General features: G+C 47.5%; 1 protein-coding gene across 2 annotated transcripts; it reads left to right on the forward strand.

Moving 5' to 3' along the window:
• Nucleotides 1-2,353: 2,353 nt before the first annotated feature.
• Nucleotides 2,354-75,342, forward strand: BCL11A (BCL11 transcription factor A; the record flags this gene model as incomplete). 2 transcript variants are annotated; one of them, XM_080616513.1, is made up of 4 exons in its annotated part: nt 2,354-2,691; nt 8,181-8,510; nt 65,763-67,490; nt 75,251-75,342. In XM_080616513.1, the coding sequence occupies exons 1-4, from the start codon at nt 2,637-2,639 to the stop codon at nt 75,340-75,342; spliced, it is 2,205 nt and encodes a 734-aa protein (XP_080472639.1). In that variant the 5' UTR covers nt 2,354-2,636. The 2 variants fall into 2 exon arrangements, with proteins under 2 accessions (XP_080472639.1, XP_080472638.1); XM_080616512.1 differs by lacking the exon at nt 75,251-75,342 and having other exon boundaries at nt 65,763-67,789.
• Between the last annotated feature and the right edge of the window lie 67,915 nt (nt 75,343-143,257).

The raw sequence follows: 143,257 nt of genomic DNA on the forward strand, positions 1-143,257 counted from the left end.
TCAAGGACTGTAAATACAGTTACTTGGTGTCCACCACCGCTCGTTAAAACAGCCTCGGTTCCCTTCCCCTAAAAACCCCATCAAATCAAAACCCACCTGCATTATTAATCTGCGGTCGTGCCGTGTTAAAAATGTCTTCTGATTCCTTTTCTTTCCCAAAAGGTTTGTTATCTGCCGCCAATCCCATAGCGCTGGGAAGTGTGGGGGGGGATAGGGACGGGGGGGAGCACAGCACCGCTGCCAGCACATGCTAATAGGGATAATTCTCCAGCCAGGCTGTAATATTGTGGGATATTTTTTTGTAGTGTTTAAGGCAGCGAAGTTTCCATTGAATTCGAGGCATTTTTACGGTGCTGGAATTAAGGGCATGCAAATGGTAGGCACATCCTCGCTGCCATTCATGAAAGCAGCTGTAAAATTAGCTCCTGACTGTAAGGTTTTGAGATGCGGTCGGGGAAGTCACCTCTGGAATCAAAAAAGCCGGCGCGATAAGAAACCCGGTTTAGTTGTAACCAAGTGCTTAATTTGCTATGATTTTTAAAGAGCGAATCAATGCAATGTTGCCTGTTATTCCTTGGGAATACCCACGAGCAGGTATTCTCCTGCTGCAGGTTGGCTTCCGAGAGCGCACAACTGCCTAATGAATTGTAATTCCGAGGACTGTTAACTGTGAACCGCAGAACCTTTCAGGGGTAATAAAGTCATTACTTTTTACACTGCAGCCACCTCGCCAAGCTTCAGACGTGCTCTCAGATATAAATCACACCCGGATCGCTCTCCGGTACACACACACACACACCTGCCTGTTTAGCCACGGGTTCGCACCGGCAACGCGTGTCCTTCCCGCTTTCCACACTCACCCTTACAGCACCCATGGGTGCACCCGGTGCCACGCCGCGTCCCCGCTCTGTGCGGGGAGGGACCCGTCCCACACCGGAGCCGCTCGCCCCGCCGACAGGTCCCCCCCCGGTCGCCGCCCGTCCCCTCGCTTCCCGGCCGGACGCAGCTCCGCGCTTACAACCTCGGTCACGGTGTCGGGCGGCCGATGCCCCCCCACCCCGGGTCTCTCGTTCCGCTCCGTTCTCGCCGTCTCCCTCTCCGCCTCCTCCGTCCTGGGCACGGGTTATCCCCTCGCACTCCCGTCGCAGCCGCACTTCGCTCCGACCGCCCGTTCTCCTCCGGAGCTCATTTCTCTCGCACAACCTGAACCCTCCCCGTTGGCGGCACCGTCTCCGTCTCTCCGGGTGTTTTCGGCCAAGTTGCAGCCGCCGCATCCTCCCAACTCCAGACACTTCTCGGTGCCTCCCGCCGCCTCTCCCCCTCCCCAGTCCCCCCGCCCTCCCCCGGTGCCAGCCCGCCGCCGCCGCAGCCCCGCGTTTCGCTTTCGTTAAGACACCGCGGCTGCGGGAAGAGCTGGGAATGCCGCCGGGGGAAGGAAGGGGGCTCCGGGCGGGAGAGAAGCCCGCGGCCGGTTCCCGCCGCCCCTCTCCTCCTCTGCCCGGCTCCGCTGCGCTCCCGCGGCCGCCAAACCGCGCTCGCTGCTCCCCCGGGGCAGGCACAGCCCGGATCGGAGCCGGGGCAGAACCCGCCGCTCCCCGCCGAAGTTTCCCGCGGGCCCCGGCCCCCTGCGCCCCGCAGCTCCCCGCGGGGCCGGGCCGCAGCTCCCGGGAGGAGGAGGGGACTCCGCCGGGCGGGGAAGGGGGGGGTAAGGGAGGGAGCGGGGAAGCCGGGAGCCGGATGGGCCCCCCCTTGCTTTTTGGGTGGTCTCCGGTCCTACCTGGCTCCCCCCAGCTCTCCCGCCGGCTCGGCGCATCCCGAGGCCAGCCTTGCCCCGCAGCCCTCCTGCTCCCGGCTCCGGCTTCACCGAGGCTTTTCCAGCGGGGAAGGGGGGGGGTTGTGTGTGTTTGTGTGCGCGCTCCTTCTCCCTTTTCCTCCCCTCTTTCCCCGCGTGTGCGTGTCCAACCCCCCCCTTCCCTCGCCTCTCTCCCGCTCCTCCGCGGCCACTCGCGGCTCCGGCCGCCGCCGCCGCCCCCCCGGCCCCTCTCGGCAGCGTGCGCCGGGCGGCCGGTGCAAACCCCAACCCCCCCCCCCCATTGCGCCCCCTCCCCTCTCCCCCCTGCGATCACTGTCCATTGGCTTGTCCTGCTCTCTTTTTCATGTCCAGCCCCTGATGAGTGTCCATTGGTGTTGCCTTCGCCTTCCCTCCTCCCCTCTCCCCGGCTTGCCCTGCCCATGTTTTGTATGTCTCTGTCCATCCAGGCTCCTGACGTTCAAGTTCGCAGGGACGTCACGTCCGCACTTGAACTTGCAGCTCAGGGGGGCTTTTGCCATTTTTTTCATCTCTCTCTCTCCTTCTCTCCCTCTCTCTTCCTCTCTCTCTCCTCTTTTTTTTTTTTTTTTTTTTCCTTTTTCCTTGCACAAAAAAAAAAAAAAAAAAAAAAAAGAAAAAAAAAAAAAAGCCATGACTGCTATCCCACAATTCATCTTCCCTGCGCCATCTTTGTATTATTTCTAATTTATTTTGGATGTCAAAAGACATTGATGAAGATATTTTCTCTGGAGTCTCCTTCCTCTCTAACCCGTCTCTCCCGATGTGAACCGAGCGACTCACAAGCCACCGAAGCCACCAACCCACCATGTCGCGCCGCAAGCAAGGCAAACCCCAGCACTTAAGCAAACGGGAATTTTCACGTAAGTAACGCGGAGAGCAATTTAATTTCATTTGCATTTCATGGGTTTAATTTAATTTTTTTTTTAAATTCGAGAGCGGGAGGAAAACGGGAGAAAAAAGAAAAGGGGGGGAAAAAAAAGAAAAGTGGGAGCGAGTGAGCGGCTCGGGTTTGAAATGAACTCAGCGCGGCGCGGGGTTCGCGGCATTCCGCTTAATTTCTCCGTCTCTCATTTAATCACCTTGATCACTTTTCTTCCCTCTCCGCTCCGTGCCTCTCGCCCGCCGGCGCGCACTCCTTCCCTCCCTCCTTCCCTCCCTCCGCTCCGCTCTCCTCCCGCTCTTTGGCGGCAAGAGCGGGCGGCTCTCGCCCGGGCACCGGTAACGCTGCGAGCGGGGCAGCACCGCTCCAAAGTGGGAACGAATCCCAGCGGGAGCGGCGGACACCGCGGCCGGGCGGGAACGGAGCGCAGCGGAGCGGCGGTGGCAGAAAGTCCGGCGGCCGGAGCCCCGCGCCGCTCCCGCCCGCTCACCCCGTCCCCTCGCCCGCCCCGCAGCACCCTCCGAGCCGCAGCCGAGCCCACAGCCAGGTCGGGCCGTTCTCCCCTTTTGTCTCCGCGCTGCTCGTCCGTGCGGGGCTCCGCGCCTCGACCTCGCCCCGGTTCGGGCTGGGGCTGGGGTTGGGGTTGGAGGCGGGGGGAGAAGCACCGGAGAGCCGAGGAGCCGGGAGCTGTGCAGCGCCGGGAAAAGGGATGGAGGGATTCCCTGCTCGCCCTCGCTTCGCGTTCTCCCGCTTCTTCGCTTACTATTTTTTGGAAGATTTTCAAAAAGAAAAAAAAAAAAAAAAAAAAAAGAAAAAAAAAAAAAAAAAGAAGTGGAAGTGGATTTTGATTGGGAAAAATCTCGTGTCTGAATGTTTACAAGCACCGCGTGTGCGGGGAGCCTCCTGCCAACAAACACAGGCGAGAGCGAGCCCGAGCTCAGCACACACGCACTCATCCTCATCCCCTCAACCCCAACCAACGGCCCTTCCTCGCCGCCGCGGTTCAACCCCCGACCCGAACCCGCTCTCTCCGGGAGAGGGGGGGAGAATCCCTCCCCCCCCCAAAAAAAAAACCCCGAGCTCCGTCCGCACCGTTCGCAACACAAAAAAACTCTTGCGGCTCCGCTCCCTCCCTCCTTTCCCTCCCTGCCTTCCTCCCGCCGCCGCCACACACACCAGGGCGAGATGCGAGATAAGCGGGAGCGCTCTTTGCACAACAAAAGGCAACTCGAGCTGGAAAGGTTTGGGGCGAGGGGGGTGGGAAGGAAAGGAGGAAAGGAGAATTCCCCTTTTCCTCGGGATGAGCCTGGGGGGGGGAAGGGGGAATCGCTGCATGCTTCTCGCTGCTTCCCCCCCCCTCCTTCTCCTCTTGTATTTTCCTCTTTCTTTTCTCTTTTCCCCCATTACTCCCGGCGGGTTTTGTTCCCTCCCAGGGATGGCAGAAAAACCCAGGGCGATTTCTTCCTGCCGGCGCTGCCCGGCTCCCGCTTCTCTTCGCGAAGAAAAACACCCCATAAACTTTGCGATGTGGCCGTGTTCCCCCTTCCTACCCAGCCCTTTACAGCCGGGGCCACACCGACCCCTTGCCCCGAGGTTTCCCCACACCCGGGGGGGGATCGGGGGGCTCATTCCTTCCCCCCCCCGTTGTTTTCTCCTTCTTTCCCCTCCACTTCTCGAGGTTTTGATTCCTTTTGCATGGGCCAGCGCTGCGTTGCGGTTTCATCACCCCCGGCACGGTTTTGGGGGTGCGACTCCCCCATCCCAAAGTGGGGTCCGGAGGGGGGGGTGTCTTTTTCCCGCAACCGGCGTGGAAGGGGATGTGGGAAAAGGGGATCACAAGGGGGATGAGGGGAATGGGGGGGACGTGGGCAACGACCCGCATCAGGAACATGCGGGATCCCCGCGGTTCTCTTCCGCCGAGACACCCGCGGGCCGGCGCGGAGTTTCCGCACGTGTGGGGTGGGAGCGGCGGCGGGGATGAGGATTGGGGGGGGCGGCGAGAAGCGCTTCAGGGATAGGGAAGGGAAAGGGAAAAAGGGGGGGGGATGTGGGCCGGGATATGGAGGTAAAGGGGGGGTGTGTGTGTGTGGAGGGAAGGGAAGGGGAGGCCGGGCTGGGGGAGCGGAGAGCCAGGGGGATGCGGTACCGGGGCCGCCTGCGTGCCCGTTTCTGTCGCTAGGAGGCACAGCGAGATCAAACAACCGGGCAGCCTCGCGAACTTGAACCTGGCCGGTTCCTCCGTTGCTTCCCGGCCGGCAACCCCCCCCCCCCCGCCTCTCCTCCTCCTTCTTTTTCCCCGCTTTCTATTCCACCCTTCTTCTTCTTCTTCTTTGTTCTTAATTTAGCGCGGAGTTTCCTTGCTCCGGTGATGCTTGTGGTCCCCCTCTTCGGGTCTTCATCCTCGCTCTGTAACATGGTGGTGGTTCCTATTGTACCCCCAAGTCCCTGTTTTTCCTTGGATAGCATGATGCCAGGACACAAACTTGGGATTAAACAGCTTGTTCTCCATCATTCCCACAGTACCATGCGGGGAAATGCGCTGCCGGGGCATTTCCCCGCATGGTACCGTGGTATCCCCCCTCCCTTTACTCCATCCCCCCTTGTACCTCCTTTCTCCCGATACTCCCAAATCCATCCCGCTTTTGCCAGAGAAACGGTTGTTTTGGTGACTGAGGGAGAAGAAGCTGAAAAGACACGTCGGTGGGGGAAAAAAAAAGGGCATTTTGCATGAAAAATACGGATGGATGATTAGGGACCCAGGCAGGGAATTGCGATGGCCCCAGAATTCAAACAGACTCAGTGTTGAGACCAGATGAATTGTATCCCGGCGTTCCAAATGTTATATTTTGTTATAAAAGTAGCAATAATAATAAAAACATCATTTTTTTTTTGGGGGGGGGGGTGGGTTTGCATCAGGAGCCAAGTGTTTAGCACGGTGCCAGCCGTCTTTTTCCCAGACATTAGTATGTATAATTCTTGTTAATTAGCAATAATTTACGTTAAGAGCAGAGAAAACGTTGAGGTTACAGCTTTTATATCTGTACATTTGATCGTCTTGTTATTTCCAAGAACTTTGCCTCCTATAAAATTAATTAGGTGAAATGTGGAGGTGTAATCAGCAACCTCGGAATTACCGCTCCGTTTCCTGGTTCTGATTGTAAATCAGCCCCGCCGTCGGTGCAGACTTTTAAGCAAAGTCCTGTTTTGGTTTTAGCTCTTACTTTTTAACTGCCTGGTGTCGAAGCAGCGGGTTACCTTCCCCTGCTAAATAATACTGACAGCGTCAGGAAGAAATCAGGCCGCGGGAAAACATTATAATTGAGTCATGATTATGCAGAGCTCCTCGCTAAGCCAGTGGTAAGGGGAATCCGGGTTATTCCTTGTGCTGCGGAGAGTTGGTGGAGCTGGAAGTTGCCTTGTGCGAAATACCTTTTGTCTGCCGGCGTGCAGCGAGGCTGGAATTAAGTCCTTTGCAGTCGTTTTCCCTCCCTCGCTCCGAACGCAAGGCAAGGAGGGAAAACGCCGTGCCCGGCGATCCCGCAAGGAACACCCTGCTCCTCTCCCGGCTTCCCGGAACGTGTGCCTCTTCCCCTTGTCGCTCTGCTGAGTTGAGAGAAGAAAACCCCGGCGATGGAGACATTGTTTTTATTAATACGAGTGTAACCTTCATATTCCTGTGGTTGACCTTACGTTAAATTAGAAGTAGTACCAGAGGCAAGGGATGATGGGCTCGGATCCCCGTGTCCTACTTGGGGCTGAGGTACGGCGAGGTAGCGTGCTCTTTCAGTATTATTTTACACGGCACAACTGGGAGCTACTCCAGATCTTCCTCCTCAATATTGAGCCGAGGAAGGGTTGGAATAAATTTAACCTGAGTTCAGTGGATTTTTTGCACTTTATCAAAATCAGTTCCAATATCGCGCAGTCAAATTAAAATCTATTTTTTGATTCTCTGTGGCTTTAAGTTCATTAAATGGGAGATTGGCAGCCAGCTAAAGAAGGTCAGGCTGATTAACTGTTTAGGAGGTGTATTCCAGCTCTCTCGCTGTTACCTGGCGCTGTTTTGAGGTGGGTTGGATTTGTAGTCCCCTCTCCCTCTGCTCGCTGCTGTTAACGTGTTGTATTGCACACAGAGAGCAACACCAACACGCTCCTGGTACCTGGGATTTTTTCCCTCATGGAAAGCAATAGGGATGGAGACTGCGCTCCGATTTCCAGGGTGTTTCTCTGCAAACTTAACCCCCCAAAATAAATAACCCAACAGAAAAGAGCCGCGTCTGCCTCATTAGAGCATCCGTTGCCGATCCCATGAGCACAAACAGCTTTGTAACGAAGCTTTTTGGAGCTCATTCAGGAAAGCTGTCAACTTTGACAACATTAGGCAAAGGTATTTCGAGTTTAGAGAAGGGCCTTCGCGCTGCTGCGAGGAAATGAGGCAGGCACTTGGCCACGCTCATTTTTACATGCTGAAGGCCACCGGTGCTGAGATAATTTAAGCATTCCTTTATTTCAGCAGGAAAAAGAGGCAAGAAACTACGAATTGCCTTCTTAAGCGCTAAAAAATATCCCACCTGGACAATAGCTTTAGGTGGACTTGGTGGTGAATTTGGTATTCGTTTGGGGAGCAGCTGAGGAGTGCGAGGTGCCTCCCCCTGCCCTGCAGGCGCTTCTGCTGCCCTTGCTGTTTATCACTCTGGTTTCTGCCATCCATCTATTCTGTATTTATTTGTCTCATCCCTTCCCTACCCCCCCGTAAATAACTCCTGGCTTTTGGGATCTTACATTTGGAAGCTGCAGAGGGGCTGTTGGAGGGATGGCGGCACCAATACCTACGTATAACGTAGGCGCGTGCGTTACGAGGGCTGCGCGTTCCCCGTGTGTTGGTGCCGGCGCGTGGCTCTCCCTCCTTTCTCTTACACACACCAACACACGTGCTGCTTGCCCGGCCTGCGTTGGGAGCCTGTGGTATCTCTGTATTAAAACACCTTTTGTCTGCACCCGTGTAGGTCAGGCTGCTGGGTTTTACAAAGTGGGTCTAGGCTGGTGGGAAACACACACCCGTGAGAGCGCGTGCAGTGCTTTGAGCATGGAATTCATATACATACATAATACACCCAGCAATAAAGCGCCGTGTTTGTGTCTCCTCGTAGCACCACAAGAGTTTTGCAGTGTATTCTTGCAGCCTCTTTATTTAATCTGAGCCCTGAATTGTTCGATCAAGCCAGGTTTGTTCTCATGCAGAGGGAGAGGCAGTGCTGGCTCCCCGAGTTGTGCCTGCCGCAGCTGTAAAACCCCTTCCCTGTATCCGCTGAATCCAGCTCCCCGCTGCCGTGCTAATGGCTGTGTTGCATGGGTTTAGCTGGGAGATGGAGGTGGTGAGCAGGGTGTAATATTCTGGAGGAGGAAGGGGCTCGGTGCCTTTTCCCCTCGAGAGCTCTAATGATTCTCCTTTTGTTTCTCAAACTGCAGCCGAACCTCTTGAAGCCATTCTCACTGATGACGAACCTGAACATGGCACATTGGGAGCTCCGGAAGGGGACCACGACCTCCTCACTTGTGGCCAGTGTCAGATGAACTTTCCGTTGGGGGACATTCTTGTTTTTATTGAGCACAAACGGAAACAATGCAATGGCAGTCTCTGCTTAGAGAAGGCTGTGGATAAGCCACCTTCACCCTCACCAAGTGAGCTGAAAAAAGCATCCAATCCCGTGGAGGTTGGCATCCAGGTTACGCCAGAGGATGACGATTGTTTATCAACGTCATCTAGAGGAATTTGCCCTAAACAGGAACATATAGCAGGTAAATTAAAGCAAGGAGAAGCGTTTGCGAGTTCGTTTCCGTTTCAGTTGCCAACGTAAGCGTTGTTCGCAGTTGTCAAACTGCCGGTGTCTGTCTCTCTGTTCTGCTCGACGTGTTCAATACCCTGCCTTTGGGTTAGTGGGGAGCCGGTATTCCCTAGTGCCTGCGCAGAGGCAGGAGCAACAGGCACGTGCCGTGCCAGCCGGTGGTTCTAGTGGCATTGTTTGAGGCTGCTCTCGTGATGTGCCTGTGTTGTAGTCACCGTCTCCCGGTGCCTCGCCTGCCGGGGAGGAGGTTTCGGAGCCGGCTGTGCCATCCAGCGAGGAGCTTCCGAGCCTTTGGCAAAGGCAGGGGTTGAAAGAGTTAACCGAGCATCAGCCAGCCTTTGGTTCCATATTGGCTGTCAGCAGCGTATGGACTGTAATTAAACACAGCCCCATGGCAAAGTGACACCACCGACCTTGACTTTAAGATGCCATTTTCGACTGGCCAGGCCAGAGTAGAGAGGGCAGTTGCTGAAGCGCACAGACGGGCTTATTCGGAAAGTTTAAGGGCATGTTGGATATTTCAAAAGGTTGGTTTGACAGGAAGGGCTGCTCTCTGCAGCCTGCCTCCTCAGCCTGATGATAAATGCTTCGCCGTGCTCTCCCTTGTCTCTGATGTGGTTTTGACAGATGTATCTTGATTTTGTTTGCGGTTTACACAACCACATGTCAGCCGTACAAGTGTCCGAGGCACCGCTCTGGTTTGTGCAACAGAACGATGCGAAATGTGATTTAAAAAAATAGCAACCACAAAAAAAAAATGAGGGTAAATCATTCCATTTCTGAGCGTGATTTTGAGTCCTTTCCTTTAAACCTGAGAGCCGTTTCGCCGCGCAGGTATTTTCACATGGGAGGTTAGGAAAACCCAGAGCGTTCTGCGTGAAAGGAAACCCCAGAGCCCTGGCAGTGTAACAGGACACGCTCTGCTTTGAGAACCCTGCTAGTAAACAGCAGTCCTGCCCGTTCGCAGCGAGCGTTGCAAATCACTTCAGACCGCGCCACTGCTACCGGGTGAAGGAGGCGAGACCGCATCCTATCCACAGCAGCAAACACCCCATCCAGTCCCAAACTCCCCTTCCCAGTGAGGTGTGGGATGTGGCACGGCCGGTCCCTGCCTTTGGGGAGCCCACAGGACCGCTGAGGGTTGTCAGAGGCGCGGTACATCAGCATCCCATGATGGGCTGGAGCTTGTCTTGGGCTTGCTTTGGCCACAGAGTTAAACCATAATTGGGCAGTAGGCGAGGGGAGGTTTCAGTGCGATGCTCCCGCAGCCTCTCTGGCCTCCGAACTGGGCATCAAATCGTGTTGGGAGCGATGCAGCTCTGGAGGCTTTGTGGTGGCAGCGAGTATGCATCCGTGTATATGCACATGTATATATGCAAAGGCATGTGCGCGTACACACATACGTCATACGAATGAGTATATACTAGTTCTGCAGGGTGATAGGTACTGCTTTGAGTACTTGTTTAAGAGGAGCCAGGAGCTCAGCTACTGCTGAGCCACATTTTGAATGAGACACAAAAAAACCACCCCAAGAATCCCTCCTATTGCCCATCCCAGCCAGATCCGACGGAAAGCGAGAGCCGAGGCGCGGGCCATGATTAAAGAAGCGGGGTCCTGGCGGAAGGGATTTGTAGTCTTCCGAGCTCTGGAGCCATCCTAAATCACCAAATATGGAGGAGCAGCAGCGTGATGTAACGCTGTATTTACGCACGGCGCCGCTCCGCTGAGCAGACAAAACACAGTGTCTGTCAAGCAGGAATGAAGCACGCTCTCCTCCCGTGGTCCCGGGGCGGTCCCTCGGCCGCAGGGATGGGAAGCCCTATTGCTCTGGTGGTGCTTGGCACATGAGGCTTGGCCAAATCACTCTTTGGTGATGGGAAGGGAGAAGGGTTTGATGTCGTGGTGCTGTTAGTTCAGAAGAGGCTGTGGTTTTAACGGACTTTAATGGTTCGGTGAGCAGTGGGTATGGAGGGGTGCACAGCGGCCTCATCCTGCTCGCTCTTGCACGTGGGGATGGGCTTCGCTCTGCAGGTGATGTGCAGGAAGGTCCACTGTGCAAACCACGAGTGCTGTTGTGAGTAGAGATGGAGCTGTGTTGTCCAGGCATCTCCCACCCTGAGTTTTCTATGGGGTGGTACCCATGGATGGGATGTCCAGGAGTGCATGTCTTTGGCATCACCCCTCTTGGGATCGAGCTGATGGGCACTGGGGTCCCCTGATTGTTCCCAGTGGTGGGACATGCAGTGGGAAGGAACACCAGGAGTTACATGTTATTGCACTGTCCCTCTCCTTCGTGTTTTCATCTCCCTTTTCACTTGGATGAGTTGAGCTCACCGAGAAGCACGGCGATGGCTGGAGTAACCCGTTGCCTGTAGCTGGGAGTTGGGGGGTCTGGCAGTAATATTCCAAGTGAGGGTCTGGGATTTGAGCTGTGGAGTTCAGGTTCCTGGAAGGCCCCTGCTGTGAACCTCAGGCGCTTCCAGCTTCGGTCTTTTATATCTGATTTCTGTGCGAGAATGCAAAGTGCAAAAAGACAGATAGGAGTAATTAAAACCCATAAAGGACAGAGGCTGCCTATAGGAAAATACACAGGACTTGAGGGAACTGATTCTTTCTCATAAGAGACCTGAAAACACGCATTGTAGAAACACCCCCAAATCAGTTGTTAGGCTGAAAGGAGTGCTGTGGGTTAGCACTGGACACAGAGGTGCTGCGGGTGCAGCTGTGTACTCAGTAAGTTGGTGTGTCTCACTAAAACACCATCTGAATACAAGCAGTGCTTAAGGATCACCTCACCTAAAGACAAGGAAAGAGGCAGAAATGGTGTCTGTTTAAACCAGCGATGGGCTGCTCTTTATCCCCACAGTTTTCCAGAGACTGGGATGAGCCGGAGAACTTCCATGTGTGTTATGTGTGTGTGTGTGCGTGCAACCTGTGCAGTAGCTGCGAGATCATCGGCGCAGGAACGCGTCTCTGCCTCTTCCATGTGGGTGTCAGCCTGCGCGTCGCTGTAAAACCTTGAGTGATGCTGATCCAGCGCGAGAGCTGAAATGTCATAAATTGAACTGGAAATTAATAGGAGATGTGGTGCGGGTCCAACGAGGCAGCTTTCATCAATATGTATGTCAAAGCCTCACCACCAGATACCGGCAGCCCGTGATTTGCAGTGAGTGCAGCGGCAGGGCTTGAGTTCCCCGCTCTCGTGTTTTACAGGAGGGGGAAATATGAAGTGAAGTATCTGGAGATCAGCGCGTGTAAAATTGCTGCTCACTTATTGAAGAGGCTGGAGAATTATTTATCGTGTGCCCGGTGGCAGGCTTTAGCAGTTTGTTGAATGTACAAATCCGAGGGAATTAATGAAAGGTTGTGGGGGTTTTGTTTTGGGCGAGGAAGGAGCTGAAATGCTTCTTGGATGCAGTTGGAGGAACACTTTGGAGCGCTGCTGCGTATTCCCCTTCATAACGCCGAGTGTGCGTCCGCGGATGCTGTATTTACTGTACAAAGAGGGGAGGAGGAGGTCATTTTTACTGCTTGAATCCTTTATTCTCCAGCTGCTTGTGGCATTCAAATAGAATACGTGGGAAAACAGCATCAGAACACCCTCTGCCTGCAGTAGCCAGGGCAGGGTGGATGGGATTTTGTACTGGATTTTGGGCGTTGATTTGATTATCGTGGTTCTCAGGAGGCAATGTCTCTGAGCTGAATTTGTCTTGGGCTGTTAGCAGTTGCCGTTAGGATTCTGGAGGTTGTAAATTGCGATTCCTTATCATTTGGTTTTGTTGTGGAGACAACAAATTGTTGGTGTCTGTTGAAGAGTTAGCGCTGCATCCGGACAATAAGATGAAAGCTTAAAATAAGGAGAGAAAAAAGAGGAATATGGCAATATTTTGGAGTCAAATCCTGCCTGCTTTCCCCATGCAAAGAAACGGAGAGCACAGGCTGGGTAAAACACTCGCAGGCAGGAGGAATAGTGTGGGTGCTGAGATTGGGAGCCCCGTGTATTTGTAAATAAGGCAGGGAAAGGTTGTGAACCGGCAGCTCGGCTGTTTTGTCGCAGGACAATGTCAGAGCGGCTCTTTCTAAGACAAATTGTAAATAGAAGTGTCACGATGATTGCATGATTGAGCTCTCGAAGTGTCTTGCAATTGTTGGCATTGTCAGAAGACTTTTGAAAGCTTAATTAAAGGCGGTGGCCTGCGCCGCGGTGAAATTCACTTCTCGGGCAGGGGAAAAGTGGGAGAGATGCCGGGGATCCCAAAGCTGCTCCGATGCTGCTCGTGTGGGGACACAGGGAGAAGCCAGTGGAGTCTCTTTGCCTTTTATAAATAGCATTTTTTGGAGGAGCGGGCACGTGACACCACTACCATCCTCTGTACGAGGTAGGGATTGTGTTAGCGTTCCTATTCCCTGCTGCTGCAGCCGGTTAGTGTAAAAATGCCTCTTTATTGGAAACACAAATACGAGTTCACTCGAAGCACAGAACCAGGGTAGAAAGTTTTCCTCTGCTCTTGGGGAGCATCCAAGCATGGCGGTGCCTTGAATATTCCTGCTTTACTCTGTTTCCTCCAAATCAGATCTTCTGGTTGAGGGGATGAGCAATCTGCTTTGCATTCTTTCTCCTATTGTACGGGATGTTTTAATTGTGGAGCTCACCATGGGCAGAAGCATCGCTGCATCCAAAATGCTTGTGGTTGTCCTGGCACACGTTAAGCTTCGTATCTATCTCCAAAGGGGCACGTTAGCATCACGTGCCGAAAGCTTTGCAAAGAGACATAAGGCTCTGTGCAGCAAGTCCCCCCAACCAAGGCTGCGTGATGGAAACTGAGGCAGGGAGTAAATTAAGCACCTTCTAATTAGCCCAGTGGGAGAAGTAAAGTCTTCCCTAAACATTCCCATCATCTGGTAATGCCTCTTTTAAAGAGGAGGAGGCCTATTAGCATCACCTTGTCTTGTATATACAGCCCTCAGCCCACGAGCTCTTTCTTATTGCATCCAAATAATAAAGAGGCTTGTGAGGCAGCGTCTGGCCACGGGAGTTCAGCCTCCAGTTGTTTGCCTGCACACATCCTCATTATGGGCATTTTTGGGGACAAAATTCCCTTCAAGCTTTCCTCTGTTTTTACCTCCAATAGGACCAGCTTTGTGCAATAAAAGGCATTTAGCATCAAGCTGGACACGGCCTGGCACGTTGGCCGCTGGGCTTTTTTGGGTTTCTTTTTTAAGCTATCACTGAGGATCTCTCGTTACCTTTCTGCTTGTTGGGATTTTGGTTGGGTTGATGATGCTAGGGGGTGCTGTGAGTTGAGGGGGGTTTGTCTTCTCAGCCTGAATGCAGCTTCCATCCAGGAGGGCTCTATTTTATGTGTCAGCTTTGGGATATTGCACAAGTTCATAAAGTACACCGAGATCATATATTGTAGTCCATTAATACCTATGTATATGTATTCCTACTGGTAGCATGGCCCTAAAATTAACCATTGGTTGGTTGTTTTTTCCCCTGCCTGGGATAATGAACATATTTCACCTTACTCTGCACAAATGCAATAGCTCCAGCCTGCCTCATGGTCACATCGGGCAGAGCAGGCTTGGGCTCTCGATGGTTGATCCCGGTACATGGAGTGCTGTGATTTATCACATACCTTTAAACACAACAGGCACATTAACGTCCCCACAAACCATCCAAGTGGTTGGGATGAGCCGTTTTCCATGTAGTGAATTTCCATGAAACACTTTGCTCTTTAGGGCCCCATCCTGTGCTTTGTCCCACCGGATGTGGACCGAACAGCACTTGGTGTGTGTCAACGCTTGCAGGAGCTGGACCAGCAACTGCAGACCCTAGTGGATGTTCAGACCAAGTGCTGCCATTATTCAAACCCTCCTGTGTTAATGCCAACCCCATTTTGAAGCCCATAAACATCGTCCCCATCCTCCTAATCAGGTTTAGTATGCAACGCATCCCGCGCGGGGTTCAGCGAGTTTGTTTCCCAACCTTTGTTGGCCAGCTGCATTCGCTCTGCATCTCTAAGAGATTGCAGGGGAGCATCTTCCACGAGGGCTGGTAACTCGGTGGCTGCTCCCCGGCTCATTCTTCATTCGGAGGTGGCATTGCCTCGGGTTGGCAAGGGAAAGGTTTGCGGTGCGGGGTGTGGTGAGGTCAGCCCCGATCCCAGCAGGGAATTTGTGTTCTTCATTTGCCTTTACAATCGGAGCACAGCTACTGTACCTTGGAGCAGCTCTCAGGTGTGAGCTCAGATGGGCGCATGTAAATGTCCTGTCAGACGCAACGCAGGAATATTAATGTTTCCTCACCACCACGCTGTAATGAAGCTGTACACAGCCAGCTTAATATGCACCGGGGCTGGGGAATTGTATAAAACTTCGATAGCCTCGCGTGAGTGACAGCGCTGGAAGAAACCACTCAATAGGCCACAGTTTGTGTTCTTGCCTTTGATCTAAAGCAAAATGAGAACATCCACTTCTTTCCCTCCTCCTCCTGGATAGGTGTTCTTCCTCTGCAAAACTGGCTCCTAAGTAAGGGAACAAAACAAAGTATGGGGCATAGCGCAGATTCATTTGAAGCCCATTAGCGCCGGCCTGGTGGGGATGTGATTTTTCCAAGTGTTTTCCAAGCATTTTCCAAGTATTTTCCAAGCAAACATCCATTTTTTTATACTTGGGCTCCTTTGCTCTGCTTTTTACTCTATTTTGGCATCTGGGTCTAAAACAGGGGTCACCACAAACAGGGGCTGGAGCTGCCTTTGCCCCCCTCTACAGGGACAGCCCATGCTCTGCGCATCCTCTTCCCATTCCATTTGCATCTTCTTCTGTATTCCGCTCTTCCGCTCCTTATCCCAAGGTGTCTGTTTCTCAGCGTGGCTGTGTTGGAGGGTTTTTAATAATGTGCTCATTTAACTGAATCAACAGCTGTCAGGAGCGGTTGTGGTAAATCCACAGAATGCACAAAGAAAAATACATACGTTTCCTGAGACAAAACACTTGAAACGAATCGGCTGCCAAAACCAAAGCTGCTCAATTCGGGGTTTGCAGACAGAGCACCAAAGTGTTCCTGCTCCCCGCTCCCCCCCGGAGACCTCTTGCCTGAATCCGGCTGGAACTTCTTACCTGGAGAGGTTGCTGTTCCAAAAACCCCACTATTCGCCCCTGTTTGAGGGGTACAGAGCTCAGCTCGAGGTGTTTTGTGTTTCGCATTGAATAGCTGAAACACCAAGACTGGAGTAAGGAGCAAAATCCCAATCTCAGCCTTGCCATCAAGGAAATAAGGATTGTTATCCCTGTGAAATAGCTGGTGAGGAGAAGCCCTGCTTCAACTCTGCCCTTCCAGGTAGGCGTTGAGGTCTGCATCCACATGGGAATGAGGGAGACCTGGGGAGCTCCGGTCAGTCAGACTCAAGGACTTTGTGCTTCCATCCTCCCTCTGCTTTGCGTAAGTGCTGAACAAGTGCACCTACAATTTGATCTTAGCTTCAGATAGAAAAACCTCTGCCTAAATAAACAATGGAATTACAGCTGAACAACAAAGGCGTGAAGAAGAGCCTTGCCTTCAGTGCTGTTATTGTTGTGGATATTATTATTATTGTTGTTATTATTATTACTATTACTACAACCATTACCCTTTAGAATAAACACGCACGACAATTCCTCGCTCCTTGGGAAGCGAGGGGTTGTAATTTTGCATTCATTGCTTTTTGCCTAATTGATTTAGCAGGCAGCCAGATATAAAATGCAGAAATAAAGATGTTCCCCTCGCCCTCCCCTCAAATTCACAGCAATTAATTTGTCACCCGGCGTTACTTTGCTACAGCATCACAGCTGGGTGTTTTCGGACAGTGCGTGCATCATCTGGGCTGCGTTGCCTTTTAGCCACTGAGTTTATTCCTTATGGAGTGAGGGGATGTGTCGTGCTTGAGCCAGGGCATCGCGAGCGCACGGAGCATTCCCTACGTGAGGGCGGCCAGGGGCTTTTCTGGCTTTTCCCTGGATTCTCTCTGTTACCAACGCTGATTTTCATGTTTAGGAAACAGTGGTTGTGCAGAGGGAAGCGGTAGTTGGGGAGCCAGGAGAGCCTTGTTCTCTTTGAGGAGGTAAAGCACAGCGGGATGCATTCGGGGGAAAGAGAGTATTACCTCCCGAAAGATTATTTAGAGGCTGTATTATTTTGTAATAAACTATAAACTGTCCTGTGTTAAATTTGTGTTACGTTAGAAAGAAAATCAATAAGGAAAAATTAAATCCTGATAAAGATACTCTTGGATCTTTGAAAACAACTGCTGTCCTTTTAACTAAAACATTTGAGGAGCTTCAAAGAGTACGTATTTCTTCTGATCTTAGGAGCTGTGTGACTGGTAGCGGGGGGAAAAGAAACCTTATTCTACATACAAGTGGATTGCTTAACAAGTCAGCACAGACACGTACTTGTTTGTACCATAGAGATAAAAATTCCTGTATAAAAATAATTCAGTTGCTGACAGCAGGCATTGTGCTGGGGCTGTCTCTTTTGTGTTGGCCGGGGGTCAGGGACCACGGCTCCCACTTTCTGCGGGGGGGAGGCTGTCGCGATCGCTCGCTGGAGCCTGGCAATAAGTTAATTGCTTTATTTTAAGGACTACTCCGAGCCCGGTGGTGCGGTTTTAGCACCCGAAGCAGCAAAAGAGGGGTTGGAGGGGGAGAAAACAGTCTCCTAATGGGGGAGATGGCTTGGAGGTGGTTTGGGAGATGTGGCCTTTGGCAGCTCGGCAGTGGCTCATAAACTTTTGGTTGCGATCTGAGTTGTGATTTATGCTGTCACATCCCATACCGGCCTTCCCTGAACTCATAGGAAGTAATGCTGGTGTTGGGGGGAATGGGTTTAAATGGGGGGCTTGCGGTCAATACAGATGTTCGGCTGTGTAATAAACGTTAAAGAAGCGGTAGCACGGTCCCGGGCATCCTCCGTTTTACTTCCCATGAACACAGGTGAGATAAACCATGAGGCTGGGAAAGGTGGGAACAGAAATCATCTGAGCATTCAAAGTGCTGCCTTCCCCCCCAGCCTCTTCCCGATGCCGAGGTCGCCTCCCCTGCAGGAGATGCCGTTGGGATCGGGTTGGGATAGGGAAAGCAGAGCCAAGTTTGAGCATTCCCGGCTCTCCGCGGTCCCCAGCAAACTCTTCCCTCTCTGCCGGCATCGGCTTCGCTCCCTGGGAGCAAAGCGACTTTCTCGGTGGCACGCTCCGGTGCGGAGAGCTTTTCATCCCTGCTCTTTAAATGCGCCGACGCTCCCAAAATTAATGCTGCTGCACTTGGATGGAAATAATGTTTTTATAATACATTTGCTGTTTACACGGGAGATGTGACTTGAGGGGAAAAAGGCTTTTTTGGAGGGTGGCTGGAATCTTGTTAATCTGCTCTCGGAGAGCAGCACACAATACTGCCTATGAGCAAGTCTGTGCTGCTTTTGATAAATTACCATGTTTAGAGATAGGTTTGGCTCTTAAGGGCTTAGTTTTCGGAACAAAGTCCATAACAATGTTTTCTGCCTCTGTTTGTCTCCAGCCCCTTTGGCTTGACTCGGAGCCCTGTGTTTAGTTGAAGCTCCGTCTGGAAGATATAACAATTTTGCATTAAAAAAATAAGGAAATCACAGGAAGAAAAACCCTTTTGCTTTTTGGATGAATCTTACTGATAATTTGCTAAAGCTCATTTGAATTTTAAGCACTTCTTTAATCTTCAAAGGCTAAATTGCTTTATGAATATGCATGGTGTGGGCAGACTTTAGTTCATTACCTAGTTGTAAATTCTAATGACCATTAGGTCCTTGCAGTAATTGCGAATTGTTTTGCATTTTTGATTGGCCTATTAACATGTGCATTCGGCACACATCAGGCCAGCCTGTCAGGCTGCTGAAGGAGAAAAAAAAAGGTGAAAATTGTTTTATAGCACCAAGATTCTTAGATTTTCCATCTTGGAAAATTGATGATGTAAAAAAATTAAAGCGGTGTTTTTTCTTCTCAAGATTGAAAGTTCACCAAGAGATTTGACATATTTAATTTACATGATGACTTTGCACTCCTTCATTAATGCAATTTGCATATGAAGCTGTTGTTAATCACTTTTGATCATGTTTTGTGTATTAGCTGCCTCAGTGGCTCTTCTCCCTCAGATGCTCCAGTAGAAAGCAGCAAAATGATGCATCTTCTTGCCAAGTTTCCTTTAGTGAATTGAGGAATTAGGAGTCTAACCTTGAGTAATTAAATATGTTCTATCAGTTCTCTTTTAATGTTAAGTACACTTGGTTGGAAGTGTAGAAGGAAATTGTTCCCATTTGGGGGAGACATTCCTTTAAAAAAAATAACCTATATGGATAAGCTAGGAAAGAATTCCATGCTCCAGGGTTGTCTGGGCAGAAGGGAAAGGTGATGGCATGGCAGGATACAGCAATGCTTGGACCTTTCTTTGCATGGCCGGCCTTGAAGACGCATGTCCCAGGCCTGATCCTGTGCTGCACATGTGTGCAAAGGTCCTGGTGGTGTTTGTGTTTGTGTTTGTGTTGGGAGCGCCTTGCTCATAGGCGCAAGTTGCGTTGTCGGTGCTGCTCCTCTTCCAGTTGCCTCATCGCAAGGAAGGGTCTTTCTCTCCTGCCTGCCTGGGCAAGGCCGTTAATTGTCCAACCCTTGTTGTGAGCTGGGAGGGGAAACTGGGAGCAGCCTGGCTGGAAGCATGCCCGGCTCCCATAACCTGCCCGGGCACCTGCGCCCGGCCACTGCCGAAGGCCATCCGCCACCCTTCCTGCAAGGATTGGTCCCTTGTTGTCCTCGTTGAAGACCCTTGGGTCCTCGTTGGCTGGCCCTCGTGCCGGCGGCACCGTGGCTCTTGTTGCCTTCGCTCTGTCCATTCAGTTGTGTGTCTTTGGTAATTGATGCTCAACTTTGGTTTGAGAGTTTATCACGGGGTAAGAAGATGAATCGGGAGGGTGAAACGGATACCCTGATTAAAGGGACTGCTTAATGAAAGAAAATAAACAGAAGAGGGGGAAAAAATGGCCATTCTGGAAGGAACAGAAGTATAATTTTAACCTCGGAGGAGACCTACTGCTGCCCTTCCATGACTTCCACCCATACCACACTAAAAGCCTGGTTCAGTTCAAAGTTGTTAATATTCAGCTGGGAAACAGTATCCAGAACACAAATAAATTATTAAGTGCATGAACTTTTTCGGCAGTAAGATGAACTGATGGGGTCCATCTGCGAGATCCAGGGGCTTTTTATTTGTGTGTGTCGAGCGATTCTGCCCTCTCCGACTTCATAGCCTTTGGTCCCCGGCCAAGTGCATGCATAATTGATTCCACACGCGCTATCATTTTCTTGATGTAATTGCTTTAGTAAGATACGATGAAATCTAATGGATAATTTACTATATGAAAATGACCAGAAAAAGGTAAATGCGCGTGGTTTTGTGCCGTGTGTGGAGAGGAGGGCGCGCGGGTTACCTGCACGGGGAAGGAGAACCCGCGTGTACCATATCCCGTGAGCAAAGAGTGAGGGTGAACGGCTGGAGTTCGGAGTAAACTCTTTGTAGTTCATCGGAGTGTTACAACACAGGTGAAAGGGAAGCACTGGCGTTGGTTGAGAACCGTGTTTATTTTCTCTTGAGCGATGCTGTATTTGCTTTTCTAATTGCCAGAATGTGGACTTGGGGTTGGGGGCAGGGGGGGAAGTTCTCTGCACAAAGCAAGGGGTGGTATTTTTAGAACTAAATGTGTCCTGGACTCGCTGCCCTGTGCTACAGATAGTACTGACTCGGGTGCCTTGCCTGGCAAAAAGACCTTTTCTATTCGGGCTGCTGAAATAATGCACCAGATTAAACCCAACGCATCGGTTTGGCTGGGTGTATTTTTAGGCGGTTCAGAAGTGTATAAATATCGAATCCACACAAAATTCCATGCGCATCCAGAGGAAAATATTCCGCTTCACAATTCGGCGTTACATTGGGTCTTGTAAGAAATGATTTGTTCATCTCATTTCCTTTCTCAGCCCTGGAATACTGTGTATTCCTGTCTGTAATGTCTTTAAATACCCGTTTGAGGTAACGTATAGACACAAAAGCATTCTCTCATTTCTTCTTCTCCCCCCCTTCTTTCCCGGTGCTGTTTCCAATGTACTAAAAAGAGGGGGGGGGAAAAATATCCAAGGCAAACCCACATAACTGTAGCAAACTGTTTCTGAGCAAGTCATAATAATGAACAACACATGATCTGAAATGTGATCAGCAAACATATACTTATGCCAAGGAATTTTTGCCATTCACATACCAAGGTTCTGTAAATCAGTAAACCGCGGCGGAGGAGCCCCCGGCACGGCGAGGGGAGAAGCAGGAGCAGGATGGGCTGCTCCAGCACAACTGTCGTGTTCACAGAGCAGGGAATGGGAGCAACTTTGCCCTCTTCCACCTTCCTCCTCTTCCCTTTGGGTCTTCGCACCAAGATATAAAGCCAGCATTTACAGACCTTTAGAGAAGGGAAAGTGCCTTCAAATGCAGACAAATAAGTAGCAAAGGAATGAAATTTCATTGCAATGTGTTTTTATGGGATTTTGGTGTGGGTTTTTTTTCCCCCCTCCCCCCACTATCTTACACAGAACCAAAATGTAAATTACTTTCTGGTCCTAATTGGATTTAATTATTTCTTTAGGAGGGGATGGGTGGGAGGGGGTGGGAATGGCACACAGCTGTCCTGACAAAACAAAGGAGCCAGAAAAACCTCACTTTCCCCCATGTTGGTTAATAAACTGTGTGCAGAGAGGATCTCGGTGCTGGCAGTGAGCAAATGGAGCGCTGTGTAGACCTGGGGAAGGAAGGGGTAAGAGCTGTCTGCAGCCCGGAGCATTAGGATGCGCACCTTAAGCGGTGATTTGTGGCTCCTTGTTAATTTCTGCAATGCCCTGGTTTTTAGAGCACTCAGCCTGGCCTTTCCCTTGATCTAAATGGCTTGGTCCCATGGCGAGACCCAACCTCAATACTGGGCTGTGAATCCCACATTGAGGAATGCACCAGTGTCCCTGCCAGGAGGGACAGGGAGTGGATTTAGATCCCAAGCACTCATGAGGTGTTCCCTGTGCCATTGGGGTGTCCAAGCTGTGCCCCGGCGTTGGGGTCTTGGGTGATGCAGTGAGATTGGGGTGAGGTGATGCTGGTGGCACATTGCACCCGCGGATCTCAAAGCGCTCCACAAGCTTTAATGAATGTGACCACTCACATGATTTATAGTGCGATTCATTATTGGTATTGGAGGGACTGTATTCTTATTTTGTCATTTGCTGTTAAAATTAATACACTCCATGCTGGCTATAAAAGTGTATTTGCATTTAATTGCAAGTCAGAATGAATTAGTGGATGTGATTTAAACCCCAACTCCCTCCTTAAGAAGACGACGAAGTCTTCAGTGGGGAAGGGAAAACCAGGCTCTGTGCTGGATTTCTTTGGTGGACGTGGGGATGGGGAGAGGAGGAGGGGGCAGGCGGGGGCTCGGCTCTTTTTTAATCCTCGAGGTTGCTTTCAGCATGAAATGCCTTTGCCAGGAGGGGCTTAGGCAAAGTGGTCAAGCACATCTGCTCCTGGGAAGGTAGGGAAGAAAAGAGGTTACCAGTAATAGGGCAGCAGCACAAAGAGAAAATTGTGCACTGGAAGCATTAGTCTCCTCCGCGGTGGTGTGGCCAGACTGGTTTAGCAGACAGGATGATAGATTGCTTTGTCAAGGGTCCCAGGGTGTGCCCTGAACTTGGAGCACTTTGTTTATCTTGAATAGAAAGGGAAAAGCACAGACATAATCGATGTCTAGTTTTTTTTTAGGAGGGAGGAAGAGGTAGAGGAGGGAGCAGAGAGAAAGGAGGGGGGGGGTGATGATGGGGGGAGGCCCTGGCTGTGGCTCTCCATTAACAGATGAACTTGGCTGAAGTCCAGAGTTTGATGAGAGTGTCACAGCCCCGGAGCCCGCCAGCCTTTTCAATCATTTCCCTCTCCTTTTTAATACCTGCTGACTGTACATCAAATGCTCCCAGGTCTTTTGGCTAAAGGCAAGAAACGGGGAGGGGGTTGTGGCGGGGAGAAAGACACAGCCCCGTTTCTTCCCTCTGAACCAGTTGAGACCAGTCCCTTGGCCACGCACGCAGGTTCTATCATCTTTCCTGGCTCGCTGTTGGGAAAAAAGAGTTGTCCCCGTGCCAGTAACCTGAGGGCCCAGGACAGAAAAAAAGAGAGGGGGGGGTTGGTTGGTGTTCTGAGAGGCAAATTAAACCCTGAGAGTGTGTGATGGGAGAGCAGGAGGGGAGTGCGGGTGTTCTGAGCTAGCGGGAGTTGAATCCGGGGGTACAAAGCAACGCGGGGAGGGCAAAGGCGAGCTTGGGAACCACAGCACCTTCCCATGGTGGCTCCTACCTATTGAAGTAACTTTAGGAGATGAAAGTCAGATTGGTGCCCTAATGCAGGGCTGTGTTTGGGGTGAAGGTGGCTGCACTTCAGCCTTTACATGGCCGTCACAATGCATGGCATCAAGGTGCAAGATTCTTGTAACGTCAGGGTGGCGAGAATAAAGGCAAATCTGAGCTCTTGACTGGGTTATTCTGGCTTACTCTTCACATTACTTGCTTTGCAAAAGGTGGATTTGGCAGAGATGTAGGAAAGGCGCTGCGGCGGCTGCTACCTGGAGTGGGAGCTTCCCAAGGGAATGTGGCTGGGGTGTAGGTGGCCCCAGCTCTCTCTGGATCCAGGGTTGTTTTGGGGTTTTATCCAGTTCCTGATTGTGCTGTTTCTGACAGTTGTGCAGCTACTTACCAGTCCTGGCAGGAGGCTGAGCCTGTAACATCCTGACATCTTTGCTTTTTAACAGGCCAGTCTCATCGTGCTGGAACAAACAGCAGCTTAACTGCGTTTCACTCGAGCTGATTTGAATAACGTGCGCTCTGGTCAAACAAGAAACTCCTCAAAGGAGGATCTCGGCTCCTTGTTTTCCGTCCTGCTGGCACCACATGGGTTTCTAAAGGCACAGAAAGGGCACAGTTGGGAAAACACTGGCTTTTCCTGCTGCAAAGGGTGGCATTATCGGAGACGCAGAGGGTAGGGAGGAGCAGGTCACCTGCCCATCCTGTGCCTTCCCATGGGTTCCCAGCATCATGCCTTGCAGGGAATTAGGTGGTTTGCTTGATGCATGTGGCTCTTTGTCATAGGTATCCCTGCTGGAAAGGGGATGGCTTTTGCTGGGGAAACCTTTGCCTGGCCACCTTGCTCTGTGTGGGGCATCCAGGTTGTGAGCCCTTGCTTTTAAGGGGGCTCCTCCTGTTCCCTCATGGTTTTATTTCCTCCCCTTCCCATTTTTACCAGCAGCTGATGATGTGCAGCACAGCTCTGCTCTGTGGGAGGACAGTGCAAAGGCTGGGAAGAGGCTGTGGGATATGGATGTGTTGGGTGCCAGGGCTCTGGATCTGGAAATCTCCTTCCTCAAGCTGGTTCTTCCCTTGCACTTGCATTGTGTGTCAAACCATAACTGGTTTCATAGAATCATGGAATAGTTTGGGTTGTAAGGAGCCTTCATTGGTTTGATTGGGACCTTCAATGGTTTGATTGGGATCTTCAATGGTTTGATTGGGATCTTCAGTGCTGTGATTGGGACCTGCAATGGTTTGACTGGGACCTTCCCAGTGACTTGGCACCCCTGTGTCTTTTCCCAGGCAGTTGCCTACGCACGCGCGCAGCTCCCCTGTGTAATGCCTGCACAGGATTCCCTGTTATCTGCTGATCGAGGTGTTTACCTCTACGGCATCCATTATGTGACTGCCTCGGAGATGTTAATGAGTACACCCTCGCAATACCAGGGCGAGGTAGGGAACTACTGTTTCAGAGCACAGCACTGGTTGAGTGAGCAGAGTGGAGATGGGAGCCTGGTGCCATCCCTGCCGCACTGCTCTTCCTCTGTGCTGGTGAATGGGGAAAGCTGGGAAGTGAAGCAAAGGCATAGTTGCATCTCCAGACCTTTTTCTCTGTGAGGGGTCCACCTCACTTCTCTGGCTACTTCACCTCGCCCTGTGAAAGCACTAGGTTTGGGTACATGTGCTTGGCTTTGGGGGACATTCACCCTGGATGCCTTCAGGAAGGTGACAGGCTCCCCCATTTGGGTAAATGGTGGTGGTGACGGAGGTAGGTTGTATGTCCAAGAGACAAGGCGGGTGACCTTTAGGTCAAGTACCTGTGTCTGGAGAGCCCATGATAAATATTGTACAGTGGGAACAATGGGGCTGTAATGGAGCTGCCACCAAAAAGGCGGCAGGCGAGGCGAGGAGGCTGCCGGGGGAGCGGTGGAGTATTTCTACTTCAACCTGATTGAAACGTCGACTGAAAATCAATGCTGTTGACTAGTGATAATTCACTGTTCTCTTGGTGCTAAGGAGCCGGGCGCGTAGGGATGCGCTCCGGGATGAGCGGTCCGGGTGCGGCACCGAGTCGGATGCGTTATAGGTCAGCCCTTTATTTGTTTCATCACGACTTTTACACAGTTGTCATGTAATTTATGGCTGCTTCCACGTTGTCAAACATTTTCATTGCGGCTTCTTCTTCACACACTCCTGACACAAACACGGCTGCTTTAAAGACACTGTATTGTTTCCTAATCTGAGAGGAGGACTATAAAACATCAAATTACACTATCTTCAGGCTAATCTAAATGCACTACAGATTGAAATCAGAGCTCATTTGTCCCTGATGCAAATTATTAAGTTCTAATTATAAATATCCATTTAATTACCCCATACATTTTTATTCTGCAGACCTTCTCAGCAATTCTGTCCGAGATACAGTAGATGTATAGGAGAAAATCTGCAGTAATTAATGTGCATTTCCTAAATAATAAAGAACAAACACGAGCCACTTTGTTCATGGATGACATATCCTCGGCGCACACATTTTTAGCTACCCGTGTCGCGGCGTCAGACGCTGAATGCTAATTCAAAAACAAATGGAAAAGACAAAAAGGAAAAGTTTGGGGGTTCGTTTCCCTTCCCTGGGTGTGGGGAGAGCTGGGTCCTTCAACACCGTGTGCCTTCCCTGTGCGAGGAATAAAGGTGGCTTTGGGGAGCATGGCGTTGAGTCCCCTGTCCCTGATTTGGGGAGGTGCTGGTCCTGAAGCCTCCTTGTGCTGGAAGCCCCCCAAATCAGATGCATCTTGCAGTAAATCTGCAACTTTCTGCTTTAACTTTTCAGTTTCGTGCCCAACAACAGGTCACAAAAGCCCCTCTCGAGCAGCGGTAGGATGCTTGTGGTCCTCTCCCTGCTTCTCTGCTCATGCCAAACCCAAGGGCAGGGGTAGACATGAAGGAAAGCATCTACTGGGGCAGATCCTACTCGGAGTAACCCCAGGCATAAATCTCAAGCAGCTTCCCTGCAGCCAGGGGAGTCACTTGGTAGGCACAGCAGCGTAAAGGAGCCTGGGATCAACCCGTTATGGTTATTTATGTCCAGATTAAGGGAGAGCATCATCTAACAGCCACTGAAGTCTAGGAAAGACCTCAGCGTGGCAGGCATCGACTGGAGCCTGGATGCAAGTGATGTCTGTCAGCATCGGGTGTGTGTACCCATATACATATATGGGGTAAAAATCTGACTGCACGGCGGTTAATGTGAGCATTACCACTGGCTTCACTGCACTCTGCGTTTATACCCATATTTGCATCTGCTTTCTGGGTGACAGAGTAGGCTTTCTGGAAAGGATACTTGTTATGGCATCGGTAATTATAAGCAAAAATTAGCTTTGATTTCTCCTCAGACATAGATTCCACTAAAGCTCCATTCATTTTGTCAGCTAAGAAGATGAGGGGCTGCGGCTGTGTCCTTAATCCCAAGTTACTTTGTCCTTACTCATTGTATTAATTCCACCTCAGACTTTGTCCTAGAGTCACAAGGCACTAGGAAGAAAATCATAAAAGTCTAAAAAGTGCTGCTATAGGAGCTCAAGGACCTTGATACAAAGAAACCAAACAAAAACCAAGCCTGATTTCCTAAGTAAAAGAATAATTACCTTGGCTATTAAAGCAGCAGTATCTATTTTGGAATGAGCAGCCTGTCTTTTTGTTTTTTTCTTCCCTGAATCAGTTACTGCACTGCTTTGAAACATGGTTTTTATTGTCATTCCCCTGTAGTGCTGTCACCATACAGATAATACTGTGTCTTGTCATATCTCTTAAGCAGAAACTTAAACTACAGCCTAATGTAGCAGTTGAATGGTGAGCAAGCTTGTGAGGGCTTTAATTCCTGCATGATCTGCTGTTACCTGAGCAGCTGAGTATGTCTTTTCTCTCGTGTAGTTATTGGCTGGAGTAGGAAGTAAACTACATATCCCATCACCCATACTGGCATTTCACAGCTCAGTAGTCTAAATCTACTCTTATTACTACTACTATTATTATAATATCCTACAAATGCATCGGTCGCTGTATTGCTAATGTGTGGTGGGGTGCTCCGGCTTGGACAGGCTCGGCTCGCTAATGGGGTCACTCGTGTCAGGGTGTGATGTATGGATTGTGTTTACTGTGGCATGTTTCGTTTGGGAGCAAGGCTGTGGGAGCGGGGCACATGATGAATGAAGATACTTCATGGTCCCATGCAGTCACAAGTCTCCGATGCAATAAAGAGCTTCTTGTGAGTGGTCTGGTGGAAGGTGTCCCTGTCCGTGGGAGAGGGTTGGAACTAGATGATCTTTAAAGGTCCCTTCCAACCCAAACCAGTCTGGGATTCTGTGTGGCTCTGTGATGGAGAGGTATTTATGTGCTCGTAGCGGACTTAAAGCTTTAGGTCTGTGGCTGAACTTGAAGGTGTGATCATCCTCAACTTTGGTGTTTTTGGTTAAAGCTCTTACTTGACCCAGATAAATGCTTGCAATTTGTTGTGAAAACCTTGGATGTGTGTGAACCATCCAGATTAGTAAGTTGCCTGGCTAAAATACTGGTCTGTTTTCCATCTTTGGGCCTCCATGTTTCAGCTGGGTGGTCTTCATTGCCAAAACACAAGCAGCCAAATAGATGCACGTGTGGTGGGGGACCCCAGTGATGAATACATTCAGAGGCTTTCCTTAGCCTCCAAGATGCAAGTAAAACATCAGTCCTCGTAGAAATCAAGGTTGTCCTAATGTCTTCACGGGCAAGCTGCAGAGGTGGGAGTCATTGGTACGGCAGGGATGCCTTTGCTCTCTGAGCAACTGCCTTAATAACCGCAGCAGAAGTACTCACTGGTCTCTCCTGTGAGTCCCACTTTCCCTTTTCCCCCCTGTGCCTCCGCTTAAATGGACAACCCTGGTCTGTACAATGTTCTCCTTGCTTATTTTACCTCCTGAAAGAGACGGGCTCCAACAAGCTTTTACCCACCGAGTCTATAGAGAGAGCGGGCAGGCAATTTTTGTTTCAATTTAGGTGTCTCTCCGGAGCATGAGTTCCAGAGGCTGATCAATAGGTTTTATTGTAGCCCTCACTGTCTCTAAAAGCACCGTGACCTTATCCCGTCTAAAAATAGCATTTGCTCTTGCTGCCTGCAGAACCTTGACCTGTGAAAACCCATTTGGAGCATAACTGACACGTGCAGTCAGCTGTGCATCCAAGACCCTTGCACGCCGTGGGAGACAGCTCCCTGTGATCCTTATAGCCCTTGTCGGGAGGAAGGAGAGCGGGAGGAGCGTGGGGGGGATGAGTGCCCTGCTCCCTTGGGAATCCCAAGGTGGATGACAGCTTGTCTTCCCCAGGTCCTGAGCAAGCGCTGCTCCGGCCATGGGCAGAGGGATGTGAGCACCTCTGAGCATCCACTCCCTTGCACGCAAGCCCAAATACACATTCACACCAGCAGCAAGAGCATCCCTTCCATGAGACGTGGCTTTGCTGTTTCTGCTGAGAGAGTTGCTGAGCCCCAGCAGCTTTGGGAAGAGCTGCTCTGGAAAACAAGATCTCCTTGTCTTCTAAATGGCTCTTCTTAAGGTTGAACAAACTGATGCACCGGAGAGGCTTGAAGAAGCCATCAGGTACTTAATGCCTATGGCAACATCTGGCAGAGACGAACCCTCTTGCACACCCAGAATGGGCTTATTTGGTGTTTTCAATGCAGATGAAGACCCTGCAGACCCTCCTTCTCCACTGCGGCCAGGCTGCCTGGCAAGGGTTAACCAGCCTCCCCGGTGAGCGGGGTCTGGTGAGCAAGGTCTGGTGCAGAGCCTCTGGGAGATGAAAAGGGAAGCAGCAGTGATTGCAGAGCTGTAAAAGGTGGCATTCTGTTCTCCCGCTAACAAAAGCCAGGACTATTGCTGCCTCTGAGCCTGAAAGAGAGAGGTCACCGGTGGTATTAGTGCCGCTAATCACATAAGGGGCCGGGTGGGCTCTGTCTGCTGCTGGTGGGGCTGAGACTGGCCACCCCGGGCTGTTCCCAGGCGCAGGTTCCTCTTTGGTTACACAAAATGTCTGCTCCTGCTCTCCTAATGCATAGGCTATTATTAGCTGGTGTCACTCAGTTATCTGAGAGTGGCGCTTTTAGCTGCCATCTAAGTGCCTGACGCTTGGGTTTACAGCAGATTCAATTAAATTTTAGGCTAGTTTGGCTTTCCTGGGAGTAGACAAAAGGAGCAGCTGCTGTGGAAATGTAATCTGGCACCGGTGAGGATGGAGAGCCTTAGCTGGCCTTCCTTTCCACCCGGGATTGAAGGGTCTTGACATGCAGGGTACCTATAACACCATCCCTTGCAGCATGGCCGTCCGCATCTCAATGCCAGCCCCTGTCCCTACCAGCCAAAGCGTGTTGAGATGGAGAGCGTTTAGACAGGACCAGTTGGCAAGCGTGCACACCAAACTGGTGCTTATCTTCGGAGTGTCTGTCCAAACACTGTAGTGCAAAGCCCGTGACAAATATTATTTACTTATTGATGGGCCTGTTGGTGCAAACAGCCCTTTTTGCTGCTGGGCATGGTTTTATCTTAACTTATTTTTGGCTGAAAAACAGCAAGAAGATTCTGCACAAGTTTATTGTGCAGACTTAAAAGTGGAATAGCCATGGGTATAAGAAAGAGGTGGTAGGAGACCTCTCGCCAACACCCTCTGCTTGAAGGGCATTCTTGGACATCAGATCTAATATCACCTCTATCTTTAAAGTTATATTGATAGGGATCAAAGGCACCTCAGAGACGTGGCTGGCCCTGCTCCAGAACTGCTTTCCCAATAATCTTCCTCAAGAAGGGAAAGGGAAGAGCAGGCCAGTAGTCAGAAGGCTGTTCATGTGAAGATATACTTGTCTCTCTAGCAGATGATGCTGTTCCAGGGCACCTTGCCCTCCTGAAGTGAGGCATCGGACCAGTCATCACCCCAAAAACCTGGCTGGTGGGGCTTCATGGGGCAGGAGAGCAATGTTCAGCCCAGAGCTGGTGGGAGCAGCAGCTCCTCCACATGTATTGAGTTAAGCTGAGTAGAACTAGCAGGGGAAAGCAGATCTTACAAAGGTAACTGTTGGATTAAAACTCAAGATTTATTGGTATCTTCTCTTAGGGGTTTGGCATCAACAACTGGCATAAGCAAATGCCTTTTTTCCTGTATATCTCGTCATTTACTGACCTGCTTCCCGTTGAACCCTGCATCCTGTCACCGTCCTTCCCATTTCATTGCCTCCCAGTGTGAGAGAATCTCTGGGTCTGTGGTTTGAGTGCAGAGTGCATTTCAGGGGAGCATGTACCAGGTGCTTTATAGGTGTCTGCACCTATGGAAGGAGGTATGGTCATGGGGACTCTGGAGGCAAGGTTTTTGTGGGCAAAGGGGAGGCATCTCTTTGGTTTCTCTGCTTTGGTTCGAGCCACACAACTCTGATTAACATTAAATTCACCGCCTTTGAGGTCAGGATGGTGGTGGGAGAAGGGACTGAGCTGTAATGCAGGTTCCATGTGAGGCTGGTTACCCCTTGCAGACCAAGTTGTAGACCTCATTGAGCAGCCCATAGGGATGTGCAGCGAGTCTGGCCAAGTTTAGGTCTGGCTCTTTCCCTTAATTCTCTGGGGGACTTTGGGAGAGTCACAGATAGTTCAACTTACTATGATGTTTGTTTAGTTGCAGAGGTAGGATTCGATCTCTTAATTTCAGCACACGGTAATGTGCTCATCTGAAAAATGAGGACCATTTGTTGAGTGGGTAATTTATTTCTATGCAGTTTTCCCCCCTTGAATTCTATGTAAAGCAAATGGAGAATTTGTTTTATGTCCTGCAATAATTGGGATATGGACCTCCTATGAAGGGGAGGTTTAAATACATCTTAGGTTTAAATACTAATGGCAGCACAACAGTTTGACAGCCCCCGTTGAAAAGTAGTTATCTGCTTGCCTTGTCTTACTTAGATTTTTGTTTAATGTTGGGGCAAGATGAATTTCCCTGCACAGGTCCAAAGCTTTATATGGATTTCTGGGCACATCTTAGTATAACTCACCTGTATGTTTTGCAACAAGTGGATAATGTGTTTTAATCACCCAGAGTGACCAACAGTAGCATTGCTTCACAATGCGCGTTGTTAGTATGCAAAACTCTCCTTGCCAGTGGTATTTAGTGAGTGTGGGAGTTAGGAGGAGGATTTTATGGGGTGCTGGCCATGCCGCTCTCCATCCTGATGGGAATGTCCTGATGGGGATGTCCAATGAGTCTGCCAAGGAGCTGTGCTGGCCTGGCTTTGGGAAGACTGGTGTCTGCTGCTCTTTCTAAGGAGCTCTTGGAAACTCAGGTTTTGATTCCATAACTCTCAAATTTACATTAGTCATTGGGGATACAGGATGCAAATAACCCATCAAATTCGAATCATGTTTGCATAATTCACACCTCATGTCTGATGGGAGGAAAAAGTGAAGTGTTTCCTTAAATTAACAAAAACCCTTTAATTACTTGTACGTACTGAAATAGGAGAGAAAGACATCTCGTTGAATTTCATTCTTTGTATGTTTGCTTTTGCTGTTGTTTCAGACTAACTCAGTGATGTATTTGTTAGGATCTGGCAGCATCTGCTAATTTTCAGAGCTATCACAATGATGGCAACATAAAAACTTGAGGCCAGAAGTGGGGCCAACACCTTATTTGCAAGCATTCACATCTATTTTGGGTGCTAAGGCTGCTCTGCTAGCAGAGGAATATGGTGTTCAGCATAATCAGAGTATGAAAATTTGGCCCTAAGCAATCACTTCTGCTGCATTGGGGTCAGATTGCAGAGCCTTTACTCATCCTGGTAAGTATTTATTAACCTTCAGAGAACAATGGCTGTAATGAGATTACCTGGGTAAGTGCTTATCCCGTCGGGAAGGAAGTTGGGGAGCCTGGACCCACTTGTGTTTTAAGAGAGATAAGGAGGGCTCTTTGCTCTGCAGGTCGCTTTCTTACCTGTGCTGGCTAAGGGGAAGGTGCCTGGCAGGGCTGGAGGGCAGCAGCACGGGGCTGGCCAGGAGTTAAAGCCTTTAGAAGCGGTGGTTTAGCTGTGTGTTGTCTTTCCTGGATTAGCCACGCTGAGAAGAGGGAAAAGAAAGGAAGGAAACAAAAAGAAGTCGGTGCTTGAGTGACGTGAACAAAGTAATTGACTATCGGTATCAAGAATTACTGCACAGCCATGCAGGGGACAAGTCAGAACATACCTTGACAAAACCCTGCAACAAAGGGCTGCCCAAACACACCCTTGAGTCTCGGGAGCTGTAAATTGAGCTGCAATCCCAATGAAATCCTTTGAGGCTTTGTGTATGGTTTTGTATCTCCTCGCAGCGATTCCGTGCCGCACAGGAGGTGACTGAAGCCTCCAATACGAAGCAGCAGGGCCCATGCTCTGCTAAGCACTGAGATCAGTGATTTGTGTTGGTCCACAGCAAAGTGGCTTTAGCCTTTACAAATCACACTGGGTTTCTCTGCTTCCCACCTCGTTTTCCCACCCAGCTCTATGTAGTTTTTAGGGCTTCTGGTCATCTTTTAGTCCCTGTTTTCCTCACAAGGGAGGAACAAAAAGGGTGACCTTGTACCCTGCCATGTGAGTGCAATGATCTCTCTACGAGCAGCTCCACACCCTTTTCTTCCTACAGGTTAGAGACACATTTTTGGCACTGGACACGGTAAGCGTTCCAACATGTTTTTAATCTGCAGCTCTCACGTCTGTAAAGGTCTGCTGTGTCGCGGCTCTGGTTGCCTGCACGTATTTCAAGGTACCCTGAGTAGTGCAGAATGCGGGTGAAATACCGTGACACAGATTTAATCTGTTCATAGGAGTTTGTTCTGTTTGTTCTGCCTGTCCTTTGATGACGCTTTCCGTGTCCTCGGCTTTTTCCCTGTGACACTGGGTGCCTCTCCTGGATTTCCAGGCTGGTGAAAGGCCGGCGCTAGCACCCTGTGATACTTCCTGCGTCTATTTCTGACGGCTGAAATCACTCAACCGCGTTTGCTGGGCCTGCAAAGTGAAATAAATGCCTTTGGTTGTTCATTCCCTAACCAGCAGCGTGCGCTTGAGTGATGAAACGCAGTGCCAGAATCCACGGAACTCTTTCTGTTGGCTTGGATCAGGCTCCGAATTCTGTAGGACTCCATAGGACTTTGGATCAGGCTCCGAATTCAGATTTCATTCCCTCCCCATCTGCCTGAGATTTCCACCCCTCTCCTCTCCAGGTGCCATCACCACAACCCAGGTTGAACCAGAACTGATTTCTCTGTTGTCTTCTCCTGTGGGCAGAGCTATAGGAGCAAACACCCATGAAGGATCTCCCAGGTACAGGCTGTGGCTGTCAGACGATGCTGAGATGGCTGCATCTTGCCTCCTTTTGTGTTTTCCTCCAGTGTGCTGAGATGAGGACAGTGGAGTGGCGGGGTGGGGAGGAGGGAGGAGGAGATGGATGATCCCTCTCTTGTTGTGGGAAGATTCAGCGGTTGCCCTTGGTCCTTTCGCCTCCGCGAGGCCGTGTAAGGGTTACAGCATTTTAGACATCTCCCGACGTGTCAGCGTTCGGAGCACCATTAGGAAAAGACTAGATGAATGACCAGAACGTAGGGACAAAATAAATTAGGCAGTTCAGAAGCTGCAAACAAGTCATTTGTGGGGAGTAACGAAAGCTTGTGGTTGCGAGGCAGCCCCTTCTCCAGCCCATTGCAGCAGCGCTTATAAATCAGGGTAACAGAACAGGAGCCCTTATTAGGCCTGTGTGACATTAAAGGTGCATTTAGCTACTGTGTGTAACACTGGCTGCTATAACATCAGACAGATGCTCTTACTATGCTGCAGCTCGCTTGGAGATGATGGCTGTGCCTTTGGGACTGGGTCAAACCTTCCTTGGGTATTATGTTCCATAGGTTCAAGCCGTGTTTTTCCCCATTTGCAGCTCTTTGTTGCTCCATCCTCCTCTCCTTGCCTAACTTACCTTGCCCCCCACTCCCCTTGGGATAGCAGTCATGGTGCCCAGCACATCCCTTTGGAGCACTGGCACCTCGCGTTCCCTGTGGTCCTGCCTGTAGGATCCCTGGCTATGCTGAAACCCTCCCAGTTATCCACATCATCCAGGGAAACCTAACTGGCTGGTGCTGGTGCTGGTGATCGTAAGCCAGCGGTATTATATTACCCCATATAAGTGTCACATTAATGGAGCATTATAACCAAAAGATGCTCGTAGATCACTCTAAACCATTTTAGGCATCTGTTACGCTTCTGTCACCTGCTCTTCACCCATTCATTTGTGTTTGGGATGGGAAGGACGCTGTCAGGAGAGCCTGGAGAGGATGCAAAAGGAGGTGAGAGCAGGCCAGCATGATAGAGCAGCCCAGCTCCCTGCTGGAGGCTCCACTGGGGTGAAGCCCAGCTCCATTGGTCCATGTTGGCCATGCCGGAAGAGGCGGTGCTGGGAGGGTATTGCTTGGCTTGGCTTGGAAAGGGTGTTGATAGAAAGTGCTGACTTATCTGGGCTGGCTCAGTGCCTGCTGAAAGTCCGGTGTAGGCAAAGGGGGAGCCCACGGTGCCTCGTCTGCGACGGCTTTCTAGATCACACCATGTAACACAGCCCAACAAAGGGCCTTTAAATCCTAGTCAAGAAGACAGACAATAGAAGGTCAGAGTTTAAAAGAGAAAGTGTGCCTCAGACTGATGTAATTCTCCTTCTCCCCCCTTTTCTTAGTGTGAATCCTTTGATATTTGAGCAGGGAAATCCTCTTTATCGGGAAACCCCACCTCCTCTTATCTCGTACTCCCTCAAATGCTATCTGCTCTCCCGCTTTTCATGCCTCCCGACTTGGTTTGCGGTGGAAACCTCCCCACGTGGGCATGCTGCCCTCACATCCCTCTTGTCTGGTGGGCACAGCAGGGCTCAGGCTCCATGTGGGGATTCACTGGGAATAAACACCCTCTGGCTAATGATTCCTGTGGGGACTTGTGTGATCCTGTTGTGGCCAGGATCCTGGCAGTGCGGGTGACATCATTAAGATGCTCTGGTTGGTCGTAGCAGTAGCCAAGCTCAGGTCAACATGGAACAACCTTAGAAACATGGGGTTTGTTTTCCCAATCATGCCCATGTTCAGGTGGATTGGAGCAGCCTGCTTCTTGGAGCTGGAGGAGCCCACAGCCACAAGCAAAGAGGGTAAAACCCATTTGCAGACAAGCACAGTGATGCTGGAGCTTTGCAGAAGGTGGAGGACGGTAGTGTGCTGTGCAAGAGTGGTCCTGTGGGAAGAAAACCCCATCAGGTATCAGCCTGCCTCCCCCTAAGTGTCCATGTGTGCTGGAAGAGCCTTTGTCACCTCCTTTGCCACTCTTCTTGTCACCCACTTTGCCACTGTGGCATGCAGATGAGACAACTGGGGTCTGCAGATGAGACAACCTCAGCCTGTTGCGAGGCTGCTATTGCAACAGTGGCAATCAGATGACAAGGCATAGGTCGTGAAGCCTGCCCATGTTTTATGTTTCAAATGAAGGTTTTCCTCACCTATTTGTACTGTAGAACAGTCTTACTCATTAAAAACACAAAACCAGCCGTGCTGGGTCAGACCAGAGGTTCACCTGAACCAATGTCCTCTTTCTGGCCTGGCCAGAGTGGGAGCCCTTGGAAGGAGGAGAAGGCACAAAGCTGGCAGTGAATTGCCCATTCCCTACCGTGCTCTCTTGTCTTTCCTCTCCAGCATTGCAGGTTGGACAGGAGCATCCCTGACTCTCCCTTGAGGTTGTGCCCATCTCTGGTTACTCGCATGTATTTTGCCTGAACTGGGATTTGGGAGGTTGCTTTGTGTCAGTAATTGCATCAGATGAGTCGTGTTTCTTAACCTCAGTGCAACGGGCTCCAGTAAGGCTTGTTAGCACTCTTAATTTGCTGTAATAAACAGTTACAAAGCTGGGGAAAGGAAATGTCCCTGTGTGCATACTCAGACCTGCTGGGTATCTGCAGAGCTGCAATAACTCTGGAGACCAAAGAGCTTCTCTTCTTCTCCTGCTCCATGGAAAATTGTATCATGGCTCTGACCTGTGCTGTGGGTCAGAGAGGACCAGGCTTTTCTCTCACACATCCACGTTTTCACCTGGAGTAACTCAGTGGATGACAGTAGGGGTAATCTCATGTAGGAGTATGGTCATGTAGGGCAGCACAGAGACCCGCCCCGTGTATTTCTGAGTGTGGAAGGCCTCAGGCACTGGGTGCCTGCTGAGTGATACCCAAGGGGTTTTGTGCCTTCCACATCCAGAAGAACCAGTGAATGATGCAGTCACACCTAGGGCATCCCTTGGGGTGTAAATCAGAGGGACCTGCCTGGCCAGTTTCACCAGCAGATGTTCTGGCCCTGAGGACTCATCCCTGCAGTCAGATGGGAATGGCTACTGAATTTTTGCTCCTTAAGCCATTAAAAATGACATTTCCAGTATGTTGGATTTCGGCATTCACATTGCTCTTTCCCCTGCCTCCCATCAGCCCTCAAACACAGGGGGCTCAGGCAAGAATCCATGGTACTATTCCGTAACATCTTGCATCTTCCCAAGCTACTTCTGTGCTCCTGAACTTCCAGCCTCTTACAGCCTGGAAAAGAGCTTGGCTGGGAGAAGACTGTGCCCATGAAATGGTGCGGAGAAGGAAATGGTGTCATTAATTGTGCAGTTGATGTTGATTGTAATTCTTGCAGCTTTCAGTTCCAACCCAGATTAGTGCTCCCTTAGTTTAAAATAACAAAAAGGGGACTGTCAGAATCAGAGGAAAAATGTTAGCATGATGAAACATGTTAACAGGTAGCCATTAGCACTTTATGTCTGCATGAATAGTGTCTTTAAGTGTTTTATTGAGCGGGGAGGATGGGCAGAAAATGGCATTCATTTCCAAACCGGCACGTTGCTTTAATAGCAATTTTTCGCTGTCACTCTTGTTAGGGAAGATATCTTCTTGGTCTGGGCTGGGGAGGTGGCCTTGGGACATGGCTGGGTTTCAAGTACAAGCCTTTTTGCCAGAAAAAGGGGGAAGGAGCAGATAGTCTGGACAGGACCTGTTATTTATTACTCTTATTTTGCTGTTGAAATGGATGTGATGAGGTACTCGACTTGGAAAGAAGTGTGAGGGGATAGCTGTGTCGTGGAGCTGAATATGACTATAACATCCAGGGAGGTGCTGAGCATTCCAGTTGTGTGAGGTGTTCGCATTGCCAGATCATGGGCAAGTCACAACGCTGAGGGCACCTCCTGGTTGCACTGATGCCTTGCTGGTTGCTGCTTGACCGAGCATCGGTGGTCATTCCTGAGCGGCAGCATCCAGCAGTTGCTTAAGGGAATGGGAGACATTTAAATTAAAACGAAAAAGAAATGAATGCAAATAAGAAAGTGTTGGAGTGGGAAACAGGCACATAGTGAATTCTTCACCAAGAGGGTCCTGAGGCGCTGGCACAGGGTGCCCAGAGGAGCTGTGGCTGCCCCATCCCTGGCAGTGTTCAAGGCCAGGTGGGATGGAGCTTGGAGCAAGCTGCTCTAGTGGAAGGTGTCTCTGCCCGTGGCAGGGGGTTGGAACTGGATAAGCTTTAAGCTCCTTTCCAACCCAACAATTCCATGATTCTATGATGTGCGCCAGAAATTAAGGCAAATCCTTTTGGGTTTGTTGACAGTGTTGTGGACTGTGGAGGAGAGGCTGTTGCTCCCCAGCAAGCAGTGTCACATCCCAGCTCCGACGGCTGGAAGTGACTCCTGCACTGTTTAAGCTGTGTGGTCTTCCTGAGTAACCCCAAGACCCAGCACAGCCTTGCCTGTCTCTATGTCCATCCTCTTCTATCATCCAGTTGGTGCTTCCTCCGTTGCACACAGCTCTCCGTCATCCTGCTTTTGCCGATGCAGAGGTCCTTGGGAATAAAGATGCCTGCTATTACCAGCTCCTATGGACCCTTCCTGCTGCATCCCTTGAAATACACGCCTTGTGAATGCTTTGTGTCTCAGCAACTGGCAACTCTTGTTTGTGGAAATGTCAGACCCTGCCTGGTTATTGACTGCGCGGCTGGGTCTACGTGTCTCACTGCTGGCAAGGAGCTGGCCTGGGGCGAAGCCTTTCTTCCTTCTGCCTCTCTCTCTGCCTGTTTTTGAGCCCGTGTGTCGATGAACACAATTTGCCTCCTCGTTTTTATTTATACAAGTGTCTTTGGGGAAACAGCCCCCCCGGCAGTTGGAGGTTTAGGTTGGTTCTTCATGATGATGAAGTGCTTAGCGGTTGTTCAGCTGCTTTTGGTGTTTATTTTGGGTTTCTTGGGAGGTTTTGCCTGTTGGGTGGGTGTGCAAGCATGGGTGCTGATATGGGGAGGGACATTGGTGCCCTCCGTGTAGCCTGAAAGCCTTGAAAATCTCTGCCCTGAGTGCAAAATATGGCTTTTCATAGACTCATGGAATGGTTTGTGTTGGAAGGGAGCTTAAAGCTCATCCAGCTCCAACCCCTGCCACGGGCAGGGACACCTTCCACTGGAGCAGCTTGCTCCAAGCCCCTGTGTCCAACCTGGCCTTGAACACTGCCAAGGATGGGGCAGCCACAGCTTCTCTGGGCACCCTGTGCCAGCGCCTCAGCACCCTCACAGGGAACAGCTTCTGCCTTACATGTAACCAAAATCTCCCTTATTTAAGTTTTTGTGCATCAACTTTCCTTCCTTCCCTAAGAAAATACAACAGTGCTGGCAGCCATAGCATGGTGCCTTGTTCTTTCTTTACAGGAGTGATAGATAAATGGCACAAACATGTCCTGAATGCTGCTCTACAGTCTTAAAAACACCCTGCTTGTTTGTTTTCCCCCTCTGCTCTGTTGTGGTCGGCATGGGGATGGTTCCCACCTTTCTGCCATATGGCTTTGTATGGCTGAATTCTTGCAAGACACTAGTGGGGTTTGCATACCTGGGTGGCCCTCCCTCCCAACGCCGTGCCACAAGCTGTAATGTTATTTTCCTTCCTCTAGACCTTACAAGGTTTTTAACCATGTGCACTTCAGTTTTAACTTCTTCATCTCAAATCCAAGCAGCTTTAACCAACACAAACCATTGCAATGGGTGTAGGTTCCTGCATTTCATCCAGGGCGAGCTTCCCCCCCTCTTTTCCTTTCTTTTCTTCTTTCTTCTTTCTTTTCATCCCTTATTTTGCATTCTGCCGTGCTCGATGAGTGTTTAATCCCTGCCCTTCTGTCTGTTGAGATATTATGTTTTTTTAATAGCGCTTGTTTATGACTAAGGTCAAAGACAGTATTTCAGAACAAAAATTAGAGTTAGTTCATAATTGAGTACATATGTATGGTACTGTTTATTTTTATAGTTGGCTAATTTATTTTTAAACAGCTCGGTTGAGCCAACATGTTTATAGGTCTGTTTATCACATGTCTTGCCAGTCGGAGTGCTAAAAGACACATGCTTTTCAATAGCACAGATCCGAAGTGAAATTAGATAATACCACCAGGTAGCAATTTAATTACATTAATTGAATGTTTAGGTTGAAATGTGGTGTTGCAGAGGCTATAATGGAATATATTTATAAGTGTCTGCGTATAAATCTTGGCATTTAGTATGTTGTTCGAGCCTCGTGGTGGGGAAATGAAACTCCATCAAGTGTTTTTGAGGGAGAAATGGGGTACTTCACCATGAGTGCTGATGCGTGTGTGTTTGAAGGCATAGAATCACAGAATCACAGAATGGTTTGGGTTGGAAGGGAACTTAAAGCTCATCCAGTTCCAACCCCTGCCGTGGGCAGGGACACCTTCCACTGGAGCAGCTTGCTCCGAGCCCCTGGGTCCAACCTGGCCTTGAACACTGCCAGGGATGGGGCAGCCACAGCTCCTTGGGCAACCTGACTCAATGCCTCACCACTCTCACAGTAAAGAACTTCTTCCTTATATCCAACCTAAATAAGTTTTAATCCATTACGTGTTTAAGTTTTAACCCATTACCCCTTGTCCTATCACTACAGTCCCTGATGAAGAAGACCCAGGCTCTTTAGGTCTGGTCACCATCCTTGCTATTGGCACAAACCTCTGTGTGTGCCTCTTCCCGTAGCAGAAGCTCATGGGGAGTTACCTGGTTGAGTGGCTGCATGGCCTGATCCGGTGCACTGGGGTCAAAACAACAACCCATACGAGTCCTGATGGTGAGATAAGGGGTGAGCCGGCGCGCTGCGGGAGGGCAGGAAGCCGCGCATTAGCCAACGTGGACAGAGTGTTTGCCTGGCTGAAACCGAGCCCTTTTGGTTGTTCCTTGAGTGAGTTCCCGGCTGCCGTACCGGATTGTACCCGCGGGTTCTGGCTGTGGGCTGCCTTCCCCAGCCAGGGAGCTGCAGAACAGCCTTCGGAAGCCAGCTCGGAGGAAGAGCAGAGCTGTGAATGAACCAACGCTCTCCAGCCCGGATGGGGATTTAATCCTCAGCATAAACACTTTCAAACAGTGCATTGTCAGGAGAGGGAGAGGGAAAATTCTTTGGTTTGACAGTGCCCAAGAATAGCAGGCCTGGGGAGGAAAAGGAGGAGAGAAACTGCTCTGGCACCGGTGGGTTTTGCTTACACCGACAGCTTCCGCACGCACCCATTTCCAAGGAAAACACTCAAATCCTGGCATTTCTAGCAGGAGCGGGGCTGGGCTCTTTGCAGCTCCCTTATAGGATCCGGAGAGCTGAGCGAGTGTGGTTTCAAAGGAACAAAATAGCATAAATAAAAGGAGCAGGAGGTCATAGGTTGATTTTTATCAGGGCTCGGGTATAGATAAGGGGTAGCCAGAAGGCAGTCGCAGCTTGTGCAACATTCTTGTGCCACGGTGGGCGATCTCCTTTTGGGTGCCTGCATGCTGGGAGGGATATAGGAGGAAAAGGGGGATATGCAAGACCTGAACACCCAGGTGGTGGGAAGTGTTTGGTGGAGGGGAGGCCCCTGGTATTTCTCAGGCTCTTGTGTTGCAGACAAGGCAGGGAAAATGCATTGGATTCAGCACTGGGATGTTTCCATCTGTTTTGTACATATACCTGTGTGTGTGTGGCTCAGTGCCTCTCCCCGGTGCTTGTCTGGGTTGGGATGGTAACTGAAGTGTGGGGTTTTTCCCCAAATCACACCGTTGCTGAGTTGGTTATCTCCCCTAATACTCATCCCTAGACAAGGCATGGCTGAGGCAGGGGCCTGGGGGCAAGCAGGGGTAACTGTGCAGGTTCAGGTCACCACAGACCTTCGTAGAATCATAGAGCAGTTTGGGTTGGAAGGGACCATCTAGTCCAATCCCCCAGCAGTGAGCAGGGACGTTTCAGCTAGATCAGAACCACATCCAGCCCCTGGCCTTGGATGTCTCCAGGGATGGTGCATCTACACCCCCTCTGGGCAGCTTGCCCTTCTCTGAATGACCCAAGGCTCCAGCAGATGGCTGAGGAATAGCTGTGTTCTTTCACCCAGTCTTACTCATTGCTTTCTCCAGTGTGTAGCTTTTCTACTCAGGCTTTACTTGAACCCAGGTTTCATCCTGGGGCCCTTTGTACACCTGGGATTAGGTCCCAGACGCTGTCCTAGGGAGCTCTACCCCATCCTCGCTGCGCTGTGGTGGCCTGAGCCAAATGTCCCCACCAGACTTGTCCATGAGTGCCTGCAGGACCTGTCGCTGCTCTGGGCTCCTGTGCCTGCAGCAGGGCTTGGAGCATGTCTGGCACGCTCCAAATGCAGCCTTCTGCTTGGTTTCCCTTGCAAAGCACCTGATAGAAGTGCTCACTGAACCCAAACACAAGTGGGGCCAACTGGAGCATCTTCTCAAGATGAAAATGCTGATGTAGATACAGCCAGTGGTGCTCCTGTGCTAATGCAAAGCACACACGTAGATGAAAGGAAGGGATTTTTCTGGTTGTGGAGACTTGGTGAAGCTTCCTGATCCAGGCAGATTTCCATGCCTTTGTGAGAGGTTTTCATGAGTGTGGCTTCGCTAATGGATGGAATTGGAGTGAGATGTGAGTACAGACAGAGCCTGGGGGAGCAGAATCATAGAACTTGTTTAGGTTGGAAAAGACCTTTAAGATCATGGAGTCCAACCCTTAACCTAGCGCTCCCAAGTCTACCACTAAACCGTGTCCTTAAGTGCCACATCTACAGGTCTTTTAAATATCCGTAGGGATGGTGACTCAGCCATTTCCTTGGGCAGCCTGTTCCAATGCCTGAGCACCCTTTGGGGAAGAAATTGTTCCCAATATCCAGTCTAAACCTACTCTGGTGCAGCCTGAGTCTGTTTCCTCTTGTCCTGTCCCTTGTTGCTTGGGAGAAGAGATGGATCCCCACTCTTCAGTCCCTTGAAGGGGATGCCATGGTCCCTGTTTGCACAAACCAGAGGAATTGGTAGGTAAAGAAGTGTGTGAGGAGTCATGGTCATGGCTGGCGTTTTTGGGAAGTCAGACTTTATAGAAAACTCCCAGGATGGAAGAACCCAATAGCTCCAGTTTCTTCAAAATCCCTTAGGTTAAACATGGGTTCCCTTTATGTCCTAATGGAGCTAGGTGGTGGGACCCAGCCTCATGGGCCAGCTTCTGCTGAAGAAGCACAGCACGAAGTGATTACTGGACACGCTTTGAAGCACGTACAAAAATAGTTAACTCTTAGTAGCATTTGCTTTCTTTTCCTCTTGCTTTCCCCACCAAAGTGTGAAGAGCAGGTTCTTTGAGGGCTTGATTTGCATGTGAACGTGGGGCAGCCGTTTGTCCCCTCATTTGGTAACTTGTGACTAAACTGTCTTAAAAAGCTCTTGTCAGTGGGGTTTTCCCATCCCCTCTCTTTCTAACTGAAAATAAGTGATTGATTTCATTTTGGTCTTACAAAAGTTCGCCTCTTGTGACCAACCAGGGAGAGCTTCTGCTGCAAAGAGAAAATAGTCCCAAACCAGAGGGTTTCAATGAAAGTCTCAGTGCAAAACTGAAGCTGCAGTGGCCACCACCAGGTGATTACCATAATGCGGAGTGCTTATTGCTGGGCTCAAGGTTTCCAAATGCTTGGGAATGATTCCAGCTTGTTTGGGCCTGGGAACAAAACCTCTCTGAGATGCCGCAGCCAGGGTGGAAGGGATCCAGGGAGTGGCGGGAAGCGGTGCAGCACTGTCCCTGTGCTGAAGGCTTGTTTTGATGGCTAACGCTCACAGAGCATCCCATAGTGTTGTGGTAAGATTGTTTGAAGGCTGAGTTCATAAGGTTTATTTAAAAGTGATCAGTCGTGGCCTAAAAGCTGCCTTGCTTACGTATTTTAGGAAGGAGATCGAGAGACAGGACTGCTGTATTAAGGATGCTGAAGTGGTACATGCTTTAGGATCAGCTTGCATTCTTTTTACATTGGAGGGCATCTTCCATCACCACTGATTCTGCTGGCAACCTTGCCGACGAAACCATCACTGTCAATAAAGTTGGTGCAGTGGAGAATGGCTGCATACACCCTTTTGGGGTTTGCAGAGCATTATAGAATCACAGACTGGTTTGGGTTGGAAGGGACCTTACGATGACCCAGTTCCAACCCCCTGCCATAGGCAGGGACACCTCACACTAAACCATGTCACCCAAGGCTCTGTCCAACCTGGCCTTGAGCGCTGCCAGGGATGGAGCATTTACCACTTCTCTGAGCACCCTGTTCCAGTGTCTCATCACCCTCACAGTAAAGAACTTCTTCCTTATATCTAACCTGAACTTCCCCTGTTTCAGTTTGAACCCATCACCCCTTGTCCTGTCACTACAGTCCCTGATGAAAAGTCCCTTGAAGAGGTATGCAGCCTAAGGCATGAGAGTTGAGCATGGGAACAGATAAACATGCTCTGCCAAACGCCTTCTGCTCTTCGTTTCATTTGCAGCAGGATCTGTGTTTGCAAAGGTCCTTTTTTTTTCCCAGAGTCTGAGGGGCAGTCCACTTAAAGGACTCATGGAGCTGTATTTTCTTTCCAGTAATGAGGCAGCGTGACATACCAGTTGTGGGAAATCTGAGAGACTTGGGAGACCCTAGGAGGGTAGAAAATTACTTAATTTACTTTGTGTGCAATAGTCTTAATTTTCAACTATTTGAACAACTGATTGCTGGGGCAATCATCAGATCTTCAGAGTTAAGATGTTTCCTGCTGGAGCGGAGCATTAGCTAAATCAGCGATGGCTGGGGACGGCAAAGCGGAGCGACTGCGCGCGTCCATCCGAGGGTAACGAAAGGATTAAAGTGAAATCCCTGAACCTGAGCTGCACTGGTTTTCATTTTCTGGGAAGGGTGAGGCAGGTGAAGCTCGTCTGGTCCGGTGGGTAATTACCCAGGTGGTGGAGCTGGGTCTGGTTTCCTTCTGAGTGGGTGAGAAGCTCTGTGCTCAGTGATTCCCCAGGTATTTGCTCATTGTGAGTAAAAGTGATAAAATCTAGTGGTGGAATTATGTTATGTCTTGGGTGCTTTCTTTCCAAGTGAGTAGTAATCCCATGTGTCTTCTACCCATTTCATGGAGACTGAGGGATGGATTCTGCTGCCTTGTTTTCCATGAGCAGCTGGCTGGAACCAATGGACCTTGAGTAAAGGGATTAGAAGCTAGTCCTTCATTAGGGTTAGGTGTTGCAGTCCTTGTGCTGTGGGCACGTCCTTCCTTGAACGAGTTTGCCTATTGATTTGGGTGAGAGATGCCTATCATGGGTACCTGGTGGTTTAGCTCACGGGGATGGAAATAGCAGCAGTGTAAGTGCAGAGTAAGGCACCCGCTTGCATGAGGAAGGGTGATGAGACCTGCTTTATTCATCAGGATGGAGCTTGTACTCGAGCAGAAACAGCAGAGGACTTTTCACGGTGAAAACTGTACATGCTGCTGAACAAAAGTAGTTGTAATTGTTTAGAAAGGAAAATGGGCATGAATATTAAGAGACCTTCCCCTCCCTTTTCTGAGCCAGCACAAAATGAAACATTCAGTGTGAAAAGTATTTTCTTATTCAAGAAAAAAAACCCCAAACTGGACTATGAAATGCAATAGTAATTTCTGAAGGCTGAGAGCTGAATGAGAGTATTTAATTACAGTGGCAAAGCACAAACATTTCCTAGCGAGCATTGCTTGCATTGATAATAATTAATTAATTCCTTGCTAAAATGTACATCCTGCTCATGTTCTGTTAGTGGGCTGGGAATCCGATCCCGCTTTTATTCTGCCGCCCAGCTAGTGGATGGAGACTGTATATAAACAGAGGGTTTGTGTGGATGGTTAACGTTGGGTTTTTGGTTAGTAGACGTCTGGAGATGGAGGCGAGGACTTGAAGCAGCTCAGCTGATTCAGGGGGACCCCGTATCTGCCTGCCACGGCGATGAGTGTCTGTACAAATATTTACACAGTCCCCATAGTCTTTTTGAATCGCATTATTCCAACACAAAAAGCTGTCACATTTCCAGCCTTCCCGAGCTCTACGTCTTATGGCTCGCATGCGTTTTGCCAGCGGACGTGAGCGAGCTCCTGCTTGTGTTTGGAGCTGGCTGGATCCCTGCCATCGCCCAGCCGGGAGCAGGGTAGATGCTGAGCACCCAGCCCGAGCTGATAAGCTCTGTGGTGAGCCTGGCTATATTAGTTCAGGCTTAGTGTTGAATTCATGCAATCACGTGGCACAGGGCTGGCTGGGAGTGAGATTGTGGGCTGAACAAGCTCAGGGCTACCTGCAAAGGGTGGAGAGGTAACCTGCTGTGTTTGAGAGCCGTGTTTTAATGCCAGGCTGCAGATTCCCACCTTATCCAGGTATGCTGGGTCTGACCCCAAGTCTGCAGTTGATTGTGGAAGGGTTCCTATTGATGCTTGCAGCCCAGAAAGCCAACCGTATCCTGGGCTGCATCAAGAGGAGCGTGACCAGCAGGTCGAAGGAGGTGATCCTGCCCCTCTACTCTGCTCTCGTGAGACCTCACGTGGAGCATTGTGTGCAGTTCTGGTGTCCTCAACATAAAAAGGACATGGAACTGTTGGAACAAGTCCAGAGGAGGCCACGAGGATGATCAGGGACTGGAGCACCTCCTGTATGAAGATAGTCTGAGAAAGTTGGGGCTGTTCAGCCTGGAGAAGAGAAGGCTGCGTGGAGACCTCAGAGCAGCCTTCCAGTATCTGAAGGGGTCCTACAAGGATGCTGGGGAGGGACTATTCATTAGGGACTGTAGGGACAGGACATGGGGTGATGGGTTCAAAGTGGAACAGTGGAAGCTGAGGTTGGATAGAAGGAAGTTCTTTACTGTGAGGGTGCTGAGGCGCTGGCACAGGGTGCCCAGAGAAGCTGTGGCTGCCCCATCCCTGGCAGTGCTCAAGGCCAGGTTGGACACAGGGGCTTGGAGCAAGCTGCTCCAGTGGAAGGTGTCCCTGCCCGTGGCAGGGGTTGGAACTGGATGAGCTTTAAGCTCCCTTCCTACACAAACCATTCCATGAGTCTGTGACTGAGCATCGCACTCAGCCCCATATAGGAAAATGCCATTCATCACCTAGAAGAAGAGATTAGGAGGCTGTGGTGGCTCATGTGCAGGTGGGTGCAGAGCAGATGTAAATGGATTTGGACTAGGCATAGAAGAGAAGTCATCTTGTGCCTTTTCTGCACAGTTAATCCTAATACCCATGTAGGTAGGTAGCCTGGCGTTGCCCATGTGTGTGGTTTGATCATAGAATGATGGTGATTCTCACTGCATCTGTGGTTCTTAAAGCTTTCTTGGAGCCATGGGATCATGGGATCCTTGAAAATGGGAATTCAGCCCCACTTCATGTCAGATATACACAGGCAAGGCTCACATCGGTTGCTGCCATGAGGCCAAAGGGATTATTCCAGTTAATAATAAGAAGGGGGCCTATAAGGATGCTGGGGAGGGACTCTTCATCAGGGACTGTAGTGATAGGAAAGGGGTAATGGGTTCAAACTGAAACAGGGGAAGTTTAGATCGGATATAAGGAAGAAATTCTTTACTGTGAGGGTGGTGAGGCACTGGAATGGGTTGCCCAGGGAGGTTGTGAATGCTCCATCCCTGGCAGTGTTCAAGGTCAGGTTGGACAGAGCCTTGGGTGGCATGGTTTAGTGTGAGATGTCCCTGCCCATGGCAGGGGGGTGGAACTGGATGATCTTAAGGTCCTTTCCAACCCTGACTATTCTATGATTCTGTGAATCCAGGGCTGCTGATGTCCTCCAGAGCATCACAGCTCAGAATGCTGCTGGTTTTTAAGGATGAGTGTGTGTCTTCCAACAGCTGTGAGTGTATCTCCAGAGGTTTCAAAGGAGTGGGCTCTTTACTTCCAGTGCAGCATTTGTTTGTTTTTAGGGCATGTTTTTCCCCAGGGAAAGAGTAGGAATCCTGCGATCAAAGAAACAAAGCAAATTGCTGTGGAATTTCTGCCTGACGGTATTTAAAGTGAAAAAACCCCAATCAAACAAACCAAACCATGGTGCGTGATTTATAAATGAGTCATGAGTGCCTCAGCCTGTCTTCATGGCCTCCTCTGGACTTGCTCCAGCAGTTCCATGTCCTTCTTATGTTGGGGACACCAGAACTGCATGCAGTACAGAAAAGAATTGAGTGAGTCAGCGAGGGAGAAGCTGCCTGATGCGCCTGGGTAAGGGAATCAAGCCAGGTTTTCCATGGTGGCTGGTGTAATTGGTGGGACTGCTGTGTTGGCCCTGCTCCTATAGCATCGCTGCTTGCCTGAGTGGCCAGTATCACTGGATGGACCATGCACGGCGCAGCAATGTGGTGAGCCAGATGACAAAGGCATTAACCCTGTTTTTCTGGCTGTGTTCTAACAGGAATAGCCCCATTCCTGAAATTTCACCTGCTCACCTTATGTCAGATCATCTCTTTTGGCCGTGAGATGCAGATTGCTGCTGTGCCTGGATACAGTGATGGGATGGGGTTCCTCCCCTCCCTCTGAGCAGAGTTCTTGCTGCTGTTGTGGGGCAGCTCTGTGCAGTGTATTGCTCAATGTATAGTATAGCTGTATGGACCAGAAGCATTTTGTTTGGTGTCTCACAGGCAGCAGAGCTGGAGTGGGCAGGTTTTGAAGTGGTCATCTGTCCCCTTTGCTATTTCCTCTAATAGCAGTAGCTCTGTCCCTCTCTGGATGGGTGTAGTGGTATGGACATCCTCACCTTGAGTGCCAGAAGTGGTGGCTATAGGGACACACTGGTTTGGAGGGCTTTTATAAGCTCAGCTTTAGAGAAGATGGGAAAGTAGGTGCACAACTGCTTAAAACTGATTAAAACCATGGATGTACAGCACAAGGCACGTGCACATCACTCTGTGTGTAGCCCTGCAGCTGGTTACAGCCTGCACTGGTGTGATCCTCATCACCCATGTGTCCTGCTGAAGTGAGCAGGGAGACGCTGCAAGGGGACAGCCTTCCAGTATCTGAAGGGGGCCTGCAAGGATGCTGGGGAGGGACTCTTCATCAGGGACTGTAGTGACAGGACAAGGGGTAACGGGTTCAAACTTAAACAGGGGAAGTTTAGATTGGATCTAAGGAAGAAATTCTTTACTGTGAGGGTGGTGAGGCACTGGAATGGGTTGCCCAGGGAGGTTGTGAATGCTCCATCCCTGGCAGTGTTCAAGGCCAGGTTGGATGAGGCCTTGGGTGACATGGTTTAGTGTGGGGTGTCCCTGCCCATGGCAGGGGGGTTGGAACTGGATGATCTTAAGGTCCTTTCCAACCCGAACTATTCTATGATTCTATGACAGGTTCTACCCCTCAGCTCCCATTTCAGTGTCCTCCAGGGCTGAGTCTCAGTGATGGTGAGATCTCTGTAGAGCTTAGACAGCAGCAAAACAGGCAGGTCGACAGTGTCTGGTAGACAGTCTCTTGCTGTAAAAGCAATGGACTGGCATTTAGCCCCAGCATGGGGCTGTAGCTGTGGCAGTCCATGAACAGTACAAGATCCACATCCCAGTGTTGTGGTTTGTCCCTGTGTACTCCTATCCTATACCTTATGACGGCACCTGCACTTCTGTGGGGTAGAAGTAAAAGGTGTATGCTACACTTGCAAACACACAGCAGTTATTAAACATCATGCGTGGTCTCAACACTGAAATGGTCAATGTGCTTTAGAAAACTGCCTTTAATCACAGCAAAAGCTTTTCTTAGATGGTGATTGGAGAGTGGGTGCAGGGGGAAGGATTAGAGCTGCTTCTGTGGACAGCTCTGTGACGATTGATCTGGGACATGCCATTCCTTGGCCAAGTATTATGACTTGGTAAGGAGTTCTAATGTATGTGTATGTGTTACAAGCATCTCCCAGCAATAACATGTGCTTGAGCAGACGGACAGGCAGGCAGTAGTATCCTACCCCCAGGAAAGCCCATGGGGACCCTGCAGCAAACCCCGCTGGCCACAACCCCAGCTGCTGCCCAGTGCATTGCCTAAACAGGCAGATGTCAACGTTGCTCAACGTGGCGCGGACCTGCACGTCTGTTCATTAACGGATAAGATGGTCATGGCCTGTGCAACTCCTGTGGTTTCCAACCGTACTTATCGAGGGAGGGGGCTGCCTGCCCAGCGAGGGTGGTTCCTCTAATCGGTAGCTTCACATGCCAATGGCAGGCAGATGTGCGTGGGGCAAGGGCTCGGCTTTTCCCTAACAGCTTTTTGCTGGGCTCAGGGGAAGGAGTCATCTAAGGCAAGGCTGGGGAGTTTGGAAGGGACATTTTGCTCCAAAGGGGTAAATACTCCCCAAGGAAAGGTAGCAAGTGGGACCTATTGCTGCCTTTTCTCTTGCTGCAGCCACCCCAATGGGCATGAATTTTCACCATCCAGCATAGAGAGAATTGACTTATCCCAGTATTTCACAGAACAAGTAGGGTTGGAAGGGACCTCTGGAGATCATCTGGTCCAACCCCCTGCCAAGGCAGGGCCGCCTAGTGCAGGTTACACAGGAATGTGTCCTTGGTGGGTCTGGAATTTCTCCACAACCCCCTTGGACAGCCTGTTCCAGCGCTCTGCCACCCTCATCGTTGAGGGAAAGCTTCTTCTGTTTTAGTTTATGGCCATTGCTCCTCGTCCTGGCGCTGGGCACCACTGACAAGAGCCTGGCTCCATCCTCCTGGTCCCATCCTCCTGGCATCCACCTTTGAGATGTTGATGAGATCCCCTCTCAGCCTGCTCTAGACTAAGGCTCAGCTCCTACAATCTCTCCTCAAAGAGAGATGCTTCAGACCCCTGATCATCCTTGTGGCCTCTGCTGGACCCGCTTCAGTAGTTCCTTGTCTTTCTTCTGCTGTATTTCCTAGTAAGAAGTTTAGCTCCACAAACAATTCCCCAAGTCCTTTAGAGGCTTCTTCTATTGTCCACCCTCTATCCATGAGCTGCTGCGGGCAGCATGCGCGATGATTGCGGGCTCGATTTAACAGCATCCCTCCTGCTTATCAGACTATGTAATAACCATGGCTTTTAGGGGGGTGGGATCTTCTGGGGAGGGTGCGAGGCTGGGCAGTGAATGGGGAGGCCAGACACCATTGTCTGGTGAAGAATGTGAGTCCCCGGGGGCGAGCGTGCCTGGGCTGGCCTTCCAAATTGTCCCAGCATCCATCCCCCCTCCTTTGCGGGATTTCCTTCTCCAGCCGGGGTTTTGTTTCGGAACAAGGGTTGGTCAAACAAGCTTTTGTTTGCGGTCAGTTGCTTGGCACACATACACCACTTCTGGTTGGGGGGACAATGAGGAAGCTGTTTCGGGGGCAGCTGCGGTGGGACTGAAAGGGAATACTGATGGAGAAAAGGGCGCGGGGAGGAAATAGCCCGGTGGAAATTAATTGGGAGGATCTTAACGAAGTCTGGGTGCTGCAGCATGGTTGGGAGGGTGGTGGGGAGTCCTTCGGTCCTCCTGCCTTGCGCTGGTTTATGTTGCTTTCCCTTCCCGAGGATACCCCACCTCGGACCAGTGAGAAAGATGGGCCCAGTGTTTGTGACGATGCGTCTAAAAGGCTTTCTTTCAGGAAGAAGTGAATTATTTAGGGCAATAACAGAGTTTAAAAGGAATTGTATAAAGTGAGACTGACTTCTTTGTCAGCAAAAATGGCAGCAAAACCTGTTCATAGATGACATTACCTAAATGACATTACGTACGGATGTCCTTTCTTTCACATTTCCTGTAATCCTGTTACGGCATTGTCCCATTACCTCAAGCACTGTCATCTTTAAATGCTGTCAGATCTTAACTGGGTGGCCAAAGACATTGGGAAAGGATCGAGGTGAAGCTGATGGCAATTTCAGACCTGCTGTATACACGGCCACCTCCCAGCCTGCCCTGTGTGGGGTGTTTTCTGATAACGTGTTCAGGTAAAGTGATGGCTCAAGGACTTTAACATCCTTTATGGAGCTGCTGCCCATCACCGTGGTGTCCAGCACCCTTTCTGGGGGAGCACTGGTGGTTGGGTGCAGATGTGGGGTATAGGAGATGCTAGAGGAGGCCGGTACGAGCCGAGTGCTCACTGGTGCTGGTTGGAAAGTGCTCCCATCCCTGAGAAACTGAGGACCCAGAGGTAAGCAGCTGGAAAACGCCCCTGTGGGACCACAGTCAATGCATCCGCTGCCCATACAGCCTTCATGGCATTAACATCCATTTGCAAAGCATACCTTAAATTGCAATTAAGGGCAACATTTGGGTGTTAATTGTTCTTAACATTACTGCTCTCTTACTGTATTTTCTGCTGAAAAATGACGTGAGGCCAATTTCTTTTCCTCCAACCACAGATGTGGTTTCCAAAAGCACTGCGAGACGTGGCAGCAAATGGGATTGCGACTTCTGCTGTTTACCTGCTGAAATATTTAACACTCTTAAGCCCGAGGAGTGGGAAGCGCTGGCGTCGGAGCAGTCGCCTGTTTAAACTGGCAGCCCCTCTCGTCAGGTTATAATAGCGCTGATGATAATTGCCAGCTTCAAGGGCAGGAACTGTTGGTTCATTATCTCTGGGTGCAGTGCTGTGCTCTAAGGGGCTCTGGGCCCCCGTAGTGGCCACCAGACCTGGCTGCAGTGCAAGCAGCAGCAGCAAGGGACTGGCATGTGGCTCCTCAATGAGTTGTCCTGGCCGTGTGGATGTAGAGGTGCTGCTGGTAGGTCACAGTGTACCCCATGTCCTTCTGTGCATTAGGATGCCCAGCAGCACGTGTGGGGACTTTGCTAGTGTAAGCAGATGGATGATGGAGGTCCCAGCCCCCTTATCCTATGTGTTGTCAAAGAGGTGAAGAGTCAGAAAAGGAAAACTCATGGATGAAGAGCAGGACAGTGGCAAGCACCTTCGTTTGTCCCAACACAAGGGTCAGACAGCAGCAAGGCTCAGAGTTTTTAGTCCCAGTGATGCTAAAGGGCCTGGATCCCTAAATCTTCCTGCTGAAAAATAACAGTGAAACAGCCCATGGAGTAAGGGGTATTTGTCCCCAGAAAGGGTGTCGTGATGTGACCATATAGACTACACAGACTATTCACCTGATCAGGTGAGGTTAGAGGTTTTTTATCGCTATCTGTTACTGGTATCTCAGCGCTGGCGGTTGCAACATTTAATTGCATTTTCCTGTAAGGAAATGCTTATCTTGCTAAAAGATGGGATTCTCTACAATCAGTTTTGTAGGCTTAAAATTGTTTCCATTTCATTCTTTACCATCAGTGCTATCTTAATCCATCCTCCGAGGCCAGTCCTCTGGTTTTATCCTCTGCTGATCCAAGGTCATAAGCGGACAAAAGTCTCCAGGCCAGGTCTTCCCAAATGGGTGCTGTCCTCACCTGCCAGTGGCTCTGTCCCCTTCTGCATAGGGCAGAAGTGACCAGCAAGATGTGCTGAAGCCATCCCATCCCCCCTTGTATCAGGTCTCAGTCCAGTGCTCCTAAACTGGCCACAGTTTGTGCATCGCTGCCCCATCTGGCTACTAAATTGATGCTTTTTTGGATGCTGGAGGAGAATTTTTCTCTGCTTTCTAAATCCTTTAATAACTGAGGATTTGGGTGTAAAAGCATTAACTGCACTCAGTTCACTGTGGTTTTTTTTAAGTCATAGCTTGGCTTTTTATTTCCCCTATAGGCACAGGAACCATTTATAGCCGAGGTGGGCCGAGTTTGCAACTTATTAATCTCTCCCTTGCATGTGGGTTGAAAAGAGACACCATGCCTTTATCAAAAGCCAGGCTAGCACAAAAGCCTATGCAAAATCATCATCAAATCCTATTAGAGGTGGAAAATATCTCTTAGATCATCTCATTCATTTCCCTGCCAATGCTAGACTGTTCCTGAGAGTTAATTTTCTAGTGTCTGCTGCTGACTCCCTGTGTGACTTCAGGTCTGTCATCTTGCCTTTGGGTTGTCGCTGTAACTTCCACTCATTTCCTTGCATTTCCAAACAAGCCTCGTTTTGTTCAGTGGTTGCTTTGTGTCGGTATTTGCCCTGTGTTATGTGTTATCAGTGTTTTCTACTTGGAGAGCATCGTTCAACTTGGGAAAGGCATCCCCGTGGAATGGGCGTACTGGGTGCTTGGGGAGTGCTGTCACCCAAACAGGGGCTCTATCTCCTGCAGCCACCACTACCTGCTGTAGGTATTGGGGAAATGAACATCTCAAGGGGAGGTTTCTCTCCCAGTGCTGTGGATGTGGGTTCAGTGCGAGCAGCTTGTCCTCCGTAAAGCATTCCTCTTCTCCCAACCTTTGCTGGTGCCGCCTCCGATGAATTCCCACCCCGAAGTCCTGGTCTGGCTGCGGCATCCACTCGGCAGGGGGAAACAATAATAATAACTCAAAGCTGGAGCTATTTATAGCGTTGAGCAAATGCAGATTTCATCAGGGCTCGTTTCGGAGGAGGAAACGGCATCTAGGAGCGACTCGTAACTTCCCACCGGCACTGGTGGCAGTGATTGAATTCGCCAGCACTGTCCGGGCAGCCTCGGGAAGGTCGGTCTGGCTTCTGTCACCCGGAAAGCATCAAAAGCAGGAGCTGTCGATGGTGCCTTGCATTTGCAGGGAATCTGAGGGCTTCCTAATTAACTGAGGATCTCCAAGCTGGAGAGAAGCTGCTCGACAAGCCCCCTCGTACGCCTCAAGTGCCAGGGCTCAGCTGATCGCCGCATCTAACAAGCGGCTGATTTTTTAACAGGAGCTCTGAGACTCAATCAGCTCCTAATGGCTCCGTTTCAAAACGTTTCAGTGCATTTTTCATCTCTTACACTGGAATTTATGCTCTTTGTTCCCTGCTCAAATATTCTGGCGCTCTTCCTTAATTTCAGGCTTCTGCCTTGCGATGGCTCCTCTGCCCTAACTAGGCAGCTCATCGCTTGCCTTTCCCCTGCGCGCGGTCCTCTTGCCGCAGCCGCTCGCTCTGCTTTCTAATCAGCAAGTTTCAGAAATGCCCCTTTTCTCTCTCCCTGATGTGGATAGGCAGTGCTGCGGGGCCCGGAATTCCATAATTAGAAGGAAACCCACGCTTAAACAGCGTAATAAGAGCTGAAAAGTGGTTTCGTTTCAGCTTTCAACCCCCTCCCTTTAAGACAACGAATGCAGTTTGCAAATACACCTGATCTTGACCTCCCCCCCTGTTGATTTTACGCAGTGCCGCAGATTCGGGCTCATTCACACCATGGTAAATGAGATCAAACCCTCATTTTGGCTGCATTCACAGCGGAGTAAGAATATGCACATTTAAACCAAGGGCTTCGAGCTGCTGGGAAAACCACGGGGGGAATCTTTCCTGTAATGAGACCCACGCGAGGCATCCTTGGGAAGGCAGCAGGATAAATTCCCACCTAAGCAGTGCTTAGGAACAGATGAATTCCGTTCAGGAAGGTAGGGAGTTAATCAGCAACTCTTTCAGACTTCGCTGTGTGTGTTTATGTTCAACGGCTTATCCGTATCTTGGGCAATTATTCACGTGAAATAGAATATAAATCCCACCGCCTGATTTTTCTCCGGAAAAATTCCACAAGGTAATCAAATCCTGAAGTACATATTCTATTCCGGGGGTTTTATCAGTAAATCAAATTTTTATCATTTATCAGCAAAAGTTAGATTTAAGCATCCTCACTGTAATGTTTGAAAGATGAACATTTGTTTCAGCGGGTCCTGTGCCAATCAATAATCTTCCAGCTTGACTCAGCTATCAATTATTGCCGCAATTATTTGTCTAGTTGGATATTTAAAATGTCATCAGAAAGAGATGATTACATATTCCAGAAAGCAAGGCACTGTATAATCAGATGAACTGAATCCGGTTAAATGTAGTGTGGTACTAACCTGTCCTTCAAAGCTGAATTCTGCAGCGGCGACTGAAACAACAGCTTTCTGCATTATTGTAAGGAAGCAGATCTTAACCTTGGAACAGTGCGTGTTATTGGGGTCGGGTAATACTTGCCGAGAGGAGACCTTGCAAGCCTGGAAATTGAATCAGCCTTACTGACATAAAGGAGGGTTGTATTTTTTTGGGGAGGGGAGGGCTGGTTTTGTTGGATTTCATCTGCAAATCTATAAATAAGAAAATCCACTTTTTCTCTGCCTTTCTGGGAATTTAAACTCCTGAGCTCAAAGCGCCAAGTTTTCATGTGCCCTTTTTGCATTGCTTGACTTGATGTATGTATGGTAAATACTCTCTGTGCCCCGGGAACGCAATAAAGCTGTAGCAATTCTTGCAAGTCTTAACAACCTCCAAACTCCAGATATTCAGAGTATTATATCATTTTCAACTTCAAGGATATCTCAGCGATGGAGAGGAGACAGAATAATCCAGAGGAGACTGGACAACTTTACGACACCTTTTGGTCCCATTTGCAAAGCAGGGAGGGGGAAAAATATATATTATTGATTCGACTAATACTTGCTTGTGCAAGTTATGAAACTAAACCTTGTAGGATCTGGTTCAGCACTTGCTGTGCTTGCAACTCCATGGTGACATTGAACTTGCTCAGGGACAGAATAAACCTTTGCCTTCATAGCAGATGATTTGCAAGCGGAGGTGTCATTTGGGGGACCTATGGGTCCCCTGACCCACTTTGTCAGGATGGTTTGCTGCTGGCTAAATACCATTAATTTGAAAGGGAGAGGAAAGCAGGCCAAAGGGGAAGGCTGGGAAAGAGGAGAGTGAAGAGGATCCATTTGGGGAAGGAAAAGGTGGAATAGGGCTTTTAAGGAGAGTCCCTCTTCGTGCGTGTTCCCAAGCCCATCATTTGGCTGAGAGCTGGAGGGTTTTGGTTTCGCTGGCACCCTGCCCAAGGCACTGGTGGGAGCAGGGCTGCTGTGGGATGGAGAAGGGACCTGGCTGTTGAGAAGGGCCAAGGACGGGCTGGCAGGGACCACCACATCTCTGCAAGGCCATGGTTTGAATGCATGTGCTTTACAGAGCTGGGCACGTCCAATAGAGATGCTAACGTGCAAACTGCAGCAACATAAAGCAAAGCCATAGGTGATGAGGAGACTTGATGGCCCAGCGGTGCCAGAGCTGCTTCGTGCCTGCTGGTGAGCCATGGTGGGAAGGTGCCAGCCCCTGATTTCCCACTAGGAGAAGGCTCACAGCCCTCTCAATGCCATTGTGCTTCAGTCTCTCCAGGCAAGCCCCGTGCGGTAGAGCTGCCACATCCTCCAGAGAGGTCCCGCAGCGCTAATCAGGTCTCGAAACAGTAGTGGCTCTTCCCAGGAAAGCAGCATCCTGGCGTTGCATCTGAGAGTCTCTGTGTGTAGGGATGTGTTTGTGCATTGCGGAGCAGTGTCCACAGCGCACACTCTGGCTTCAAGGCTGAGCAATGCTGGATCTGGGATGCAAACCAGATACAAATCCCATCGATGGTCTCTGCCAAGGTTCTGGGGTCTTGTGTCGCATCACACCCCACGCCAGCAGGGATGGCCTGAGATGTCATTAGAGCATCTCCTTTCTTCCATTGCAAGAAGGTTTTTGAAGTGCACTCTGCCTTTTCTTAAGGTGCTGCCGGCCAGGAATAACACAGTAGAAAAGGAAACAATTCCTCACATAGGTGTATGAGGGTGAATAAGGTAATTTGAAAGTTCTTTGTAGCTGTATAATTACAACATTGCATTTAAAAAGTGAATTCTTGACTTGATTGTCCCCAGCAGCCACTGGGTGAATGTATAATTATGGACTGTTGGAGCATTTGGGCTATTACGGACTATGGTTTGCTGGATATCAGGTTAGACTTGGAAGGGCTTTGATGCTTTATTTGCGGCAGGGCTTAGATGAGGTTTGGTCCTTGGTGAGTTGCAGTCCAGGTGGACCATCCAGCAGGGGACACTCAGGTAGGTCCAGAGGAGGTGATTTAGGAGGTCTCATCCCAGCAGTGTCACTTCTGTTGGAGTCCGTTCATTTACATTCATCACTGCGTGTCTGGGATGTTGGCTACTTTGCTAATGATATTTTTAGAGGAATGAGATGGTATCAGTGAGGAGTTCCTCCTACGGGGAGGACCTTCAGGTCCTGCTGCCAGTGTTGGAAGTTATTGAGCTACCACCCATGTGATGCTGCAGTCTGCATCGCCTCCGTTTCCCATCCCTGGGCATTAGGGTATAGCATACATGTGTGTGATCAGGTCTTCTTTGCTTGAAGGGTTTCGTTCCTTCCAAGCTGAATTCCACTCACGGCGTTGTTTTCCGACTGTAGTTTTCTTCTGTTCCTCACTAATCAAGACACGACAGATTTCCACCCCCCTGAAGTTTTAAAAAAGCACAGAATCAGTCGCAGCCTCATCCTTCACTTGCCAAATTGGAGCTCAGAGCAAGTTTTCTTGGTGGCCAAATCGTAATCGCCTTCCAAAATGGTGGCAGACGTTGAGGTCGGGCTCGTACTCCTGGCAGTGCTGGCGTGCTCCAGCAGGACCCCAGCATCCTGCACCTCCGTGCCGAGGCTCCAGCCAACCATCCAGTTTGTTGCTTTTGGTAATGAGATACTCTTTTGGTGGGGGGAATTAGGTGAGATGGGGTTGGTTCTGAATGAGTAAATACACAAAATATGGTGAGGTTACAACCAAACTGGTCATGGATGAAGTTGGCACTTCTGCAAGGGCCAGATGCGCCCCAGGGCAGCCTGGCTGTTGGGCTGTTCATGGAGCCTTTCCCGCTCCTGACTGCATCCCACACCAAGGGATGCTGCACGTTGCTCCTCTGCAGGAAGGAACTGGCCTCCCTGTTTCCATCTTTTCCCTCTCACTCTTTCCTCAGTCCCAAAATCCTGCTGTTGTGTGGAATCATAGACTTGTTTGGGTTGGAAGGGACCTTAAAGATCATCCAGTTCCAACCCGCTGGAACACCTTCTACTAGGTAGGTTGGGTTGCTCAAATCAATGAAAATTTGGCTTTGGGAGAGAAAAAGGTGAATTCTTGCAGTTCCTTATTCCAGTCTAAATCTTTGAATGGCAAGGCAGTGCCAGCTGTGCAGTTGTTTTTATTATTGCTGTTGCTTGGGTTTCTCCTTGAAGTTTGGTTCATGGTGTGGCATTTTGGCGTGGTTCTTCTTTAAATGAGGGGCTTTTAAAGAGAGGTGTAATTAAAAACAGCAATATTGATACATGGTTTAGGAAATATTATGCCAGTTTTGTTAACATTATTTCAGGGAGTTTGAATTTGCTGGAAGAATAATTGTTTTCAGGGATATCAATAAGTCTTATTGGTAAAAGTAGATAAGGAAAGGCTCGGAAAGGCGGTGAATGGGGTGCTGAGAGTCCCACAAGGCGAAACGTCTTCTAGGTTTTAGACATTTTCACAACTAAGCCAGTCCCAGGACTCATCATTAGGCCTGTTCATAAACAGCAAGGACCTGATTTGCAGCATGTCGTTTTTCAGATGCACAGCATCAGTGGTGCTTCTCATTTCACAAGCAATGCTGCATCACTTCCTAGAGAGTTTGGGGGGGCATTTTCCTTTTTCAGTGTTTCTGAATCTGGTTCATCTAGTGATAAAGAGAAAAGATTAGAGAGAAAGTACCCTGTTGTACAGAAATGCAGCTACTGCTGTTATTTATTAGTATTGTAATAATTATGACAACAGCAGCGACAGCGCTGATGCTAACAGTGCTAACAGCTACTTACAAACGGTTAATGATGGACCAGGTTAACAACATGCCTTTTGCAATCTGGAGAATCAGGAGGAAGAATTAGTGCAAGAAGGAGAATATATGTTTGGACAGTTACAGTTTCCTGTCTAAACTGATGCTGCCGACTACCAGGAAAAGGTGAGTCACGACAAAGCAGCTATTTCTTACCAAGGGAGAAGTGGGCTGCTGCAGACGTGGAGTGGACCCACTTATCTCCTGGCCTTGTGATGCTTCCTGTGTCCCAACTGTTTCAGTTCTCTAGTTTTCAGTTGAGAGAGATTTCAAACAGTACAGATTTCCAAAAGAGAGAGGAAGGGAAAAAAGAGAGATATTTGACAAGCCAGATGGAGAAGAACTGAATCAAGTACAAGTGGTAACAATTAACTCCATTTTTTTTCTCCCTCCCCCCCATTAAATACCATATCAACTCCAAATTTATCAGTCCAAAAATCAAGCAGTTGATATTAAAGCTGAATAAAGAAGTTCCTGTGTTTGGCTCAGGGTGTTCTTCTGATAATTGTTTGGTGGTGAGCAGAAGAGAGGGGGGATGCTTGCTTCAGGTTGCTGTTTGAGTTGCTCTTAACTTCTGTTCTTTGCTGTTTGATAGCAGAAGGTGTGAATGTTCCCTGTAGGTGCGGGTAGCCCAGTAAAGACACCTTGGCTTTGCTTACACATCTGGGTTTTTTGGGAAGGTGGAGAAAGCAGGAGCTAAGCCACCAAGGCTGGTGATGCTGGCTTGTGGAGGGATGCCGCTGAGAACAAGGGCTGGACCGCTAGGGCAGTGAGGACCACATCCTGGTCTGCTTGGAGATTTCTCTGGCACAGGGATTTCTCCGAGGGAGTAAATCTGCAGCTGTGAATAAAATCCTTGGAAATTCCATTGGCACGAAGGCAGTGTTTACGCCGCCGTTTTGTTTGGGAAAACACTGGGAAAACTGGGGTGTCTCTAATAGTGCATGTTTGTATGCAGCCTGTACAATGCCCTATGGTACAATGCTCGTTACATTAACATCTTACTCCATAAGCTGGTGGTCCTTCCCAAGCAACATCTTGCTGCCTGTTTCGGACAGGGTCACTGAGAGGATGCTGCACGTGGTGTTTCAAGCATTGTTCTTCTGTCAAGCGCTGGTGTGTCCGGCGAGCAGCTTTCCTGTATCCAGCCCTGACTTTTGAGAAACGAAGGGAGCTCTTCCAAAGCACATTGGCACCCGCATGCAGATTATTCCATTACTCACTTGGCAGTGCCTGAACTTGCATGCCTAGCTCCAGAAATCCTTTTGTGATTCTTTCACTTTCCCCCTCCCAGCAGTGGCATCTAGCTGACAGCTTCTCCTCCCAGCTGGTCTCCTCCCCAGCATCTTGTCTGGCTTTGCTGCTGGTGGCTGTGGACATGGCTGTGGGTCTTGCTCAGAGCCAGCTATATTGTGCCTGGAGATGTTGGCTTGCATCGACTCTTACTTTTAGCGTGCTGGGTGTATCTGTGAGTGCAGAAAACAGGAGCCAGGGTATATTTAAATATCAGAAAAGCCCCTTAACGCTGAGAGCAGCCATCTCTTCATATTTTACTGACTAATTGTGCCAACTGCCCTTAAAGGGACTCAAATGCCAATATCCGTCCCACTCATTTGTTGACATTTTTCAGATCAGAAGTTAAATCTGTCACTCGTGTGTCACTGGTTAAATCACTTCTTTTGGGGCATGAGAGCTATTCTGCTGCTTTTATTTCTTAGGCAGGAGCCAGTGACTTCAGAGACACTAAACATTTGTGTTGTGGTGAAATGCTGTGCCCTGTCATTAGTCCTTTGCTGGCTGGGGTGTAGGAAAGGAATAAATACGTAATGGTGGGTGAGGCTTCACTGCATGAGACTGGTCAGGTTTCATATTGGCCCCATGTTTGTATTTGGTACATGGTATCCCCGTGTAATTCTCCTATAGGGGTAATTTCCCAAATATGAAGCAAATGAGCAGTAAAATTGACTGGGAGGAAAAATGTAGACACAAAAATGTGAATGGTAATTGGAAGCTATTTGTAAAGAGATGATGAGCTGTCCAGGAAGGAGAGGGCAGCTCTGGCCCAAATCCAAAGCCTGCTTCACCCGCTCCAGTGGTGAGATGAGAACAGCAATTAGATATTCAAAAAATCAATAGATGACAATTAAAAAATGGAAAAGAGATAGCAATCAATGGCAGTGAGAAATCATTGTGAGTAGAGAACCGGCCAGGAGAGGCCAAGGAAAACTTGTGCCCAGCGCTGATGGGGAGGAGAGCTTCTCAGGGTCCTGGAGGAAAGAGAAACCCTTGAAGTGATGCATGGAAGAAGCAATAAGGTAGAAGTTTGCAATGGATATTTCTGCTGTAGAGTTGGAAAGCAGCAGTGTTCTGTTTTTTGTATCATAGGTGGCTGATGAAGCTTTTTCGAGCTTATGATGATCTTAAAGTTCTTTTCCGACCTAGCTGATTCTATAATTAGTTGCCAAGGAGGATGTTATACAAGATGCAGTGGAAATAAATATTTTTAAATGAAAAAGCCCTGACAACTTGCACCCCAAAATCCCTGAAGAATTGGTATGTGAATGCTGGTTTTTAGTAAAGCTTATGGACTGGGAAAATGCTGTCAAGAGCTCATTGGGGTAAGCGGGGGAGAGTTGGCAACACTTTGCTTATCTCTACTGGGAAGAATAATTGAAGAGCCTATATAAGATGGAATTGATAAAGAATTAAAGGATAGAAATATAATTCATGCCACTCAACTTAGATTTATGAAATATAGATCTTGTCAAATAAACCTGATTTCATTCTTCCAGATGACAACTTTGGTTGATAAATGTAGATGAAATAGACTGTGCAAGGCGTTGGACGTGGCGCTGTGTGACACTGTGTGTAGGAAGACCGAGCACTGGGCGGTATCGCTAGGATGGGTGATTCAGAGATGGTTGAGAGCATGGTTGGGTATAGCTTGCTCTGGTCCTTGGATAGAAGAATGGAATTGGGTCCTTGCTTACAGAGCTGAGGTGCGGTACCCCAGAAGGCAGCAGCTCTGATGGAGGTGATGGAGGCATCAAGGAAAACCAACCCCTTCCCAGCATGATGCTGGGGTGAGAAAGGCTTGAGTAGTGGAGGAGGATGGAGAGGTGGCTTTGGGTTGTAAAAATGACTAAATTTAGAAGTGTGCCTTGGTTTCTGGGTGCACAAATATTCTTGGAGTGCAGGGAAGGCCACATTGTGTACCAGAGGGCTTTTCAATGTATCAACCCCAAAAGAAACCCTCCATAGAAAAGGAGAATGGGTAGAGGTTGAAGCCAGAGGAATTCAGGTGGACTCCAGTACCTGTCTTGAGTGTGGTTAGCTGTGAGGATGGACTGTAGTGCAAGCAGTGGGTCCTCTCCTTGTCTTCTGAGCCGGTTTGAATGGTTTTCATTGGAATTTCGTGCATTGCCCTAAAGACAATTTGCAGGCTGGAGGAGGTCATGCTTTACCCAAAGATATCTTGTTGGCCATGGCTTAAGACAACTGAGAAAGATGTATTGCAGGAAAGGTTAGAGAATGAGAGCTGGGGATCCCTTTTGACCTTAAATTCCTTGATGCAAAGTAGTTGAGGATATGAGCTCCAGCTGCGCTGCTGGTGGCCAAGGAGGGCTGGTTCAGCCTCCCTGCTGTCCTCTTGGAAATCCCGATGGCATCACAGTGCTGCTTTGGATAACACATCCCACCGCATTGCCCCAGTGGACAGTGAGGTACAGAGCCCCATGGGACCTTCTCCAGCTCTGTCCTTGGTCAGCACCAGCTACTGCATTTCCCTGTTGTGCTTGTGCTCTTGCACAGATGCTTTAGCTGGGAAACGCGTGTGGATGTAAAGACCCATAGCTTGGAGACATCAGTGCATCCACAGCCTTTGGGTCCTATGATCCTGCCTGGCTTTTGGGGGGACCCAAACGCTGCACCATAAAACATATTGGTGGGATGGGAGGAAGGAAAAGGGGAGTTCCCCTCCAAATCCAGGGATTGCTGCAGCGGTCTAAGGACCTGTCTCATTGCTGGCGGGCAACGCATGGATTAGTGCCATAATTCTTGCAGTTTGGCAAGGCTGCATCAGACTGGAACGTATCTCTAGGTGGTGATATGGTCAGTCAATAGCCTTCATAATTAATCAAGCACTAATAGACAAATTAGAAATCGTGTCTCTTCAAAGCAGGAGGTGGAGGCAAATGGCTGCTGGATTTTAACTGTTTCGCTGCTTTGATTTTATTGCCTGGTTTCACGTTGCTCCCTTGGAGATGCTGGGTTGTTTATAGGGGAAGTTTTGTACATAAACATTTCGAATTTAAATTATTCTCTTGATTACTAAACGCGGATGGTGAATGGAAAACTTGTTTTTCAGGCAAGCACATGAAGAATAATATTACATTTTACACTCCACTAAATCAATGTAGCCCTAATTTTGCCATGCAGGAAATCAATTCCAGTCTTTGTAACAGTCGAAGATGTTATGAACAAAGTAATTTCGCAAATTATGGCGAGTAACACATTTATTGATGACTGTAGTTTAGGAATTTAGAATTTGTGAGTGCTGTAATATAATAAGGTCGTACTGGCAGGAGCTGAGTGAAATACAGATTATACGGTGAAACTGTAATGCATCATTTGCTATTAGTGGACTGGTAATAATTACCAGTTTCAAAGCAGCTTTTTCCATGTAATCTTTAGTCTCAGTCGTAACAGCCCTTCTCATTGACATTATGATTACACGAGCTGCCCTTATGATCTAGAATATCTAGTTGATGGGAATACTAAAATGTGGTAGCGAACGCTTGATGTTGTATCCTCATTAGAAGATAAAATGCTATTTTCTCTGACCTGATCTATAAGGTAGAGAGGCAAGGCAGCGTTACATTGTTAGCTCCCACCGTGGTGTTAAAAACTTCCACTTCATTATGGTGAAGCAAGATGAAATTTCCCCATTGAAGATTTTTTTTTTCCCCGAGCTCACAAATGAGCATAGGAATGTGAAAGTCCAATTGAATTTCCCTCTCATTTCAGCAGATTTAAGTATTTATCTGCACTCACACGCCTGGCACATCCTAAACACCGCAGTGCATTTTATTCCGACGCTGCTTTCAGGATGAAACGTTAAATATTATTCCAAGGGCTTTTCAAGTGATTAAAGTGTTAAATGCCTGCTTTAGATGATTGAGTCTCTTTTTACTCGCCTGATTCAGCTTCTCAGGCCAGACGTAGAGTAACCACAGGGCTGGGAAGCAGGGAGGAAAGCTGCAACGAGGCCTCTTGTATCCCCAAATCATTGCTCAGCTCGCTGGAGAATGAAAATGCCCATAGGAAGCTTTTCTTCCTCTCCTCCCAAGTGAGATGGGAAACAAGATGAGCGCAGATAAAGCAATGTTTTCTTTCCAGATCTTCCACATTTGGCTTTTTCTTTTCATTTCCTTCATATTAGGCAAATAGGGGAAACCTAGCAGTGGCAGCTCTTAGTGCCATCACATGAAGAGCTTTACCCAGGAGTGGTGCCTACGGAGCCAGGCGCTCGTAATATAACTGTTGGGTCAGAGCAGGAGTATGTGGTGCAGGCAGTTATCACCCCAAGCACTGATGCTCTTTGAGGGCTTCTGGTTTATTCCTCAACAAACCTCAAGATCATGTTTCTTTTTCCAGATATCACTAAAGAGCAGCTCTACATGAACTGCTGGACAGGGCTGGGAATGAATTTCTATCCTCATAGCTCCAGTTTACCAGCATTTAGCAGAACATCCATAGGGGGGTGGAAGTGAATTATTTACCAAATCATAGCCATCGATAAAAGCACTCTCACCTTTGCCATATCTCACATGACCCCTTTCTTGTGGGCAGCCCTCAAAAACTTACTCACCCCCCCTTGTTTTGCCATATATTAGAAGGGGCTGCTTTCTGCTGTCATTATTAGCTGGCTTTTTGTTTAGTTATTTATTAGTTGGTTGCTCTTCTATAATGTCCGTGTTATCTCCAAAAATAAATTATCATGAAATAGAGTTAGCTTCGTACTTGCCAAAGTGGCATTTACCGTCCTCAGCTTCTTTTCAGTGCGAGAGAAATAATGTGGCTCGGGCAGGGCGCTCGGCCAGGCCTCCTGGCCACCCTCCAGCTCTTTCCCTGGCGGAGCTGCTGCTCTCTCTGCCTTCCCCTTTCCCCATCCCATGCTATGTTTTTATTTAACTTTTTCCCCTTTTTTCTCTTTATTTGCCCCAGAGTTGAATCTCTGCTAAAGAGCAGGAGGTACTGTCCGGTTTTGTACTTATCATTAGTCTCATAAGCAGGAAGCTAATGCGGTGATGCCCAGCTTGCCAGCAGTTGGGTTGCGTTGCGTTGCTGCTTTGAACTGATGTACGTGGCTTTCCTGAGTGCTTTTAAGAAGATTTGTATTTATTTATCTATCTTATTCAGTTTAAATACTAGCAGCCTCTGGCATCCATTGACTTTACCATCGCTTATTATTTATATCTTGTTTTGCTGCAGTTACCTGCTGGGGTTCAGTTCTGAACCCAGGGCTGGGGACAGTGGGAAGAGGTGGGGTGGGTTTTGTACCTCCCCATCACACCCCTCATGTCCCCCTGTCCCCTTCCTGTGCCTAAGCTGGGATGTCTCTTCCCCAGCTCCCAGCTGAGCATCCCAAAGGAGAGCAGCTTAGGCAGGGAGACAGCTCTCATCTGCCGGTGCATGGCCGAAGATTGACGCTGCTTGTTGTGTTATTTTGCAGGTAAAGACGAGCCCAGCAGCTACACGTGTACGACTTGTAAACAGCCTTTCAACAGCGCCTGGTTCCTCTTGCAGCACGCACAGAACACGCACGGCTTACGGATCTACCTAGAAAGCGAGCACGGCAGCCCACTGACGCCACGGGTTGGTATCCCAACAGGACTAGGTGCAGAGTGCCCTTCCCAGCCACCTCTCCACGGGATTCACATTGCAGACAATAACCCTTTTAACCTGCTCAGAATACCCGGCTCGGTCTCGAGGGAGGCGTCAGGGCTGGGAGAAGGGCGCTTCCCACCCACACCGCCCCTCTTTAGCCCTCCCCCGAGGCACCATTTGGATCCGCATCGCATTGAGCGCCTGGGTGCGGAAGAAATGGCTCTGGCCACCCATCACCCTAGTGCCTTTGACAGGGTGCTGCGACTGAACCCCATGGCGATGGAGCCCCCCGCTATGGATTTCTCCCGGAGGCTGCGGGAGCTGGCTGGCAACACCTCCAGCCCACCCTTGTCCCCGAGCCGGCCCAGCCCTATGCAAAGGTTGCTGCAGCCCTTCCAGCCCGGCAGCAAGCCCCCATTCCTGGCCACGCCGCCCCTTCCTCCTCTGCAGTCTGCTCCTCCTCCTTCCCAGCCGCCCATGAAGTCCAAGTCCTGCGAGTTCTGCGGGAAGACCTTCAAGTTTCAGAGCAACCTGGTGGTCCACCGCCGGAGCCACACCGGGGAGAAGCCCTACAAGTGCAACCTCTGCGACCATGCCTGCACGCAGGCCAGCAAGCTGAAGCGCCACATGAAGACCCACATGCACAAGTCATCCCCTATGACGGTGAAGTCGGACGATGGGCTCTCCACCGCCAGCTCCCCTGAGCCGGGCACCAGCGACCTGGTGGGCAGCGCCAGCAGCGCCCTCAAGTCTGTGGTGGCCAAGTTCAAGAGCGAGAACGACCCCAACATGATCCCTGAGAATGGGGATGAGGAAGAGGAGGAAGAGGAGGAGGAGGAGGAGGAGGAAGAGGAGGAAGAGGAGGAGGACTTGAACGAGAGCGACCGGCCGGACTACGGCTTTGGGATGAGCTTGGAGGCAGCCCGCCACCACGAGAACAACTCTCGGGCCGGCGAGGAGGGTCGGTCGATGCCGGACGTCATGCAGGGCATGGTCTTGAGCTCCATGCAGCACTTCAGCGAGGCCTTCCACCAGGTCCTGGGGGAGAAACACAAGCGGGGCCACCTCCCCGAGCCCGAGGTGCACAGGGACACTTGCGACGAAGACTCGGTGGCCGGCGAGTCCGACCGCATCGACGAAGGGGCAGTGAACGGCCGGGGCTGCTCCCCGGGGGAATCCGCCTCGGGAGGCTTGTCCAAAAAGCTGCTGCTGGGTAGCCCCAGCTCCTTGAGCCCCTTCTCCAAACGCATCAAGCTGGAGAAGGAGTTCGACCTGCCGGCCGCTGCCATGCCCAACACCGAGAACGTTTATTCCCAATGGCTGGCAGGCTACGCCGCCTCCCGGCAGCTGAAAGACCCCTTCCTCAGCTTCGGCGACTCCCGACAATCGCCCTTCGCCTCCTCCTCCGAGCACTCCTCGGAGAACGGCAGCCTGCGCTTCTCCACGCCGCCGGGCGAGCTGGACGGAGGGATCTCAGGCCGCAGCGGCACGGGAAGCGGAGGGAGCACCCCCCATATTAGTGGCCCGGGCCCTGGGAGGCCCAGCTCAAAAGAGGGCAGACGCAGCGACACTTGTGAGTACTGTGGGAAGGTCTTCAAGAACTGTAGTAATCTCACCGTCCACAGACGGAGCCACACGGGCGAGAGGCCGTATAAGTGTGAGCTTTGCAACTACGCCTGCGCCCAGAGTAGCAAGCTCACCCGGCACATGAAAACACACGGGCAGGTGGGAAAGGACGTTTACAAATGCGAGATTTGTAAGATGCCTTTTAGCGTGTACAGTACCCTGGAGAAACACATGAAAAAATGGCACAGTGATCGAGTCTTGAATAACGAGATAAAAACTGAATAGAGGTATATTCGTTAACCCCCCCCCCCCATTCACCCCCATCCCTTCCCTGCATCCCCGTAGAGGTTTTTCTAGTCCCTTGTGATGGAAACCATGGAAAGCTAAGGATATTTGGAAAGTGCTTGTCACCAGCACACCCTGTTTATTTTCTTTTTGTTCTCACCGTTTGAATGCATGATCTGTATCGGGGCAATACTATTGCATTTGACGCAAACTTTGAGCCTTTCTCTTGTGCAATAATTTACATGTTGTGTATGTTGGGGTTGTTTTTTTTTTCTTATTTTTTGGTTTGGTTTGTTTTGGGTTCTTTTTTTTTTTGTTTGTTTTGGTTTGTTTCTTCTTTTTTCTTCTTCTTTTCGGTTTTTTTTTTGTGGATTAGACAGCATGTATGGTATGTTATGGCTGTTTTTAAATTGTCCCTGATTAGTTGCTGAGCAAACACGTCGCTGTTTCCAGTTCCGTTCGGGAAAAGAAAGAAAGAAAGAAAGAAAGAAAGAGAAAAAAAAAAAAAGAGGAGAAAAGGAAAAAAAAAAGGCAAAACAAAACCAAACCCGAGAGCAAACAAAACCGACCATGCTGCATACATCCTGTAATACATATCATGTACAGTTTTGTTTTGTGACGTGCGAAGGAAACCACGCTTTGGGTAACCCTCTACGGACAGGAGCGATAGCACCGAAGAAGCGTTGCGTTAGCTAGATTTGCTGTCTTAAAAAAGGAATAAACCCACCGATTGGAGTATACCCATTAGACAAAAGGAAAAAGGCCTTGAATTGGAAAGTAACCGACTGCCACCAGTCAGAAAGAGGTAGATTTCTGTTAGTGTTTGGTTTTAAACCACACATAATACACACACACACACACATACAAATAATGTGAGTGCCTTGGATCTGTCGCGGCCGATGCCGATGGCTCCTCTCTGCTCGTCCTCCACGCGTAGCTCGTCTCCCACCGAGCGTGCGAGCCCCGTCTCGTGGCTCTTACAATGCCGGCTACCTAAGAACGAAGAGGAAAGAGAAAACTTTAAGGAAGAGAAAGAAATGACCCGCTCAGTCCTAGTTAATCATCATTCTCCCCCCGCCTTTTATTATTATTATTGTAATTATTATTATCTTTTAAAGCAGAACTGATCGTACCAGTCTAAAATCCCTCTTCGCTCCTGGAGAGAGCTTAAAACAAGATACAGGACCTTTCCTCCCCCCAGGCCCAAACTTTTATCTTCCCCTCCCCATCGATGATTAAATAGAATGTGAAACGCGCAGAGGCCCTTCAATGCCATTAAATACACAAGTAAGGAAATCCGTTTGATGAAGATATTTACTTTTAATAATATCTTTTATTGATTCTGGCACCAGAAGCAAATAAATCCGGAGCCACTTGGTTGTCAAAGCTGACAATCAAATTATAAACTTTTAAGACCTCGTGTGTACCGTATAAAGAATAAAAATAAGACTGGCAATAATATTTTACCGAGTGTAACGGATAGAGGAGCAAAAAGAAGTAAAATAAAATATTGTGATTTATTAGCACAATGTGGTACTGTTTGCCATTTAAAAACTAGAACAGGTTATAAGCTAATACCGACACAGTGATGATTAACTATGAACTCTTTAAGACTTGCCTTTAATGTGATGCTCAGAAGAAGTAATGGAGAATTTAAAACAAAGAGAAATAATAAGCAAAAGAGTAGCAGTATCTGTCTGTGCTCCTTTAAAAGTTGTCCTTTTTCTTTCTTCCCTCCCTCCCATATTCTGTGTGCTGTTTGTGTTGATGTGGAAAAGGATTCCTTGTTTTATTCTTAAGCTAGCGCCCGCCCCGGTTGGTGTTCAAATAGCACTTGACTCTGCCTGTGATGTCTGTATCTTTTCTTTAATCGAAGGTACAGAGGTTGAGTATAAAATTAAGACTGCTCAGATAGGACAATTAAGTGCACTGTACAATTTTCCCAGTTTACAGGTCTATACTTTAAGGGAAAAGTTGCAAGAATGCTGAAAAAAAAAAAAAAAAGACCCCACAAAAAACCCAATAAAAAAATCGAACATGATCTCATTGATGAGCATAAAAGAAAGAAAAACCCATAAAAAACACAAAACTTTGCCAGCCATTTACTTGACTAATGAGCTTATCTTCTCGGACGCGACATTACAGCGCTGTGAATGGAAACAGACTCTACACTCCCATAAAATGAATGATTGCTTTGGCTCCTACAGTTTTTTTTTTTGTACAAAAAAAAAAAAGATGAAAAAAACCCACAAAAACCTTTTTTTAAATATAAATGTTAAGAAAATTTTTTTAAGGAGAAAAAGGAAAAAAAAATCACAACACTTCATTATGTTTAGGGGGAAACTGTATTTTAGGGTTCATCGTCTTGGTGGTGTACAAGACTTGTTCTTCATTTTGGTAGTGGAAATTCTATGCCTTGGATATACACAGCTCTTCAGGTTGTATAAAGAAAAACATGCATTGGGGAAAGGTTTAAGATTATATAGTACTTAAATATAGGAAAATGCACACTCATGTTGATTCCTATGCTAAAAACACATTTATGGTCTCTTTTTTCTGTATTTCTAGAATGGTATTTGAATTAAATGTTCATCTAGTGTAGGCACTATAGTATTTATATTGAAGCTTGTATTTTTAACTGTTGCTTGTTCTCTTAAAAGGTATCGATGTACCTTTTTTGGTAGTGGAAAAAAACAAAAACCACAGGCTGCCACAGTATATTTTTTTAATTTGGCAGGATAATATAGTGCAAATTATTTGTATGTTTCAAAAAAAAAGACAAAAAAAAAAAAGACAAAAAGACAAAAAAAAAAAAGAAGAAAAGTGTGACATTGTACAGATCCAAGGCCATATGATGGCTCTTTGGGGGAATGCTGTGGAGATGTCACGCTGCTGGCCGTCACAGAGGGGTGTACATATCTTTTTTGCGTTCTTTTTTCCTGCTGCCATACTGTATGCAGTACTGCAAGCTAATAACGTTGGTTTGTTCTGTAGTGTGCTTTATGTCCCTTTCCTTCTATCACCCGACATTCCAGCATCTTAACTTCATATGCAGTAAAAAGAAAGAAAGAAAGAAAAAAAAAGCTTAAAAAAAAAAAAAAGAATAAAAAAAGCTTAAAAAAGAAAAAAAAAAGAAAAGAAAAAAAAAAAGGAGAAAAAACCGTTTTGCAGTTTTTTTCATTGCCAAAAACTAAATGGTGCTTTATATTTAGATTGGAAAGAATTTCATATGCAAAGCATATTAAAGAGAAAGCCCGCTTGAGTCAATACTTTTTTGTAAATGGCAATGCAGAATATTTTGTTATTGGCCTTTTCTATTCCTGTAATGAAAGCTGTTTGTCGTAACTTGAAATTTTATCTTTTACTATGGGAGTCACTATTTATTATTGCTTACGTGCTCTGTTCAAAACAGAGGCACTTAATTTGATCTTTTATTTTTCTTTGGGGGTTATCTTTTTTTTTGGGGGGGGGGATTTGGTTATTTTGGGGTTTTTTTGGTGTTTTTTTTTTTTCCTTTTTTTGTTTTTTTTTGGTTTTTTTTTTTTTTTTTTTAATTATTATTTGGATGACCAAAGGTCATTACAACCTGGCTTTTTATTGTATTTGTTTCTGGTCTTTGTTAAGTTCTATTGGAAAAACCACTGTCTGTGTTTTTTTGGCAGTTGTCTGCATTATCCTGTTCATACACCCATTTTGTCCCTTTATTGAAAAAATAAAAAAAAAACCTTAAAGTACACAGTTGTCAGCTTCTGGTGTCCTCATTTGACACACGCTGTAGGTGGCTCCCAGCGGCAGGCTCTAGGACAAGGTCCCCGGGCAGGGGTGTTTTGGGGTGCGCGCTCCGAGCCCTGAGGAGCGCCCGCTGCCCAGCTTGCCCTTAGATAAACCCCCTTTATGCTGAGGAAGAGGATTTTGGGGCTATAACAAGTTAAGTTGTCAGTGGGAAGCGTTCGCAGTCTGGACATGTAGTTTTGGGGGGTGTTTTTGCCTCCCTTAGTTGAGGACTAAGTTGTGACCCCCCCACCTGATAACTGGCGGCATCTTTGGCTTCTGCAGCAGGGATTTCCCTCCCCAGTTTGGCAGTGCTTTGGCAGAAGAGGTGAGCACAAAGTAGCCTTACACCCCCCCCCCCGGGACTCCCCCATCCCTAAACCTAAAGGTTTTGGGGCTGTGGGGTGAAATCAGCACCGGCGCACACGGGTACATGGGCAGGAGCTGATTTCTCTCGGGGGGGATACACACCGCGGCTCCGGGATCGCACCCCAAAGCTCCTGACATCATTCCCGGCTGGAGGCTGGAGCTGGGAGCTCCCCTGCTTTCTCCCATGGGCTTTTTTCTTTTGGTGGGAATCGCAGGTTTATGAAACATTTCATGTGCATTGTCTCTAAAATCCGGGCTCCAGCGCAGGTCTCCCCATCCCTCCCTTAGGGGTCTGTATATGTTGTCAGTTTGACAAATACTGCATGTTGCAGCATCTCTTTACTTTATTAAAGCACGTACTGCTGTGATATTGTCTCTTGCTGTTCCTAGTGTAATGGATTTAATACTTTTCTTTTTATTTTTTTTCCTTTTCCTTTTTTTTCCTTGATTTCTGTAAAACCTTCCAGTTGTTCTGTCGTCTTCTCGTGATGGCATCGTTTGTTGCCTGTATTTTGCCCAGCGCCTTCTTGAAGGGGAAGTTTGGGATTTAAAAAACACAGGAATAGATAATCTAAAGAAAAAATATTATTCCTTTTTTAAGGGAGGCAAAAAGCTCTGGTTTAATCCCATATATGAGGAATGAAGGTTGCGTTGTCCAAATAGTGGGATGAGCATGCAGGCGGGCTGGGAAAACACTGGCAGTGCTCCTGACCTGCGCTGCCCTTCACCAGGCCAGTACCAGCGGATGCTGTGCTGGACCAGCGCGGATGCAGGCACTGCCAGAGGGACCCATAGCACAGCGTAGAGGAGGCAGATCCCCAGTGTGGTGGGCTTGAGGTGAAGGGGATGGATGCAGTGACCATCCCCGCAGTGCTGGTGTACGCAGGGATGCGCGAAGTGCTTTTCAGCTGCCTTAACAGCACAACTTTTGATCCCATGCCATGAAATGTCCATTCAGAATCCGGTCTTTCCCTCTCTTTCAAACTTTTTTATTGCTGGTTGTTCGCTCTATGGTTGGGATGTTGTCTAGGCTACTCGCGTTGGCTGGTCTGCCCGGGGTTGAGTGTAGCTGGGCTGTCTTTTGGAGCGGGTGCTGCATCCCATGTCTATCCTATGGCGGTCGTCATTCCACTACCTTTCTCTACTATGTTTTAGTACAAAACCCCCACAACTGTGTTTTTCGTATAAAGTCATCATATGTACAGACATCTCCAGGCAGATCTGGGCTCCACGTGCTGCTATAAGGTTTAATGGGAGGAAAGCATACACCTATTCATTACTTTCTGTATTGTGCAGTGGTGCATTTGATTTGCAGGTTTCAGAGAGCTGAATTTGCAGGTTTCAACGAGCTAAATGAGCCCCCTGGGTGCTGTGTCACCCTGTGGCCACGCATGGGGCTGAGGTGGTTTGGAGGAGCTTCAGGAGAAGCAGCTCCTGATGTGGAAGTTGTCAGAGCCCTGGCTGGCCACTGAGAGCATAGCTTGTGAATGAGAACACGCTGTCACCTCAACACCAAAGCAGAGTTCACTACCATGATGTTTTTCTGCCATTGGCAATGAGTTAATGGCGTGATAAACCCATTGAGGTTTGTTGGGTTGGGGCGTGTATCCCCATCAGCCCCATCATGGGATCTTGAGCTGCTTTGGCATGACCCACTTAGAAGCTTTCCTGTTTCTCTCTGTGCACAAAGATGTCTCTAAATGAGAGTGATGCTCAGGTAGCAGTGTCTCTAGTGTTAAAACCTCCAACCCCATCCGCTTTCGAGGAGGAATGTGTTGTTATGGCACAGCCCCCTTTGCTGTTAGTATTTAATCTCCTCCAAATTGAATGATTAATGTAATGAAGGCGCTGAACCAGTATCCAGAATTTAGACTACAGATGTTTCGCATTTATTGTGTTTCCAAGGGCTGAGATAAATACAGGAATAAGTGATACCATGTCTTTGCTTGACATTCAGGAGGCTTTGGCGTATCTGACGAGATACAGTTTCGGGGTTTATCTAAGTGCAGAGGTTGTACAAAAGAGAAAAGAGATACCAGCTGCTCTTTTAGCTCCCTCCCTCTCTTTTCCCTCTCCTATCAAGGTTGAAACCCATTTTTGGCGGATGCATGGGCAAATTGTAGTATTGATCAGGAGAGTGATACTGCCTGGAGGGCTCTTTGCCAGTCACTGCAGAGCTGCTGCTCCTCGGCTGCTGGTTTCAATAAGCCACAGGGATCCAGGCATGGGGCAGGAGGCTCAGGGATCCCCTGGGTTTCATGCCCCTTGATGGGATGTATGGTTTGCAGTGGTGGTGTGCTGGTACTGCTTGTGGCAGGGGTGGCCCTGGTGCTCTTGGCTCCCTTGCAAGTCTCATCCAGCTTTTATGTCAGTGTGAAACGTGTTGGGCACAGGCATCATCAGCAGCAAGCCCTCCCTGGGGTGGGAATTGGGCACATGCTATTGACTTTGGAGGAGACACTCACTCCAGTTTACACCCGCTGAAGATCTGGCCTAGGAGCTGCTTGTTTAGTCTTAATACAAGGCTCACTGGTAGCCCCTCAACCACTCTAGTGTTAATAAACCAATTCCCATAGGAGCTGATTCCCTGATCAGGATGCAGAGGTGGATTTTGAGGGTGTGCTGATGATGTGCTGGCGTCGCCAACACTGCTGCAGCCCTTAGCCTGCTGTTTGGGGTAGTGCAGTGCTTGGTGATGGGCTTTGAGCAGGGACTTGCAGCCGCTCTCATTCTCCATGTGAGTAGAGCTGCGGACATTTGCTGTCCCAGCACCCCATTCCATGCTGCTGGAGTTGCCTGCACGCTTTGCTGGGTGCAGGTTGGGACTTTGCAGCTTGAGCTTTGCAGCTGTAGCGTGCACATTGCTTTACATGCAATATCCAACATGTAAAGAGTTGGGGAAGGTCCTCCATGAACCACCCGCCGCGTGGTGTATTAACAGTACCAACGGCTTTAAGAGGGTCTTTAGCACCCGGATGGACTGTGGGTGTTGTGGGAAGCCCTGGAGGTTTTGGGAAAGAATAGGTGGCAATTTGCAGATAGGCTGGCTCAGTCCTTGCCCAAACAGAGCTCCTGGCACAGCTCGGGCATCTCAGTAGAGCCCAGAGGCTTTTCTCCCTGAGTGATCCCTGTGGTTCCTGCATGGTGCCGAGCGATGCTGGATGCGAGCGTGTGGCCTGAGAGGAGGAAGGGCTCCATCCTGCCGTGCCCCTTTGCCACAGCTGGGTGTCCTAGTTGTTAAAGAACCAGAACAGACCAAAACCAAAGCAGTAAAATAAGCGAATGCCTCTCACCGAGGGCCATGTCACACCTTTCTCTCCTCTGTCCCCATGCTCTCTGTAGGTTCGGCGTACCCCCCCGGCTGGCGCAGCGCCCAGGGAGCCCCAGACGTCTGGCAGTTTTCGGATGGAACTCCAAGAGCACTTAAGTTCTGAAAGGAGGTGAAGCTGGGGCGAGCGGCCGGCGGCATCTCAGCATCCGGAGGTGGCCTCTGTCCTGCTGGCTCACCGCATCCCTACGGGACAGCCTTGGAAGTCCCCGTCCGAAGGCAGCGCTCCCCGGGCTCCTCCTGCCTGCAAGACTATCGTATTTATATTTTGTAATAGAGTACGACACTTCTTTGGGGTTGGTTTGGGGTTTTTTGGGTTATTTCTTTGTTTCTTTTGTTATTTTCTAAAATCAAAACAAAAAAGCAAACCCACCCACCAAGGTCAAGGGCTTACCGATGGTTTCAACCTGCTCCTCTCCCCACGGAAAAGACTGTCTTGCTCTCGTGGACAACCCAGCCTGTTGGTTATCTCCGTGCTGTGCCGTGTCTTGGAAGGCACGTCTGATGTGATGCATTAAAAATAAAGCAAACCCCAGTGCAGGTCTGTGGGTGGGTGGGATATTGCCATAATAAATGTTGGAGCTTTAGGTTTTGTTTGCTCTGTCTTTAATTTTTAATGCTAACAAGGGCCAGGCGGCTGGTATGACTTTGTATTGCGTTATCAGCTGCGGAAAACCAAGTGCTGAGTTTACAGAGAGAAAGCTGGGGCTGGTGTGTGGGGCTCCGGTGGGCAGACGTGTTTCACAGAGCTAGACCAGGCCTTGGGCTGTGTCACCCCAAGTCATGCTGTACCCCCGTTGGTGTTTGGTGATGCTGAAGTTGGGGGTGTCCCGGCTCGCCTCCATCTCCCACCTCCTCTTGATGAATGCTGGCTGTCGTGTTACATTCCTGCTGTTAAACTGTGTACTTTCGGGGCTGGTGGGATCTATAACATCCCTTAGTGTCTGTGCAAGGAGTAGTGAGGCCAAACTGGTGGCGAGATGCTGTCGGTGACAAGAGATGCAGAGCTGGGGTACCAGGGGCAGCTGCCATCAGGTTGTCATCCCCATGTCTCCCATTGAGCATTCCAGCCCTTGCACAGCTTTCCCGCTTGCCAGTGGCACTCGTCCCTTGCTCGGAGCTGAGCATCCACCCAAGGAGTTTGCTGGTTCAGGGCCCAAGCGCTTTGCTGCACAGAAGATGGGTTAAGTGTGTGCTTTGTGTGCTGTCTCCGATGGGATTTATAGGCTGTAGCTACTTGTGCCTGTGCCGGCGAGTGGGAATGGACCTTATTTGGTGAAAGAAACCAGCTGGGTAGCAAGCGGAGTCACTGGTCGGGATGTGGGATGGAGCTGAGGCATGGGACAGGAGGGGCTGGCTGATTTATGTGCTTTGTCTGTTAGCTTCAATCTCACTTCTGGTTTTATTCATCTCCTTTCTTGAAATCCAAGCAAGACGCCCAGTCAGGATGACTGCCTCCTGGTGAAACAGCCATAGGGAATATGATGTTTGCCTTTGCAATGGGTGGTGGTTGCTCTTTTGTTTTTCAAAACCCCAGGCTGTGGTTCTCATGTTGCCTGGGCAATAGCACAAGCACAGACACTTTGGTACCTTAAACTTGGCCAGGGGCCATGGTGGGCAGCAGAACAACCTCTACATATAGGTGTAGGGTCAAGTCATGCCTATGCACCATCTCCCTGGGCTCCTGGCTTGTCCCAAAGGGAGCTATTGCTGCTTCTCTTAAGGCAATTTGGTCCTCGAGGCCCAAAATTTTCACACATCCTAAACATTTTTTACCATTTGGAGATGTTTTTGAAGGTTCTTCCTATTCCAGCCTATGCTATCACCTTTGTGTGTGCTTATAAGGGGCTTTTTGAGCCTTGGAAGGGTGAATCCCGTTGCATTAAGGATCCTATTGATCACAAACACACCATCAGTAAGGAGCTAGCAGCTCCCATTAGCTGCTGGCATCCCAGCTCCTGCCCCGGGGTATCTCTGCACCAGGCAGCTGCATCAGATCAGGGCTAACGGAGCTATTAATGCAAAGGGGGTTGCTCTGCTCTCTCTACATTGCAAGCCAGGGATCACCTGGTACCTATCTACAGCAGGCCTGTAGTGCTTGTAATGAAGGGCAGCTGGGAAGCTGCTTTACACAAGGGTTTTTTAGTGTGCTGGTCAGGTTTAGGGGGTTTTGCCCTCATTTTGTCTGAGCATGGGCAAAGCTCAGTTCATGGATGGCTTCTGGGATAGCTGATTATGCTTTTGATGCTCTGCCTGGTGGAATGAATATGCTGTGCTCTGCTTTCTCTGGCTGTGGCCCATCTCTCCTCCAGCAGCGAGTGCAAGGAAGGTGTTTCTCCCAGGAAAAGCAGAAGATAAGGAAGCAGTGACAGCTAAATGCAAAAACAGAGGTGGGGGGGAAGTTACACTTGTTCTTTCCTGAAGTGTTGAAGGTAAAGTGAGATAGTCTTTAGCGTGTATGATTTTTACTTAATACAGGTGTTAACCCCCCCCAACTCTTAAGACTTTAAAGTAGCTGCAGGGTTTGTGTTGCCTTAAAGTTGCAAATACATGTAATGAGTGCTGTGAGCCCTTTGTAAGTGCTGGGGGCTCCTATTCCTTGTTATTCACAGGCTCCAGGGTCTGCAAAGCGACAGGGCAGCCCCAGAATAAGGTTTTGATGGAGCTATGAGGGTTTCCATTGCTTTCTGCAACCTGGGATGCTGTGTGCTTTCACTGGGGGTGTCGTCAGGATTCTTTTGTCTGGCTGCTGAGGTTTTGGGGCAAGAGGGGCAGTATCCCTAGGGATTTTGTATTTTAGCGTATTCCCAATGGATCAGTCTGCAAGCTGGAGTTAAAAAGTGAACTATGTTTGGTCTTAAAAAAAAAACAAACTTCCTAAAGTTTGGAGTTTTTAATAAACAAAAGAAAGGCTCTTTCTTTTCCAGACCAGGGGCTGAGATGAGCAAGATACCTGGGAATTAGCTGGGTTAGCTTTGATTTTTCTTTTGGGTTGACAAAGCTGCTTTCAGACTTGAAGGCGATTTGACTGTGCTGTATTTTCTTTCTAAGCACACTTTCGTGACCCTAAAATGCAGCAAAGGTGAAGTCTTTTGTGAAGTTTAACTTAAATTTTTGCTTTCAAAATAAGATGCATTTCGGATTCATGATGTATTTGGGCCTTGGGCTTTTGCAAGATGAGAAAGGTCTTTCCAGAATGGATCTGAGAACAGATCTAAAAACTTGTGGATGAGATTCTAAGCAACATTCCCAACCCTCTGTGCTCCATTTCAACCCAAGCTTTGTGTTGGATACCAGTGGTACCCCCTACTTTGTGTTGGGTACCAGTAGCAGCATCTGGCTCAGGAGCATCGTGGTCTTGGTGGGCAGCAATGTGACTGAACCCTAGGGGAAGGCAGAGGGAAGCACCATCCTTCTTGGGCTTATCTGAGGTTATTTTACCAACCCTGCTGTTTACCCTGTACTTTTGGTTTGCATCTCGTTTCTTCTGTTGCTGAGTGTGTTTGAGCTGCCTGGATGCTGGTGAAACCCAGGGGTGAGATTTACCTGTAGGTTTTTGGTGGTGAGGTGGAGGACCTGCTAAACATAGCTGCCTCCTCAGGGCTCTCTGCTCTGCTGTGATGTTTCATGTGATCCCAATATAAATTACTATTGAGGAGCAATCTGAACAACCCCCCTGAATGAGAGTGGTGCCTCTTTGCTGCTTTTTTTAGTCTCTGCTTCCCCCCCAATTTAACCATTTCATGTGTGATTAGGCATCATCATCCAGTTGTATGCTTCAAGTCTATAAAACCTTGCTGCCCCTCCATCCCAATACCCCCTGAACCTCCTCTCCCCTGGAAGTCACCCTCTTTAACATTCACCTTCCACAGAGGTCCAACTAATTATTCCCAAGAAAAGATGGAGCTGGGGAGGGGTGGAACACACCAAAAAAAGGCTCCCAAACCCAAAATATGGCCCTTATTCCTTAATCTCACTGGATAGAGTTACACATCTGGTAGAGGCTTGTTCATTGTTGCTATTACTTTTATTGCGTCTTTAGCAGTGATGAAGTTCAGATGGCAGAACCAGTGGGCCCCAATTTAATTTCGTCTGGCCTCCCATAATGAGCACGATGTGATCCCTGGGGAATGCCGGCTCGGCTGCGGTTCCAGTGGGCAGGCGCCCATGTGCCGCGGTGATGGGCAAGAAGTGATGCAGACAAGACAGATGGACAAGGGGGGGGAAAGGAGAAATCAAAGCTGGGATGGTAACGGGCAGATGGAGGTCTCTGCTATGTGAGCGTCAAGTACTGCAGTGAGATGGATGGGTGGACACATGGCTTTTCATGTCAAAGCCCAATAGCAAGCTCAAAAGGTGGGTTTCCACCTTATTTGATGGCTGGGGTGTGCGCGCTGTGATGCTTTCTGAGGTTGCTCTAGCCCTGATGGCTCTTCTCTGGCAATTTCCATGGCCCTCTGGGTTTCCAGTGGTGATGTATAGAAGCTCCCACCTCCTCCCCAAATGTCTGCAAATGCATGTGTCTAAGGGCTATACAGGATTCATTTATGGGCCTCCCGTTGGTGGGATATGTGCATGCAAAATGAAGGTTGTATTTGGCTTCTCATATTCAGATCTATATTCCATATTGTGTTGACCAAGCAAAACAACTCAGCCCCTGTGCTGAAGAATGTGATGGACTGATGACTTTCAGAAACATACTGTAAATCAAGGAGGCTAATAAATACTTGCTATTAATAAAACAGGGCTACTGCCTTTCAAGTTATTTTCACATTTTACAACATGTTAATTTAAATGGCATGAAAAAGGCAATACTTTGAGGCTTTCCCTCTTTCCCCAGCATGGCTGTTGCTAAGCTTAACTGCCTCAAATGCTCAGGCAAGATGGGTTTTTCCTCAATGAGAAGGTCTAGATGGAGTGATAAGACCCCTGCCCGACCCCATGGAGCTAATGAGGGGCTGGCTCCAGAGACAGGGGCCCCTTGGCAAGAGGTGGCCTCTCTCCAGCTTGTCCCTATGGGTTGGCAGAAGATCCCCAGAGCTTGTCCAGATGAATGCATCAAAGAGCCTGCAGCCAAAAGCTGTACCACCTGCACCAGCCCATGCTAAACCTTTAATGCTTCCCAGTTGTGAGCAAAGCTGCTCCATGTGGTAAGCGCATGGGAAGAGCATCCACAGGCTGCTTAACCCTTTCCATGGGGTTTCTCTGGGTCTGGACCCCATCCACCACTAGAGGTTGGGTGAAGGTGCTGGTGGCCGAGGGCCTCCTGTGCAGCACACCTGCATGCAGCAGAAAGTGGGGCTGTGAACTTGCTTCTTGAGCATCTATAGCAGAGCCTGTAGTGCCTATGGGGATGCCGCATTGCTCTTTAAATAGCTGTGCCCTTGCAAACCTGGGACGCTTTGGAAGTAGGGGATGGAGCCGTAAGTAAACCTGTGTTTTCTTCTTTATGTGAGTGTCTGTCATTTCCATGACCTCCTCTTACAGCAGAACCCGGTGGCTGTGAGGCTTTGGTCCCCCTTCCCTATGGATGAGATTGTCCTCTGGCAGCCCTTATCCCATAGCTTACCTCTGGAAAAGCCCCTGTTGGTAGGCACCATGGGCTCTGCCTGCACTGCTCCCCTCAAGCACCCCTAATTCCTCTATGGATAAACTTTATTCTTCTACATTCTCCTTCCAACTGACCTTTTCCTTGGCGTGCTACGCCGGGGTTCAGCTTTTCCATTTGGATGCTTTGGGGAAGCAACATCCCTTTGGGAGCTGCTTTGCACCTGGCTGCTTCTGTTGGCTTTTATTTTTTTGCTGCCTAAATTCCCCTTTCAACTGGTTTCCTCTTTATTTTCCTTTCCTCTCTCCCTGCTGAAGAGATAGCACCTTCTGCAGCTGTAGTGATTAAAGGGGAGGGGAAAAAAGAACCCAGCTTATTTAAAGTAGAGCCTGGCAACATAAAATAAGGTGTGGAGGTGACGAATGATCCCAGGGTATGTTAAAGCAGGGGCTGGCATTTTCGACATCGCTCCTACCCGTGGCGTGTTTGAGCACCTCGGAGACTGGCTGTTTTGAAACACTGAGCATCCGCCCCTGGGCCCTAATTTGGGCAAGTTTAAAAACGTCCTCTGGGATTTAAGTCAAGTCCTTGCTGTTTTCCTCTCCCGGAGACCCTGGTGCTGCCGTATGGATGCAGGGCTGGAAGGGGGACAAGAGGATGAATCCCACCGCAGCCCTGCTCTGCCTCCTGATGATGGGCACCATGCCCAAGTGTGGAGATGGGGAAAGCCTCCCTGGATTTAAATGCTTTTTAAAGGCTCTTGGAAGCGTATTCCTGTAAGAGGCAGTCGGGAGAAAGGGTGGAAAAGAGCAGAGCTCATTGCATGCGAGTAGCAGGGCAGGCATGAGGAAATTATGCATTTTCTGGACTGGCTTATTCCCTTCTGTGTATTAAACATTATTTTAATATTCAAGTGACAATGTTTTATAATTAAGCTAAATGTAAGAGCTGGAGGACGCTGGAGAGCTCGGCTTGGTGTGAGGAGGTGAGGAAGGCTTCCACCCGCTGCCCAGGATTAACCCCAGGTTGCAGCATCCTCTGCGGCCACGCTGGCGAGGACGGTGCCTGGCTCTCAACCACCAACACGCCCTGCACTTGGGCAAGTAAAACCTTTAACTCATAAAGGTTGTAATGTTAATACAGGAGAAAAGCCTTTTAAAAAATTACATTAGTTCACAGACATCTATTGAACTCATGAGGGGAAATCTAGCCCCTGAGAGATAGAAACTAAAGAGCTGAGCCATAAACCAGTATGATAACATCCTTATTATAAGATGCAAATTAAGGGACCCAATTCACTTTAAGAAAGCATTATGAGTATTTAATTTTTCTAGTGGGAATATCTCTGAAGTTGGCCTGTGTGTGGTTTTTTGTGCTGTGTACTTAAAGAAACCCAAGAAGAAAGTAAGTCAGGCCACGAAGAAGCTGCTGAAGGCAGAGTTGAGGATGCTGCGTGGTTGTGTGTGTGGCAGAAGAAGCAGCTTATCATGGTGCTTATCATGGGTTGGAGAGCGTGTGTTCACACTGGATTCAGATGGGGACCACAGCTAAAGCCAGCAGCTTCATGGTGGGTGTCTAAAGGTGTAATTGGGGTCGGAACCTGCCCTAGGATTGAAGTACTTCATCTCCAGTGAGGCTAGCTGGGTTCTCCTGCATCTCTGGTCAGCATCTCGGTGCTGACACTGGTGCCCTGTGTGTCAAGAAGAAGTACTTTTGACTTTCTTGGCAACCTGCTCCCTGCCCTTGGTGTTGCATCTCCTTCTGGAGGGCAGCTGGGCTGCTGTGATACCCACAGCGGTGTTGGTTATTAGGTTATAGACAACATACAGGCTGGTGAAGGGACCATAGGGCTTTTGGGTGCTTCGCTTGAGGCACCGAATCACACCATGAGGGATTTGAGGCTTCGCCATATCTTCCAAGTTTGTTTCTTTCCTGGCCATTTCTTGTTTCCCAGAGCCTTTTAAAGTTACTTTACAGTTTATCCCCTCCTTCTGAAGTCAGAAGGTGGCATAACCACTGCCTTTGCCCTCACTATGAGATGCTGGAAGTTGAAGTTTGGAGCCATGAGAAGGACATGGCAAGCAAGGTGGTGGCGGTTGGGATAAAAGGCAGAGAGCCTCAGTGTTCAGTCCACTCTCCATCCAGCTTTAGGCTGGAAGGTCAAGACTTGTTCAAAAAAGCAAAGAAAAAGTGGTACCCTTAATTCGCATCCCTAAAGATAAAAGGCCTGGCTCAGCTGCCTCTGCTGGAGCCTCAATGGGAGGCTAGGATTGTCTTTTCATAGACCACAACTCTTTGCATGCGGCCATCCAGCCAGTTCTTTATCCAAAGAGTTTTAAACTTAGAAGATAAAACAAACCCGTACCCTGCAAGGTTGTTTTTCAGGCAGGCATTATACAGCTTTCCTATACAACGCACGAGGTCGAGGGTTGACTAAAATAGGGAGAACAGGTAAATATGTTCATTTGAAGCCCAGGGATTAGGTGGTTTTATTTGTCTGGAGGAGTTGTAGAGCATCTCTCCAACTATGGAGATGAAAACTGGGATGGGGGCTGCAGCCGGGCTTTTGGGTTGGGCTCCATTCCCACACTGCAGCTGCTGCTTGGGGTTTGGGGCATGAAATAACAGGGTTTTCCAAAGGCTGGGATAATCGACTGTGGGAAACCCCAGTCTCCAGCTGGACCACAATGGCGGTGTGGGTCTTGAGCTGTGCATTGAATCCTGTTTCTCATCCCAAGGCTGCCCCCTTATCCCCTTTCTGCCAATTGAATACTTAGGTTTTTCCCCTCCCAAACTACTGTTTACAGGGAATTTTGCTGCTTTTTAAAGCTGCACTGATGCAGTCGGCAAAGACCATAAAATAGTGGTAGGTAGTGGCTGCTGTCAGGCTCTGGGCTGACTGAACCCTTAGAAATATAGACTCCTTGCTTTGAGTTTTCTTTTTAGAAAGAAAATAAATCCAGTATTCCCTTCTTTTTATCTTGTTTGAGACTCATAAATTCAGCAGGTAACAGGGTTAGTGGACCGGCTAGGCAGCTGTATGGGGCCATAGGTTAGTTAGGATGGAAGTATTTATGGGGCTGTCGTTCAGCTGATCCCTGGTGGGGGGGCTGTGCTGGCCAGGCGGTGCCAAAGGGGCCTCAATACTTGTTGTACATAGTATTAAACACCTACTAAAACAAAAAGAAACACCCCCAAAGTCAAACAAAACAACTTTTTTGGGGTAGAGTGGGCCATACCAGGGTAAGATACAGGATATCTCGTAGATATAGACTCATAGAATGGTCAGGGTTGGAAAGGACCCGAAGACCATCCAGTTCCAACCCCCTGCCATGGGCAGGGACACCTTCCACTAGACCAGGTTGCTCCAAGTCGTGTCCAACCTGGCCTTGAACACTGCCAGGGATGGGGCATTCATAACTAAGAAAATGAGTGTTTTTCCCCTCCTGAATCCACATAGGAGCACCCAGAGCATGATACACACAGCCGAAAGTCACCCTGCTGCAGAGACAGGGGGGAATTTAACTTTTCATTCACAAAGTGAACTTTGTGGGAAGGTGGAGAGTAAATATCAGGATGATGCACAGCTCATGGCCGGACCCTGGTGATAATCTCTCACTGCTGGTGCTTTCCACACGATTTCCCAGCCCCTAAGCCTCCCCCTCCCCTCGATTTAGGAATAGGAGCCCCATAAATCCTTCTCGCCCTGCTGCTTTATCGGGTGCCCCAGCTCCTCTGTGCAAAACCACGGTGCGGGTGGCAGGGCGAACATCTGCACAGGGGATATCCTCCTGCTCCCTGCCATCGCCATTGCCAAGGCAGTTGTGGTTTTGTAGCTTTTTAGCCCCGAAATGAGGAAGGATGTTCTTCCTTGTGGTTTGCAATTATGGCGTAGGAAGTAACAAACGTGTTTCTGCATCCCAGGCCAGATTCGCTCCCCTGCAGCTGAGCGGAGATGAGGGGTGATGCATCAGGAAAGCAAAAGCCTGATGGTGAGTGAGTTATGAAAGTGATTGTAAAAGCTCCCTGGGAGGTTAAATGCAGGTCTGTGCCCATGTGTGGCTCTGGTGGTGTTTGGGAATAGGGTTTAATATCACGCAGCACCTTGCCTGAAAGAAACCCAAACAAAATAACCCAACCAAACTAACATAAACCAAACCAAAAAACCCCAATCAAAACCCCAGCCTCCCTTTGTGCCTGGGTTGCAGGGGTTGGGAATGTGTTGCCCTAAATCCAGCCTCCACCTTCAACCCCAGAAATTCTTCAGATCTTGGGAGTAAGTGATGTGTTTGTCTCGCACACACACCCCCATTGCAAGCTGATGTTTGCACCACCAAAGCCTAGAAAAGCTTCAGGATCAGCACCACCAAAGGGCTGGATGGTGAGGAGCTTGGCTGGTCCATCAGTGGGGATGCTCTGGAAGGGCTGCAGGGAGGGTTTGCTCCAGGACAGAGTGATGCCTGATATCTGGTTTGCCATCACTCCAGAGATGGATTTGGGTTTGGCTTGATGGTGGCTCCTTGAGAGCTGCCACAGGGATGAATAAAGCTCGTGTGTCCTTGCTATGGCAGAGGGTTGGAACTAGATGGTCTTAATGTCCTTTCCAACACAAGCCATTCTATGATTCTATGTGTGCCTGAAGTGTTTTGGGATAATAACTTAAGAAACAGTGAATTATTGATTTACAAGCAGCACAAGCAGCTGGCCTGTACCTGGTTATGGGTGCTCCCTCCCAGCTGTGTGCCAACCACAGTGGGTTGGGTGGCTGATGGCTCCTGGGCACATCCATCCACAGCAGTGATGTTTCTGGGCACAGGTTTTCTATGGAAGAGCATGGTCCTGCCTGGGGCCAGATGTGTCTGCAGAGGTGCTTATCTTCAAACCTCCCTTACATATTCCCACGAGCACGACGCAAGGTCTGATTTTTATACCTGCTCTGATTGAAGGAGTGAGAAAGAGCAGCGCTCAGCATCAAAAATCAGTGGGACTCATAGAAATACTTAATGCTACAGGATTTATTTTAATGATTTTTCTCATTTTGATGTGTCCTGCACTGCACCGAGACGGTGGAGGTGAATCCTCCCCACATGGGGAGGTGCAGCCAGGAAGGACATGATCTTTGCTGATAGCCCTGGCTTGGACATGCCGTTCCCTCCACCAGGATCCCCTGTGCTGGGGCCCTTCTGCCTGCATTGTTGGCAGGTTTCGGCATGACTCACAGGAGCCTGGGACAAGGTGGGGTGTTTCCTTCCAGGTCAGGATTTAGGTGGATTGGCAAAGGGCTGTGGGAGTGCTTGTAAGGTGTCTTTTTTGCATGTTGTTGTTGGTTTTTTCCTTCTCCTCACTGCAAGCAGCGTCAGGCTCTGCCTTCACCCAGCAGATAAGTGAGGAAGGGTTTGGGCTGCTGGAGATGCACATTTAGCAATCGCCTGCATCTCATCCTGTAGCTCTGCTCAGCATCTTCCCTTCTCACCACCCCACGAACTTCTCCCCATCTCCAAAGAGGTCAGTTCCTTCAGTCTCATTTGGGGCCACTAATGCAGCCCCTCCTCACAGGTGCATTAGTGATGGGAATTGCCTCACACTTACATATGTATTGCCAAACTTGGAATAATAGAAGTAACAGAATGAGAGCAATGAAGCTGCCACATATCATTGTAACACACATCTAAGCCTTTCAAGACTCAGAGCTCCGAGGCTCATGGAGAGATAAGCAATAAGCAGTAATTAAAGATGCACACACTACACAGCTCTGAATTGCAAGAGGTTTTGCAATGGATGGACATGCTGTTGTGCTGGTTGAGGTCCTTGCTGTGGGAGTTTGGGGTGTCTGTGAGGATCTACAGCTGAGCAGCCGCTTGCATGTGAGAGATGCTTTGCATTCATGTTACTATTACTATTTAATGTGCATTAATCACTGCAGCTCCAACTCTGCCAGTGCAAGGCTTATAGCCTGGCTATTGCCCACCCAGAGCCAAGCCCGGCTGCACTTCTGGTACCCCGTCTGCTGCAGATTACAGACCTTGTGTGGGCTAAATGCAAGGTTTTATGCCACTGGTTCCCATGGTAATTATGTATCTGCATGGGATAGACCCGAGGGCAAACCGTCCTGGCACTCCATCAGTGCTTTCCTACGTGCGCTTCTGGGAAGCGGAGGGACAGCCACATGCATGACCTGTTCTTCTGGCCTCTCCTCAATCACATTGCAGCCTCAGGTGCATTTTTAGCTCCTCTGAAATGTTTTTGGGGGTGTTTTTCACGTTAGTGCCTCAATCACTATTATTTTTTTCCCTTCCTTTGACATGTCCGAACCGTTTCATCCCATTCTTGGTATTGACATAAAAATGCAGCTGAGAAAACACTGAAGCTGCTTCACCAACTGCCATGCCAAGAAATAAAGTAAACCAGAAAGTAGTTATTGCACTGAGAAGTTCCTCTTTAAATAAGCTTGGAGCAGGGGGGAGAAGTGAGAGTACTTGGTAATTAGATTCTCTCTCTCATCCTAATTGCATTACTAATAAATCAGCTCTGAAGATCTGTTTCTTTTTAAGTTTTCTTGAATTTAGCCTTTGTCTCAGAATCTTGGAACAACAGAGCTGGGGTAAATATGATTAACCCATAGTTAATTACTGGGGTATTTCAGCTCTGCCCTGTGGATGTTCATCCCGTGATGGTTAACCACCGGCCTCTCTAAACCAGTCCCCTGCCAAACCTGGGGGAGAGGAGCAGTGCTGAGCTGTGGTTACCAATATTGTTTAAGTAAAAGTGCAGGAGAATTTACATTAAGGGATAATTTGGCACACACATGAGCCCAATGGAAAATGAATAACTTTTCCTCAGCATGCCTTTTCATTCTGCCCTTTTACCCCCCTCTCTTTACATGGTTGCTAAAAGGCCAGGGAGTTTTAGTTTAGCAAATACATAAATATCTCCTTCAATTTCAGAGTCCTGGGCCCTGAATCCCTTTAAGCTCAGATTAAAGCATACGTATGTTGTATATTTTCTTTCTTAGAAGAAGTGAGGATGTTTAGTTAGTATATAATTATGTACGGGATCCATGGGTTGGGGATGGGTGTGGGGAGAAACCCATGAGCCAAGCAAGGGGAGGACAAAGTAAAACCCCTCTGAAACAATGTGGGACATCCTCTTTCCCTTAATTAAAACCAGGGCAGGTCTCTTGCACTAAGAGGTGAGTGACGAGGGCTTTTTGGTGACCTTGCACCGAAATCTCATGCTGTTGAAACCTGGTGGTTGCACAAGAAGGTACCATGCCACAGGACTCCCACACTGTCAGAACAAATCACGGCTCCCAATTCACCAGTGGTTCATGTACTTTGATGCACTGGTTCACGTGCGCTAGGTTACATCTCTGTGACACATAGTCAGACAATTTATCAGGAAAATCAGTGCTAATGGATTAAATAAATAAATCTTTGGTGAATATGATGTAAATTCTGGATTGAAGGAGTTTGCCCTCCCTGCTGCTTGACTCTCATCCATGCTTTGCACAGTTTTATTGGTATCATGCACAAGTTTCTACTGGGTATAAAGACAAGGACTGTTGTCTGACAACGTGGTCACCTTCAGTAGGAAAAAGAAAGTTAATGTCCCAAAACACAACAACCCATGGGTGATTTTAACTGGAAAACTTGGGACACTGGAGCAGGCTATCTCCATTAGGAGAGAGTCAGTGAGACTGGAGCTGCTCCGCAATGGGGGATGACCAAGGGTAATATGTGCTCTTGCTGTGACTTCACTTATAGAGCACTGTCCCATGGGGTCTGACCTAGGTGGGCAGAGCCAGCTACAGGTCACAGGCTCCACTGACAGCCCCAGGCATGACCAGGGCCAGGAAGCCAGCCAGGGAGCAGCTAGGGACAGAGATGGAGAGGAAGGAGGAGACAAGGCTATATCCTTTAGGATTCACCTGGCCCACTAACCCTGTTATGCTGCTCAGAAAGCACCCAAGGCTGCCTTTCTTGGCCAGGGATGGGAATGGCCTTCAGCTGTGGCCATCCACTCATCACCCACACATGGGGCACCCAGTCCACTGCACGTCCAGCTGTTCCTGGTTACAGAGGCCTAAGAAGTAGCTGATGGGGTAGCTGATAAAGGCATGGGCTGATAGCAAACTCAGGAGCAAAAGGCTGGGGTTGAGTGTGGAGGCGGTAGCAGCAGGTTGTCCTCCTATGGTGAGAGGCTCCTGTGGTTTTGGGTTTTCCTTGATGCTCTCTGGATGTCTTAGTGGGTCCCCTGTGAGTGTGAGGGGTCCCAGTGCCACCCAGCAGCACTGTGATGCCAGTCTTCGCCCAGGATCTGCTCTGGCTTCTGCAGCCTTGTGCTTGTGCTTCAGCTGGCTTTGTTTCTTTGGACCTGGGAGGCAATGCCTGTGGTGTTCATTTGAGTTTGGCTGGCTCAGAAAGCATCTCTGGACTCAAAAAGCCTCTGGGACTGTGCAAGGTCTGTGCTTCTGAGCACAGGTCATCAATGTACCAAGTGTACTCTGGATACAGGGGAGCAAAGCTGCATTGCTTTGGGAGAGAAGAGAGGATGTTCTCACCTAGTTTATAGAGGACGGAGACTTCGACAAGGTGCTTCTCGTTGAGCTTCACTTGTGTGCCGTGCTGAGCCTTATGTGGCACCTCATCTCAACCTGCTCATCTACGTGACTACTGTGGGTTGTTCTGAATGAGGAAGACTGGATGTTTGCTGGGAGGTGTTCTCCATGGGGCAGGTGAGTGGTACCCATATGCTGTTCTCTGCTGCTGCTCTTTAAATTGTTCCTTTCTTTAAGATTGTAGCTCTTTGCAAATATGTGTTATCTCCCCATGCCCGCAGCATGGCGTCTGCAGTGTATATTATATCACATCATCTTTCTCTCATGTTTGCCATGGGGACAGGAAAGCTTAGCATGGATTATGCATTAGAGTTTTGGAAAGCCTCTATAGCTCCCTGGCACTGTAGGCTCAGCTTAGCCCTTTGTGCAAGAGAAACACACTGGGTGTTACGAGTGTGCAGGATTGTGTAGTGCTTCTTTGAAGACATACCTCTAGAGCTGGAGGCATGGTCTGTGCTGGCGTGTTCATTGTGAGAAGATGCGTTGCTCTGTTATCCTGGCAGAAATACGTATTTCTTCCCTGTACCTGACAATTCCTGTTTTTGGGAAGGGCTGTATTTTAGTGCTGCAGTGGGCAGAAGAATTCAGATGACTGGCAGGTTTATCTTAGGGGTCTGAAGCTCGTTGGATGTCCCTAAGCACTGTAAAATTACTGAAAATAACCAAACTATATCACTTTGGAACATCAGCATCTCTTGTAAGTACTCAAAGGGAGGGAATATTCAACCTCTCTGATGAGTAGCTTTGTACTGTGACTAGCTTTGCCCTTGCTGGTGAGTCAGGGATGAAACCAAGATGGGTTAATTCCTCTTTACCTTGGGGAAGTAGCAGGGGACCTTGCAGAAGCAAATGTGGCTGGAGACCAGATGAGGTCAAACTGCTGGATTTTGCTATTTAAATACCCTCCCTCCGCAGTTTAGTGAGTGGTGGGGTAGGGCTGGAGGGAGGTGGGCAGGATTTGGGGCTGGGGGACCCCACAGTGTGTCCTGCCTGTAACTGGCGTGGATGGAAGAAAGTGCAGCAGATGCTGGTCCTGCATCAAAGCCAGACCAGCTACTCTGGTTCTAGGTCCTTTTATTTCCTTTCCATCCCCCTGGGCTTGGCTCCATGCAGGAGACCCAGCCCAAGGACACCTTTTCTTCCTTTTTTCCCACCACAGAAGCACTGGAGCAGGCTTACCCAGTCCCAGCATGTCTGGGGTCTGCATCGTGTTGAGCTCAACCCAAGTCTCTTGAGACACAAGGCTCTGTCTCCAAACACCACCAGTCTTCATGGTCCATTCCCCTTCCTTGGTGGTGTTCTATCACCTTGTACTTGAAGGCACCACAGCCCTGGTCTATCCTCCCCACAAACCACCCTCCTCTCCTCTGAACACCCCAGCAAAGGTCAGCTTTATTCATTTTTGGCAAACCCTCACTACAACTGGCTGGACTGGTTTGAAAATGCCTGGTGGCAACCTCATGAAAGCTTGTTTGAGGATTGCATTTCCCAGGCAATGAGCCAGTGGCCGGGATGGTGTGACTGCACTGTTAGGTGTCCCGCTATACACACAACCAGTCCAGCCTGGCTTCATCCATCATGGTCTTGCCATTGCCCAGTGGTAGCCTGAGGTGTGAGCTTGGTGGTGTTATGGTGTTGAAATCATTTTGGCTGCTTCTTCCTCAACCCTTGCATCGCCATGGGATACCTGGCTTTAGCTTTTGAGTAACTCCAGCAGCAAGGATTGCAAGATAAAGACTTATCTATTAAAACATCATCCTTGCCTCCTGCGGACCCTGAGCTCCTCTCATCCATTCTTGTTTGAGCGATTAAGGATTGTGCCATTAGTCTACCCCTTAATGAACATTGAAATGCTGTCTGGAAATGAAAAGGCGTGTGTTTTCCTTGACACAAACAAAACTAGAACTATTTTTCACTGTAGTATGGTCCTCTAAGTGTTGGGTGTCACCTTGCCGGAGCTCTGGCAGTGCCCTCATCTTTGAACTAAACCGAGAAGTGGGAATCTTGTGGCTGGTAATAGCGAGGCCATTATTTTAAGGATACAAATGTTTAATGTACAATAACGAGTCACATAATGAACGTCCAAATGAGTGATGTTTTCTTCAGTTTTACATTCCCAGAGGCGCAGAAAGTATTGGTCACTTTGACACGGAAAGCAGCCAGGCAATTACACTGGCGTGCTCCAAAAAGAGATTTGATTTCATAACTCAAAACTTGAAAAAAGGCCCAGAAACACCCTGAGCTTCCTGGTTGCTGCTTTGAATTCAATTGGCCTCCACTCCAGCTTAAAAAGGGATGTGGGGTTTAGGGCTGTATTTAACTCTTAGCACCTCAGAGCTAGCACTGGATCTTGGGAAGTGAGGATGTGGGAAGGAGAGCAACAAGGGGCATCACATTTTTCTTTCTATGGAAAGGGAAACTAAAATGAATGGTGTCTATTTGCCCTTTGCAGCAAGGGGGATGCTGTGATAGTAGCACCCCAGTGGGGCGATAACCTCTCTGGGGTACAGGTGGGGTAACACCAGCCAGGAGCAACGCTGGCTTGCTTGAGATGGAGATCCTCGGGTTTGGGTGATGGTCTGATCCTCCCACTGCCATGGTACTGAAACTCCCTGTGGCTTTGGTGTAACAGGGTTTTGCCCAGAAGCTTTCAGTACCTTCTTCCTTTTTTGCCTTATTCATAAATGAGTTAATGAGAGAAGTCTTGTGAGACATTTTGAGAGCTTAGGCCTAAGTCTTAATTCTTCCCTTATGGAGATTTTGTGGAAAACAGTACCCCTGTCATTTTACCTGGGCCCTATCAATTAATTACTTGTCATGCTGCAGAAGACAACGGATCCTGAGTCATTTCAGCAACAGTAGAAAACCAGTCTCATGCATATGTGCATGGGACGGTCTCAAATGAAATGTTGCCTTAGAAAGCAAAGTTCTAGTGTAACAACAACAAGAAAAAAGAATTCCAGGTTTTATCTATTTTACCAAAGGCTAAAATGGATTCTTATGTATATTTTATAAGAATATTTGTTTTGTGTTTAGCCCAGCATTAAGGATACTTTTTTTCTTAATAAGCTCATGTCAGAGCTCCCGTAACCGTAGCCTGAAGGATATGTTTTGTGAAAATGAAAAATGATCATATTATTTACCTATCAATACCGTGCAACGTTGATCAATGCAAACCAGCAGCGCTTTCCCCCCTCTCCTGCTCCCACCATTCCAGGAGGCGGGTTACCCTGTCTGGGCAGTGCTGGGACTTTATCTGTAATATGGAGCTTTCAACTGCCGGGCCGACAAAATGCCTCTCTGACAGCCAAGCCATTAATTACCATCATCTGAGCCTAATTCATTCATCCCTTTCCCTCTCATGCAGAGGGACAGGGAGGGCTGAGGGCACTTGGGGAAACGTAGGCATGATTCCATATTCGTTATGCGGCGAGCGCTGTCTGCGACTTTGTTGGTTGCAGTGGCTTTAATTGAATTGGCTTGCCAATAAAGCTGTTGTCATTCAGTAAGTGAATTTGTTGTACTACTCGCACCACAGCTGCTGCATACAACCAGGCGTTTCCTGAAGGCAAGCCAACCTTGTGCTACCCTGGCTGGTTATTTTTCTTTTTGCCTTTCCCCAAAACTCATCCATAACGTGCCGCGTAATATCCTTTGGGTGCTATTTCCCACTAGGGAGAAATGGGTGTCACATGCTTGAGCCCCTTTTACAGGGGTACATCACAACCCCAAAAAGCAGTGGCTGTGGGTGCTGGTTATCCCTCAGGGTATGGGACTGTCTGGTCAGCCCATGTGTTCTTTCAATTAATGGGCTCTGACCTCCGTTACCCTGTGCTGGTCATGATAGAGCATCATTGTTCCTAGCAGTAAAAATAAATACAGAATATGACAGATAATGTATTTTGTTAGTCAGGAGCTTAGAGTCCCATTAAGAAGTCTAGCAATATTGATAAAATAAAGCAACATTAGGAGAGGCATTTATTATAGGATATGTAGGCTGTTGGGCCAAAAAAAGACTCCAACTTTCTGCAGTTTATAAAACATTAGGGAAGGAGGGAGGGGGAACTGCTTGATTTATGGTGGCTGTAAACTGGTACTGAGATGAAGTAAAATATCCAGAGGTCTGAGAAAGCATTACTTCTTGTGTTTTATTAACGCATGGCATGAGAGTAGATGTATTAGCCCAGAAAGTGGTCCACGAGGCAGCTGAATGGTGGCTATGGACCAGTGGTCCCCATACAAACACTTCATCCTTCTCATGAAGGCTGCTGAGATGCAAACCTACATCTGAACGCTACCTGTGCCCCCTCTTCTCTCCTAGGTCAAAGAAAACCCCCATATTTTATCACCCCTGAAGAAGGAGGGGAGCAGATCTGGATCATTTTCAAGACTTTGTGGCTGAGTCCCAACTCTAATTGAGATGAATTACTTTCTCTTGGTGCTATGCTGAGCTGGGGGAATTACCCCAAGAAATAAGTTTTTTTCAGATATTATTTTTTATATAACTTCATAAAACATTGCATTTAAATCTGAGTTCTCTCCATCAGATTTATGCTTATTGTAGCTTATTATTAACACATCCAAAATATGGGTAGGTAGGGTGTTTCAAGTGCTCTGCTCAAATTGGATCATGCTCAGCTGGATGCCTAACCGAAACTGCAGAAGCTGAAGTAATATTTTGGGTGTTGATCTCCCTCGAGGTGAATCATAAAGTTGAAGAGATAAGCTGGCAATTAGATGGTCAAACCAGTACATGAAAGCCTGTTTCTAGGCATCCAGTAAAAAAACCCCCTATTTTCACCCAATATAGCCTCATGTTATTTGAGTAGTAACTCGTGAAGAGAAGTGTGAAGTTGATTCATAATGGTAAAACATTCCTCGACTTCGGTACCAATGGACATAGCCTGTGATGGGGACTTGTTGCCTTCAGTGCTGGGAGCCTGCTTGTACAAATCTGGAAGTGGTTTTGGCAAAGGCTGCAGTGCCTGTTTCCAGCCCAGAAAGTCACTTTTCCTGTTAGTTGGGGGATAAAAGTGTATATAAAGCTTGAGGGTCTTAAAGCAGCTGGCTTGTCTCATCTTTGTGAGGGATCAACTCTAGGAGTAAAACCGTGATGGCAAATGTCCCATTGATGTCCATAAAAATATGGGTTTTTTTTCCTCCCCCCTCACTGTTTGTTCAGATGTTTCCTAAAGACTTGCAGGTCTCTTCCTGCAGGGATGGACAAAGATGAGTTTGTCCCCTTTCCTGCTGTACCACAAGTCTGGGTGTCCATGGCATGGGACAACCTGTGTGGATGGAACATTTTGTGCTGGAGCTTCAGCTCTGCTGGGGGCAAAGAAGATGGGGAAATCCTAATGGTGAATAACCTGTGGTTTAGGTTACTCTAAGTAGCCCAATTTACCTTGAACACTCCTCTTAGACCAGTAACGCTCAGTAAGTGGCTGTGTCAGTCAATTATAGACTTATGGTAGCTGACAATGTTTTCTCCTATCATCTCTTCCCACCACTCCCCAAGCCCAGAGAGGGCAAGCCCAATGACAGCAAGTACATGTGAACCTCAGTAAGTAGTGGCAAGCAGCCAAGATAAAAGTTCAGGATAACTTCATATTGTCTTTTTCTTACATTATAATAGATGTGGAATGCAATTGCATTACTATTTTCTTTTTTAAAAGACCAAGCTGACAAGGCTTTTGTGTGCCTGTATTCCCCACACCATTAGAAATAAATGTTCAGTATGAAGAGCCATGTAGCTCTCAATCAGCAGCTAATAAAGTAGGCTCTTCTTTATTTAGAAGGGTAATACTTTTCTTAATTCTTCTGTGCCCTCCACATTTGTGGCTTAAGAAAACCTCGCAGGCACACTGACCTTCCTTTAGAATGAGATTTCTGTACAGAAAACACAAATAAAGGGTAATTCCTTGAAGGTTGAGATGAATGATTGGGAGAACAATGACTCTGAGAAAGCGGACTTGAATGGAAGGGAACTGACCACTGAAACCAGACCCTAGAAGTACCATAAATACAGGTTTGCAGCAAGCCAATGTTTATTTTCTCTATGGCAGGCATTGCTTTTGCCTTTAAGCGTAGCAGGTTTGGCAAAAGAGAGAAGTTAATCTGGAACCATCTAAGGGAGGGAAGAGGAATGTGGTGAACAAATGGTCACATCACAAGACCTGGTTATAATTGAGTGGTTCTCACTGAAATAACTTTGTGCACCTTCAGCTCATTGACAGCACAAACTTAAAAGCTTCATTTCATGTGCCAAGTTTGTGTCAAAGTAACCTATGCACAAACAAAAACAACAGTCTAGGCGTGTGGGAGCTTTGGATTTTGAGGGGGGGAATGAAATCCATTCACGTTTATGAGCGCCCCATTGGTAAGAATCAACTTGTGTCTCTTCCAGCTTGTGATACGGGGCGCTGGTGGGATGCGCATCCTGGTGCCAGACGGTCTTCGTGTCTCTGCTAGCCACGGGAGGGCTTGGATCCTCTACACCCAACCCTCCGCTGGCTGTTGAAGGTGTAATTAACTGTGTGGGTGGTAAAATAGCCCAGGGCTCCCCGTTTGCATTTTGTGCAACTGGAACGTACCCTTCTCGTTCGGGTAACGTGGCAAATAAAACCCGAGCAGGGCAGCGGCGAGTGTTGATGAGGAGTTTTGAAATAGCATGAGAATGGGTTTTATGACAGTATATTGCTTGCTGAGACTGCAGGGCTGGTGCAAATAGTCTATTAAGAGAAGGCTTTTGTGAAGCTCTATGGCTTTTTAAAGAGGTTTATGGCTTGGCTAGCAACCGTCTGCTGTGTGAAAGTCTGGAGGTATGAGTCTTCACAGGGCCACATTGGTGTAAGTGCTGCCTTGTGTCGCAATGGGTGCGAGGTACCTGCAGCTGGGGTTTTGGGGCAGGATCCCAATCCTGCTGGAGGCAAGCGCCTGCATGGAGGGCACCAGCCTGCTCCAGGGCTGTTACATGGCCCCGCTGTGGGCTTTGCACATGCTGTTTCCAACACCCAGGCTTGCGCTCTTGCACCAGCAGTGAATTGAATGCTTGCAACCTACAGTGTGCTAAGTCAAGCAATTTCTTTGTGTCTAGGATGAGTATTTATAGCCTTTTTTCTTAATTTAGGGTGCTGTAAGCAAGGTTTGGCACACATTGTTTTGTGGTGGGGGTCTTGATTGTTGCAACTCTATTGCAAAAGAGGGCTGACGGGCTCACTTCCCAAGAGGCCAGGATTAGACCTTCCCTGAGCTCCCCTGCTTGCTTCTGTGATCTGAGACATAGCCTGAACTTTAGTGGTCCAACCCTGCTGGCTCTGAAGGATAAAACTAAAAGCTAGGTATGTGTGGGAGGGGATCAGTTGAGTTTAGGTCTCTGCCCTCTGACAGGTTTGTACTCTTTCACAGCATCTTCATGTGCTTGGTGATTTCAACCCTTACTGTGTGCAAAGTTTCAACTGCTTTCCATGGGCTCTCTGCGCTCTTGTGTTCTTTTTGGAGGAGAGCTATGAGATAATTCAGGTTTTCTTTCTCTTTTTATTTCGTTCCTTTTTTTCCTTCACAAGCGCTTTGATGAAAGCAGCCCCATTGCTCTTTTCCCTGCTGCCTTCCAGGCTTTTAAGTTTTCAGCAGGAAAATGAAAATCATCTCAAGGCTTCCTATGGGCATCCCCCCTTCCTCATGGACAAGCAAGTGCAGTGCAAGGAGGACCATCTCCCTGTAGCCCAGCAGCAGGTAGAAATTGCCTTTCTCTTTGTGCATGGTAGAAGACCTTGTCTGAGGTCTCCTATGGCCTTAGAGGCACTGGCTGGAGCTTGTACATGCATCTTGGTGCACAAGGATGCTTCTGCTTGTTGAAGTGATGTGTCAAGTGGTCAATCCTGATCCCAGCTGCAGCTGTCATAGACTAGGGAGTGTGACAGTGTCTCTTTAACAGGGTGATTTGATGTCAGTATTTAGAGATGTGCTTGGTTTGAGTCTGTAGTGGACTATATGCTACCTCTCACTTTTGCAATGCATATTTCAACTCTGCTCTGTACAAAGCCCTTGCACATTAAACGTCTCTCAGATGTACAGAACATCCTGGTTGTCTTTCAGTCCCATGTCCAGTGGAGCTATTGATTAGGAGATACCGCTGTTACTGCTAACAGTTAACTGAGTTAAGAGCTGAGACCTGGGTTTTGATGGGAGAAGGACATCTTGCATTCACCCCAGTGCTAATCTGAGGTTGATGCTTCAATGTGGGACACCTCATTCAGAGCTGATGTTTGCCCTTTTCCAAGAGGACTATATTGGGTGGACTTAATAGCTCTCCATTTGTATTTGTGTAAAGATTATGCACTGACGTCGAGATCTAAAACCTCTTGAAATGGATGAAAATCTTTCTGCTGGCTTTAATGGGCTTTGCTCCAACTCTGCAAGTGCAGAGAATTCAATGAAATTAGAAACCAGAACTTACAAAAACATGCAGGTGAGATGCAGAGAGGCTAAAATAAGACAAAAAGAAGGTGAGATGAAGAAAAAGCAAAACAATCCTGAGATGTGACAGAGGTTCTTTTCTGAAGCTTTTCTTTCTGTTTCTTTCAAACTACTGTAAAAATACGGTTTCAGTGTTACAGGGCTTTTCATGGAGACAACGTTGCTCTGAACAATGAATTTCCAGGTGATCCATTTCAACTTCCTTGTGATCACCAGGAAGGGAAGATACTCAGTTTAAAGCAGCTGTCTTGTGTGGAATTCACAAAGATGAGAAATCTTGCAGAGCTGGGAGTGCGACCATGTAGCATGCTCTATTGCAAACCTTTGCATGAGCTGGATGTTGCCTTTCCTAGTCCAGATCCTCCCTGCAGCTCGTATTACTAATATGCAGTTACTTGGACACGGCTAGATCAGTGTGCAGTGGAAGGATGGGCATTAGCAGCAATTTTATTGAAGTTTAAAGATGCTTTATATTGACTGTGAAATGACCAAGCTATTAATCCATAGACCTGGGAACACCCTGCAAAATACGGAAAGCATTATTAAGCTTAGATTGCTTTGGAAAACACCATGGCACGAGAGGGGAAGGATGTGAACTGCTCTAAGGTCCTCATGTCTGAGCGTCCCAAATCTGATTTAGCTCTGTGCATTCTCGCCCAACTCCCTCCCATCACTGCCAGGCTGAACAAGTGTGGACAAACCCTGCCTACACCTGCTGCCAAGCTTCTCCAGCTCTCTTTACCAGTCTGCCCAAGTGCTCAGGCGATAAGATTTGTCCTGCCCTGTTTTTGCAAAGGGATTTGGTGATTGCAAAACATGTCACATTATTGACTGGAAGTTGTTACCATCTGGTGGCTGTTTAGATGGTCTGGTACTAATGAGTAGGTAATCTCAATCGAGTTTCTAAGGGACAGCTGTCCTCTCTCGCTTTCTTCCTCACGATCATACACATCATCATTGTACCGGACACTAATTGGCGTTCTTATTTGCAAAGATGAGTTACGAGCGGTCATGGAAGCGCTTTCCACAAGGAATGGGTTGTGTGTGGATAGGAAGAAATCTGCCTTTCCAGTAGCTGCATTGTGTTTCATGTGCCGAAAGGATTTCAGGTTTCTAGCAATGTTATACAAGCCTTAAACGCTCTCTAAAGAAGGAATCAAAGGATGTGAGCTATTGTAGATGAAGTAAGGCGAATGAAAACACAGTGCTATCCCCTTGGCTTATATCCTACCCCTCCCACAATAGGTGCCTGCTCCAAAGTGTCTTGTAAATTCATGCCTGGAAAATGCAACTTTAAGTAAGTCTAGTACATATTCAGAGTTGTGATCAGGTGGAAGCTTTTCGGTAGCAGAAGCATCTGAATGTTTCTGCGTTCATGGTTGTTACGGGTTTGGTATTTGAAATGTAATTCAAAATCATGCAAATGGGGAGATTGGTGCCGCAGGGGGTGCTCCCAGGGAGAGTAGTTGGTGGGGAGAGTGTCAGAAGTGATGTGGGAGAGTAAATCTTGGTCAAATACAGCCTGAGAAGTGTCATTGTCTCTCACAACACAAAGTATGAGTACAGATCACCTCTCACTGCTTCTGCACCCCTTTACCTGCCCTCTCCATCCATTGGCTCACGGGGGTCATCGTGAACCCAAGCAGGCCCTGGGTTTGGATGCACGGTCTTCTTCTGGTGTGGAGATCTCCAATGGATATGTTTGCTAAACCATGGCATGCCTTGAGCACAGAAATGACTAAAGCTTGTTTATAAAAGCACACGTGTTCTGCTCTGCTGGAGTCGAGATCCCCTGCAGACCTCAGCTTCTAAGGGTAGAGTTTGGGTTGTGTCCTTGTGCTCTACTACATCTCCAAGCCCAACTGCTGTCTGAGGCCTCGAGTATTTTGTTTCTGCCTTGGACTTCCTTGCTGGCAAGTCATTTGAGATTGCAGGTGGTTACTTACTGTCATGCGGTTCCTCCTGTCTCCCTCCTTATCTCAGCCCATCTGTACTGACTTCAGGCTCTTCTTAAATCTGAACAGAGCAGTGGTGGCTGCGGGATGATGTGGTGTTAATTTGTCTGAGTGTGTTTATTTCAAGTTCTGGTCAGCAAGTGCGATATCACACCCTGTTGGAAATTACTCGTGGTAGCTGGCTACTGGTGAGAGTTGTGCTTACTTTACTTAACAGCAAAATATTGCATTAAATACAACTGTCTAAAGGTTTGGTTTTGGGAAAAAATATTTAAAAGCATTCTTTTGCTCTGTTGTGGAACAGGTTTTGGGGGTTGAGGCCAAAGAGAAAGATAGGCTTTGTCGTCTTCATTAAGCCATATATTTTATTATCACAATGACTTGATCCTCCAGGCGCTCTGTAGAGACATGGTGTAAAGGTGTACACTTTGGCCACAGATGTGCATGTGGAGCAGCAGCACTGAATCACCTGTCATCCTGTATGGCTGGGGTGAAAGGGGAAGCTATTTACATAAATTATTGGAGAGCAGTAAATATTATTTCATGATATTACATCAAGATTAACTTAATCAAACTTGATATTAAGAGGCAGAATGATTTGCTTTTAGTCAAAGACACAATTAGAGAAGGTGCTTGAGGGTAAAGGAGAGTGCCTACTTAGGAAGATTTTTATCACACAATGGGTGATGGGTTGGGAAGCTTATAACCAAGGTCTTAACTCCCTTGTGGATTTTGCAGCTACAGCCCTCCTAATTCCTGTTGTAGTTGCAGGAAGGGTAGCACAACTGAAACGTAGGCTTTTTGTTTTGTTCTTATTTCCCCAGGAGTGGAGCTCTAACTCAAAGGGAGAGAACTCTTAACCTTTTTTAACACGTATTTCTCGCATCAAGGGTTTGTGGAATATTTTGCAAAGATTCTCTCAGCAAAATTCATCCAAAGTAAAGGGGAAACCATTAACACTTCCCAAATGGACTGGAATTCCGCCTGGCCTCAGTTACGCTGTGAGTCAAGACTGTGTGACTGTGCCTTTTGCTGTCTGGAGGCTGTAGAGGGTTAATGTTGTTTTAACCTCCTCTTCCCATGCCACTTTTCCCTTGACCAATAGATCCATGTCTGTTGAATAAAATCATGTTACTTATTTGGCACGAATGGGTTCACTTACTATTTAGGCAACTGGAAGTCAATGTCTGGAGTTGCCCCGTGTTTCCCTAGCATATGAAGCATTTGTAGCTCTTCCCAGTGCTTTAAGTGAGAGCTCAGGGTGCATTCACTGAGAGAACAGACCCCTTGGTTTTTTATTGCCTCTACAACTGGCTGTAAGGTAATTGCTCTTACACAACTTCATATGTTAACAGGAAAGTAAAAGCTAACCCATTTGGGCAGTCCCTAGGTAAGTCCCTGCTCCCTTTCCTTTCTGAGGAAGGCTGAGCTTTCCTTCACTCTCATTGTATTTTTTTAATCAAAACCCAAATTATCAGTTGGGGGGAGAGCTTAAACTGAAAAACCTTTGACAAGTCTAAACTGTGCCTTCCCTTTGCGTGAAGCACATCTTCCTTGGTTCCCGACAGCGGCTGGAGGAGCTGGGAAAGGCTAAAGATGTGCTCAGCGCATTCCAGGATTAGACCCATTGTTTAAGTAATAACACTCAATCTCACCAACCTGTGTTTACCACGAAGTCTTTATTTTTATTTTCCATCCAGGCTTTCTCCATGAAAGATGTAAGAGCTTTTATTTTTCTATAGCTCTTTCCCTGTCCTTGCCTTCCCAGTGCTTTCATAACCCTCTATACAAGGTTATGTGGCTCCTTCCCCCAGGGTTTTAGGTGACTGAGAGCAGAATTTGGTTCAGGATATTAGTGAACTACTTTACAGAAAATATTAACAAAATCTGTAGCTTAATCACTATCCTGTTTGTTTGGTTCAAATGATGCATAGCGTTGGTTCTTCAGCAACCACCTGTGGGATGCTCAGGCATTGTCAATATATCTATTCCTATTTTCAATGCCTGAGTAATACAAGCATCTGCTGCTGCTCGACAAGTGATGCTCTGTTGACCATTTCTGACAACTCCCACCTGTTCATGTTTGCATAAGCAAGTTTGAAATGCCCAGCCATGGAAAGAACAGCCCTAGCACTGCTTTGCAGCCAGGGCTTTTCCCACTCTAGCTGCTTCGGGTACCTGTAGGTCATTGATTGGTAGTGAGGACAACACCTTCTTTTAATGGTTAGTCACCTCTGAAATAAGACCAGTTTTGCCAGGCATAATTACTGTAGGATAGAGAATTATTAGATCTTCTTGTAATAATATTCCAAGCTGCAACACAGCTTCAATAGCAAGGAGATGGCGGTGAAACCGAGACTTGTGATGTCCATATGGCCTTGGCCAGGGAGTCCACCAGTATTGCCTTGGAGTGCAAGCAGTTGCAGAGTGCCCTGTGTACAGCTATTAAAACACAGTGTATGTGCTGTATCTTGTTCTCCCCAGTCTTCATTACTTAAACTCCTCCACACAGGGAAGGAATAATCTCTTCTACAGTGAAGATAAGGGAAAATCATTCTTGCACTGCTCACCCTGAGCCCTCCTCTTTGGTGATGCAATGCATCCAAGGTCTAGGGTATCTAAGACTTTTCGCTGAGGATGGGTCTGCAGCTTGCAGAGGGGATAGAGCCTGTACCTTTGTTTTGGGGTGATCCTTCTCTGACAGACCCTGTGCATTCACCTCAGTGGTTGTGCATCCTTGTTTTGTCTTGCAAGCTGTTTAAGCTTGTCCATTGGAGCTTTAATGTTACACTAACCCTGGTTTTATATTTTTAGAGCATTCTTTAGTCCCATAGTTTTCTGATTTGATGCTCTATGTCCTGTATTCCTAGTACTTAGCAAGAAAACCGGTTACAGAAATGAAATTTTCCATATGTAGCTTCCTCTTCCCTACTGCTATGGGAGACCTTTGCTATCTCAGCTGCTTGAACCCTGCCAAAAACCATGTATCTTCTGGAATTGCCCATTTCTGCCAGGTAGCTGAAGGGGAGAGGGGTGACACCCATGTTTTCCTTACCAAGGCTGAATTTTTTGGATCCTCTCCAGCATTTTGTTGTATTGGCTTTGCTCAGCCAACTGCTGCCAACTTGCTCAGCCAGCAGTGGCAGGAGAGATGTAATTTGGTCTCAGCTTATGTCAAAAGAGAAGCCAGTGAGCAAGTGGCTTCATCGCAGGGTTGGAAATGGTTTAATTAGTACCTGATATAAACCAAAATGGTAATCCTGCTTAGATTATATTCTCTTTTTATCATGAGTAGCCGTAGCAGTAGCTTTAGTTGTGTTAAATACCTGACTTGTCCTGGAAGGAAAAAAAAGAAGCAGTCAGTTGTTTACTTTACACCTTAATGCTTTTGGGCTCGGGAACATCTGAGTAACTATTTTAATGAGAAGACTCCTGGTGAAATGCAGGTAAGATCTTAAAGACTTTAATTGCTCCCGTGAGAAGTCAGTCCAGGTTAAATAATAGCGCTCAGCTCCTCCAGTGGGATACAGAGCCCTTTGGGAGCCAGGGAGGTGAACACCTTCCTCCTGGGGTGTCTGGGGAAGCAAGTAGAGAAATGAAATGCAATGGGTGTTACTGGTGCGATATTACTTAATATTTCTGCTTCAGGATCACTGTGATAAGTGTTCTGTGGAGACCTCAGTCAACAGGATAAGTGTGGGCATAGCAAGGTCTCAACCTAGGGGAAAGTCAAGTGATGCAAGTCGAAGCACCTTGCCTCCGGCTCAGCTCTCTTGAACAGGGCTTGCCCGTGGGTACGGCATTCATTGGAGACTTGAGCTGAATTGTAGGGTTTAGTTGAGGTTTTGTGACATCTGGAAGTTTTAATCCAAGGCCCAAACCCAGGGACATAGATAATTCCATGAGTGGTTTGTACAGATAAACTCGTTAATGTTTGTGAAACAAACCTGGGAGCCACTTAAGCATATCAATAAGTTTAGAGTGTTATTACTGCGTGGACTTTGATTAAATCCCTTCATGTCAGATCTCTCAAACATTTTCCTCAAAAGCTTGTGTTTTTCTAGGAGAGGTTTTTTCATTTGTTTTCTTTATTCAATGTTGATTTCAATTGAAAGTCTTCAGAATCTGAGCCAGCCCTTTAGCTGGCTTTCCCAGGCTTATTTATTTAGTCAATAATATGTTATCAGATTGCAAACTTGAGGTGTAAAGTTTTAGCAAGTCTTAATTTTGCCTTGGCAGCTCTGTAGGTCTCTGTATGCACAACCCTGGTGAGCTCAGACTCAGCCTCGTTCCTATAGGGATGTGGGAATGATGTGGTGGGGGTTTTAAAGGCAAGAGTAGAGCAAACTCAAGTGAAAACGATTCTGTTGCTTTGGCTATGACTAGGCTGAAACTGGGAAGTGCTTGCTTGATGCTAAGGACAGCTGAACGTTAAGAATTTGATGTAATCCTAGACCTCAGGCATGAAACTCAGCTTGACCTTTCCTGTTGGGTGCCTTTGTGCAATCCTACTGGACATTTAGCAACGAGAAAGGAAGCGGAGGAAGGATATCGGTTCAACCATATGTCAATGCTGGGACGTAAAGTGACAGGGAGAGGAAGGGCTGAGACGTGCGTAGAGTCAGTGGTTAAAATAAGAGCCTTTATAAAGGGGAACTGGGGGCTCAGGGGACTAAAGTGCTTGCTGGAGGTCACCAGTTCAATTCCAGTTTATGGATATAGTGACCAGAAATTATTGTTGTGCCATAGCTGATCTGCTTCCTATGTCCGATGAGCTTTGCTCTACTGCGGGTCCTCCCCAGCCTGAACTGGTTGTAAAAGCATTTGTCACAACTGGTCCCTGTTGGCAGATTAATGGAGGGGTTAATGACTCTGCTTGGGGGTGAGAGGTGTTTTGTCCCTAAAAGCCAGCTCCTTAGGGAAGGTCAGGAGCCCTGTAATAGGCCTTCTTCCTACAACAGAAGTACAGATTTTGAGCTCAAAGACTTTTTCTCCCCTCCCAAGTTTGCCCTGAAACAGCAGCAACCTGTCACAAAGTTGGTTAAGCACTTGAATAAAACAGTCCTGCTCTTTCATGATGCTGCCATCACTTCCAGGGGCAAGGCTTTGTCCCAAAGCCATATGCTCAGGAGATGGGAACCAGGTACCTAAAGATGGCATGATTTTAAAAGCACCCTCACTTGCTAGTGAAGGCTGGTGACTAATAGCAACCTCCTTGGACTATTAAGGAGATTATGGATTTCCAGGGGCTTTGCATGAGTGTGGGGTTAGAAGCAGAGATGAACCCATGGGAAGTCCTCTTCTGTGGTGGGCAGTGTGTGCATGCTGCAATGGCTGGCTTTGGTCAAGGGAGTGATTTGTCTGGTGAGGACTCCAGGGCTTGTAATGATGCTGCACAGAATAAGGCAGGCTGGAACCGGGGTTTGTACAGCTGGATTGCAAATAGCACTGAGATGAAGGTGGGATTGTCCCCAAGGAAGTTTGAGGCAGTTCTCACCCCTGTATCTCAAAGAGCTACAGTTTTGTTTCCCCTTGGGCTCTTAGTGAAAACCAAGGCATGGAGCTGGTGTTTGTCTTAGCACTGTTAACTAATAAATAGCTGCTGGCTGGCTGGCCCCAGCATATCACAGCAGGTCTTGATGCTGCTGAGTGAGACAAGGGAGAGCCAGGGACTGATCCACAGCGTCCTCCCCAGCCAGAAGATGCTGGGAGAAGTGGACAGTATAGCTTGAACAGATTTGCACTGCAATTTTTTATCTTCCTTGGCAGAAATCAGAGCCTCTGGCTCTGGGCTCATTTACTTCAGACTCGCACTAACTTTAGAGGCTTTTCTTCAGTTTCATGGCTCTGGCACTGAGCTGGAGATAGCAAAATGCACCAACAGCATGACATTAATTCTCTTTCAGCAGCGTAGAGGCATGTCTGAAAATAGATGCCAATTTAAAACTAATATTTCAAGGCTTGCTCAGTGCCAAATCAGACCTTTGGCCATTTATAGTATCTGCCTTTCTGGCAGGGACTGGCTTCTGATGCTTCATATCAAGATCTGGTGTGCAGTCAAGTAGAGCATAAGGAAATGTATTGTTTAAATGGAAGCAGAAGGATAAAAAACACTCCCTTAAAGCTCCCCCAGACAACAATTCTCCCCCATCCTGCAAGAAAATACAGTCTCAGAGATGGTCTTGCAGATCTTTGCCAGTGAATAGTTACTGCCCTTTTAAAGGGAACTGGTTTTATTCACCGAACTTAACACAAATGTGTTAAAGCTCATAAGTTCGTATCTGATTTGCAAGGAAAGCCTTAAGCTTTCAGTCATTTGCAACAGGGCTTTATTGTAACTTTATTTGAGTTGGTTTAGTAGGTGCCTGTGGTTTTGGGGGAGGATGGATGCAGCGGGAGACTCTACAGCAGCTTTATCTTCATTTATTACAAGATCCCTTGTGTTGCAGCTTCAGCTGACATTTTTCTTGCCTTCACCTGTTGGGATGATCTGTCGATCTTATCCCCCTTGATTTTAGGCAGATCTGTGCATGAGATCAACCCTGTGCTGCTGGCCCCACAGTGCAAACAGACCCCAGTGTGCTCCGTGTCTCTGATGGGACACTCCTCTCCTCTAAGATGCTTAGTGCTTGGGAAGATGTCCTTGAATACGTAGTTCAGAAAACGCTTTCCTCATTGGAATTTAATGCAACATACGATACTTTATTGTTGTGCTGGACAACAGCACAAGTGGCATCTTTGGGCAGAAGGGTGCGTTAGGGTAAAAGGTAACTTGCAAGCATTAGTTTTTGTTATGTGAGGGTGAGAAGTTACCAGCACAGCTTGAGATAAAGGAAACTGAGGAACCGAGGAGCAAAGTGATGAGTCCAAGATCTTGATTTGCTGCCCGAAATGAGACAGTTTTCTTGGTAATTCGCCTGAGTCTGGGGAACCAACCCTTATAGGAACCAGATGTCAAGACCAAGCTCTATGAGCAAAACCTGAGTTTCTCTGAAACTAAATCAAGGTTCCCAGTGGATGAGGGTGTTCATATGCATCCCAACCTAACCAGAGCTTCCCCATCTTGGGGAGGGCCCCCAATGCAGCTACCATGCATGATGCTGGCTGCACTGTGGGAAGGCTCTTGGCTCCTGTGGCTGGCCCCAGCGCAGGGATGGGAGCAGAAGAGGGCAGGACCCAGCAGTTCCTTTTTCTGACCACACACCACAACCAAGACAAGGCAGCTCTCTCCCTTCCCAAATGTTCTCTTTCTAAATTCAGGTTGGAGTCACGTGAACGTGGGGAATTCTTGTTTCTTATTAAACCACCAGCAGAAGTATGACGTATGCAAGTAGTTAAAGGGGTTTTATAGCTTTGTTTGAAGTCATTTGCTTGCCCAAGAAAGGGAAAGATGGATCGTGTGGGTTCTTGGTCTGGGAGCAAAGAGCTTGCTCATTGTTAAAAGCAAGACTGATCTGTGAGGAGGGGATGTTTGGGTGTTGTCTGCCAGGACAGTTTCATTCTGAATCAAAGTGTACTGAAACAGTGAAGTTCTGGGCTTAAAACAATGGGGGCTTGTGTGGGTGTCCCTCCAGCAGATCCTCATTTGGGGATGACAGCTGTATTTTGGGGATTTTAAAGAAAAACCCTTTTTATCTGCTCTAATTCACTGAGGTGGCTTCATCCAATAGTCAGCGGGAGGGATGCTGTGGGTTGCTTGTTGCATCATCCCTCTTTTCCCTACAGCCAGTGCTAGGGTGTGTTAAAAGGGGAAAAATGGGGAGAAAACTTGGTGGTGGTGGTGATTTGTCAGGAGGCATCTTCATTTTTCCAAAATACCTCTGCTTTTTCCAAGATTTTGGAATCCTGGGCTACCTCTGGCCGTTCATGTCTAACAGCTTTGCCCCAGGTAGGAAAGTGCTGTTCATAGACACCCAGGGGCAATACCACCAGCTGGAGCAAACCACCATGGCCATAGAGAGCTTGCTTATGCCTCTTAAATAGCATCCCTGACCCATGGAGCTTTAAGCCAAGTGGATAAATCCTCACAGTCTGCCCAGGATCTGAGTTACTGGGGTCTTGCATGTGTGGTTTGAGTAACAGCATGGATGTGCCAGCATAGGTCTGGTCCCCAGGTAGATGGCAAAAGGAGAGCAATCATTACCAAGCCCCGTAGAAGCCAGCTATTTGAATAAGCTATTTAAGTCAAAACCAGTTATTTTTCTCTGCCTGTAATGATTCCTTTAACCAGTACATAAATACCAATCACTTCCCAAACCTTGGGGGCTGTCCAAAGCAGCTGGGCAATCCCTGGGGTATTATCCACATCACGCAGCATCATTAAGCATCATGCTATGGTGTAGCAGTTCGAGTGCTGTGAGAAAGGAGAGAAGCCTCTGGCTGGCCAGTGCTCCCTGTATTATCATAAGCTGCCAAACCTGAGTTCCTCTGAAAGCAAGAAAAATAGCTCTGCTACCTTTTCCTTTTTTTTATTACACTTTTACACAAATTAATGTAATTTTCCTTTATAACTACTTGCTGTTGGGCTCAATTTGGTGCAGCAGGTACTTCATAACAAATCTGGAGCTGGCAGCATCCCTGTGGAAAGGATGTTGGAAGCGAGGGGGACTACAGAGGCATAGGGGTATATGTGGAGCTATTGGTACCTGCTGCTGGCACCCTCCTGCCCTGCCCCACTCGATCTCCTGGGTATCATGGTGCTGCTGTTGCTGCTTTCACTACCTGGATGATGATCACCTGCATTGCGGTCTCAAGGATGCTCGAGGTTTGCCATTGTCAGGACTGAGGGGCCATTGACAGTCACTGGCCATATCCAGCTTGCTGGAGGTGGGGGAGGCACGAGTGATGCTGCTCCTCACTGAGCCTTTTTAGCTGCTGTACCCTTGTTGAGACATGACAAGGTTATGTCAGTGTGGTCTGGGGATCTATTGATCACTGCTGGGGAAGGTTTGTGCTGGAGGTTGGGGATTTGTTGCTTTACACAAGGCAGGTTAACTCATCCTGTCCTGGTGCGGGATGCCTGGGCACCCCAAGTGATGCTGCGTGCTAAAGTTGGGCATTTCTAAGACTGCTCCTTTCTACACAACACCCAAAGGCTGTCAAATTGGGTGTAATTACTGTTATATCAGCCCTTAGGTGTTGGCACTGGTGACTGCCATAGGAAGGAGTGTGAGCTGGGAAGAGGTTGGCACCTCCTGGGTCTTTTCTCTTTCCATGTTAAGCCCACACCAGTTTGACCCCATGGGGGTGGCCAGAAAGGCCACTTGCTCCACAGGGACATGCATGGCTGTGGTTATCCCACCATCCCAGCTCAGGAGACAGAGGAAATACTCTAGTTATGCTAAAACTGAGCATACCTAAATTAAAAACAATCAGTCAAACCCAAATAACAAGAAACAAAACCCAACCAAACACACCAGTTTAAGTAGTGTTTGTGTATATAGATAAATATATATATATGGTGCTAGAGAACTGGAGTTTAATAGTACCCCACCATAATACTCTGCAAAGGAGTCCTGCAGGAATGCTGATCCTGAGCCCTTCTGCCTCTGTCCTGGAGAGGATGATGAAGGGGGAAGCGGGAGCACACCGATAACTACACATATTCCCTATCTTGAGCAGCATTTTGGTGTCAATGAGGCTGTGGGAAATGCAGCCACTCCAGAGGTGAGAGATGGGACCTTGGAGTCTGATCCTCTGTGCATTTTTAGATATATGTATTAAAACCCCCAACTACAAAATCTCATCCTCTGCCCTGAGCCTTTATAACAGGCCCAAACCCAATGTGCTTCATGACCTTTGAAAAGCACATTTAAGTTGAAACCCATCCCCTGGGCTCATCTGTTTCAAGGAGTTTCACTTCTACCTCCCCACTCTCACTTCCTCTTTACCTCCCTGCTCAGCGCTTTTCCTGGCCACCCTCCCCAACACCCTGTTTAGGGCCCATTCGGCTTAACCAGAGCCCAATCAATAGGTGGGGAGCAGTGTCCAAGGCATTACAAAGGAGCTCACCCTTAACAACCCCATTGGTGAGGTGCAAACCCAATGGGCAAATGGATTAAAGTATTTAACAGCAAAATATCAGCGCTTGCCATGTGAAATAATTCACTTTTTACTAGTATATTGGATAAAAATGTCTTTCATTTTCATTTTGGGTATTACAATAAGCCTGGGATATTTTCAGTTACACATCTATATTTTCCCAGCTGTTTTAACCAGAAAAATTAATGTGCTTTTGATAGCTTGGAAATATACTGTTGGCAAAGCTTTGTAGAACTGTGTTATTACGTAGAGAAGTGGAAATGCGAGAACATCGTATGATTTGCTTCCTAGTTGAAATTCCACCAGAATTTCCAGTTCTTGTAGACGTTAATCTAGAAACTCAGCGTCTTCATAAAAACTGTCTCCCTATTAATTCAATATAGAGTGTTTTAAAGTTTTTTGTGAATGAGGAGTAAAATCATAGAATCATAGAACGGTTTGGGTTGGAAACGACCTTAAGATCATCCAGTTCCAACCCCCCTGCCATGGTCAGGGACGCCTCACACGAAGTATCGCTGGTGTATCTGTTTGTAAAATAGGGATTATTGTTTTGCTTTTAAGGTATTTGCATAAGGAAAGATAAAACAGAGATGTCTGGGGAGAACAAAAGCTTCACTTTCCGGTTTTAATCACTGCGTTTCTCATTGTAATGCGTGATTTTAGGATTTGGGAAGGAAAAAAGCTGTTAAATAATATCTTTGCATATCTGTACGACAGCATAAATAGTTTGTTTGGTGTATGGCATTGCGATGAGTTGTGGAGATCCTCGGGTTAAAACAAAAAGCCCTCATCAGCAGACCAAAAACTCCGAGCAGCACAAAACCAAAGCCAGCACCCAAACAAAACCCCAGAGAAGGTAAAAACCCTATAGCAGGGAGGAAAAACAAAAGCGATTAGTTAAAGTCCTGCCTTGCCACTGTTTGCCTTGCAAAGAGGGAGGCTGATTTAAAGGAGGAGGGGGGGAAGGAAAGGCGAAAAAAACCCCAGTGGATTAATGTGAACTTTAATACTGAAGCAGTGTGTGTTTACTGCTGGTGACCACAAGACATAAATCTTGCGAGCACAATGTACAATGCGAGGCAGCCCCCAGGTTTTTTTTCTTCCTCCCTTCTCCCCCCCACCCCCCCCTTCTCTCCAGCCTCAATTTGTGTGCAAGTGTGTGTTAAGTGCCGTTGAAAAATAGTGACCTTTAATAAAGGATCGTATCCTGAGACTATTTTCCCAGACACACAGTGACCTTTCAAACCAGACTGGGGTGAGGGGGTGTGGGGTTTGGACTTTGAACCGGCCAGTTCCCGCTGCGTGCCTCTGTTTGCCAGGCTACTTTTTATTGTGTGGCCGGGGAGCGCTGGCTATGCAAAGCAGGCTGAGCTGCCAGCCTCAACCTTTGCAAATCAATTTGTCTGCACCCGAGTGAAAGATGCTGCGGCGGGGACAGACCGCGTCGCTTTGTGCCACCGGCGCTTGTGGCACTGCCAGCGAGCCCTCCCCAAACCAAACATGCACTTTTCTGCCTTATTTTTACCAATTTTTGTCTTGTTTTTCTTATTTTTTTTTAATGATTTCTTATAAATTCCCGCTTCCTGTAGCCCCAGAGAGATTGGAGAAAAGGCGGCTCCTCTCTTTGCAGCTCCCCAAAGCCATAGCATCACCTCGTCCAAGGGGGTGGCATAGGAAGACCTGCTCCAACTTCTCATCTTTTGCAGCTTAAAAACCCAACCCATCACACATGCAGTGTCCTCTACATAAATGAAAACGCTTCCTAAGGGTTAACGTTATCGATTTCCCCCTGGCTGCCCAGGCTCTACATTAATCAGTACCTAAAAATGCCAGCAAAAGACAGAGAAACACAATTACTTCAGGTCCCCTAAATCTCAGCTTCTCCAGGTGGCCCCTCCCAAGGAAATGGAAATCCCGCGCTTTTTGTAAGGCTGGATCAATTCGTCCATAAGCAATTAATCACTCTTATATTCTGCAAAAGGTGGGAGCGAAGGACAGGGGTCCATCCCTAAGGAGCCCTAAGGCCCCACTGGGATGTCACCATCACTCTCCTCCCTTTTCCCTTCGTCTCCTTCTGTGTCCTCCTTGAACTGACCTGTGAAATCGATGGTTGGGCTCCTTTTGCATTTGTCCAGGAGGCTCTTGGTCTCTGTATGTGTGTCTTGTGGAAGCTCAGCTTTCATTATTAGACCAGTACCAAAGAACCAGGCGGGCTCACAGAAGTTTTATCCTCTTGTGCTCCTTGCTGGTTTGATCATGCCTGGATGCAATTGGGTCATGGTTTGCCTTCTTACCTTGTACCTATGGAGTCACAGCTGGCCACAGAGGGCAGTTTGCTAATGAGCATCCTCACTCAATATGGGGTTTGACAGCAAGTTTTGGGCTTTTCCTTCATTTTTCCTTTATTTTTCCTTCATTGCTTTCACTTTTTCACCTGAGTGTTAGATTAACATCCTCTCCAGCTGGTGCCATGGCAAGTGGTCCAGGACCCCGAGCACATGGTGAAACTCCCATGGGCCAGGCAAGGGTGAGGGGATGGAGCTTGTCATTCCCCCCATGGCACTTGCCTCTATAGGAGCTCTTACCCTGTGGGGAAGACGCGGCAGCTCAGTCTTTACCCCAGGGCTGGTGGAACAAGGAGTCTTGTCCTAGTGCAGCTCTGGCAGGGCAGCTATGGGGCTGGGAAGGGGAGAGGAGTAGGGGTCCCGATTACTTAATCTTTGGAGTCTGTGTTTTAAAACGACCACAGAAACGAAATAGGGAGGGAAGAATTTGCTGTAGTTGAGATGGGAAGTAATTATGGTCTGGGTAGAGATTCCAGCAGCAGCAGGGTCAAGGTGAGGATGGGCTTTGTCAGTGATCTGGAGGTGGCGACGGGTGGATTTATGGACATGGGAGACAGGGATAGGGAAAGAAAACCTAAGCGTCAAGGATGTCCCCAAGGTTTCTGGCCTTGGGAGAAGGTTGGAGTCAAGGAGAGCACCAACAGAGCCGAAGACATGGGGTGGTTTATATTTATATTTGGTAACTGTAAATAGTACTGGTGGGGGGGAAAGGCTGTTTTGCTGTAATACTGAAGTGGAGGGAGTTTACATGTAGTGATAGTGCAATGGGTTGTGGAGAACTGCAAAGGGCTTCACTTCACACAAGGAATTATGGAGATGCGCAGAATGTGAACGGCTCGTCTAGGTCAGGCTTACCCTGAAGGTTTTAGTAGGTGGAAACAAGAGCACAGTTACCCACATCTTGTGTGTTTGCTGGGCAGGACAATCCCTGCTCTTGGCAGTAGGGACTGCAAGCTGTGGCTGATGCACTGCTGGGCCACTCTTGTTCTGCCTTTATCCCTCTCTGTATTGGGAGGCTTCAGGGTGGCACTGGGTTTTTGAACACTTACTCCAAGACCTTATTCATACAGAGAATTCATACTTTATTCATACTGAGTTTATTCATAGCATTCTGTCTTGTTAGCCCTCTGATTCAAGGCATACACAAGGCTATGAAAGGGGGGTTAGCAAGTGGATGTGTGCTCTGAATGCTAATAGCATCTGCTTTATTTTTATGTCCTTTCTGACGAGTATATGGTGGATCAGTGTGCCCAGGTCTCGTGCGGGAGTGGGTCATGGATGAATGGTAGCTTTGATTCAGAGGAGCCTAAGGAAGCAACCAGAAAGGCTGGCTGTGGGCAGTGTGTTGATAGTCAGGATTGGGGCTTTCTTCCTCCCTTCTGTAGGGGAAAACATTTCCAAAAATGAGGGAAGAGATGATTCAGTTAAAATTTTAAGTGAAAATCATTGACTTTTGGGGTTAAAAGCAAATCTGACAGCAAATCCTGGAGACTTTTGACTTCAAACTTCCCTTCCTTTTCCTCTGTGAGGTACTTGGCTCTCCTGTTGTGCACCCTAATTCTCTTTACCTGAGCCCCTATGTGTGTAACAGGATTTACTCCTGGTGGGATGTGCTGAAATGCTGAGGGAGTCCAGCACTGGTTAGGTAAGGCAGTTGTATAAGGGAAAATGTGGAGATTGAGGCAAATAAACGACAGGTCCTGTGAGACCCAGTGGAAATTGCTAGTTGCTATAGCAGTTTGTGGTGGATGGGTCTTTAAGTGCTTGTTTCTTTGTCAATTTAAACCAAGGACAACCAGGGAAAGCAAAGTCTTGGTGCTTTGAAAAGCAAAAGATGTTCCCTCCCTCCAGTTGGGCAGCAATGAAGTCCAATGTGTCTTCTGCAGCTCCATGGGGCAGGACATGTTGGCTGAAAGGCCCGTTGGTGCTTTGTGGTTGTCTGTGGAGTTGGCTCTGTTGGACATGCCATCAGTTTGAGCATGTGCTGTTGTATCCACCTGTTTCAGAGTGGTTTTTTGCCCTAAGGTGAGCAATTCAGTTGGGACTGAGCCGTGCCTGGCAGGGTAGGCTATGTTAAGAGATGCTGCTTCAGGAATCGTATTGTTTTACAAGCTTGCTTTAATTCTCTAATCCAGTCTCTTCTATACTTTCTGAAACTGGCATTATCATTTGAGCCATACATCCAAGCACATGAGCAAACCTCTCAAGTCTCACCTGTGGAAGCGTATGTGCAAATGCTTCAATTCTTGTTTAAGACTGAGCCTTTGTGTCTACCTGAGGTTTTATCTAGTCCTTGAAGAGTAGCTTCTGTCCCCTCATCATAAGGCCTGGCAATATTCTGGATGGAGGGTAAACAGGCATCCAAAGGCAATTTTAATGGATATGGGGTCTGATTTCTCTGACTAACCTGAATGTATTCATTGAAGGAGGGCTGGTGGAAAGAGATGACAAGCACAACTGATACTGAAAAATAAGCATTTTGTACCCTTTTCACATGAGAACATGCCCAAGGGCATCTCATCCCTGTGAATACTTGTATATGTCCTGTGATGCCAGGTGCACCACTGAGGTCCCTTGAATGCTTTGCCTCACTCTTGAAAGGAGGGCACTTCTTAAAAAGATTTCAAAGCAGTCTTTACCAGTGCTGTCATTTTCGTATGTTCATCTGGACCTTTCTGTATCTTTTGTCCTGTCTTGAACATGCTTCTTGGTTCCCTTACAGATCTGGAAGGCCTCTTCCATGTGTGTATACACATACAATAGTTCTTGGATATGAGTTTCTTAGATAAACATGAGCCTCACAGTGGGTATCTCTCCTGAGTCTGCTTTTTCTTTCCTTTTTAATCTAGATCAAGTAATCTGCTGATTGGTGGGGAAGCTGCATGGCTAAATAGTTACAGATATAGAATCATAGACTCAAAGAATGGTTTCGGTTGGAAGGGATCTTAGGGCTCATCCAGCTCCAACCCCTGCCATGGGCAGGGACACCTTCCACTGGAGCAGCTTGCTCCAAGCCCCTGTGTCCAACCTGGCCTTGAACACTGCCAGGGATGGGGCAGCCACAGCTTCTCTGGGCACCCTGTGCCAGCGCCTCAGCACCCTCACAGGGAAGAGCTTCTGCCTAATGTCCAATCTAAATCTCCCCTCTGTTGGGTTAAAGTCATTCCCCCTTGTCCTATCACTACATGCCCTTGTAAAAAGTCCATATCCAGGTTTCTTGTAGGCCCTTGAGGTACTGGAAGACTGTTATAAGGTCTCTCCTGAGCCTTCTCCAGGCTGAACACACCCTGTTTTCATTTATAAGCCTCAAAATCATTGGAACTAAACATCCAGGGTCTTTTTCTTCTGGGAGGGTTTGAAGAGCATGGGTTTGGTGCTGCTCTGGCTCAGGGGCAGGGTGAATTAAACCCCCCCAGGAAGAAGAGCTTTCTTCATCCTTGTAGTGTTAGTCATGGGTGCCAGGGATCGAAACCCTCTGGTTTTTACCCGTTACCACCTGGTTTGAGGTCTGATTTCTGCACTGATCAGAGCATCTCATGCTGTCTGCCTGGGCTTCATGGACCTTGGTCGTTGGCTGTCCCACCAGGGCGATGGCTTCAAGCCTGTGGGGTGTGAAACAGCAGCATTTTGACTCTCAAACTTCCCCTGTCCACACTTGACCGCCTCTGCAGGTGTGTCCTCCTGCTGTGAAATGGACTTGAACGTTACCCATGCAGTGAGAGATGCTGCTGAGACAAGGGGGGACAGTGGGGTGAAACAAAGGGTGTGAGCAGACCCTGCTCCTTCCTCCACATACCCCTTCATTGGGCTTTCCCCATCCTCCTCTTCCTCGCTGTGGCAGCACCTCTGTGCTCTTTGCAAGCAGAATCCTGTCTCTCAGTCCAGTGAAATCTGTTTCCTAAATGTATTTAAACCCATTCCCTGCCTCCAGGCCCAAAGCTGGGAGGGAAGGGCGTGCTGGCTGGGCAGGGCTTTGATACCTCCAGCGCCTCACTTAAAACTCTGGGTAAATCAATTAAATTCATGTTGCATGAAACTCAGTCTGGGTTTTTTTGCCCCTTCTTTTTTCTTTCTAAAAAGAAGAAAATGTTACATAAATGCCCCTTTTCTTCCCGGCTGGCTCCTTGGGGAATACAAGGAGTTAACGCTTGTATTTATAGCAACAAGCCAAGCTAATAACCACTGTGAAGCTGGTTGGGCGGTTGTGAGGTTATCAGCAAACACAGGCCAGAAAAGAAAATGGTTTTTGAAGACTTAAAGAGCTCTCATACCCCTCCTGTCCCACCCCAAAGTGTGGGACCGCTCTGTTGGTACAGAAATGAGAGGTATTACAGGAGAGTCATTGTGTTACTATGAGGGAGGGGGAAATGTCTGTCTGTTATTCTCTTAGTTTTTCTTTCTTCCTCTCTCTTACACTTCCTGGTTGGTCAGGCCGGGGCTGACAAAGGGGAACCAGTCGTGTCCAGACACATTGCAGACTTCTGGCAAAATAGCCCAAGCTCACGAAAATTTACACATTTCCTGGCTCCTGGCCAGGCAGTGCTTGTAGGACTTGGCATGGGTTTTCCTGCAGTTAGAAAAATGGCCTTTTTTTTTTTTCCTCCTTTCTTTTCCTTTTCTTCCCCCCACTTTTTCTTTCTTTCATGGGCCAAGGGATGGAAAGCTCCCATGTACCAGGGTCGGGACTGCGGAAAAGAGTCAAAGTTTGGGCATCATGCAATGGCATTTCTGTGACATAGCAGTTTGCCATCATAGAATGGTTTGGGTTGGAAAGGACCTTAAGATCATCGAGTTCCAACCCCCCTGCCATGGGATCTTTGATTATGATGGATACAACCTCACCGCTTCCCACCTCCATGTGAAGGACCATCATCAGATGGCTGTGATGATGCAGATAGCCATTCCTGAACATCTCTTTCAGGTTGCTGAAAGCACTCATATAGGTAGGAGGGGGATGCACATGGGTGGTATCTCAGCCTGGAAATAAGAGTTTGAGGGGAAAAAACAGGTCACTTCATGCAATTTAAGCTCCCTGCCTGGCTGTGGGTTTCTGGCTGGTTCTGATGCCTCCCCTGCGTTTCTCCATGGGGGGGATTGAAACCAGCCTCTTGCTGGTCAGCAAGCCCTGTGTCACTTCCTTCCCTCTGCCAGCCTCACCCTTTCCACAGAGCAGACTTTCAGATGAACGTTTTTGGTTCAGAAAAGGTAGTTTTGAAAACCTCTTTAGTTCTGTAAAACAACCAGAACAAAGTGGGAGCTCATCTGGACCTGGTGGCACAGGCTCAAAGAGGGATGCCAGAAGCCCTCTCCCTTTGGGGTGTACAGGCTAATAAGATTGCTGTTTAAATACTCATATCCCTTTTTGACAGCTCTCCTCAGTGTGAGGCACCCTCCCACAACTGCACCTCTTTGTCTCAATATTGCTCATATCCATTGCAAACTCCCCCAGGGTATGTTCTCGTCTCAGTCATCGGGGAGCTGTGGATGCATATCCTCCTGCATTAGGCTGAGTATAACACACCAGCCCCTCCCTTGACACACACATACTTTGTGGCATGGAGTTTAGAATAACGTGCAAGCATCTGCATTATCAACCAAAAAGCAGGGAGAAGAGGGGAAGCTGGAAATGCTCGCACCATTGTGGGACTGGGGTGGCTGGAGACTGGTAATTCAGTGTATTCAGAACAGGAAGGGAAACCTAAGATTTTGGTTAAAAGCTTCAAAGAACAGAAATGAACTTGGCCTTTGGGTATAACTACTTTTTTTTTTGGGGGGGTTAGCTCAATGGAGGACTTATTTTCCTTATCGGGGACCTTCGAGCTTTTCGGGCAGTGTATGAGCAGATTTATGTTTTAATCCCCAGTGCTAACATGTAGGGATCTCAAAGCATCTTGCACAAGCAAGGCACAGTAATGTCTTTTCCTGTTGCAACTGCAAAGCAGTGCCTGCCCAACAGCATGTGATACCAGTGCCCTGCCAGGTTTGAAGCTCTGGGTCTGCTGGGGTGGTAGAGGGTGATGGCAAAGCCCATGTCTGGGTGCAAGCTCCCTGCAGCAGCAGGGTGAAGGAAATGGATTTGGGATTTTAGTTGGGAAGTGCAAGACTCATTCTCCTGCCCAGGAAGCAGAGTGGTACACGCAGTCAAACCAGCAGATTCATTATCCTTGGATCCAGCCAGGATTAATACCATGTCTCTTAAGATGCATAACATGGAATCTTTCATATGCACAGAGTCTCTACCAGTCTTGTGGCTGGGGCTCCAGGTTTCCACTTTCTAAGGTGGCATCTAGAGTGTAGACGTGTTGTTGGTGCCGAGGGTAGAGTCATGCTCACTTCCACCTCCCGTGTCCCTCTTCCAAGGATCAGACCATGGGCTCTGACCATTTTAATCTGACCTAAATGTAAGAACATGTTTTTCAGTGAGGCAGGGTTTTTGTGGCGGTCAGGCTTACTGAATGTATGTGCTTGACTTTCATCCATCTACTCCTCATAGACAGATACTGCACTGCTGCTCATTTGCTCCATGTCATCACCCGAGTGACAAGTTCTTTCACTAGATCCTAATTTCTTCCAGGCCAGAGTCCTGTTGATGTGCAAACATACCCGCAGCAGAAAGCAGGGTGACCCTGCAGCTGTATCACAGTTCATTTTACTGCTTATTTCTGTTTGCTCAGCAATGGTCTAACTCTGCAGTGCCTTACTCTTGCTTGTTAGCAACATGGAGGTTTATTCACATAGGTGGTTGAATCTCACACTTGTGAGCATTTGGGTGCGGCTGAATGATCTACCTGTACAAATAAGCATCCAGAAAGCAGAGATTCCTGCATTTTTATCCTCAACAGAGGGTAAAACAGGGGAACACAAACTCTTTTGACTTTGGGCGGTGGTGGTGGTGCTCTTCAGCTTCCTCCCTGCCTTACATGGGAGCAGTAATGAGTGATTCTTAGAGCCAGCCAGGTGCCCCCTCCACTTCCCTAGATACACCCTGAGCCAGCAAACAAACAGCCGAGAAGGAAAACCCACAGAGGGAGCTGCTCTCTCAGATTTGGGTGGACAAAGGAGAGGAAGTTGAAACTTAGACAAGAGGAGGCTATTTATTTTTAAGCGTTCATTTTTCAGCTCATAACCCTATTCCTTCTACGTCTGCATGCGCGCGCACAGACACGTGTGAGCATGTGTATGCATGTTTCTTCCTCTGCTTGTCCTGAAGAGCGTTAGATGTTTGCACAGCGACAGCCAGAGCATTTAGATCATAGCAGGAGGTACTCAGCAAAGCCCATGCTGTAGCCATGCACCCTGGTGAGACTCCCTGGGCTGTGTGTGGGATCTATCTTGCAAGCACCTACTCCATAGGATGGACTTCATGGTTTGCTGCAAGCCTGCTCTAGCAAGTAGGTGGCTGTAGTGCTTGGACAAGATGTTTCACCTTTTGCTTGCTTCAGATACAAGTGAGGTCTTGGGTAGTTGATTATGTGCAGTCTGTTTAAACTCTTGTTGGCATCAGACATGTCAGAGTCACACAGTGCTGTAAGAGAACAAGACGAGCCTTCTAACCCTATAAGAGCACTAGGTACTTGAGATAGAGAGTGGCAGCCACTTCTTGGGCTCCTTGTGTCTACCTCAACCTAAAATGTGGAGGAAAAACTTCTATGTTAAGGAGAAATCATGAACAGAGAAGAAAAGGTGGCAGAGGAGCACCCAGTAGTGAGCCCCAAGGTCCCTATTTGCAGGAGTATCCTCAATAGGGAAGGCTGTTAGACAAGCAGCTGGTGGGTTTGTATAGCCTGGCAAGAATGGAACCACCCTGTGCCCCAAAACTGGGGCCCCTAGGAGCAGATGTTAATGGACTAACTGTGCTCATTGTTTTTTAATTTGGTGTCTTGAGCTTCAAGCTGAGGGTTTTCTGCGTTTCTGGAAATCAGTTGGGTAAAGCACAGCAAAGGCAAAGCATCTTTATTGCATGTGTTGGAAGTCTCCTGGGGCCAGAGTGGGGATGGAGGTGTGTGTCGTGGGGGCTGAACTAGAGCACTGGGAGAGATTGCACCAGGTTTGAATAGCTCTGTGTGCTGTTTATGATGCCTTTTCCTTGCGAGTCCCTGAGCGTGTGCTGAGTGAGGCTGAGCCTTGGAATTTTATGAGGAAGGTTCTTGTCCCACAAGTACAAATGTCTAATTAGACCTGACACAGCGGAGGCATTTCAGTGACATTTATGCCACCGTCTTTCAGTCCTCAGGAGCTTGTAGTCTGGTGGGAGGCACCACAAACAATGTCAGGAACAACATAAAATTCTCCATTAGCCACGACCCTCGGAAGAGAAAAAACAACAAACCAACACCCAGCCCTCACACTACTTTTATTAGGCACACTAAAAGTGAAAGCAGAAGGGTGGGGATGGGTTTGTTGATCTTGGTGTGGAGGAAGACATAAAATGGCTCATTTAAATTCTTAAGAACTGCAGAAGAGGCAGGAGACACAATGAGGATCTTGGAGAAGAAAGGCCATCAGCTGAACAAACTAATCGCATGGTAATCAAAGGGGAGTTATACAAGAGCCTACTGGGAAGCACTTTAGAGGAGGCTCCAGCTAGGCAGAGCAAGGGCCCTGCCAACTGATGTCTTTAATAAATTATAAATTAAAGCACAAAGGGACATGTTGCAAAAGGGAAAGATGAGTCTCAAATGTTCCTAAACAGTCCATGCTCTAAATCTGTTCTGTGGCGGATGCGCCTCCTCCATGGAAAACTTGGCAGAGTCGTCACCATTGAGGATAATTCCTAAATCCCGCTTTGCTGATGAACTTGGTTATCTCTGGTGTGCATGAGGGATATGGTCCATGCTTGGAGTGACCTTGAGGCTCAAAACTGAGGTTCAGTTCTCCAAGAAAGCGGATGTGGCAGGAGCATGTTGGAAGGGATGAGGAACCAACCTGCAGAAACAGGGACCATGAGCTAATCCACAGCATCTTCTCTGCTAGCCCATGCTCGTAGTTGCCATGAAAGCACAAGCTGCCATATGCTGCCAAGTCATGTTCTGAACAATAATGCTACAACAACACTTAAAAATAGGAAAATAAAACCCCCAAGCATGCAACCCAAGTAATTGTGGGGTTTGCCATCTTCAAGGCAATCCATAAGCATTAAGCTTCACAACACTGCTGCATGGTGGTACATTAACATGTGATGGTCATTTTTACAGGTGAACTGATCAGGATTTGTTTCTTTCCTTAGCAAAAGTGAAATTAAGCATAATTTCTGATAAACAGGAAACTAAGCTAAAAAGATGGGGGAACGAAGTCTGCAAAGTCAAAACCAACTAGTGCTAACCACAAAATAGGGAAACAGGAGGCAGCAATAACAAAAAAACCCTCTTAGAAACAGAAATGTCCGAAACTGCAGAAATACTTGACTGATTCTTTTACCATGGCGCTAAAATCTGGATCTGTCAAGCATCAAAGCATCTCGGTGCTGTAACTGTAGTTCTACATCAGCTGTTGGTCTGTCTTGGTATTAAAATCTTATCGCTTTGGACAATTTTGCTTTAGGAAAGTCAATCGGCGTTTGAACTGATGGAAACTTGTCTGGCTTCAACTTCTGGTGCTGCTTTTCAGATCTCCCAGAAATAAATTCATAAAAGCTTCAAATGGGCGTCAGTTTTAGAAGCATGAAAGCAGTCCTACCTGCGAGCAGAGGGCAGATGTAGAATAGCAGCAATTTCCTTGTGGTTTAATTTTTAAATCCTTTAGAAACTAAATACTGGGAGGATCCTAATGGGAACTATGACATAGTCTTAAATGTAGGGTAACAACGCAAATCCAACATAGCTGTAATTGCCATTTTCCCTTATTACGGACTCCGTGTTTGGCTTTCTGCCTTTCCTTTTTCTGTTTTCTTCAGCCATCTGAGTTTTGTCAGCTTTCTCAGCAAACAGGGGTGTTCAGGAGAAATAGAGCCTGCAATGTGCTTTAATTAAAACAACCCAAAAAGCCCCCAAAACAAGACTTCTTTGTGGGAGACAAAACTTTCTGGCTTTGCTGGAAATGGGAACTGTAAGAGTTAAACCCAAAACCAACCCATCCCAAACCCACAAAACTTACTTCAGAGAGCGCACTGAAGATAGAACTTTTTATTCCTGATGTTTGAATCAATCTATTGGGGGTTTTTATAGGTATATAAAGTGATCTCCCTTTTGTGAAATATTCACAATGCACCTGAAGAGCATTAGAGCTTGGGGTATTTTGGCACTCTTGCCTCTGATCCTTTGGATGCAATGGTCCTTAAGCAATGAATAAAAAAAGTTAGTTAAGGGGAAAAAGCCCCTATCTCTTTATTTTGGTTACTGATTGTTCCATTTTGACTGGACTGGTCTGCTCACATGTAGGAATGATCCATGCTCTGGCACTACTTAGCTGGCTTGCAAATACAGAACGACTCCAAGGCTTGATTTTCCTCTTGTCTTAGTTAAACTGAAGCACAAGTTACACCCCTGCACCTTTGTGTGATATCTGCACTTCTTAATGCATCTATGGCCACATCCAGCAGTTAGGTATAAAGCCATGGGCCAGCAGAAAACAGGGCAGTGTGATTTGTGATGATGTTCCCACTTCAGGATAAAGATATGGTGGATGCTCAAATATGATAATTGCCTATTTGTGCTAATACTGGACCTAAAATGGTTCATTGTGAATGACTAGCAAAGGGGTTGCAAGTGGTAGTGCAGAAGCTGTGGCAAGGACTTGATGTGTTTGAGAGCAAGGATTAATTACAAAACCATGAAGGCATCGCTGTTGGCTTTGCACCATGGATTTGTCCAAAACAGTGGGCCACATGATCCTGCCAGGGCAGGAGCCATGGACACAGACACTTGGATAGCTAGTTTTCCTTTATAACCCTTCAGATGACCACTCACTGGTCTTTGAAGACACCCTGCATTGTTGTTGGCTTTGCCATGAGCACCACTTCTTACAGGAAGAACTTTCAGGAGCTGTAGGAGAGCTTGTTCCCTGCCTTAATCATGTGGATTAGAGTCAATCCTGAGGTCAGAGTTGCTTCCCAGAGGCTGGACAATGTGGTTTTGGGCTTAATTTTTGAATGAAGGGGTTGCCCATGTCTTGTATTGGCAAAGGGGCAGCACATACGCAGTGCACTGTATGCATGAAGCAAAGAAACTGTGCTGCAAACATACCGCGATCCACATCAGCTTCTGCAGCGAATGGCTCCAAGATCCTGGTGCCTCCAGTGCCAGCAAATTAGAGTCAAGTGCTTGCTTTGCTTAGAATGCAGCAGGGTTTGCCTAAATACAGGAAATAATTGCTTAAAATAAAATTGCTAGAGGTGAAGTGCAAGTGCATCGTCAACAAAATCAAAGCATGAGAATTCTCAAACTGAATATGTGAAAACTTGCTTTGACTTAAAAATAGAAACTTTTGCAATGCTGGCAGTTTAATGTAAAATTTTTCTCTGTTTCTCAGAAGCTTTTAGAAAATCTCCTTCCATTTTCACATGAAATTATTATTACTATTAGTATTATGACTTCCTGGAAGTATTCGGGTGACACGAAGTCTAAAGACTATGAGCAACCTCTCCTCATATTCCTTTCCCTGTCTTCCCTCCCCTCTCTCATGTTTATGTTGTAAATAAGTGTCACTGAGGTTCCTGAGAGGTAAATATACAGATATTGCTTCCACCGATACAGTGCAACTGTGCTTTAAATTATACTTGTTCCTACCAACCTTGGTTATTTTTAATCCTAATGAGAGAAGCTCTTTGTTTTGCTAATGCAAGTAATGGCCCATCTAGGAGCACCTTACCATTTCCAGGGTGTTTTGCATGGGGAAGCTGTAGGGTTGCAAACATCATGTATGACTGAAGGCTTGTCTCCAAAGTTAAATAAAGGAGGAGGATGGGGCTGAAGACTTGAATTTGTATTTTAAGTTATTTCTTCTGTGTGAGTATTTTTGATCTACTAAAGGAAAAATATCTGGTTTCTCAAATACATAGATTGAGTACTGCATGCAGTTCTGGTGTGCCCAACCTAAGAAGGACATGGAGCTGTTGGAGCAGGTCCAGAGGAGGCCATGAGGATGATCGGGAGCTGGAGTACCTCCCATATGAAGACAGCCTGAGAGAGTTGGGGCTGTTCAGCCTGGAGAAGAGAAGGCTGCGTGGAGACCTCAGAGCAGCTTTCTGGTGTATGAAGGGGGCTACAAGGATGTTGAAGACAGACTCTTCATCAGAGACTGTAGTGATAGGACAAGGGGCAATGGGTTCAAACTGAAACAGGGGAGATTTAGATTGGATATAAGGGGGAAACTCTTCCCTGCGAGGGTGCTGAGGCCCCGGCACAGGGTGCCCAGAGAAGCTGTGGCTGCCCCATCCCTGGCAGTGTTCAAGGCCAGGTTGGATGGGGCTTGGAGCAAGCTGCTCTAGTGGAAGGTGTCCCTGCCCGTGGTGGGGGTTTGGGACTGGATGAGCCTTAAGGTCCTTTCTGACTCAAACCATTCTGTGATTCTATGATTCTGTATATCAAGACTGGTGGGAATGGAACCGTGCCCTCTCTCCTAGTGAGTGGTGACTGCTCTGGACTGCAATGTCTCACATTTGGGTGCATGGGCAATGAAGATGTAAAAAGTGGGAGATCAGGCTAAAAATGCTTTGAAATATAAGCTCTAAAAGCCTAAGAGTTGAATTCTTGGGTTTTTCTGGGGTTGAATGCTGACCCACGTAACTAATCCTTTTGCCTCCAGTGGTCCTCATTGGGTGTTTATCTGTGTCAGGGAAGCAATAAATTCTGGCAATGTTTTTTTTCCCCTCTCTTTTTAAATAAATCCCCAGCAATTTTGCAGTGCTGCAATAGTGTCACTGAGTTCAGAGGAGTGACTCCTGATTTCAATGGGTGTAACCGGGAGAGTGGCATCACTGGTTTTGACCAGGCATGTCTGCTTGAATTTTCTGAGCAAGCAACTTGTTGGGATTCCTGCAAAGTCTTTTGAAACTGACTCCTTGCCCAGCCCCAAAGGCTCTGGCTATCTCCTATGGGTCCTGTGTACTGACGCTACTGTGGTCCACAGCCCTCAGGAGGGGATAACAGGATCAAACCCTTCACAGAAAGGCAGATCAAGGGACAGTCCTTTGGCTGTTCACACTGTTAATGCTCTAGAAATCAGTACTACTATTACACTAAAATAATCAAGTATCTGCTGACTTACAGTCAGGTACGTGCTCCATGAAGTGCCCAGTACTCTACTTGAAAGTAACTTTGGGTATGTTCAGTAGGAAGTCATAAAGCTCCTTTAAAAAATGTGGGCTTTTCCACTCTTTTAAGTCCTCGTTCCTTATCCTTTATTGTCTCATTATTAGTTTATCTCCTTGGCCTAATTTCTTCTCACTCTGAATGTCTCCATTTGCTTTAATTAAGCTGTTTCTTGGCAGTGTCTTTAAGAGAAGAGGCTTTGAGGAAGAAGAGCATCTCTGTGCAAAGACAGATTGTGGAGCCCGGGAGGTGGGTTTAAAAATGGTTTTACCAAGAGCTGCCATTAGAAAAAGGGGAAAAATGGCTTTTCCTGTGGTGGCAGTGTAGATTTTGTTTCAGTGTTTGCAGAAAAGTGCACTTTCCTTCTGGATGCGTGTCCTTCTGAACCATGTGCTCGCACACAGTCATGTGTAGGAAGGTCCTCTGCCTACATGAACCTCATAGCTTATACAGGTTTCTCCTCCATTTGTGCAAAGCTGCTGACTGTGTTGGTGAAGCAAAACCCGCATAGCAATGTGGGGTTTTATTAATGGTTGAAGGTGTGTTCGAGGCATCCTGGCGGCATTGCTTGTCCTTGGTTGCTGCATGTGGTCCTGGGTGATGCTGTAGTACACCAGGCTGTGAAACTGATGCCCAAGGCCAGGTCCTACCTATGTTCAAGAGCTCGTATGTGGAAGTTTAGGGATGGTTATCTCTGTATAGTGACAATTACCTGCTGAAACCCACCCGTGAGTTAATTATTAGAAATCATTTCTGTGGTGCTATTAAGTTGCAGCTTGAGCGGCAAGTGTGACAAAACTGCAGAGAGAGAGGGAAAGGTCCACCTGGGAATAGGACAAAGGGAAACCTGTGGATGGAGGTGCGGTTTTGTCTAAACATTGAACTCATTTATTGCCTCTGCGGGTAGCGAAGGGCAGGAGCTGGAAGGTGGTGGAATCAGTTACCTTGCCAGTCGTAAAGATGCTATTATCACCCCTTGTTTGACTGAAGACTGTAAAAGGAGACTCGATGCTAGTATTTACTGTATTCTTTTCCCCCTCTATTAAAAGCATGGCCAGTTTTGAATTATGGCAATAGCAGCACTCTGGGTTTAGGACTTGCCTCCCTGAAATTTTCAGGACCACTAATTTGTGGTTACTCCAGTGCTAGAATGGACTCGGTGGTGGTGGCCTTTAGACTGACAATGCAGTAAAAGTTTAAAGCTCCAACTGCTTCAGAGCCAAAGAAAGAGAGAAGATTGAAACCTAAAGGTTAGCATGAAATGCACTTTACTGTTATCTATGAGAACAAATGAGTTAAAAAAATTTCAAATACCAGAATACCCTACAGGGAGGAGATATAACTATTAAAGGGCTGTTATAGCTGCAATAAATGTAGGAACAATAAAAATAAATTGATGAAGTAAATGTCAGCGCTGTTCCCCTGAGCTGCCCCCACACCTTTGTCCAAAAGTAGAACATCTCCAATTACAGAGGGTGGAATCAGCCTTCAATGACAATATGACAAGGACAGAACATAGAGCAGTGGCACAGGGAACACAATTATGCACAGCCTTGAAAAATTGTATCGTAGTACAATGTATGGAAGAAATCAATTAATGATGCAGGGCCTCCACTTCTGTCTAATAATCCTGTAAGAGAAGGATGAGGCTCCCCCTTCCTTGCCTTGGAAAGGGAGAAGGAAACAACAATGATGAAGGATAACCCTGCATAATACCATGGGTCAACATTTGCGCACTTGTATGCAGATATTCCTCCTTACCTGTTACTGTTTTCCTTTAAATCATAGCATTTAAGAAAGTATTTAACTGAAACCCACTCCATTGGTTAAATAGCTCACTGGAAAAAAAGGAAATAAAGATTTCCTTGGTGAAAAGGCCAAAGAGGAGAAAAGCTGCCGGCTCGAATCCAAAGCTGGGAGCTGAAAGGGAAATGCAGGATTTTAGGAGTAAACAGCCTAGATGGTAGAAGACGATTTATCTTGTGCAATTTACAACAGGTGCTAAACATTACGAAAACCAGAGCTATTAAGCAATCAAATTAAGCTATAATTAACATAAGAAAACTGTGCAGGAATTCTAATTAATACATATCTGAGCACATCCGTGATCCCCTTCGACAGCTTGGCTTTCTAAACCCCTGCCACTACCCAAGAATAACCGGAGGGGTAACGCTTTGGGAGTGCACAGGACATTATGGGTATCACCAGAAATTCACCCAAACAGCCCAAATGCTGGCTTGGATGGGGATGCTTTAATTTGGGGGATGTTATTCTGAGACAATACGCAGAAAGACTCCCTTTTTGTTTGAAGATCTGATTGAGAGAAGCCTGTAACAAGATGCAGTTCATCCTCTTGTCTGTATTTGTTCTCTGTGGTCATCCTCCCTTCCCTGTGAGGCATTGTTTCTTCCTGACCCTCTATTTCTAAGTTAAGACTTGTTTCCCCAAGTCACTGTCACAAATGGATAGCTGACAGCAATTGTGCCTGGATGGAGATGAACCTCAAGACAGGAGAGGACTGGTGGCCATGACTCTTAATGTGAACTTTAATTCCTGCTTTGCCAAAGACCTGATATGGTCTCGAGCAAGGCACTGAATAAAGTGTGTGTCCCGGGTGCTCCAGGTGATTAATAACTCTGTGAGAAGAATGGGACAAGTTTACTCAGCTTTGGTTGAAAGCAAACCTGTCTATATGCTTCCCAAACGGAGATAACGATGCTTCCCTACCTTACAGTAGTGTTGTGAAGATCAATTTGTTAATGACTATGGCACTTTCAAGTGCTATCATTATTGTACTATAGTCTCTCTAAGGGAGGATTTGTTATTTTTACAAAATTAATTGTAAATCCAATAGAAAATAATTCAGCCTCTGAAATTCTGGTGAGATAATTATTGTGAAGGCAGCATTAGGATAGTGCCTTTCAACTGATTCACTACTTTAATTATTACTTTCTAATGCTATGCAAATATCATTTAAAAACCCTGTAACCTTCTCATGGGTTGGTTACATTTACCCCTCAAATAGAGCTGACTCCTTCAACTCCTGTATTTACGTTCCTCTGGTCATCAGCAAAGCTCCCTAAGAAAGCAGCATCTTCACTTACAGCTGAGAGATGTCCTATTTCTGCAGCTCTTGCCGTTGGTTGTTGGTTGACTGTGTCTTGCAGGACTTGATCATCTTTTGCTGTGTGTTGATGTGGGCATCACCAGATCCCAACTACTTGCTCCAAGATTGGGTCACCTCCTCCATGTCCATCTAGTTCCTGGGTACCTACCGTGTCAGAGCATGGACCAGGGCTCCATCAAGAGGAGGAGGAGAGTGGGCTCTTTATTTTTCATTTTCTAAAGGGGTGAAGTGGTTAAGAGCTGCTTGTACTTTCAGTTGTTTGTCACTGAACAATCATCTCTCCTTGTCCAAAGTCTGTCAAGGTGTGCTGTACCTCTTGGTGGCTTTGGCAGAACACCCTGGAGTGAAACATAGTGCTATGTGTTTACCTTTCTCTTTGTTCTGGCAGTTGGCTTAGTTGTAGGTTGTTTTTTGCTGTACCTTCTCTATGCTTGTGCTCACTGAATATCTTCAGCCTCAGCTTCTCTGGATTATGCTGGCATGACAAAAGCCTACAGTGTGTTTTTTAGGAGGTCCTTTGTGAATGCAAACCACAATCCCCGCTGAGAACAGGGGCAGGGCTGATTGGAAATCACTGGGGAAAGAAACCGGGAAGCCTCATACTGTGCTCCTTCAGCTTTGGAAATGCCAAGTGGATCTTGAGGCAGTTGAACTAATTTAACTTGGTCATCCCACACCCACTCCCACATGGCCTTCCCCTCCTAACTGGGGACCAAAGGAGCAGTTTTCCTCCACAGTTTCCCAAACAAACATCTCTGCTTGGAAAGATGGGGCTTAATTGCACTCTGAATAATTCCTAGAGCCTCTTGCTCTGCCTAGCTCCTGGCCAAGCTTGTGCATAAACAGCTTCCCCTGTGCTTGGGAGCATCCCTCCCTGGGCATTGCTGTTGGAGATGGATGCTGGGAGAGGGGACATAGGAGGTTGCTATGGGGGTCCAGGTTGGGGTGGTGGCTTTCAGCTGCCTGAACACTCAAAACTGTGCATGGACAGGGAAGCTCCAGCCAAAGCAGTGAAATGAGATGTCTGTGCTCAGTGTTGCCTTGTGTCCTTATGGATATTGCTCTCCTTCGGGATGCTCATTGTGGGCTGGGAAAATGTGTTTGAAAATGCTCTTAAGCTCTGGAAGCATCGCTCCTGGAAGTGATTGCAGGCATCTTAACCTTGCGTACATGGATGTCCTAAAGCTAAATGTATGCGTGTCTGCCTGTGGGATCAGGACCTCGGTTATTAATAACAATTAACAATTCATTAATTATTCCCACCAGGCAGAGACGCAAACCTCTGTTTTATCACTGGACATGCAGTAAGGCAAATTAAAGAGCGCAGCGTGAGCTTTTAAAGTGAATATTCTCCACTTCTGTTGGCTGATGTCTTAAGTATCAAACTTCTTAATTTTGTGCCAAACTCCCTCTTTTTCCTGTATTCAAATTGTTGTTTGGTAAATTGTAGGGGATTTTGGTGTTCGTTGGAGCGAGTGATTAATGGCATGGATAAGAGAAGGGAAAGGCAAGTAAGCACTGGGGGGAAAAACTGTTTTGGTGCCGGTGGTAGGGGAAAGACCTCAGCCCTGGGCAGGCTGACAGTGGGATAACTCCACCAATGACCAGAGGACAGGACACGCACAAATCCCTCCATGTGAGGGGGGAAAAAAGACCCAGCACAGGCAGGAATTGAAGCAATTAATCCTTTACTTAAAGAATAATAAGCAGCCAGATTTTTACATACCCGAAAGTGGGAACAAGGTAAAAGGGGTTAAAAACTAAAAAGCAAGGACAGCAGACACCAATTAACACAATGCTAATTGACAATTTCCCCAAGCCTCCATGAAACATGCCAGACCTATTTCCCCAATTACTAATTAAATGAGACCGCACGCACAATGCTAATTTTCCTAACTTAGGGAGCTCAGTAGACAAATAAAAGGTGAAACTAACTTAAACATGTTGTTGAAGTGCAGGGAGTACAAGGAACTTAAAAGAAAAGTGGCTAAACTTTTGCTCTGGTTATATTCTTTAAGCTTCTGGCTAGTTTGGGGAGTTAGATGGGGGATCCTAATCAAGGCAGGTATGTGGTGGGGTGCTGCTTGCTGGATATGATTAACACCCTGAGAGAAGGTGATAACATGAGGCTGGGCTTGCTGTTTAATGAGAGCCTTCCTGAAAAACCGCCTAGAAAGGGATGTTTGTGTATCCTGGGATGATGAGCAGGTTTGGAGGACCTCTGTATTGTGCCAAGCTGCACCACGCTGGGGCATGCGGATGGGGATAGGGACAGGTATCCTGCTCCCTGTCAAATGGTTTTGAGTGATGCTGCAGATGCTCTTGTGTCCTTGCTGTCACCCAGGGCCGAAGCAGCGTTGGGAAGTTGGGCGGGAGGAGCAGAAGGACAGCTCAAAGTCTTCCAGTTCATTGTGCTTTATCAAACCGCTGACCCCTCCCCTGGCATGAAATAGGGATGAAATAGCGATGCGATAGGTTAATGCCGATAATTAAAGAGAGTTTAAAACGAAGCAGGAGACTGAACTGCGTGTGTGGGTGGCTGGAATGGTTGTTTGATGTGAAAGTCAATGACTGAATTATTCAGAGAGGGTGATTTCCAAATGATAATTTTACATTTCCCATAACTGATTTTGATTTATTCCAGCAGCACCCGATAGCCCAGCAGGAGATGGGAGAGGAGCTTGGTTCTGCCACTGCCTTTCCCTCTCCTTCGGGCATGAAATGATGCTTGGAGCTGAAACCCTGCTCAGGGGCTGATCTTCATGCACCCATCACTGGTGGGGCTTGGGATTTTTCGAAGGAAAAAGGCAGGAAAAGCATCCATTTTAAACAAAGTGGGCTGTTTCTGTATTGATATAATGACTTTTTGCTTGTTTGTGTTTCTGGATGCAGGCAAGGGCTTGGAAAACATTTGGATGCTGACCCGGGTGTTGTGGTGTTGGCTTTGCATCACACCTGGAAATGTACTTGGCTTCATGTGAAAGCATCTATTGAAGCTTGTTGCTTACTCCCCTTATTCCTGTTTTCCCCCAGTCCTTCAAGCAGATTTACAGAGTTCACCTGATCACTTTTACCACCACCAAACCTGTTTTTGCCAGCACCCACTCAGGATGCTGGAGGGCAAATCAGGCTGTAAATCTCCTGGGAAGAGTCAGCTTCCTGGGATGTAGGGTGCTTTCTGCTCTTGAGCGTGACAAAAGTGCTGCAGGGACATCCTGGGGCAATTGGGTGTTTCTGCTTTTAACCATAAATAAGAAGTAAGGACAGTGTGTGTGTGGGGAGCTGTGACCCTTAGCCCTGGTCTGGGCACCATGCACAGGGAACATGGGTCCATTGGGACACATGGCAGTGAGTATTTGGTACCAGGTGGTTTGGTTTTGGGAACATTTCTGCTGAGAATTAAAGAGGGAAACTACTGAAAATAGTGGAGGTCCAAATTCCTTCCCCTGATACATTAAAAATAACCACTGCTGTTTTGGGAGGCCAGGCTGTTAACCCCTTCCATACCTGCTGCGGCAGGCATAGTGGCACTGAGCCTGGCAGGGATGCTCCAGGGAATGACTGCTTGTCTGTGCTGGTGCCTCATGGGGCTGCTTTAAGGATCCAGTGTTACTCATCCCGCATTACAGAGGCTCAAACTGAACTTCTTTGAACCCAGAGGGAGTTTTGGTTTGGGTTAAGTTAGAAAGATGACAGAAGGAGAGAAATACGCTGGTTCCCCTTTCGTCCCTCCAGCTTGTATATCTGGCTTGCCAGAGCCCTGCATCCCCTCCTGTGGCATGCTACATCCCCAGGGAGCTGGAGCTGAGCAGGATTTATGGCCATACCTCCAGCTTGTGTCTTCAGGGTCTTCATTGTTGTTATTCTTTGTGCCTGAAAGGTAGTGGATGGCAGCAAAAGGGATGGAGGGGCAGAGAGATGGGGGTAGCAAAACGAGAGGTGGAGGTGACAAGTGTTAAGGTTAAGGATGGACTTTATCCTCCTGCTTCCCTTAGCATCAGCAATGAAATACCTTGTGGGGGCAAACACTCCTATTGGAGGGAATGCTTTGTGCATCCTCAGAAAGACTTCTACTAGAGTATTGCTGTCCCAGGATAAATGGGTATCTAAATTCTTATGGGAGGTGCAGGGGCAGTGGTGGGGCAGCCTTACCACAGTGTGCATGGGCTGATGGGATGCATAGGATGGTGCTTACTCTGGTCCCTCCTGGTCCAGGTGAAAGCTGCAAGTGGTTTCAAAAGAAGCTTCTGCCTCTCTGCTGCTTGTGGTCATTAATTCTGCACAGGGCCAGGGAGATCTTCCCTAACAAAAGCTTCACTGAGATTGTTTTTTGTTGTATGGAAAAGCTTCAGTTTTGGTGAATCAGCAACTTCTGATGAAAAATATTTTGTCTGAAAATTCCCAAGAAGCTCCGACTCTGACCCTGGAGCGGCTGCCTTCCTCCGAGCGCATTACCGGGATTTATGGCGCACTCCCATGGTTTATTGTTCTACAGTAAACGGAGCTGCTGGATGAGTTTTTGACTATGCTTCTGAGCAGGGAAGCAAATCGGTGTTGTGAGACTATCCAAACTTCCATGATTTAATAGAAGCCCTTGCTGTGGAGCGGGTGGGTTGCCAGTTTGAGGCTGATTGGGATCTGGGGCCATCTCCTGCTTTACCTGTTCTGGTGAGTGCTCCTGTAGAAGTATTTCCAGTCCCATCAGCTGTTTAATGGGAATAAAAGTGGTGGCTACACCATGAGTTTGCAGTGTATTTTCTGGAGGATACTGGCTTGCTTGTTTATGCTGTGGACCTGTCACGACTGTGGTAGTGGCAGCAAATAGCCGTGATGGGTTACAATCTCTATCACAAAAAACCAGCTATTCCCATTTTACAGCTGTAGCCCTGTTGTTGGTACTATGGTATTTGCTCAAGGTTGCAAGAAAAGAAACCCTGTGCTTGGGATTGAAGTGAAATCTGCAGAATAACATCACCATCCTCAAAGCATGCAATTACATGAGCCTCTTCTGAGTTATAAGCATCTGTATTTGCCAGTTTAAAGACCACAGCAGAAGGAATGTGGTAGCAGAAGAGCTCTAAAAGGCTTTTCTGCAGAAGGGGAAAGAAGTGTTATAAAAGGCTTAACATATAAGCAGGGAGGGCATCACTGATGTACATTGTCAGGGCTGAGGTACTTTCTGTAGATAAGACCTTCACTATATGAAAGCTTCCACAAATTTTAATGGAGATGGTAGTTAGGAGTTTTGGACAATACAAATATACAGGAAAACACCAGGATGGATGGAGACTGCTCCAGCTCATCCTTCCCATGTCTAGCATCTGCTTTTACCCAAGATTCCCAAAACTTTATGAACTGTGTATTTAGTACCTGTGGCTCTGAGATACCCAAAGGTGAGGTGAGGTGATCTCCTCAAGGCAAAGCAGTGTGCTGGTGACAGAGGCGGGACCAGGAGCACAATGCTCTGGCTGCCTGGAGTACGGCCCATGAAGAAGGCCAAGCTCCCTCCTTGTAATCATAGGGAAAAGTAATCAAATTACTGCCTTTCATGTCACATTAGTGAAAATGGATACTAGTATGATGCATATTAATATAATATGATGGGAAATTGCTAATACAATTAGACCATCACATTTTATTAGTACTGGAGTGACAACTCACACTGAAGAACAGCTAGCTTGGGCAATGGCTGGGAATGAACACGAGCCTGATGTGCAGGGATAGGGACCATTATTTAACTTCTACAAAGCTCCCCCTCTGTCACCCCCACGTTCTTGATCACCTGAATAAGCATTACACCAGCCCTTTGTGAATTGTGTGTATTCATTGTGAAATAGTCCTAATCTCAAAAGTTATAAGCCTCTTGCATATGTTTTTCTTCTTATATATAAACAGATAAATAATATGAGTAAATCAAAATATACATTTATATAAAGTAATTTATATAGAGGAGGATGGTATTGAGGAAAATTTATACATCCTATCTTATTTGGGCTTGTATCTTCTTCACTCTATCAAGTTATAAAATGATCCTGTACAGGTTTGGTGGGTTACACATTGCAAGAGCTATCCTAGCCCAACCTCCTATAACACACTTCCTTGATTGGCATGCTGTGTATTTAAGCAGGGATGATCAAAAATTATGGCTGTAGTATTGTCCATGTTTTCCTTTCTGCAGCACAAAGACTGCCCTAGGGCAGCAGGGGACCTGTCAGCTGGGCAGAGGTGGGCTTCCATTTCATACTGATGATGCTCATCCCCAGTCCGAGAGCCAGCCTCCAAGTGGAGAAGGCTTCTGCCTTAGCTGGTGGTCCTGTGATGCAGCAGCAAATGTGCGGTCCCACCAGGATGAGATGCTTTTTCCATTGACATGCAACCTGTAATCCCAAACAGCCAAATGCCTGAACAGGAACTGCTTTGCTAAACAGCTTCTTGTGTTGGCCAGCGGCTCTACATTGGAAATATTATCTATCACAATAATATTATCTATAATAATAGTATTATCTATCATTTCAAGGCCAGCTTGGGTGAGAGTTTGAGCAACCTGGTCTAGTGAAAGGTGTCCCTGCCACGGGCAGGTTCAGTGGGTTGGAACTGAATGAGCTCTAAGGTCCCTTCCAATGCAAACCATTCTATGACATCCAAAAGCACGATCTGGGTTTACTGCAGCAGGCGGATGTAATCTTTAAATACAATGCTCAGGTTGGTGGTGGTGTTTTTGTTGAGTTGGAGCCAAGGAAGAACTGGGCACTCTGAAAAACAGTTATTTCATCTGTACAGCATGAAGAGGATGGCACTAAATGCTTGTGCAAAACTGAGCGGAGGAGGAGGTCCTTTTCTGGAGGCTTAAGGCACTGGGAGGTATTTAAAGGAAAGATGTTTGCAATTTGTTAGATTCAACTAGAGCCCAGAAATACAGTGTGTTGTGTTTCTGTCTCTTGTTAATAGTTTCTACGACAAAAATAGCTGCAAATTGTGTTTATAGCTGGTTGTCACCCCATGAAAGAAAGTGTGTTTCTGAGCACTCGCGCGGAGATGTTCTCCCACTTGTGTTTTCAATAACACCTTTAGCTGAAGCACTTCATAAATGTGAGCTCTAACATGGTGAAATGGGTAAAGACTGATTATTCCTTATTTGGTGGGAGAAACTGAGGCCGGAGGGAATCATGGGCAGTGAAGAAAGGCAATGACTTAAGCTCAGGCCGGGGGAGTGTTGGTGAGAGCCTCAAGCCTAATTAAAAATGTATTCCTTTTCTGGTGTAATACTCCACCAAGTATTGCAGAAGAACTGTGCCTGTGGTTCTGCCCATTAAAATGAATAAAATATTTATATTTTATCTTTACTTCAAAGTCTGACACTGAAAGGAAAATGCTTTCTAAGTAGTTTAATGTGCAAACAGATTCCCCAAACTGGGAAAATGTGTGCTTATAGTAAGTAACAAAGACTACTTGAGTACGTGCAGGTCTGCTTGGAAGTTTAGGGGCTTCCCTGACCCTTTGACATGGGCTGCCAATGTGAAAGGGTGCAGGTGAGGAGGAGGAAGGTGCACAGTGATGAGCGTATGAAGGAGCACTCCTTCTTCTCTTGCTTTTCTATTATCTACCAGCTTTTAGCTGATAGATAGCAGAACATCTCCCCAACCCTTTGATGCCTTCGGTTGGTTTAATGCCACAGGTTGCTTGAGGGTCACGGCTTGCTGTGGTCCAGCAAAGTCCTCCTGCCAATTCCGGAGCAAAAGACATAGAAAGACTTCAAACACCATAAGATATCTTTGATTATTCCCATGATTTTGGGGATACCGGTGATTGGAGTGCAGAGGGGCCAATCCTGACTGAGTTTGAATGAGTTTGAGTGGAAAGTGAGTCGAGCATCTTACTCACCTCTTGCATTCAGAGAGAGTTTTCATCCTACTGATGTGGCTAATAATGATGCTTAGCATTTCTGAAGTGCTTTACAAACATTAAATAATTAATCTACCCAAGAGTGGGAGAAATGGCACCATCCTTCCATTTACACACTGAGGAGTGGAGGCAGAGAAATCATATGGTTTCTCCAGGCCAGGGAGGGCGATGCTACCAGAAAGCATTGAAGACATGGACTCATTATATGTGGTCCATATCTGGGGCTACTTGATCACTGGCTAGCATGCTTGGATGGTGGGATCATAGCACTTGCAGCAGGGGATGATGTGCTTTTGCCATGCTTGTGACCCCTCTGAGCAGGAAAGCAGATACATGGTGTTTTCTCCAGCATCTTATCAAAGGCCCAGGTGGTCCCTCCAAGGAGAGAGCGCAACTTTATAGGGCTTTCTTTGTCATAAAGAGGATGCTGGGAGAATGCCTGTGATATGGATGAGGGCTGGTCATGATTTGCTGCCCAAGGAAGTTGGGACTGTCCCATCCCTGGCAATGTTAAGTCCAGGTTGAACTGGGCTTGGAGCAACCTGGTCTAGTGGAAGGTGTCCATGTCCTGTGCTCATGGCAGAGGGTTGGAACTGAATGATCTTAAGGCCCTTTCCAACCAAACCATTCTGTGATTTGGCTCTGCTGCGGGAGGTTTGAATTGGGGTGGATGCCCTGTGGGATATCAGGATGAGGAGCGAGAGGGGCAGCTATGGGACCTGGGATCACAGCATGGGAGCAAAAGGGGGGACAGCAAGGATGATATGGGCTTTGCTTTCCAGAGCAATAGAGAAAATCATATATAGACACTGTTTATAGCAGCTTTCCAGAGATTAGAGACTTTCTATAAGCACTGAGCGGAGACCTTTAACATAGATAAGTACTGCTCATTTCACTGACGTGGGTTAGCAAATCCCAAGCTCGAGTGACTTTCCTTAAGCTCTTGACTTACAGCGTGATGGTGATGGAGCCAGGAGGGATTTTTATGGAAGAGCTATAAAGGTGGGATGTGTTCTACATGAAGCTCAGGAAAGGGCAGAACATCCCGGCTCTCAGTGGGGCTGGCAGCTGCCTGCCCTTGGCTGTGTTGGGCAGGGAAAAACAGGCCTGGAAACTGGGTTTCTCACAACCCAGGGGAATGTCCTCAATGAGTCTCTTTTGGCTGTTCTGGGATGACAATTTGCCTTGTTTCTTTGGGCCAAAAACTTCATTCTGGAGCTGAGAAGCTTTCCGCAGTGAAAGTCATGTTGAAATTGATGTGTTTGGCAAAGTGGGGTCTTTTTTTGTTTGTTTCAAAATCAAAAAGAAAAAATAAATAATGACCAGTTTTAGCCAAGATAATGTGAATTTGCCCTTCATTTTAGCTAGAATGTACTCTTCTGTGCAGCAAGGACTGCAGCACGCCCGTTTCCATTACTTTATTTGGCTTTTCCTTTTCTTTCCCCTGCAGGTCCGGTGCCGGGCAACTAAAAATCATTTTGGCTTTCCCCATCTTTATCTAACCTCCACAAAGTGGGCCAGGCAACCCTGTTATTTCCACACAATTGAAGCAGTGTTGTGGTTTTTTATCGCAGAGGGCAAATCCCAGAATAGAGCATAAATAAATAGATGATTTTAGAGGACTGTAGATCATTGAGAGAGATGTAGAAAAGGCCCCTTGTTTTGAAAGAGCGGCGTGAGGCTCAGCAACAATGAGTCTTGAAGCCTGATGAAAATCTCGGATGCTTTTGAGGCTCTGTGTGTTGGGTGAACTTTATATTTGGCACAAATGTGCTCATGTGTGATGCCAGCAACTGCCAGGGTATGTGGTTGGAGCTGAATAAAGCTTATCCCGGGCTTGTATAAGGAAATATTGAAGCAGGCTGGAGACTGTCATTTCCAAGCCTTAGCTGGGATTTGAAGTCGGCCTGGTTTCCGCAAGGAAAATCCCTATTTTTCAGCCTGGTTTCCGCAAGGAAAATCCCTATTTTTTTATCATTATTTCTTTTAAGAAACAGACCACTGTAATAGATGCAGACAGCACCTGTATTGCTGTTTCCTTAAGGAGGGAAAACTGCAACGACAATTCTCTGTGTATTCAGTCTCCTTTTCATCTCCCAAGCCTTACTGCGATGTGCCTCTGTTTTAAGACATTGGTTACCACCAGCAATGCCCCCTTCTCAAATGGAATCCTGCAGAACCCATCTCCTTTGCTGGGAAAGGGGAAATTAGGCCTGGAAAAGAGCAGCAATAAAACCACCATCTTAAAACTCTGCATTAAAACTCTTGACAGTTAAGTATCCAGATATATATATATATGTATACTTTTCTGTATGTATTTTTTAGCTCAGCAAATACATTCTCCTGAGGTAGACCTTTTGGTGCTACCAAAGGGTTGTACAAATGGAAAGGAAAGTGGAGGCAGCTCTCTTTTGCCATTCAAGTTGGGAGACATCACCTTTGCAAAGCTCCATCTTGGAAAAGAGTTGGCTGGTTGCAATATGATGACGCTTTGTCTTCCCCCTCCCAAACTCACTACTTTGAATACAATAAAGTTGCTTTGAACTTTTTCAATTATTTAACAACTTTCAAGTGGAGAAATATTCGGGTCTTTTAATTTCATTTTTGGCTCCTTTTTTTTTTTGCCTCCATTCTGTTTGCTAAACAGTAATTGCAGATCTTTCCTGCCACCTTTAATACTCCCAGCTAATTATCCTGAAATAAATCTCTTTCAAGTCTGCATGCCAGCAGTTGTGGGATATGAGCGGCTCTTTCAGCTCCCGGCTGCCTGTCACTCAAATGGGCCTCAGCTGCAGCTCCGAATGATGAGTATTAGTCTCCCGCTGGGATGATTCTCCCAATCTCCCCACTTCCAACAGCATCTCCCAGGGCTGCACCACGCTCCTACCTGTTAGCCTAATCTGGGATTTTCTTTTGCTAGCGCTGTTATTTTGAAAGGAGGAAGAGGATTCCTGGGAGAAAGGCACTCGGTTAACCTTTTCCTAATTGCCATTCAAAGCTGAAAGCAAGGGGAAAATACAAAATAAGATGATGGGTGTCCCTGCATGGGAGGCTGGTTCAGGGAAGGATGGGCTTACAGGTAGGTCCATTGCTGACCTCCTGAGGTTATTTATTTGGCCAAAGAAGGGTTTTGGGGGGCAGAGCTCCCAGTTTAGGCTGCCTGCCCTCCCTGAGCATTTGCGTGCATTATTTCCAGCGTGTGTCCTGCTCGCTCAGAAACAAGGTTGTCAGGTTGTAGGCAGAGCTAAATGCTCCATCATTAATTTATTATGTGCTAGCAGTAACAGCAAGGGCTATTTTTAAATGCCACTTAAGCTCGTGCTCACACCTGGGTTAGTAATTTGACTATAGGACATACATAAAATGACATATTGCTATGCACTTAAAGATACAGTTTTAAACAAAAGAGCTATTAAACTATTAGTATTTAAAGTGCTTAGAGGTTGTTTTTTTTTTTCCCCTGCCTTTGGATGACTTAATGACTGGATTACCTCCAGAAACAGCCTTGCTGAAGGATACTATGCATGGGTGAGGTGATGGGGTGCGTGGTACCCATTGCCTTTGGGGTGCTGCTGATCGGAGGCTTAGCAGTGAGGGGTGCTTAGGAGGTGGTTCTGGGTTCACATCTCCACCTTATTCCTGAAGCAAAAGGTTTTGTTTAGCTGTTAAATGCACACACGAGTTGCTTGGCTGGCCTTGAAAGCCTCTTCCTAAAGAGCTGTTTTTCACTCAGGGCTCCCTCTCTAAACCCGCGATGGGCTGCATTGAATTAATTCTATTAACTGCCAAAGGAATTCCTTGCTGCCGAATTATATTTCCTGTGTCTGTAAATCATTTCACCACTGCTTTCCCTGACAGTTATGCAAGTGACCTTTTGATTTCGATGTATTTTTTACTTTATTTATGGCATTGCTAACCACTCTATGGTTGTGCATCGCAGTAAGATTGGGCAGTCACGTGGGATGCTTGAGAGTACAGGATATTTTATAAATATACATATGTATACATACATAAAGAAATGAAAGCAGCATGAAGTTGAATGTTTTAGACTTGGACCTTGGAAAAATAATATTTTCACTATGTAAGTCATGTTAGTTTTAAGAGTCTATTTCTGGGTATTTTCACTTCCAGAGGAAGAAACCATTGCTTGAAACCATCCTTCTCTTCTAACTGAGCACCGTTTCTTTTTGGTACCAGACCCAATTATACAGAGGCCAAGCAGCCAGTGAGCTAAGTGGGAGCTGTGGATGCTCAGAGCTTTGATAACGTCAGAGCCAGGGACAGTATCATCTGACTTGTGTTGTACCAGATCTATGGACTCTCCTAAGGAAAGGGTTATCAGGCCCCCCAGCCTCTGCACTGGGCTTTGCAGGTGGTATATTGCTGTAGATACATCTCTAGATACATCTCTTCTGCAGCAGCAAAAGCAGTTTCTGGGTAAGGATGTGACCCCTAAAGCCATTGGCTCATGCAGGAGGCCCTGGCCAGACCTTTTGCCTTTTCACCATTGTCTCATCCCAATGGGTCTGAGCACAAAGTGCTATGAGTGCAACTGCTATTCTAGGCTGGGAAACCATGTTGGCATCCCAGTGCTTGATTTGTAAGTCTAATTAGAAGCTAGAAGTGTCAATGGCAGCACTTGGAGGCGCAATTATAGCACCTGCAAAAAAGGAAGCCTGCTCTTTGCATTTGGCTCATCCTCTGGTTGCAAGTCTGGTAGGAATAGATGGTCTGATGAGGTGAGATGGGGTGATGTGCGTCCTGCCATGGATGAGGTGCCCTCTTGGGTAGGAAGCAGCCAAGAAATGAGCTGTAGTGCTGTCTATAAAACATACATAACATATATATATATATATATATACATATAAACATATATAACCCTGCAAACTAGAATAGATCCCCATTCTGGCCCTTGTAACAAATTCAAGGTGTCATGGTTGGCTTGTGCAAGGTTTTGCCTAAGTAATAAATTGAGGTTTCGTGCACAACATCTGGTCAATTCGGCTCTTATCTGGCTCAGCAAGAGGTGAAAAAACCCTCTGTGGTTCTCCTTTGCTGTGTTACAAATATAGATACCTATTCATTAGGAAACACTGAAATAGAAGTTTGAAAGTATTCTCATGTTCGTTGCTCAATGCTGAATTTAATATGTGTTGGGGCTGTTTGTAATGCGCTTTTCAGGCCTGGTTAGATAGCAGTGCAGAACAAGCATCTCATTCTTAAACTGAGTTTGTAGCACTCCTGCCAGGGACAAGGTTCGCAGCCTTGGAAAGCAAAGCCCATGGTAAAAGCTGCAGTAGCACCATGCCTTTACATTGTGCCCCTTACACTTTCTGTGGTTTAATCCCAAAACCAGACTTAATTTTTGGAGCTGCTGAGCCTTTGTCACCCGTGTCTGGGGTCATATAGTTTGGCCCAAATTATCCATTCGCCCACTGAGAGGAATATATGATGTGTACAACATAAATACTAATGTATTCCATAACATCTCAGGACAAGGTTGGATCTGGTCCAACATCTTTGTGTATTATGGGTGATGTTGCTCAAATAATGTTTAGTGGTTGGCATCACTTGCATCCTTCACAGTCTGCTCCTTCTGCTTTTTTACCCTTTGGTCTCTGGATCTTCCCTTTCGGTCTCCGTCCCCTGTCTTTTTCTTTACATTACGTCTTACCCATTATCCCAGCTTCCGTCTTTCAACCTCTAAAACCAACCTAAGAAAAAAAACTCCTTTCACTTCTCCTGTTGTGTTTGCCCACAGCCTTCCTGAAAGAAACCAATAAATAATGCTCCTCATCCCCCTAAAAATTAAATTAAACCCAAATTTCTCAGGGGAAGAGGCTAGGTTAATTACAAAGAGCTACCAATGCCATATCTAAAAAGGCTCCTTCATTTTAATTTTTAATATTGAGGATGAAACTTAATATCTGATCCTTTTTTTCTTTTTTCTTTTGGCCAAACTAGTCAGTTTAGAAGTGGAGAGGCTGCCAAACGCAGCTAATATCATTCTGCCCAAAAGCTTCTGTCGGTTAACTCCTTGCAATGTTTGCTGGGTTCTTTACTGTGAGGGTGGTGAGGCACTGGAACAGGCTGCCCAAAGAAGTTATGAGTGCTCCATCCCTGGCAGCATTCAAGATCAGGTTGGACAGAGCCTTGGGTGACATGGTCTAGTGTGACGTGTCCCTGCCCATGGCAGGGGGTTGGAACTGGATGATCTTAAGGTGCTTTCCAACCCTAACTATTCTATGGTTCTATGACTGGAAAGGGAAAGATGATGCCATTCCAGCTCGTAACCAGTCGAAACCTGGATGTTTAACATGTTTAAGGTTTGGTGGGAGTCACTTTCTGCTTCAGCATTGGGGGCTTCACCGTGTAGCCTCAGCATCTGCAAAACACATTCAAGTATCTGGTATTAAATTTAGTAGAAAAACTTCTGAAGCCTCAGAGATTGATGGGAAAGTGTATATTGGATGGCTGAAGAAGTGTTACATTTATGTTTGAAAGCAAGATGGGAAACAACTGGTACCTCTTGATGTCCATGAGCTGTGTGTTGGCCATTAGGGAACGAAACTGCCCCAAATAGGGATTAACTGTGAATCTGAATGTGAAGTGGCAATTTAAAGATAATGGCTCACAAAATCCAGCCTGCAAAAACAGTGTGTATTGTTACACATGGGTGGTGAAATATTTCAAGTTAGTTGAAAATACTGGCAACGTGACACCAAAATGAAGAGTTTTAAGCATGTTTAATAGGATGTTTG

This window comes from Psittacula echo, assembly GCF_963264785.1.
Source record: "Psittacula echo genome assembly, chromosome: 4".
NCBI classification, from domain to species: Eukaryota; Metazoa; Chordata; class Aves; order Psittaciformes; family Psittacidae; genus Psittacula; species Psittacula echo.